The 111,523-nt window shown below is 38.3% G+C and overlaps 1 protein-coding gene across 3 annotated transcripts; it reads right to left on the bottom strand.

Annotated features, from left to right (window-relative positions):
• Window positions 1–39,662: 39,662 nt before the first annotated feature.
• On the bottom strand, window positions 39,663–105,577 carry fgf12a (fibroblast growth factor 12a; the record flags this gene model as incomplete). 3 transcript variants are annotated; one of them, XM_081375037.1, is made up of 6 exons in its annotated part: window positions 39,663–39,778; window positions 41,680–41,878; window positions 63,077–63,180; window positions 84,860–84,970; window positions 89,593–89,640; window positions 90,584–90,779. In XM_081375037.1, the coding sequence occupies 6 exons, from the start codon at window positions 90,777–90,779 to the stop codon at window positions 39,663–39,665; spliced, it is 774 nt and encodes a 257-aa protein (XP_081231163.1). The 3 variants fall into 3 exon arrangements, with proteins under 3 accessions (XP_081231163.1, XP_081231165.1, XP_081231164.1); XM_081375039.1 differs by lacking the exons at window positions 89,593–89,640; window positions 90,584–90,779 and adding an exon at window positions 105,487–105,577; XM_081375038.1 differs by lacking the exon at window positions 89,593–89,640.
• Window positions 105,578–111,523: the final 5,946 nt, after the last annotated feature.

The raw sequence follows: 111,523 nt of genomic DNA, 5'->3' as shown, positions 1-111,523 counted from the left end.
AATACATATATATTAAAAAAAAGGGCCTCATTGATTAATTTTGCCTGGGGCCCCCACACAGTGTTGGTTCGCCTCTGTTTGAGGGGAGTGTGATTTCACCAGTCCGTATTTTAATGCTGTGAAAATCCCACTCCCCCTGCTAAACCCATCTCGTTTTTTAGCAGTTTTTTTTATTATTTAAAAAAAGGGCACCTGACCGCAAAGCAATTGCTCCAGCTATTTTAATTGTATATCCATAAGCTATGTAAGATGTAAAATTGAAAGAATGAATGAAATAAATAATGCTTTTTGGGGCAATAATGTGCTGGAAAATAATTTTTTTTTTTTTTTAAATGTCTAAGGTTTCTTTACTTTCTTTTTTCAATTATCACTAATAATTTGTTTTATTTCTATTTTTAAGACGCAATTAAGCAAAAAACAAACAAACAAAAAGACAGGTAGCCTATTTGCCTCATAGGCTACAACATGTATTTGATGAACCCTTAAAGCCTATCTTCGTGAAAAATTACATTCATGTGCAATGGGAAGAGTAGGCTAATACAATATTTTCCTACACTGTAAAAAAAAAACCTGTAAAAAAACGGTATTATTCCGGCAGCTGGGGCGCCAGAAAATCACCGTAAAATAACGGGAAAAAACAATCTCGTTAAAATACAGTAATTTTCCATAATTAAATAACAGATTATATCTTTAATATTACATTAAATCTTATGTAATTATTGGGATTTTTAATGTTTTAAAAAGTCATATACACCTTTAAAACAATTAAATACTGTAAATTTAAGGTTTTATAAAATTATTTTATATAATAATGCTGTCTATCTACAGTAATTTTCTTTTAATATAGTTTTTATGTGTAAAATAACAATGAAAATATGTATAAAAATGCACACAAGTACATAAATTCAAATACAAATGTTTGTAAATTTACAGTTTTAATTTTTATTTGTACAGATCCAATTTCACAACATCTCTAATTAAGTTCTTAATAATAGCAAATGTACAGTCAATTTCTTTTAAATTAACTAAATGTATGAGTACAAATTACCTGCATATTTACAGTATTAGTAATTGAACAAACACTAAACATCAAGATAAGTGATTGATAGGAAATAGAAGCTTAGTATATAATTTAGAACATGTAAAAATATCCACAATAAAAAGCAATTACCGTATTCCTTTACAGTATAACTTATTTTAACATTTACAATTACATTTTATCCAAAGTGACTAACCAATTAAGATAATTAAAGATAATAAAAAGCAACAAGTGCAGTGACAAGTCCCAGTTAGTCTAGCACAGTACACATAGAAAGGTGTTTTTTTTTTTTTAACAAAGATTTAGTATTATTGGGTGAAGTGTTTATGAAAAAGATGGATCTTTAGCAGTTTCTTGAAAATGTGTTGCGTTGCGCCGGTCATTCCACCACCAGGAAACAGTCCAGGTAAATGTCAGTGAAAGTGGTTTTGTGTCTCTTTGGGATGATGGCACCACAAGGCGCCGTTCACTTGCAGAACACATGCTTCTGGAGACACATAGATCGGAAGCAGTGAGTTTAGGCATAGGGCTACCTTTAAAGACAACTCTTGCTGCAGCATCTGGATCAGTTGCAGAGGTTTGACTGACACTGGAAGAGCTGCCAGGAGAGCATTACAATAGCCCAGTCTGGATAGAACAAGAGAGTTGTGTAGCTCCGATAGGAAGGGCCTGATCCTCCTAATGATAAGGCAAATCAGCAGGATCACAGCAAGTATGTTTTGGCTGAAAGCTGAACCATAAGCAGTTCTGTCTGGGCAAGGCAGATTTAAAGGTGAAGGTCATTCATCCAGCAAGAATTTTCCATCAGGTAGGCTGAGATGCGAGCAGCAACCGTCAGATCATCTAGCTGGATTAAAAGATATGTGTCATTAAGATAGTAGTGATAGGAAAAGTCATGTTTCTAAATGAAAGAGCCCCACTAAGCAAAGTGATGTCCGAAAGACGTCTTTTCAATGTCTTTGTTACAAAAATCGAAGGTTGAAATGCCGTCCACTGAGGAGCCTGAATGAAAGTTATGACGTCTTTTTTTGACGTGTTCTGCACGTCCGATATAGATGTTCATCGAACCTTCGTACAAGGTTAAAACTAGTTAAAATGTGGCCATTGTGGACATATTTCAACATCATTTATGGTCTCATTTAGACATAATTACTTTGATTATTGCTGTCAGATGATCTTAGTGAGAATGAACAGAGGTTTAGATGTTGATATTCGTTTAATTTGAAGTGTCACCATTGTGGTGATCAATGTTTGCTTTAGTTGGGCTCTTGGTCCCCGTTCCTTTTATTTTAACTTTTCTTTGGCTGCTGTAACAGTGTGTTTGTGTAACACAATTGTTGTGGCAGAGAAAGCCTAGAAAAAGTATGAGGTGTTATCAGTTCAATGTTGATGATGACATAATTATCACAAAAATGGGCCTTTAATATTGTGTTTAAAGTTTTGTGTTTATATTTGCCGTTAATAACCACCAACCTTGTGGAACTGCATTATTGGTGCCAAAAACATTAAAATGATCACTTATTTGAAGGTGTATAAAAACCATGTGCACATGATGTTTTGAGCAAGAGTATCATACAGTCACACACAGACATCAAGATTGTGCATATGATTTCCAACAATGGTGACAATTTAAAAAAAAGCTTCATGCTGCAATGCATGATGGGTAGCTTTCATAGTACAAAACTCATCCTTAATTCCCAAGCTTTTTTTGGTTGTCACCGTTGTTGTGATTCATATCCAAAATCTTGATGTCTGTGTGTGACTGTATGATACTCTTGCTCAAAACATAATGTGCACATGCTTTTTATACACCTTCAAATAAATACACCTTCACCAATAATGCAGTTCCAAAAGGTTGGTGGTTATTAACGGCAAATATAAACACAAAACTTTAAACACAATATTAAAGGCCCATTTTTGTGATAATTATGTCATCATCAACATTGAACTGATAACACCTCATACTTTTTCTAGGCTTTCTCTGCCACAACAATTGTGTTACACAAACACACTGTTACAGCAGCCAAAGAAAAGTTAAAATAAAAGGAACGGGGACCAAGAGCCCAACTAAAGCAAACATTGATCACCACAATGGTGACACTTCAAATTAAACGAATATCAACATCTAAACCTCTGTTCATTCTCACTAAGATCATCTGACAGCAATAGTCAAAGTAATTATGTCTAAATGAGACCATAAATGATGTTGAAATATGTCCACAATGGCCACATCTGAACTAGTTTTAACCTTGTACGAAGGTTCGATGAACGTCTATATCGGACGTGCAGAACACGTCAAAAAAAGACGTCATAACTTTCATTCTGGCTCCTCAGTGGACGGCATTTCAACGTCTGATTTTTGTAACAAAGACATTGAAAAGAAGTCTTTCAGACATCATTTTGCTTAGTGGGTAGTTAAAAAAAAATGAAAAAAAGAAAGAAAGATGGGTGGAATCTAACACAATCGTAATCTTGCTGTAGCAAATCCAAACCTTGTGCATACTTTTAGTGCAATCATTTGGAATCAGAAGACTGTTATGAACATATGGAATCAGAACCGTTATGATTTTTATGTTTTAGTGAATTCTTCCCATACCTTGTTTGCCATGATCATCTGCTTTCCACGTGACCTGAAATCACACACACACACACACACACACACACACACACACACGTTATTTTAAAACTCAGTATTAGATTTACACATGTCAGAATATGTTCCATTGGGACAATGCAAAAACTCAAATGACTATGATCTTGAAGCTGAGCTGGAAAGGCTAACAGTAATATTTTGAGCTGCCATGTGATTTTAGCTAAGTTACATTTATAGAAAGTAATGTTAAATGAATATGATTTACTGTGACCTAGCTGCACACCTAGTAGTCAGGTCCGAATCTTCAAGATTGTGTAACCCTGTAGGCATTTTTGAGGAAAAGTTGTTATACCACATTTTTAGAAAGTTCAATGTCTCCTGAATAAGGATCCATCGTATAACATTGAAATAAGGGTCCCATTTTCTTGTAATTGTCATTGAAACAATAGGTGCATTATTCAAAGCCAAAACACTACAGGTGGATAGGGTAAAAATTTTAAGTTATAGATATCACCATAAAACCTTTCCAGTTTTTCACTTACATAGAGACAGACATTTTTTGTATTACAAGTTTTCTGAAATGTCATGTTTACATATGCAAATGAGGCATACCAGTATATATATATATATATATATATAATTCGAGGGGCAGGCATACCAGTGCGCGGTTCCCCCTTTCGGGCTAGCCCTGTCTCTTCGCGTCTTCACAAAGGTTGTCGAGGCAGCCCTTGTTCCTCTCGACGACTGGCTGATCCTAGCTCACTCTCGAGACAAGGTTTGCGAACACAGGGACCTAGTGCTGCGGCACCTAGCTTGTCTGGGCCTTCGAGTCAACTGGGAGAAGAGCAAACTCTGCTCCGTGCAGAGGATCTCTTTTCTCGGTATGGAAATCGACTCGGTCGCCATGTGCGTGCGCGCGCAGTCACTGCTAATTTGCCTTCGTCAGTTCGAGGGCAAGAGTGCGTTTCCACTGAAACTATTTCAGAGGCTCCTGGGGCATATGGCATCCGCAGCCGCAGTAACGTCGCTCGTCTTGCTTCATATGAGACCGCTTCAGCTTTGGCTTCGCGATCAAGTCCCGAGGTGGGCATGGCAACAAGGCACGCTCCGAGTCCCAGTGACTGCCTTCAGACCTTCACCCCGTGGACGAACCTCAGTTTTCTATGGGCTGGAGTGCCCATAGAACGAGTTTCCTGGCATGTTGTTGTATCAACAGATGCCTCCATAATGGGCTAGGGCGTCATGTGCAATGGACATGCTGCCGCAGGCTCCTGGACAAGACCCCAGCGCCTTTGGCATGTCAATTGCCTCGAGTTGCTGGCTGTACGTCTCACCCTGCACTGCTTCTGTGCGTTGCTCAGGGGTCAGCACGTATTAGTCCGATCAGACAATACCGCCACAGTAGCGTACATCAACCGACAAGGTGGTCTGCGCTCCCGCCGTATGTCGCAACTCGCCTGCCACCTCCTCATATTGAGTCAGAAGCATCTGAGGTCGCTTCGAGCCATTTATATCCCGGGAGACCTGAACCGTGCAGCTGATATGTCTCGGTTTCGGCCTCTCGCTGGAGAATGGGGACTCCATCCCCAGTCGGTTCATCTGATTTGGGATCAGTTCGGGGACGCACAGGTAGATCTGTTTGCCTCCCACGACTCTTGCCACTGCGACCTGTTTTATTCCCTGACCGAGGGCACGCTCGGCACGGATGCACTGGCGCACAGCTGGCCGCGGGGCCTCTGCAAGTATGCGTTTTCCCCCAGTGAGCCTTCTTACGTAGACTTTGCGCAAGATCAGGGAGGACGAGGAGCAGGTAATTTTGGTTGCCCCGTATTGGCTCAACCGCACCTGGTTCCAAGAACTAGTACTCTTCGCGACAGCACCTCCCTGGCCAATTCCTCTGAGAAAGAACCTGCTTTCTCAGGGACGGGGCACCCTATGGCACCCTCGTCCCGATCTTTGAAACCTCCATGTGTGGTTCCTGGATGGGACGAGGCAGGTTTGAGTACCCTACCACCAGCGGTGGTGGCTACCATCACTTCCGCTAGACTAGAGCATCGTCCACGAGACATGCCTATGCGTTGAAGTGGAACCTCTTTGTCAACTGGTGTTCTTCTAAACTTAAAGAACCCACGAAAGGCCCGATCAGTGTCGTGCTTTCCTTCTTGCAAGAAGGGTTGGAGCGAAGGTTGTCTCCCTCCACCCTGAAAGTGTATGGTGCCGCCATTGCCACACATCATGATGCAGTTGATGGTAAGTGCATTGGAAAGCACGACCTGATCATCAGTTTCCTGAGAGGAGCGAGGAGACTGAATCCTCCTCGCCCTCCTCTCGTTCCCTCTTTGGACCTCTCTGTGGTTTTAACTGCCCTGCAGAGTGCTCCCTTTGAGCCTTTGCAATCAGTGGAGCTTAAGTTCCTGTCAATGAAAACAGTGCTCCTGGTTGCATTGGCCTCCATCAAGAGGGTAGGGGACCTGCAGGCATTTTCGGGTGACGAAGCGTGCCTGGAATTTGGACCGGCTAACTCTTACGTGATCCTGAGACCCCGGCCTGGATATGTGCCCAAGGTTCCCACCACACCCTTTCGAGACCAGGTGGTGAACCTGCAAGCGCTGCCCTTGGAGGACGCAGACCCAGCCTTGGCACAGCTCTGTCCAGTACGCACCCTCCATACTTACATAGACAGGATGCATTGTTTCAGGACTTCAGACCAGCTCTTTGTCTGTCATGGTGGGAAGCTGAAGGGAAAGGCTCTCTCCAAGCAAAGGTTGTCTCACTGGATAGTGGACACCATTGCTTTGGCTTACCAGCAGCAAGGTCGACCATGCCCCCTTGATGTGACGGCCTGCTCCACCCGGAGTGTGGCATCCTCTTGGGCTCTAGCGCATGGCGCCTCGCCAACAGACATATGTAGATCTGCAGGCTGGGCGACACCTAACACGGCCTCTGGGCAACCCCCACGTGTGTAGTCCACTGTAAGCCTCTCTGAGCATGTGTCTTTCCCTCGGCAAGCTACCTTGCCACCCCTGGGTTTGAAATATTCCACCTGCAGCTGGACACCCCAGTGATTCTCAATATGCAGCCCCCTCGGGTCATGTGTATTCCAAGTCCCCCCCTTCGGGCTGGGCATAATTGCATATTTCCACTGATATATGCTTCCCAGTGTACCTTGGCATAATTCCAGCAGCCATTAAAAACTATCCCTTTCATGTTAATGTTGTTTTTTCATTGTTTACATGTTTAAATATTCTGAGAATGCATAGTTTTAGTTCTAATGTTTAATGTTTAAACTGCAACAAATGCATTAAAACTTTTTTTTTTGGCAGCCATTTTGTTTTTATTGTTTATGCCAAAACAGTGATGTTTACAACTTGTTATACGGCAGAAATGGATTCAGCACCTAAAAATCATATAGAAACAACACTTGAAGTACTTTTCCTCAAAAATGCCTACTGCATCTTATCCAGGGCTATTTATCTATTTTGGGACCTGACTATAGGTCCTAGGGGTTCATCATGTTGTATTCATATTCTAGTATTCCTGTATCATCAACAAGTACGTTAAGTTACAGTATTTCGATTTCTTAACGGTCTTAATAAAGTTAGTCATGTTAACTATTACGAAATAAACAAAAGAAACACGGTAGGCCTATTTTTAGTAAAACTGTGGCTATTAACGTTACAATGGTAAAAAATCAGCTAAAAACGTGTTTACTACAATTTTATTATAATAAAATAAAGTATGTTTTTTAAGAGAAAAGTTTTCAGCTTCCAGACAGTGTTTCAAAATATCCCGCCATTTATTGGTTTAATGTTACTGACTATCATAACGAAGATTTTATACACAATTATGGACTTTAATATGAATAACAAGTCTACAAAAGATTGTTTTAGGTCTTTAAGTTAACAAGTAGAGATGTGGGTTGGGTTCAACTGATCTTTCTTAACACAGATCGATAATTAAAAAACGCATGCTGCATTTTCAGTGTTTTGCCCTGACCCAGTTATAACTGAACATCATTTAAGAATGCTAACGTTAGCATGGAAACTGTCTAACCACTTAACACAAATGTAATATAAAATATCGTACACACATGTAGTATGAGACTCTTACCTCAGCCGTTGATCGGTCGGGATGAGGTCTGCTGTGACGACGAACCAGGCTCACTGAAAAAGGGCGCGTTATTTCTGGACTGACACCCAGACTACAAACAACTAATATGTGTTCAGCGCTCCTGCTCACGGCTGGCTGCTTCTGTCGAATACGATTATAGCTTTGAACCACTGTGATCACAATCCACGACTACTTCACGAGCGTAGACTGAAACTTCAAATCTCCCGCTTGCCCTTGACACAGATCGACGTCGACGACAGAGACAGACCTGTAGCTAACTGTTGTGGGCGGGACTAGCAGCAACGAAACGTAATGGCGGATAATTTGAATCTGCGCGCGCGCGGGCACACACACACACACACACACACACACACATACATACAAACGCACACAAAGCCACGCAGATTTGGAAAAACGATTCATAAAAGACATAAAATATAGGCCTAAATGAAATTTACGGGCAAATACAAATGATGATCAAAATGAACATCTATTTGCAAGACAAAATTAAAAGACTATAAATAATTAAATAGGCTTGCCTAATGTGTGTACAAATCTTAAAACTCACTTTAACCCCCACATGCTTAATAATCTTTAAGGAAAACATGTTAAGTGACTGCTGATTTCTGCAGTTATACCTTATTTTCTTTGTTTTCTAATTCCACAGAAATAATCTGTAAAATATTACTTAATTTTTTATGTAAAATTACACATAACCATATAAAATTACAGAGAATTTCCTTTAAAAAACGTAAAATTAATGTAAAACCAAAATAAAAGCAATTACCTGTAAATTTAATAGTGGACCTTTAAATTACAACAAATATCTGTAAAATAACAGGTATTCACTGTATAATGACAAAACGGCAAAATTCTGTAAAAAAATACAGACCGTTTCCTGTAAATTTACAGTTTTTTTTTACAGTGTATGAACCACAGCGTGTTTAACACACAAACGATAAGTTCAGTTAAATTAAGTGAAATTAACAGTTTTGTTTTGATAGCTGTTGGCTTTATTCCTTACTCGTCGAAGTTTAGTTTGAATCGATCTGCCATGTTTTTTTGTTTGTTTGTGTTTGTTTTTTTCATCTTTTATCCACACTAGTTCACTTTCTGTTAATTTATTGAAGTGTAGACAAAGCTTCCATGCAGGATCTGGGTGCTTGCTGTGTGAAAAATCGATCGATAAATGGATATAGTGCATTTAATAGTGCATATAAATGGAAGTGCATTTAAACTCGCTTGCGCGTGCACGCGATGGGAAGTGCGATTTGTCCGGGGAGTCGGATTTCGGTCCAACACCGGCAACGGTAGCCTAAATGGCAGTGAGCCCAGCCCACCCATCCAGTGTCAGCTCTTATTTTGAAAAGGGCTTATTGAGGGGGCGTGACATCACATTGAAGCAATACCCCTGATTGGCTGACTACACGTGTGGATCGTAGTCACACACTCAGCGGAAAGATAGTGCCAAAAAGATCTGTAGACGTGTGCAGAGGGATCTGTGAATGCCCTGTGATCTGCAAACGCGTGTAGAGGGATCTGTGAATGCCCTGTGATCTGCAAACACAGATCCAACACTTGCATGCTGAGCTTTGCACAGAATGTGTAAGAATGTCTTTTTACAGTGGTTTGAAAATACAAGTTAGACTGTGTTTGTTTGCAAATTGTGAGGAGGGCATTTGTAGATTTTTTAATGGAAAAAACAGCGAAACAGTTGTGCCAAATTTCTGAAAACAAATGCAACACAATCTACAAACAAATAATGACCCTCATGCGCAGACAAATCACTCTGCATTCATTCAAATTCTGGTTGTCAAGTACAAGTCACTGATTTCTATTTGTGAATCATAAAGAGTTTGTTTGCGGATTTTAAATCTATTTGTAGATTGCATTTTATATTTGTATGTCATGAAGAGTCTGTTTGTGGATTTTGTATCTATCTGTAGATATTTTTTTACATTTGCGGATCATGACGAGTTTGTTTGCAGATTTGGAATCTATTTACAGATTGTGTTTTACATTTGCAGATTATGAGGAGTTTGTTTGCAGATTTTAAATTTATTTGTAGATTGTGTTTTGTGTTTACAAATTGTAATATGCATTTTTGACTCATAGTCTCTTCATTTTCAATGATTATGGCATTATTTTGTCACAACAGCGAAACAATAGTGTCAGAATTCTGAAAACAAATGTGACACAATCTACAAACAGAACATGATCTTCACCTGCAAACAAGTCACTTTAAATTCATTTAAATTCTGGTTTTCAAGTACAAGTCACTGATTTCTATTTGTGAATCAGGATATGTTTATTTGTGGATTTTTAATCTTTTTGTAGATCATGCTTTATATTTGTGGATCACAAAGAGTTTGTTTGAGGACTTTGTATCTATTTGTAAATCTTGTTTTACATTTGCAGATCATGAGGACTTTGCGGATTTTTTATCTATTTGTAGATTGTGTTTTGTGTTTACAAGTTGTAATATCTATTTGTGACTTTTAGTCTGTCCATTTTCAATGTTTTAGGCATCAATTTACCCCCATACCCATCGTCAAAATTTCTGTGTCCACCAGTCTAGTTCATCCAAAACAAACCAGAAAAGAGACTCAAAGTGCTAAATACCGGAATTATCCTTTAAGTGCAAGAGATTCACTTTTAACAGTGAATGTGTTTGTGTGAAAAAATTCAGGAAATATAAATGTGAAATAACTGTGTTTCTGTTAAAAAGTTGAATGAATATTTCTGTAAAAGTCCTTTGCACTTTATTTAAATTAGGATATTTTACTTTATTTTTAGGTTTTTTGTTTGTCAGCTATAGCTGACAGTCACTGACCTTTTAAATTTTTTTTTTATTTTTTATTTTTTTAAAATGCAAATACAATATACTTACAAGTTTTTTAGATCAACACTTTCTTACAAGAGCTAGTTAAAGTGTAAGTAACAGGGATAATATTTAGTATACAAAGTTTAGGACATTTGGGCTGAGAATGAATGGGGGAAAGTCACGTGAGAGGAGGCAATTCCTCCATCGCGCTATGATTGATTATGATTGGATAGAATTGGTTTGTGCAATAAATCCTGAAAACATAATGACTGGTAGGGGTTTTTAGTGAGCAATCAGCTTGGGGAAATTAAAGGTACATCTGTGACCAGAGTACAAGCTTGATGACTAATGTAAATAAGTTGACTATTAAAAAGATAAGCTGAGACAGATACTCTGCCATTACTCTTCTGGTACAGTTTTTCTCAATTGCTTAAACACATTTCTTGAAATTATGTCTCCTTTTCTCAAAGCTCAAATCCATAACTTCTCACCCATTTCCCCAAACTTCCCATTTTTAGGTCAAAATTAAGCTCTCAATTTCGCTGAAAAACCAAACTTTGCTCAGACATAACACACAAGCCCTCAAAAACACACACATTACAACAGTCTTACACACTGGTGAGATAAATTAAAAACAATATTACAAAAATCAGTAATACATAAGTTATGTTGCTTGTGGTTCTCCCCTCTCAAAAACCTTTTCACATGATGAACACAACAAAAGACACAACAAATGTATACATTTGCACATTTTTTTATTCCTTATGTACAGTACAATACACTAAACAACAACAACAACAACAACAAAAATACTCTGCCCCAGCATCCTGTCTTTGGTCTGGGACAGGCCAGAGAATCTTGTCAGCATCACAGTCTATATTGTCCCTAGCCAGGCAGAGGGGTAAAATCCACTTGCATGCCTGTTCCCCGCTGGCACGCATCAACTGAAATATTTGGCAGGCTTCTTCCATTCCACTATCTCGGTGTCCTAGAAAAATAGAAGTACTGATTACTGTAACTAACTGTAACACATGCTTTTTTACAAAATGGAAGCATTCAGAAACTCTGTCTGTATGTGAGGCAATTTGATGCATTTCTTTTTATTACAGTAGTAAAGTGCAACAGCTACAGTACATGTACAGTATGTGTTGTGACAGCACAGTGCACTGCACTTACTGTAAAAGTTACAATAGAGAGCAGTCTGAAGTACATCTACTTGTTTTTCTGAAGGTTCTTATGATCGAGGCGACTGTGAAGCGACTCAAGTTTGGCTGTACTCGTTGCCCAGACTCCCTCATAGTCATACCATGGACAAGGACATGGTCAACTAGAGTGGCACGAATTTCATCCAAGACTTTTCTCCTTACCCTTGCCCTTCCCATTCCCCTTCACCTTCCCCTTCACCTTCATCTTCCTCCTCCTCCTCCTCCTCCTCCTCCTCCTCCTCCTCCACTCCAATGTTCTCAACCTATTCCTTCATGTCTTTCTGGATCCATTGTTCCAAAACCCAATGAACTGACTCCGGCCCTTTTATCTATCTATTGAAGGTTCTGATTGGTGTGTGATCAATTTTGACTCTTAGTGTTTCCACTTGGGTAATTGTGTGCTAACTGAGCTGAAGCTGTGCTGACTTGAGTGAACAATATGGAATGCTAGTGCTTTCTAAATGACAACATGGTGTACTGTAGGCAATGAGAATTGAAGGGATTTGCGTGTAGAGTTTTGCAGTGACAGTTCAACAAATCTGACCCATGTGTCAAAACAGGGGAATAGAGTTTATAGTTTAGGGAAATTAGTATGCTTTTTGATAAAAGGCTTTGGTTTTGAAATTTAAGTTCAAACCCTGGTCATAGGGTTTAAGCAATCAAGAAAAACTGTAGATTCTCATTTATATATTGACACCTGTCACATTTTGTCTGAGTTTAAGTTTTGTTTGAATTGTATTCTTAGTTGGTTTTGCACTGTTTCCTGTTATTTTTTTTCCTGTTTCTGTTAGCTTTTGTTACGATGTATATTCATTGTTTGATTAATGCACTTTACCTGTCTCTCATTTCGTTCATTGGTTTGTGTTAGTGTATATTGAGCCTGTTTTCTCTAAGTCTTGGTTCTGTCTTCGTTGCAAATCGCTGGCTGTTCTGTTTGTGTTTCTGATTATGAGTATCCTGAGAACCTTTGTTTTATTTTGAGTTTGTAAATAAAAAGAGACAGCTGCAAATAGATCCTGCTCACCCCATCTCTGTGTCAGCCGAAACGAAAAATGAATGTCCTCTCACAAGTCAAGTCAAGTCAAGTCAAGTCACCTTTATTTATATAGCGCTTTTGACAATACAGATTGTATCAAAGCAGCTTCACAGTAAAAACATGAAAATAATACAACAAAATTTGTTTCTAGAAGAAAATTGCGTCATCGTCCACCTTAAGTAAGGCAGATCAATTACATTGTTGAATATTAAATGTCCCCAACTAAGCAAGCCAAAAGCCAAGGAAACAGTGGCAAGGAACCAAAACTCCATCAGGTGACAGAATGGAGAAAAAAAACCTTGGGAGAAAGCAGGCTCAGTCGGGGCCAGTTCTCCTCAGGCCAACGAGCGAACAGTGTATGATTCAGGCAGCATTACAGGTCAGAAGTCAGATTGGATCAGAACATTCAGAATATTTATACAGTTCCATCTGGTTGGAAGTCGGAGTCATCACGCCGGTATGGAGACGAGTTTGTTGAGGATCAGTGCTGATGGCTGTCGTGTCGATGAGGCCTTCACAGGGCTGATGAGGCTGGCACCTCAGGGATGCATCATGGGTCCAGGCGCAGGTCCACCATCTGATCTGGATACGGCCCAGATCTGGCTGACTTCAGTAAACCTCGGAATAAACAGAAAGACTAACATTAGCGCAGATGCCATTCTTCTTATGATGTAACGAGTACATCAGGTGTTATAGGAAGTATTCCCGGTTCCGGCTGACCTAATCTATGCAGCCTAAAAATCATTTAACTGATTTGAATAATAGAAATGTATAATGTTCTATATGAATACCAGGTAAAAGAGCGTTTTTAGTCTAGATTTAAACTGACAGAGTGTGTCTGCTTCCCGGACAATGTTAGGAAGACTGTTCCAAAGTTTTGGTGCTAAATAGAAGAAGGATCTACCGCCGGCAGTTGATTTTGATATTCTAGGTATTATCAACTGGCCGGAATTGAAATTGAAAATTAATTCCATGCTTCCTAATGATATCTCCTAATGGTAGCATGTACAGAGTGAACAGCAGCGGTCCTAGTACTGAGCCTTGTGGTACTCCATACTGAACTTGTGATCAATGAGACATCTCTTCATTTACTGCTACAAACTGATAACGGTCAGATAAGCATGAATTGAACCATGCTAGTGCAATTCCACTAATGCCAACAGAATTTTCGAGTCTATTCAAAAGAATGTCGATGGTATCAAATGCAGCACTAAGATCCAGTAACACTAATAGAGAGATACAACCACAATCAGATGATAAGAGCAAATCATTTGTAACTCTAATGAGAGCAGTCTCAGTACTATGATATGGTCTAAATCAAGGAACATAGTTGTGAGGATACTGCCTTTTCTATTAATTTTGTCAGAAAAGGTAGATTCGAGATCGGTCTGTAATTGACTAATTCTCTAGGATCAAGTTGCAGTTTTTTAATAAGAGATTTAAAAATAGCCAGCTTAAAGTGATTAATTGAGTGATGATTGAACATCAGTGATGAACATTTGCTGTTAACAAGCAGAATCACTGAAAGAAATATTCACTATTTTCAAGTTACCATTATGGTGATCAGGTATTTGATGTAGTTGGGCCCTGATACTTTATAACATTGTTATTATTCTGGTTGGTGTGATTGTGTGTTTTAAAGGCATGTTTGTAAATGCAATCAGGTGTTGATTATATGTTGATGGGTTCAATCACCATGTAGTGGCCTGAATCAATGATCTCACTCAGAGTATTTGATTATATGTGTTGTTTTTACATGATTACTTAAAGCAGCCCTGTGACGTAACAACATGAGATTTTGCACAAAAAAGTTTGAAGTGTTTTATCATTCATTCAGACACACACACATCAAGAATCAACATATGAATCTCAACAATGGTGACAATCAAACAGATAAACATAGCTTTGAACATCACATAGCAAGCTACTAAAAAGTCACATCAAAAGAGCAAAAAGAAAATAGTAAAATGAACAGAAATTACTAAGACAATTCAGCTCATAATTTATTCATGCCGCAATGCATGCTGGGATCCATGGATGCATTTGATTGGTGCACCCAGAATGCACTGCAGCATGCTTTTTGATTGTCACCATTGTTGAGATTCATACGCTGTAAATGATAGACTAGATCAAACCTTTTGGAGCAGAACAACTTTTGAAGGTTCATCAGATTGAGAATCTCAGGGCTGTTAAAATCAGCAAGAAAAAGTTAACTCATTTCTATAATCAGTGTTTTAACTCTGAAAAAGATTTAATGAGGTTAAACCATAGCCACCAACACATGACCAGATTGTTTTTCTTGGCTTTCTACACCATTGCAAATGTGCCTTATAAACACAGAGTCAGAACATCCAGAGAAAAGCTGTGCGAAACAAACAATGGTCAAGAGCCCAACTAAAGCAAACACCGATCTCCATAATGGTGACTTAAAAACCGACTCTTGACTCTTTCCTTCAGTGATTCTGCTTGTTAACATCATGTGCTCATCACTTATTGTCAATCAACACTAAATTAATCACTTCATTATCTCATTAACTTTAACACTGCTTCCTGAGTGTGAACTCAAAGGCTAAGTTCAGACTGTCAGTCCACATTCGATTATTTGTCTATCAGATTGGATCAATCAGAATCAGAGTCAAATAAACGCTGAGTTAATTTAACACTGTTTTCTTTTTTTTTTTTTTTTTTTTTTTGCTGTGTAGTGTGTCTGAAGGTCTTGATTAGCTGGTCCAGGTGTGTTTATTTAGGTTATTTATTTATTTTATTTATTTATTTAGCTAAACTCTGCAGGACAGTGGCCCTCCAGAAACAGCATGTGACACTGAAGACTGGAATAATGATGCTGAAAATTCAGCTTTGCATTACACAGAAATATATTATATTTTAAAGTATATTAAAATAGAAAACCCTTATTTAAAATTGTAATAATATTACAGGTTTTTTTTAATGTATTTTTGATCAAATAAATGCAGGCTTGATGAGGATAAGATAATTCTTTTATTGCATTTTTTTTTCTTCCATGTAGTTGTAAGAACTAAATAAAGTACTAAATCATTTGTGATGTGAAACTAACTAACTATAGAAATGTGATATTAGGGATTATTTTTTGCCCCAGGGTTATACCCCTTATTGACTGGGGTTTATTTGTTCAGTACAGTTTATGGTGACTGTACTGGGGCATTGGCAATATGTGCTGAAGGAACTATTTTACAACAGGGTTTCCCTTTTTACAGTACAGCTTATTGCAACTGTACTGGGGCGTTAGGACCCACTCAGGCCTCAGGTTGATCAGACCTGTTGGCCTCTCTAACACCTCTTCCAGCAGCTGCCTAGTATCCAGGAGGTTTCCCATCCAGATGAATACCAGGCTCAACCTTCCTGAGCTTGCAGTGGGAGTGCAGGCAAAGCTTTAGATTGATCACTGATGGCTGGTGTTTCAGGTCTCCTCACCACAGCTCTCTCCAACCACTGATGGTTGCAACAATGGTGACAGTTAAAACAAAAAAGCTTGGGAGTCAAGGATGAGTTTTGTATTATATATGAAGCCACCCTGAAATGCATTGCAGCATGAAGCTTTTTTTGTTTTGATTGTCACCGTTGTTGTGATTCATAAATTTGTGATGCCTGAGTGTGCCTGTATAATAAACTTGATTAAAATAATATTTGCTCATGATTTTTATTTACCTTTAGGATTACTGATCATTAAACATGAGGGGTGGTGTGGTGCAATGGATAAGACACATACCTTTGGTGTGAGAGACCTGGGTTCGAATCCACTGTGAGACACCAATGTGTCCCTGAGCAAGACACTTAACCCCTAGTTGCTCCAGAGGCGTGCGACCTCTGACATATATAGCAATTGTAAGTCGCTTTGGATAAAAGCGTCAGCTAAATGAATAAATGTAAATGTAACTATATGCCTGATTTGCTGTGACTTTATGTCACTGCATCAGCAGTTACACAATTACTGTCTTTTAAATAAAGCAACATGCAGTAGAACATCAGTATTTTTCTGCTCATCCTGGACAGAAGTATAGGCTCTCTTCAGCATGACAGTGACCCACAAAACAGACAATACAGAAACTCTTTAAAGTCCGCGTGAACCGGAAGTTGCAAACGACTTTTCTCCAGTGTTGTGACGTATTTCCCAGTGAAACGGAATATTGAACAGAGGGCAGGGTTTTACTCTAGTGCTCCTCCTCTCCATCTCTGCTCATAACAGACTAACGGTTTGAGGGGAGTGGTTAAGCGTTTCCTAAACCAAGCCGTCAAACATACGTCATCAGGGAAGGTCCTCCAAAGCAGAGGGGAGGGGCATTTTCAGATATTGATTAAAGATTATGAGGCCAAAAAATTTTTTTATGTGGATTGACTTGCATGGATGAATTGTTCACCACAAAACGATCAATTTAGGCAAACAAAGTAAATATGGTCAATTTTGATTTCATGTGGACTTTAAATCCCAACAGAACATTAAACACTAACAGATCTCTCATTTTTCAGAGCATTATTTAAAAGAATGTTGTGTTCAATGGTATCAAATGCAGCACTAAGATCAAGTAACACTATGAGACAACCACGATCGGATGATAAGAGCAAATCATTTGTAACTCTAATGAGAGCAGTCTCAGTACTATGGTACGGTCTAAATCCTGACTGGAAATCCTCGCAGATACCATTTCTTTCTAAAAAGGAACATACACTCTAAAAAATGCTATATTGGCTTTAATTAACTTTTTTTTATGTCAACAGGTTCCACGTAACTAGGTTACATTGGATTTATGTAACATTATTTATTTCAATTAACTTAATTACATAAGGTTAATCCAATGCCTTTTAGTTGAATAAGATTAACAGTCTTAATTTTGTCCAAAACAATTAAGTTAATTAAGTTCAATTATCCTAAAATTAATATTTTTTACATTCAACCAAAACAAATAATCCAGTGCACAGCAAAAACTCCAGTGTTAAATTAACTCTCCTGGGAATTTATATGGCTCCAGACTCAAGAGTGTTAAAGTGTTAAAATATTGTTAAAGTTAATGAGCTAATTAAGTGATTCATTGAGTGATGATTGATCATTATTGAAGACACCTGATGTTACAGTTTTTTACAATCGCTATGACAGATTTATACAATTACAAAAATATTACAATTATTACAATAATACAATTAACAAGTTTCCTAAACTCTTAACGCACCAACACACCTAAAACACACAATTGGCAAAACGGTTAATTTCATGCTCAAAATCACACATTATAAACTAAACTCCAAAACTAATTTTCAAAATACAATAATACACTAACACAATACACTATGTCTACCAAAACACTGCAAACATGTTTCAAAATCAAATAATTATTCAAAACACTAACACATGTTCTCTTCCAACAGGAACATTTAGTCAATCATAACACAATGACAAAAAAACACTATTATCAGCTGAAATTACAGAAACTGCATTATTTTATGTGTCAGGTCTGCCCTTATACAATAGACAGTACAGTATATATTATATTGATCATAGATTGTGTTTTGCACTGTAGTTTCTTTTGAAGCCTCTCTACATTTTTGTTTTGTTGGGTTTAGTAAATGCATGCATTTTGTTTCTTTTGCTGCAGAAATTCAATACAAAAAATGAATGACCATCTCAGAGTAGCTTTATATATAAAAAAAAAAAAGACAGAGACAGAATTGCTGCAGTAAAGACTTTATTTGCAAAAGGACATTACTGCAAGATATACAAACAGAAAAAGCACCGGAATAATAGTAAAAAAACAAAACAAAGTAATCTTCTAATCTGCCCGGTCTTCTGCATTTGGCCACATGTTCTCATCCACATCACACCTGATATCTTCTCTGGCAAGGCATCGTGGGAAGAATCTTTTTGCATGCCTTATCCACCCCTGGCAGTGTTCAGCTGTGATGTCTTGGCATGCAGCATCCATTGCATCCAGGAGGGACATTTGGTCATGTGGGCGATGGTCAAAAACCTTCCATCTCCAGGCTGAGAAAAACTCCTCAATGGGGTTGAGGAAAGGGGAGTAAGGGGCAAGGAAAAGGGACATCATCCTTGGATGCGCGTCAAACCAGGCTGTGACTGCATGAGAATGGTGGAATGCCACATTGTCCCATGTGATCACATATATTGGCAAGTTGTCTCCCACCTGTCCCCTTTCTACCTCTGGCACCAGTCTTTCATGCAGGTCTTCTAAAAACAGGAGAAGGCGGTCGGTGTTGTAGGGGCCTATCTCACATTTATGCAGGAGTGCACCATTGTTGGAGATTGCGGCGCACATGGTGATGTTGGCTCCTCTCTGGCCTGGCACGGTAACTGTGGCCCCACGGCGACGCCTTTTCGCCAAGTTGAAGCCAGCCTCGTCAACATAGATAATTTCATGTGGGACTTGATTGGCCTCCAACTCCATGACTCTCTGAAAGTAATTAGACACAGTGTATGTAAATGCTGTGCTGTACTGTATATATACTGTATGTCCTAATGTACTCCAGGTTTATAGAGTAGTTTGCTGCAAAACACACTGTGTATAGTACAGTAATGACTGTATTGCATAACCTTACCTGGACGTATTGGTGACGGAGTTCTTTGATGCGCTCACTGTTCCTTTCAAAAGGAACTTTGTATAGTTGTTTCATTCGGACTCTGTGTTTAGCTAGAGTCCGTGAAATGGATGTTATGCTGATTGCTGCAATGTTCCCAAAGACAAGGTTGTCCTCTACAACTCTGGACTGAATGTCCTTCAGTTTGATTTCATTGTCAGCAATCACCATGTTGACAATAGCAAGTTCCTGTTCTTCATTCAGGAGCTTTCCTCTGCCCCCTGAGGGAGGTAGACGTTGAATCCTTAGAGCGACAAAATACAGTTACATATTAGAGACCGGAGGCATACAGTCACTCTAATACTGTAAATGGTAATATTACAGTATTTACACTTTGCTGTAGGAGAAGCAATATCCTACCTGTTGGTTTCTCTGAAAATACGGACAATGGATGCCACTGTGTCCTGGCTGAGATTTGGCTGTACTCGTTCACCAGCCTCTCTGTATGGTAGCCCGTGGTTTATGACATGGTCAATGATAGTAGCTCTTATTTGATCAGTTACCCTAGCTCTGGTCCTTCTTTGAGCGCCACCACACATTCTAACTCCTCTCCCTCTCCCTCGCCCCACTCCTCTTCCTTGTCCTTGTCCTTGCCCCACTCCTCTCCCTTGTCCTTGTCCTTGCCCCACTCCTCTCCCTTGTCCTTGCCCCACTCCTCTCCCTTGTCCTTGTCCCACTCCTCTCCCTTGTCCTTGTCCTTGCCCCACTCCTCTCCCTTGTCCTTGCCCCACTCCTCTCCCTTGTCCTTGTCCCACTCCTCTCCCTTGTCCTTGCCCCACTCCTCTCCCTTGTCCTTGTCCTTGCCCCACTCCTCTCCCTTGTCCTTGTCCTACTCCTCTCCCTTGTCCTTGCCCCACTCCTCTCCCTTGTCCTTGCCCCACTCCTCTCCCTTGTCCTGGTACTCGTCTTCCTCTCCCTCGTGCAGGCATTTTCTTTCTTTCTTTCTTTCTTTCTTTCTTTCTTTCTTTCTTTCTTTCTTTCTTTCTTTCTTTCTTTCTTTCTTTCTTTCTTTCTTTCTTTCTTTCTTTCTTTCTTTCTTTCTTTCTTTCTTTCTTTCTTTCTTTCTTTCTTTCTTTCTTTCTTTCTTTCTTTGTGTTGCTCTATATTGTTCCTTTTCCACACAAGATCAACCCAAAGAGTCCTCTTTTAGAACATTATGATCATTGAAAGAACCTCAACACCTGAGTGTGCTTCCTAGATGGGAATCAGCTGTGATTTATTTATTTGCATAACTTCAATAAGCTGTTTCTCATTAGCAATGGAATAAAATACAGGGAATATATTTGTGTTTCAATTCACAATATGAACAGCTGTTCACTTTGACTTTAGCCTGTAAGGTTAGGTTTAGAACATGGTGTTATCTGTTCTGACATACAATGTTAAAGCATTGGTAAATTTGGCAGTAAAAATCCATTGTTTTGGTCTTGTTTGAGCTTGTGTGTAAAAGAAGTTCAAGCATTTTAAATTTGTGTTAATTGTATGCATTTTGTGTTAAAGCAACAAGAAATGTGTTAATAGTATAGCTTACACAGGCGGATGTAGTGCTAACTGTGTTTTGGAAAATTGTTAAAAGTATTGAAAAATCTGTCATAGCAATCGTAAAAAACTGTAACAAGCAGAATCACCAAAGGAGAAAATCAAATTTTTAAGACACCGTTATGGTGATCGGTGTTTGCTTTAGTTGGGCTCTTGACTCTTAAAGAACAACTCTTATCTGAGTTGTAGCTCTCAGATGAACAATTCTTTGATAAAGTCTGTATGGTGCCCTGGTGGCCTGTATACAGAAGCCAGCACAAATGTCAAGTGCGATTTATCATTTACTCTAGATAGTGTTACATTAAGCACCAACACTTCAAAAGAATTATATATTTGAAACTAGACTTATCAAAAATTCTGAAGATATTACTATATATTACAGCAACACCACCCCCTTTTCCTTTCAGACGTGAATCATTTTTATAACAGTAATCTTGGGGGGTGGACTCATTTAAAGTAATGTAATTATCTGGTTTTAACCAGGTTTCTGTCAGACACAACACGTCTAGGTTATAATCATGTTATCATATCATTAACAATAAGTGATTTTGAAGTAAGGGATCAAATATTCAGCAACCCAAGCTTTATCATTTGTTCATCTGTATTATATCTATTTTTTTTTTTGTTGAACATAGATACAATTTTTACCCGTAAATGGGTTTGGGTGTGTTTTGTATGCCCTAATTCGTGGAACAGACAGTCTCTACATGATGATATCTAGGTGAAAGAGTCTCTATGTGATGGGATTTATCTGACCTTGGTGACATGAGACAGCTAGCAGACGGTCGGTTTAGCCAGTCTGTCTGCTTCTTGACCTGAGCCCCAATTCATGTTTGAGCTCTAAGACTATGTGTCACATTACTAGAGAGAAGAGCAGCACCATCCCAGGAGGGATGAATACCATCTCTTTTCAACAGGTCAGGTCTGCCCCAAAAACTTTTCCAATTGTCTATGAACCCTATATTATTTTGCGGACACCACTTAGACAGCCAGCCATTGAGTGAGGACAGACTACTAAGTATCTCATCACTCCGGCGAACATGAAGGGGGCCAGAGCAAATTACAGTGTTAGTGTAACAAATTGTTCATTGTTAGCTCATGCTATCTAATTTGTTAACTGATGTTAGCAAACTGAGCCTCATTGTAAAGTGTTACCAACTTTACTATAGCAGAGGAGGTAAATCTGCTTAAAATGATCTTCTATAGCTTCTGTAGGCTGTTTTTGACATTCCTTTAAATGTTTCTCATTCTCGAATTTGTTTGGTTTATTACAGCTTTTTCAGTATGATTTGAGTCACTCCACTGTTTCACAATTTATTGCATTACACAAACATTTTTAGAGTTTTAGAGTTCGTTCATTAGTCTGTCTATCAGAGGAAATATATGAGCATGTCGGCAGATACTGAAGTCTTAGTTAAACTCACAGGGCAAGACATTCTGTTAAGTAAAAAATGCCTGCATGAAGCAAAATATAGAAAATGCCTTTCAATAAGGCAATTCCTCTTTGGAAGGACACAGACGTTGTTCTTGCAGAATGGGTAATGGATCAATTTGCTTTGCTCTTGAGCTGTTGAGACGAGGAAGAGATAAATTGCAATACTAACCTTCAGTGCTAGAGGGTTTTGCAGAGGTGGATGATCCGAAGTTTTATTTATTTACTTTATTTATTTACTAAACTTGGATTCAACTTGTATAGCTTAAAATAAGAGTACATCATTGCAAAAATGTATTTACGGATTGGGCTAAAGTGCTGTTGTGGACATGCTCCAGACTCTTGGTGTTGTGAGATGTGGGATTCAAGTATGTAAAGTCGATTCCAGCTTGCATTCCCTTAGGGAACAAAAATATATTTCCATATATTTATGATCAATATATTATATGGTGTAATGGTGTTATATATTACAATATATTGAATAATACATAAGGAATTGCTGCTTTTCATATATTGAAAAATGTATTTACAATATATTTATTCTTTAAAATGTAATTAATTGAGTATATCAAAACATGGAAAATGATTGCCTTAAATTGGATGTTTTACTCAAAGTCATAAGTGTCTACTATAAAAAACATATAAAGAGTGTCAGGACAATGATTGACAGTGTGGATTAAATTGTATTTATTAAAAAGAAACTTAACTGAAAAAAATAAAAACATCATCAAACAAAGTTAATAGAAATGACTGCAATATATCTCTGTATTTTAAATAAAGCAACATGCAACATATAATCAATGTTTCTTGGTCTTCTGCTGGACTGAAGCACTGACTCTTCTCTACAAAACAATGGTGACCCACAAAACTCAGACAACAGAAACCCTTTAAATCCCAAAAGAACATTAAACACTAATAAATCTCTCAAGGGTTAAACAACAAAAACAGCATTACCAGCTTCACTTGTTACTAATACATCAACTTTATTTCTGTCATAGAATTTCTTGATGAAAATGAACAGAGGTTTAGATGTTGATGATTTATTAAAAAAAATATTATTTTACAGTCACCATTATGGGGATCAGTGTTTACTTTTGACTCTTTAGCATGAGCTTTTCATGAACTTATTATTATTTTGCAGGGTTTTTAATTTTATAATCTGAAAATGCTTTTGTACACCAATAAAACTTAGGGTGAGATCAGTGACATCATCAAGAAATACCCATCAGATCATATCCAGCACTTTTCTTGGCTCTTTTTAGCCATACAGACAGTGAAGAGTGAAACAGCCCAACTAAAGCAAACACTGATCTCAATCATGGACTGAAATTATATTATTTTAAATAAATCATCAACATCTAAACCTGTTCATTGTAAATAAGAACTTCTGTAGACGTATGACATAAATAAAGTCAATCGGGTTAGTTTACAAGTGAAGCTGGTAATGCTTTCTTTGTTGTTAACCCTCTGCTGAGATCTTGAGAGATCTGTTAGTGTTTAATATACGGTTGGGATTTAAGGATTTGAAGAGTTTCTGTTGTCTGAGTTTTGGGGGTCACCATTGTGTTGAAGAGTAGAGCCTGTGCTTCAGTCCAGGAGAAGATCCAGAGCCTTTGAAAATATGCTGGATGTTGCTTTATTTAAAATGCAATAATCTATTGCATTGTTTAAAAAGAAGAAAAAAAAAAAACCTCCTTTTTCCACATGTTTTCAAAATATACTCATATAGTGAACTTTTACAGTGTAAATACAGTAAATTGTAAATGTATTTTCCTATATATTAGAAGCAGCAATTCCTTATGTATTATTCAATATGTTGTAATATGTAACACATTATATGAATGCAATTGTCAGGATTACATCACCATCTCCTCCCACTCGTTCCCTCACTCCGCCTACTCAGTCATTCACCCGTTCATTATCACCGGATTACTAATCAACGTCACCTGGATCTCATCATCACTCACCTATATCTACCCGCACTCACCGTTCAGTCATTGTCTGATCTCGTCATTTCATGACACACAGACTCTCTACATCACCTACCTGCATACTTACCGTCGATCCCGATCTTCTTCAGCCTGTCTTCAGTCCGTCTTCAGAGTATCGTCATCATCTGCATCTGCAAGAGAGAGAGAGACTTATAATTTAGTTATAAATTCAGTTATAATTCAGTTAAGCCTCATACGATTATCTACTTCCTGTTTACTCACCTTTCACGCTGTTTCCGATCCATTCTGCTATTAAAATATCAAACTTACCCTCTTGTCTGCTTCATTTGTGCAAACCTGACAGAAGATCCAGTCATCAATCCACATCATCAGCTTCACTTCCTCAAGGTCCCGTTGCTTCGTTCACTGCCTCAGCGTGTCCCATGGCCCGACCAGCGACATTCTCCGGCGAGGCGGAGGACTGCAGTGGGTTTCTTCTCCAGGTATCCTTGTATTTCTCCATGCAAGAACATCAATTCAGTGACGATTCTGCTCGCGTTGCTTTCATCATTTCATTATTATCTGGACAAGCACTTCAGTGGGCACAATCACTGTGGAATTCGAATTCAGATGTCATCAAATACCTCGCCTGCTTCATTCAACACTTTAAAGAAGTTTTCGGTCAAGCGGCTTCCAACCTTTCAGTGCATGATCAACTATACAACCTTCGTCAAGGACAATCCTCCGTGAGTACTTATACCTTACAATTTCGCACCTTAGCGGCATCCAGTGATTGGAATGAGGCAGCGCTGATCACAGCTTTTCGTCACGGGTTAAATCCTAATATTCGCCAGTTGATGGTGGTTTACGATGACAGCCTTGGAATTGAGAAATTAATTCAGAAAACCATTAGAGTTTCACAAAGACTATCAGCCTGTGATTCTCCGGTGCCCACTGTATGTCCTCCGCCCACGGTTCCATCAATCGCTCCTCCAGCACCAGAACCTATGGAGATCGGCTCCTCCCACCTTCCAGCTTCAGAGCGTCAGCGACGAATCCTCCAAAATCTGTCTCTATTGTGCATCGGATAAACATCTTCTCAGTACCTGTCCCATTCGACCTCCACGCCCAGCGGTAAGCACCATTCAAGTCTCACCCAAAATTGAAGCCTTAAACCGCACCACTGTATATCTTCTAACCTCCAGTATTTGTGTCTCAGCGCAAGCCCTCATCGACTCCGGTTCAGCGGGGAACTTCATTTCCACCCAGCTTCTCCAAAAATTGAACATCCGCAAACGTCGCAGCACTCAAGTCCTCCAGGTACACACTATCCAGGGAAAACCGCTGGGTCGAGGTCGAATTCGTCCCTATTCACCCACTCTGAAGCAGCGTGTTGGCTGTCTGCATTCAGAGAAAATCTCTTTTATGGTGCTGGAGGAGTCCACCGCTGAGCTCATCCTGGGACGTCCCTGGTTGGTCCAACATTAGCCAACCCTCCACTGGAAATCTGGCGAGATCCTGCGCTGGGGAGAGACCTGCCATCTGTCCTGTCTATCTTCCATCAAGAAAACCTCCTCTTCTTCATCATCATCGACGTCAAATGAAAGGTCCAAAATTCCTGTCTGTTCAACCTCGGTTGAGAGCCCTGAAGGACATCATCAAGTGGAGATTCCAGTGGAGTACCAGGCGTTCCAGGATATGTTCAGCAAGAAGCTGGCAACCAAATTTCCACCTCATCGGCCATGGGACTGCGCTATCGACTTGCTACCTGGAGCCACTCTACCTAAAGGCCGTGTTTATCCTCTGTCCATCCCGGAGCAGAAGGCCATGGAGGAGTATGTGGAGGAGGCATTGCAACAACAGTTCATCCGCACATCAACCTCCCCTGCCGCTTCAAGCTTCTTCTTTGTGGGTAAGAAGGACGGAGGCTTGAGGCCGTGCATTGATTACCGCCATCTCAACTCTCAAACCGTCAAATTCAGCTATCCCCTTCCTCTGGTCCCAGCTGCCTTGGAACAGGTGCGTGGCGCTCATATATATTTTTTCCAAACTGGACCTTCGGAGCGCTTACAACTTGATCCGTATAAGCCATGGAGATGAGTGGAAGACGGAGTTCGTTACCCCTCTGGCCACTATGAATATCAGGCTATGCCCTTCGGGCTGTCTAACGCTCCAGCGGTCTTCCAGGGGTACATGAACGAAGTGTTCCGAGAGTACATCAACCGTTTTGTGATTGTCTACATTGACGATATTCTCATCTACTCATCTTCACTTGCTGAACACCATCGTCATGTCATCCAAGTACTAGAGAAACTGAGAGAACACCAGCTGTACCTGAAACTGGAGAAATGTGAGTTCCATAACACCTCTGTTCAATTCCCGGGTTACATCATTGACCAGCACGGTATCCAGATGGACCAGAGGAAGGTGGAGACAATTCAAGACTGGCCATTACCCACATCTATCAAAGAACTCCAAAGATTCCTCGGTTTTGCCAATTTCTACAGAAGATTCAAGAACTACAGTTTCATCAGTGCTCCTCTCACCTCTTCATTAAAAGGCCAGCCCAAGTCTCTGTCCTTGACTCCCAATGCCCTCCAGGCTTTCCATCGCCTCAAAGAAGCCTTCTCCACTGTTCCAATCCTCGTTCATCCCAACCCAGATCTTCCATTTGTCATTGAGGTTGATGCTCCTTCCACCGGGGTTGGAGCAGTGCTGTCACAGCAGCAGTGTGAGCCTCCCAGACTCCATCCATGTGCCTTCTTTTCCAGAAAGCTGACCCCGGCGGAGCGAAACTATGACATCGGGAACTGTTGGCCATAAAGCTTGCATTGGAAGAGTGGAGGCATTGGCTGGAGGGAGCAAATCATCAGTTCAAAGTAATTACAGATCATTGTAACTTGGAATATCTACGGGAAGCAAAAAGATTGAATCCTCGTCAGGCCCGCTGGGCACTCTTCTTCACTCGATTTGATTTCGTTATTACTTACCGACCAGGAAGTAAGAATTGCAAGGCAGACGCACTTTCTCGACTCCATCATTCATCATCTGAGGATCTCAGTTATGAACCCATCCTCCCTCCAGCCGTGATCCTCAGTCCCATTCTTTGGGACATCGACCAGCAGATTTCTCAGGAAAACACTCGCCAACCTGCTCCGCCGGGAGGTCCAGAAGGGCGTACATTCGTGCCCCAACATCTCCACATTCCCCTTCTGGACTCAGCTCACACTGTTCCGGGCTCTGGACATCCAGGTAGCAAGCGTACCCTCTCGCTTCTCAGTCAACGGTACTGGTGGCCGTCCATCTCCGAAGATGTCTCCAGGTTCGTCCACGGCTGCTCAGTCTGTGCCATCACCAATACTCCCAGAAAGCTCCCTGAGGGTAAACTCGTCCCACTACCTCTACCCAGACGTCCTTGGTCTCACATTGGAGTAGATTTCATGACCGACCTTCCTAGATCTGAAGGATTTACCTGTGTTCTCGTCGTGGTGGATAGATTTTCCAAGGGTTGCAAACTGATACCTTTACCTGGTCTTCCCACGGCATTAGAAACGGCAGAAGCACTATTTCATCATGTATTCAGAAATTTCGGCATTCCCGAAGACATTGGACAGGGGACCCCAATTTATCTCCCGGGTGTGGCACGCCTTCTTCAAGCTTCTCGGGGTCACTGTCAGTCTATCATCAGGATACCATCCGCAGACCAACGGCCAGACTGAGCGGAAGATTCAGGAGATTGGACGTTACCTGTGAACCTACTGCCACCAGTACCAAGACAGCTGGAGCTGATACCTCCCCTGGGCAGAATACGCCCAGAATTCCCTCACACAGAGTACCACCGGGCTCACCCCCTTTCAGTGCATTCTCGGATACCAACCACCACTCTTCCCTTGGTCGGGTTAACCCTCAGAGGTTCCAGCTGTCGACTTCTGGTTCCATCAGAGCGAGGGGGTATGGGACTCAGCTCATGTGCATCTACAACAGGCAGTGCGGAGGCACAAGGATCAAGCAGACCGTCGGCGAGCCAATGCCCCTCAATATCAACCTGGTCAGAAGGTGGGGTTATCGACGCGGGACATCCGCCTCCGCCTGCCTTGCCGTAAGCTGAGTCCTTCGATTCATTGGACCATTCACCATCCAGAGGCAGTTGAATGAAGTAACCTACAGGCTTAATCTTCCACCTCAGTACCAGATCTCTCCTTCTTTCCATGTTTCTCTCCTCAAACCCTTGGGATTCCACCTCAGATTACGTACCTCCTCCTCCCGTTCCTGTGGAAGAAGAGCCCATCTATAGAGTCCGAGCCATCATGGACTCCCGGCGGCGAGGTCTCCGTCTGGAGTACTTGGTGGACTGGGAGGATTACGGACCAGAAGAGCGGTCCTGGGTACTTCGTGATAACATCCTCGATCCCGCTCTACTCTCCCAGTTCCATACCGACCATCCTGACCGTCCAGCTCCCAGGGGTCGCGGTCAACCTCGCTGCCGGCAACATCCCTCTTCTTCCCAGACGTCAAGAGCCGCCTCGGGAGGGGGGGTACTGTCAGGATTACATCACCATCTCCTCCCACTCGTTCCCTCACTCCGCCTACTCAGTCATTCACCCGTTCATTATCACCGGATTACTAATCAACGTCACCTGGATCTCATCATCACTCACCTATATCTACCCGCACTCACCGTTCAGTCATTGTCTGATCTCGTCATTTCATGACACACAGACTCTCTACATCACCTACCTGCATACTTACTGTCGATCCCGATCTTCTTCAGCCTGTCTTCAGTCCATCTTCAGAGTATCGTCATCATCTACATCTGCAAGAGAGAGAGACTTGGTTATCATTCAGTTAAGCCTCATACGATTATCTACTTCCTGTTTACTCACCTTTCACGCTGTGTCCGATCCATTCTACTATTAAAATATCAAACTTACCATCTTGTCTGCTTCGTTTGTGCAAACCTGACAGCAATGTATTTAATATATTTTCAGTATATTTACACCAAGTAATATATTGATCATATATATATGTATATATATATATAATATAAATATACTATATATATATGGAAATATATATATTTTTTCCGTTAGGGTTGTGTACCGATGCCCACATGATCTTTCCACTGTTAAAATGTGGAAAGGGTTCAAATTAATGCTAGTTTGTTGAATAAATTAAGAAATTATTCTTTTTAATACTAACTGACAACTGAATTGCAGCAGATTTGCACATCTAATGCTGTTAGTATGACTGTTGTCAAATATAAAGAAAGGGAATGAGCGTTTCCATTTGTTTGTATAGCTGTTTGTGTTTGTTTGAAACAGATAAAACGTCACTGTTCTCCATAATTTAAAAGCTATTTTAAAAAGCTAAAAACATTTCATGAAATATAATTTCATGTTTTTCATCATGTTATTTCTAATGAATTCTACCAGCAGCTCATTATTATGGCTTTATCACTGAAAAAAAACATAACCCAACATAATCAAATCTTTGATGCTCTGTTGGATTGAAGATCTAAGAGACAAGGCCAATCATGTTCATTGAAAGAAGACTAATTATTTCTTAATGAAGAACTTGTTGTTCCAGGTCTGCAAGGGCCGTCCTGCCCCATTGATTGCCCCAAAACCAATCAATCCCTTAAGATTAAAATCTCTAACCAAAACAGAATCAGTTAAGATGAGCGCTAAAATAAAACCGAGAAAGATGGCGGATCAATGCGAGAATGACAGAATGGAATAGCAGAGTGAATGTTTACAGCTGCAGTAGATTTAATCAGATCAATATTCTTCAAGAAAGGAGGGGATTTACAGGCAGGCGGTTTTTCACACAAGTCATTGGCTTTAGGGTACACAGGATCCTATATGTTACTATGGTACTGACAGAACCAGTTAAACTTGGCTCAGCATGCACGTAAGCCATGGCTTTGCAGTTATGTTACTCACAGGTATTATGGATCAAAAATGTCAAAGACTGTCAAAGACTGTTTATAGAATTCTGTGAGAAGTTTACATGACTAAATTCAAAAAAGAGAGAGACAAATGACATGAAATGTTAATTGGGGTTTGGTACTCATCAATTTTATAAATGTCTTTGATAAGGGAATTTTTAATTCTTAAAGCCTAATTAAGGTGCTTCTTCTTCTGGTAATGATTTCCTTCCTCTCAGTATCTTTCACACAACAACAACAACAACAACAACACCCACACCCACACACACACACACACACACACACACACACACACACACACACACACGCACGCACACACGCTCCTCAGAGACTTGTAATTGTACATCACTGCTATGTTACCATATGTATGTGACTTTAGAAAGACAAAGAGAGAAACAATCTCAAACACAATCTCAATCTGTTCTCCAGAAAAAGAAAATAATAAATCCTCTGCAGCCCTCCTCCCCCTCCATCTCCTCCTCTTCGTTCTCCTTACAGACAGTAGGGAAAGTCTGTTTCCATGACAACGAGTAGAATTAAGCCCGAGAAGTGCAATCCTAAAATGTCAAGTTGGATTGCTGCCTGAGTGTTTTAACTTTCAGGCTGATATTATATCTGGACTTGCCTGTAAATCAGATAAATCATTATCAGTCATTTGAATTTTGTAACAAGGAGTTAAGATTGCTCTGAGGAGACTATGTGCCAACTTCAAATTCTCTGTAGAGACACAATGCCACATTAAAAGCCATACTAAATTATTTATGCATGGATCCCTGACTCACCTCTCTTCATTTACTTCAGATAGCTTAGAAGAACTCGATATTGCGACAGAAACTTTTAACTCCCTCTCTTCCAGCACTTTAGACACAGTTGCTCCGTTGCGCTTAAAGAAGATTAAAGAAAATAGTCCAATGCCGTGGTATAACGAGCACACTCAGGCCCTTAAGAGAGCAGTGAGAAAAATGGAGTGCTACTGGAAGAAAACAAAACTAGAGGTATTTCGCATGAAAAGAGAGATCTATTGTATACAGAGAGACTTTAAAAGCTGCTAGATCTGCTTATTTTTTAACCCTATTAGAAGAAAATACCCTAAACCCTAGATATTTATTTGAAACAGTGGCTAAACCAACGAAACATAAAGCTTCAAGCCCAGAAGTTTCCAAGCAGCACAGCAGTAATGACTTTATGAACTTCTTCACTTATAAGATTGATAATATCAGGGAGAAAATTATAACTATGCAACCGTCTACTACAGTATCGCATCAGGCAGTGCATTGTAGTCTCCCTAAGGAAAAATTAAATTCATTCATTGCTATAGGAGAGGAAGAATTTTCTAAACTCGTTAAATCATCTAAATCGACAACATGTATGTTAGACCCTATACCGACTAAGCTATACTGAAAGAGATGCTTCCAGAGGTCATAGATCCTCTTCTTAATATCATTAATTCATCTTTGTCATTAGGGATATGTACCAAAAACTTTTAAGCTGGCTATGATTAAACCACTTGTTAAAAAAACACAACTTGATCCTACAGTATTAGTCGATTACAGGCCGATCTCAAATCTACACTTTCTGTCAAAGATACTAGAAAAGGCAGTATCTTCACCACTATGTTCCTTTTTAGAAAGAAATTATATCTGCAAGGATTTCCAGTCAGGATTTAGACTGTACCATAGTACTGAGACTGCTCTCATTAGAGTCACAAATGATTTGCTCTTATTATCCAATCGTGGTTGTATCTCTCTATTAGTGTTACTCGATGTTAGTGCTGCAATTGACACTATCGACCTCAACATTCTTTTAAATAGACTCGAACATTATGTTGGCATTAATGGAATTGCATTAGCATGGTTTAAATCATACTTATCTGACCGTTATCAGTTTGTAGCAGTAAATGAAGAGATGTCTTATCGATCAAAAGTTCAGTATGGTGTAACACAAGGCTCAGTACTAGGACCGTTGCTGTTCACTCTGTACATGCTACCCTTGGGAGATATCATTAGGAAGCATGGCATTAGTTTTCACTGTTATGCTGATGATACTCAGCTCTATATTTCTTCACACCCTGACGAAACTTACCAGTTCACAAAATTAATGGAATGCATAGCTGATATAAAAAACTGGATGACTAGCAATTTCCTACTACTTAATTCTGAAAAAACAGAGATTCTAATTATTGGACAAAAAACTTCCTCACGTAATAATTTAGAATACTGTCTAACACTTGATGGCTGCTCTGTCAAGTGCTCGTCGTCGGTTAGGAACCTGGGTGTGCTCTTTGATACCAATCTTTCATTTGAAAGTCACATCTAGCATCGTTAAAACTGCATTTTTTCATCTTAAAATATATCTAAATTACGTCATATGCTCTCAATGAAAAATGCAGAACAATTAGTTCATGCGTTCATGACATCAAGGCTAGATTATTGTAATGCTATTATGGGTGGTTGCACTGCACGCTTAATAAACAAATTACAGCTGGTCCAAAACGCAGCAGCTCGAGTTCTTACCAGAACCAGGAAGTATGACCATATTAGCCCGGTTCTGTCAACACTGCATTGGCTCCCTATTAAACATCGTATAAACTTTAAAATATTGCTGATTACTTACAAAGCACTAAATGGTTTAGCTCCCCAGTACTTGAGTGAGCCCTTAACGCTTTATAGTCCTTCACGTCTATTGCGATATCAAAATTCCGGCCAGTTGATAATACCTACCCAGCTAACAGACTTTTGTTATAAGAACGTTCTCCAAATATTCAGTGTTGGTTCTGGGAATGTGAAAAATTTATAGTTTTCTTGACGTTAGAGGAACGTGTTTTAAAAGGTATAATGTTCCTCAAATGTTCTTTCAACTTAATTTTGATTTAAAATTCAACATTATAAGAACATTGATTTCTAACATTCCAAGAACATAAAAATGTCCAGTTTCCTTAATGTTACTGGGATGTTTTTTAAAGGTTAGTGTGATGTTCCTGAAACATTCTTTCAATTATCTTTCGAAAGAGTAATAAGAACACAAACTACAACTTTCTTCAGACACAGCCTTAGATGAACTGAAGATAAAAGACATTAACTCTCTGAAGATCTGATTAAACAACTCCACAAACAGCATTACCAGCTTCACTTATTACTAACCAGACTGACTTTATTTCTGTCACACGTTTACAGAAGTTCTTATTGAGGATTAACAGAGGTTTAGATGTTAATGTCTTATTGAAAATGTTTCGTTTGAGGTCACCATCATGGAGATCAGTATTTGCTTTAGTTGGGCTCTTGACCCTTGAATTTCTTTAAGTTGGTGCTTTATCAGCAGTCACAGGCGGTCATGGAGAACATTTCTGCATTGATAAAGCAGATCAACATGTCTGTTATAGTAACAGACAAATGACTGTTTTTTCTGTAATTGATGACTTAATGAATTGAAACACTGTTGAAAAATATGATACTCAACAAATAAAAAAGATGATTTGTAACATTATTGTGCTTCAGCTGCTGAATGATGATTTCTGTGAGATTATATATATTTAACACTGAATTTATTATAGCTCCGTTGCTTTGAGTTGCAAAGCAACTCATTTTTAAAATTATTTGATTTAAATGACAAATAATTTATACACGCACAGACATCAACATTCGGTATATGAAACACAACAATGGTGACATTCTTCATGCCAGCATACAAAACACATTCATGGCTCCCAGCATGCATTGCGGCATGAATAAATTATGCAGCTGAATTATTTTTTTGATTGTCACCATTGTTGAGGTTTGTATGACGAGTAATGATGTCTAAGTGTGTCGTTTTTAACATTTAAAAACATTTTGGACAATTTCCCAAAATGTTTTCTGTTACTTATGGTTTTATCACATCGATTGAGTTCATCACCTTCTTCTCTAACTACTTTTAAGTTCCAAAAGTGAATGCAATTGTTTAACTGCAGTCCTTTGTCTGTTATTAAAGCAGACAAGTTGATCTGCTTTATCAATGCAGAAAAGTTCTCCATAAACACCTGTGATTGCTGATAACACACCAACATAAAGAAAGTCAAGGGTCAAGAGCCCAACTAAAGCAAACACTGATCTCCATGATGGTAACCTCAAACGAAACATTTTCAATAAGACATCAACATCTAAATCTCTGTTAATTCTCAATAAGAACTTCTGTAGACGTGTGACAGAAATAAAGTCAGTCTGGTTAGTAAAAAGTGAAGCTGGGAATGCTGTTTGTGGAGTTGTTTAATCAAATCTTGATAGAGTTAATGTCTTTTATCTTCAGTTCATCTAAGGCTGTGTCTGAAGAAAGTTGTAGTTTGTGTTCTTATTACTCTTTTGAAAGATGTTTGAAAGAATGTTTCAGGAACATCACACTAACCTTTAAATAACATTCCAGTAACATTAAGAAAACTGGACATTTTTATGTTCTTGGAATGTTAGAAATCAATGTTCCTATAATGTTGAATTTTAAATCAAAATTAAGTTGAAAGAACGTTTGAGGAACATTATACTTTTTAAAACACGTTCTTCTAACGTCAAGAAAACTGGACATTTTTCACGTTCCCAGAACCAACACTGAATATTTGGAGAACGTTCTTATAACAAAAGTCTGTTAGCTACACTGTAAACCCGAATAAGTTAGCAGAACTCAAAAAATTTAAGGCAATCGATTGCCTCAATTTTTTAAGTTTTGAAATTCAAAGATTAAGTAAGCAGAACTGGCAGATTTTAAGTTTGTACTTAAACATTTCAAGTTAAGAACAATTAAACATTTCAAGTTAAGAACAATTAGTGAACAAACTCCATCGCACACCTGCAGGTGATAGGTGCGTAGGATAACAAGACCAATTAGGTAGGTCGTTTCAGCAGATAAGGAACTGATGAAGGTCGTGTGACCGAAACGTTGTGTTAATAAACATTCATTTTAATTGCAAGTTAAGAACAATTAAAATCAAAGTACACTATTTCATACAATTAACTTAAAACCTTCATGTAATCTCAATGTGAACACTTTCATTAGTATTAACTTATAGTTCTAACAAGTTAGTTTGCTAACATACTATTATGTTATCATGCTAACAATAGTATGTTATACAGCACTTGCTGCATGAGAGCAATAACATACAGATTTTATTTGCTCTCAAATCAAGCCGCATGCACCACTTGTCACCATGATGGTAACTATCCTAAAACCAACATTAACAGAAATTCTTCTAAATTAGCATAACAAAACATTAATCAGTACTCAATCTCCCACTTAACATTAATCTTGCACAAAAAAACCCCATTATATTACGCTTAATTTTAGCATTTACTCTCCCATTCAAGTGCCATCGGCAAAGCATGCTGGGAAATAGACATCCCAGCCGTTTCAGTTAAACTTAAGTTTGCTTAAGTTTACTTAAAATATATCAGTTCTGTGAACTTGAAAGAAAAAGAAAGTGCTAAATACTCAAAAAAGTTAATTTGACTGAACTAATTAGTTTAATTTAAGTTTGTCCTACTCAAACTAATTAAGTATTTTGAGCGTTAGGGTTTACAGTGGAATATCAAAATCGACTGCTGGCGGTAGATCCTTTTCCTATTTAGCACCAAAACTTTGGAACAATCTTCCTAACATTGTCCGGGAAGCAGACACACTCTGTCAGTTCAAAGCTAGACTAAAAACACATCTCTTTGGCCTAGCATACACATAACACATTATAGACTTCTATAATTCAATGTTAGGCTGCATAGTTTAGGTCCGCCGGAACCGGGAACAATCCCCATAAATCCTGATGTACTTGTTACATCATAAGAAGGATGGCATCTACGCTAATAATAGTCTCTCTATTTATCCGAGGTTTACCGCAGTCCGCCGGAAAATACCATATCACAAAAATGATAAACAAAGGTTTGATGGCAAACCTATGGAAGCTTTTTTTCCGCCACAGAATAAAACATTTAATAGATAAGATAATTGATCAAATTGATAATTGTGACTTTTTATCTAACAATTGCAAGATATGAACTCGCAATTGCGTGATATAAAGTCAGAATTACGTGATATAAACTCGCAATTTGTGTTATAAAGTCAGAATTGCGTGATATAAACTAGCAATTGGTGTTATAAAGTCAGAATTTTAAGATATAAACTCACAATTGCGTGTTATAAAGTCAGAATTGCGAGATATAAACACAATTGCGTGAAATAAAGTCAGAATTGCGTGATATAAACTCACAATTGCGTGATATAAAGTCGCAATTGCGTGTTATAAAGTCAGAATTACGAGATATAAACATGCAATTCTGAGAAAAAGTCAGAATTTCGAGTTTATTTCTCGCAATTGAATTTATATCTCACAATGACTTAATAACACGCAATAGCAACATTTTGGCATGCAATTTTGATTTTATTACTCGCAATAGCGACTTTATATCACGCAGTTCTGAGATAAAAAGTCAGAATTGCGAGATGTAAACTCGCAATTGAGAGAAAAAAAATCATAATTGTGAGATAAAAAGTCGTACCTTTTTTATCTTTCATTCTGTGGCAGAAACAAGCTTTCATTCTGAAGACTAAAATGTAATCTTTTAATATAATTTCATTATTTAATATTATGCATCTGTATTATTATTCTTTATTAGTATTCACAATCAGTTGTACACTGTAAAAATGAATACGCTATATCTAATCAATAAAATTGTGGCAACAGATTACAAGCAATATTATTAATTAAATGTAACAAATTAGAATTGAGTAATAATTAATCAAATTAATTCCTTAAAAGTTAACCATTTAAAAAATAGTAAAATTTACAACTATTGTTTTTTATTTTTTTTTATTTTTTTTTATTGCCAACATTGAAGACACCTGATGTTAACAAACAGAATAACTGAAGGAGAAAAACATAATTTTAAGTCACCATTATGGTAATCAGTGTTTGTTTTAGTTGGGCTCTTGACCTTAAATCATTGACTTTAGATTTTGTTTGACTGCTGTACCTGAGCTATAACAGCCAGATGAACAAAGGGAAAAGGTGATCTGATGGTGTTGGTTGTGTTTTAACATAATCATTATTTCACAATCATTTGACCTGAATCTCTGAACTCATATAGATCCCAATTTACTTGGGAACCTAATTTACCAATTTAGGTTTTTAATTATAGCAGCACTGTTCTTGCACAACATAATATTTTGAACTTTTACAATGCAATCCAAAGATTTCTTAAACATGTCTCATATACAAAAATATATATATATATATATATTTTTTTTTTTATTTAGTTTTGTGAATCTCAACAATGGTGACAATTATAAAGCATGTTGCAGTGCATTCTGGGTGCCACCAATCAAAACTCATTCATGGCTCCCATCATACATTGCTGCATGAATAAATAATGAGCTTATGATCAGAGGTGATCTGTTTGTCACCATTGCTGAGATTCATACGCAAATTCTTGATGTCTGTGTGTGCCTACATAAAAACTTTTTTTTAAGTTTTTTTTTAATTGATTTGATCATATGGATTTCATTGAAAAGGCTAAAAAATGTACATTATTTAATTTGACAGGCACATTTTGAAGTTAATCATGTCAATTTTACTGACCATATAAAATTTCAGTAAAATACTGAATACTGTATAAAAATAAAAGAAAAAATATTAAATTTATTAAAAAATAAAAATAAAAGTACTGTATAAAATTAAAATACTAAAATACTGACCATTTTACTGACATTTCATGTCCATTTTACTGTTTGAAGAATAATTTCAGGCAAATTTTGTACCCTGTTTGTGGGAAGTGCCAATCAGAATTTAAATGTTTAAACCATTTATTATAGCTTTATCATAACATTATTATACCTGTGTAAATGCATTTATTCTGCCTCTGTGCTACATTAAATGCACTTACTGTAAATGTACTTACTTGAGTAAAGTTACTCAAGAGAATCATTGGAAAATAAGCTATGCAGTGACACAGGGGTGAAAGCTTTAAATATCATACTTTTATTCTTAAACAATCCTAATTTCATTCTGCTTTATAATATCAATGCATATTTATACATCTCATTATTCATAATGCATATATGATAGTGTTTCATTTAGGTGAAAACATCTGCAAACATGAAAAATAAAGAGTTCTGTTTGTACACAGCGAAAGGACACACTTCCATTACAGTATTTTCTTGTCTGGAAATTCATTTGATCTGGACAATCTTTGCATTGGGTGTCTGTTTTTTACACTCTTTGTCACATACAAGTTATTCATTTGACAATTTCTCACTTAACTATAAACACACTTTTCTGAGGACTCATGCGTTTAAGTCTGTGCATTTTGTTGCTGCATACTTGGGCACAGCTCTCATGCCATTTATACTGGAAGACTTATGAATGCCAGGCTCCTCCTATAGTCCACAATCCACCCACCCTGCCCAGGCCGACTTCCAAACCCGTAAAGGGGCAATAAACTGGCCTTCTTTGTGCTTTTTTTTACTGGACAGGGCTGGTGTCATGGTCACACTTCTAAGACTAGAGCTTCCTGAGTTGCTTGTCATACTTTGAGCTAAATATAATACTTAAGTTTGCTTGGGTGCAAGGAAATTTGAGAATAATTCACAGGAAATCGCCTACTTTCCATCTAAAGCTTAGCTGTCCATCGTAATAGAGCGTCGCACTCCAGCTGAAACCAAGTCGCAGTTTAGAGATGGTGAGCAGTGCCACGCACACTCAAGCATACAACACATACAGTGTATCTGTGCTGGACGTATGTGCGCCAAGGCGGGCAAAAAGTGTTGCATGGATATTATCTCTTACCAAAATGAATAGGCAACGAAACGATCCAAGACCACCCCCAAAAGCTTCTGAAGTAACTGAGCATACATTCTACATTCACCCTCCTGACATTCCAGCAATCTGGAGTCACAAAGTGCATTCGCCTCTTGGGTAATAATAATAATAAAAAAAAAAAAAAAAAAAAAAAAAAAAAAAGCAGAAAACCTTGCTCAAATCTGTATAATATCCACAAACAGAATCAATAGCAATGAGCATTGAGCAAAGAGAGAAAAGTTCTCATTTTTCTTGATGAAAGTTAAGCATGAAGAGCATTCACATGAAAATGAACACATGAGAACGTTTTAAAGCTCATTTCTCACAGCATAAACCCCAAACAAAGAATATTACTATTGTTGTGAACCAAATGACTGCCCATTGAACTTTTTTTTGCATAAAATGTGAGTTCAACTCCTGATTGGAATATTTATTTCTCTTTCCTCCCCCCCCCCTCTGTGTTCTTCTAGAAGTTTTCTCAGGCAAGAGTTCAGTTTGTCATCTTGTTGTAGATCCCCGTGGTTGGAGGCGAGGGCGAGGGCGAGGGGAAGGGGCTGCTCTGCCTCCTGTGTTTAAGCCCTGCTATGTGGAATCCTGGTTGACCGCTTTACCTCCGTTCATCGTTGGGGTTCCTGAGCTTTTCCTGGAGCGTTGCTTCTCTTCAATCTCATGCAGTGAAGGCTCTCTATACATGCAAACTGCAATATGCAAACACATCAAGAGATTAATACCCATTACTTTTGACTGCGATCATTATGGGTAATGAGACAATAGTCTGACATACTTTTTAGCTTTGCATTGTACATATTTGATTTTTATTTAAATAATGCATGAATATTAAAGGTTAAAGTGAAAATGAAATCAAAGCTGAACATATTTGCTTGCTTTATATATGATGTTGGTATTGCTGTGTGCGATTCATCAGTGCATGTAATTCCAAAGAAAAAATGGTTTGTCTTGTTGCGTAACTTATTTGCGTAACAATTTTTCTTTCTGGCATTTTTCTAGCCCTCTTAGTTTTTTGCCCCTTGTCTCAAACCATCTGGCTCCATTCTGGTATGTAACACCCACTTTTCACCCGTACTTACTGCCAAAGTGTCAAAAACTGAGCATCACTATTATTATTATTATTATTATTATTATGCTAAAGGTTCATCTAGGCATCGCTATATTGACAAACTTGGAACTCCATTTTCCACTCCAACTTTCCTAGTGAAAAAACACTATACCTAATTGCATTTAAAATGCATTTATTTCATACTATGTATAGTACAAAAAACATTAACATATTTACTTGACATTACGCTTTATACTAATATAAATATTATAATTAAACTTTAATTGGAGTATTTCTTTATAGCACATTTATAGTATTTCTTTATAGCACATCTCTTAATTACTAGGCCTTAAATGTGTTTTAATATCACTATTAGTAGTTTGATCTCTGTATAATATCAGTATTTAAATGCAAGATATTTAAAGTGTACCTAAAGTATACTTTCAATAGTTCCATTTTAGCACAATCAAATATACTTATGTATAGCTTTAGTTGAACCACAGCATTATTTCCGGATAACTAAAGTTATTATTTAATTTGCAAAATTAGTTGTTCCAATTTAGCAGACTTTAAGTACATCAATTTAGTATACCAAAAGTACAATTGCAGGGTATTTATATTAAGTACATAAATATGTAAATGTTTTTGTAGTATACTTAGCATGAAATAAATGCATTTCAAATATATTTAGGTATATTTATTTTTCATTAGGGATTACTTTCAATGAGAAACCTTGGGCATCAATACAGACACAGAAAAAAAAAAAAAAAAAAAGATGTGAGAGGAACAAAGCCAAAAATGATCATTTAGATTTACATTTATTCATTTAGCAGATGCTTTTATCCAAAGTGACTTACAGTTGAGGAATACAACAAGCAATTCTTCTTAAGAAGGCTATAAACACGAGAAGTGCCAGTACTACAAAGTTTCAGTCATCGTTCAAGATTGAACAAGCTAGTCAACATCTTAATCCGCTATAAGACTCAAAACACAACATATTCATCAGCTTTAATTGTGAAATGCCATTTGGCTCTCGTGTGTCTCGTGACATACAATTTGTCTGGTTTTTACTCTGTTGCTCACATAAATATATAGTATGGCTTCAGAAGACTTGGAATGCAACATGAGTTGTTTGTAAATTATATACTGTCCGTTTTTTTTGCAGTACATACCTGTACTTTTATCTGCCTGTTACATGTTTTATATTGATATATTATTAGTGGTTAGGTTTGCGTGGTTAGATGCACAAAAAATCTATACAAGTATAAATATATATGAAAATAATTTCTACTTTTACAAATGCATGCAAAGAATTAAATGCATCTTGATCTGACGCATGAGGCAAGCATATGAAAGCAATGGAGTTCCAAGTTCGTCAATATAACGAAGTACCCTTAGTCCCTCTCTATACAATCTACACACGGTATATAATAAATTTTATCACATTATTTTTCATTTGGTCACGTTTTAATATTTCTTTTGGTACTGAATTACATGACAGGGTACTTGAATGCTGGAAACACACTTTTGCAAAAACCCTACCTTCAATGGGTCTTGGTACAAAGTGTGAGGAGGGCTTAGTTTTCTTTACTCGATTCCCTTTCATGACCTGACCCTCCTTGGTGAGGCCCAGGAACCAGGCTCGACCCGACTCCTGTTGACGGTACATGGTGGACGAGTAGATAACATAGTAGTTCTCAAACACAGACTCCTTGAATTTACACTCAGGTGTGAACATCTCCTGCGGATGAAAACAACAACAATACGTGAATGAACTCGTCCCTTTAGAGGAGAAAAAGGGGTCAGACAGTCCTGTTGGGGAGTCCCCAGGGAGGCTGCAGGTGTTGTAATGTAGTTTGAAGGACTATGAAAGTGTGTGTTTGTGTGCAAGTGTGTGTTTAGAATATGTGAAGGTTAGAGAGGCAGCAGGAGTTAGCATCTCTTATCTGGGTCAGGTGACATGCAGCAGACGCTACCTTGCTAGGGATGCTACAGAGGTCAATGCGGCTTGGCGGACTCTAACCAAAACTGATGAACTTAAAACCTTAACAGATCGTCCCTGCTCCTGTCCACAAGAGGACTGTACGTTTCAATGCAGTTTGACCTAAAGAGAAGTGTATTTTTAATATTTTGTACATTTAATATTCAACAATATTATTGATCTGCCTGCATTAACACCATTGTATGAGAACTGAACTGAGCTGGACGATGACATCACTGTTTTCTCCAGAGCGGCTATATATAAAATATAAACCAAAAATGAACCATCACTGAACTTACTTAAGCTGGACTGTGGCGCTATTTTCTTCTGGAAACAAACTTTGTTGCATTATTTTCCTGTTATCACTGTAAAGCTGCTTTGAAACAATTTGTATTGTAAAAAGCGCTATATAAATAAAGGTGACTTGACTTGACTTGACTTTTTCTGATTTTAAATAGCATTTTAGTAAATGTTTCTAGTGCCACAGTTTTTATTTATATATAAACAATAATAGAATTATTTCGCATGCCACACCACTTTAAATGAACATCAGGTTCAGAACAGCATTTGAAAAATAAAATAAAAGGAAAAGAAAAGAATGGGTAAAGAACAGTGTTTATTCTGCTGGCACACCGTTTCAGAGAGGCGATTAGACTGGAGATCAAAATACAATCCTTTAATTCAAACTCCAACAGATCCACTGAAAGTGGAATGAGTTTTTGGGGTAAACAAGGCATGACAGTTCTTTCTTACACATTAGTAAGCTAAAGAACTCTTCAGCAGCCGAGAGGTCAATGGTGGCTGGTTAGTACGGCCCTTTTAGTCATTGAACCAGGTTTTGGTTCTTTTGGCAGTGTGGGCAGGTGCAAATCCTGCTGGAAAATGAAGTCAGCATCTCCATAAAGCTTGTCTGCTGAAGGAAGCATGAAGTGCTCTGGAAATGTCCTGGTAGACGGCTGCGTTGAGTGGACAGCACAGTGGACCAACACCAGCCGATGACATGGCTCCCCAAACCAACACAGACTGTGGAAACTTCACACTGGACTTCAAGCATCTTGGATTGTGTGCCTCTCCATTGCTTCCTCCAGACTCTGGGACCTTGGTTTCCAAATGAGATGCAAAATTTGCTCTCATCAGAAAAGAGGACTTTGGTCCACTGTGCTTTATTAAATCCAGAGTCAACGCAGCCGTCTACCAGGACAGTTTCAGAGCACTTCATGCTTCCTTCAGCAGACAAGCTTTATGGAGATGCTGACTTGCCCACACTGCCAAAAGAACCAAAACCTGGTTCAATGACCATGGTATTACTGTGTAATTACTGTGTGATTTCATGGAATATTCAAATTTTCTGGGATTTTGATTTCGTGGGTTTCATAAGCTGTAAGCCATAATCATCAAAATGATAACAAATAAAGGCTTGAAATATCTCACTTTGCATGTAATGAGTCTATATAATATATTAGTTTCACCTGTTAAGTTGAATTCTTGAAATAAATCAACTTTTTGATGATATTCTAATTTTATGACCAGCACCTGTATTTGTGCAAGAAACATTTAAACGGCAAATAATTCATTATTTTATAATAGATGTGTTTACCAGTGGTTAAGAATTTGGAGGGATTTTACAATCATGTAAAAAAATAATTATAATCATGATTCCCTGTCTGCTGCATTTGGCACAATAGCTCTAGTTTCCCGTACAATGATGTAACTCACTGCTTAACCACTTAATGATGCATTATAGAAATTAACTAGAGAGTCACGACTGTTTCCCGAGAACTTGGTAAAATGGTTCCCCCTACGTAGTCATATGCCGGCATGATGTACCCGCGATCTTCAAGCCGAAGGAACTGGATGAAATATTCTCAATGATATCACTTCACAATCTGACTTGTGATGCAGCCTGGAATTATAATCACATCATGTTTGTTCATTTGGTCAGAGGAGAACTGGCCCCACGATTAAGCCTGGATTCTCCAAAGGTTTTTTTTTTTTTTTTTGGTTTGGTTTCCTTGTCACTTTGCCTTTGGCTAAGTTCAGTAATATTATTGATTTGACTGCACTGACACTATTGGATGAGAACTGAGTCTGAGCTGGATGATGACATCACTGTTACCCAGAGCTGCTTTATAGATGAAATGTACTAATTTCATAATGTACTTTACACAGTTATTGAAGTGAACTGAATCAACAATGAACTGACTTCAGCTGAATAATGACACTATTGTCTTGAGCTGCATTACAGCAGAATTGAATTCTGTTTACATCATTGATCATGCATTTCCTGTTTATTGCTGTAAAGCTATAAACAATCTGTATCAAATGAGGCCATCGTGGACCAATAAGGCAAAAAAGTAGATATCTTAAAGCAGAATAAAGCAGCGTCATTTAAATTGAGTGAGAATGGGAAAAAAATACCCTGAATAAATGAACTGCGAACACTGCAGAGGACAGACATTTGAATAACCAAAAAAAAAAAAGAAACCTTGTTGAGTTTGCAGAATGAGTCTAATACTGTAGCTTGATAAATGTGCAACTATTAATGGTGGTGTGCATGTGTACAATAAAAAAGCCCCTGTGAGGAAGGCAAAAAGACGTTAAGGAAGATGGATTTGTGTGAGTCTGGATTAGCTCTGCTGCTTAATCTATGAATTCTTTATTCTTGAGTTCTATCTGACAGGTCATTACTATTCAAAGGATAAGGGCGGCAGGGCAACGTCTAGACAGCCGCCTCATTCACATTGGACGCCTGGAAAGGACACAGTTCCATCTCAGTGAGTGTAGAAAAGTAGAGGACAGCATTATACATCCACATAGCAAGATGTATGAGTGGTATGCATCCAAGAAAAAGTCCAATCTGAACAGTACTTCTTCAAAAAAAAATAAATAAAAAAAAAATAAAAAATGGTTAGGCTTTAGATTAGGGTCCAATTCTCACTATTAACTAATTATTCTATGACTTTTCAATAAACTCAATAAACTCATAATTACTGCTTATTAATAGTTAGTAAGGTGGCAGTTGTTAAGTTTAGGCATTGGGAAGGATTAAGGGATGTAAAATATGGTCATGCAGAATATCCGGTAACACTTTATAATAACTGCATGCTATGAATAATTAGTTAAGCATTAGTAAATAGTTAATTAATCATTTATAAATAATTAATAGACATACTTTATTAATGATCAGTTAATCATTTCTAAATTATGTGTTACATTATTTACAGTGTGGGCAAGTCAGCATCTCCATAAAGCTTGTCTGCTGAAGGAAGCATGAAGTGCTCTGAAACTGTCCTGGTAGACGGCTGCGTTGTTTTTTTTTATGAAATCTGCATGTTTCTTTTATTATCTTTTATGTTCATCTGCACATATTGCAATCAATCATCCATCTAATACCATTAATGTTTTTACCAGGGGACTAAATATTCAATAGTTAATTTCATAACAACACATCCAAGTAATATCACTTATACCGGTTTCAAAGTGTTGTTTTACACCAACCATGACCATGCTACTGAAAAACCAGGCAAAACATACAATGGAAATTTCATCAGATTGCACCACACCATGTCTTATTGTTGATGGACTTTTTGGGACCCAGTTTACTTAGTGATCTGATGTACTCAATGCTTACAGCAACCAACACTTACAACCATTGTGTCAATCAAACCTCTTCTGCTAATGTAAGAGCAGCCTGATATTTAGGCTTCTATACAGAGTGTCTGGCAGTATCTGTGTATGTGTGTGTGTGTGTGTGTGTCTGTACATAATGTAAATTATGTCCCATTAAAACTAAAATCCCCATTCTTCTGTTGCCCCATTGTCTTCTGAGTGCTGTACTGCAGTAAAATGGCAGAAGAAAATCCAGTAATTCATTGGGCTACTGGGCAGAAACAATTAGAACAGCTGAGGTGCAAAATTGATACGTGAATATACAACATGAACAGGCATTGTGCAGAACTACCTCATTGCTTTATCTATGTGTACACATGGTGTACAGCACTGGTGCAGAGTTAGAGAAGATTGGTGGGTGTTTTTCAGTGTGCAAGTGGTAAATTCTTGTATGAATGAGATCTCAGTTTTTGGCTTTGGGTGTTGGGTGTTCGCACATATTAATTAAAGATACACGCATTTAAAGTACAGAGGGAATTGTGGTTACTGCTGTGTTGTAAAGTAGGTCACAGTGAAAGCGTGATAAATAATGGAAGAGGAATCCTTACTATAGCTAGACCCAAACTCCCACACAAGCTAGCGGTTAACACTACAAACCAGCGGCCTTCAGCACAAATAACACACAAGCTGAGCTCAAATTAGCACATCTCTTTGAATGCACAAAATGTTGACAAATGTTGGAAAATATTGACCACTCACTGAACATTTTGTCTATCTAGCAGCAGTCTATTAATGTCATTTGCATCAAACACAATAGAATCCAACTGGCAAGCAGAGGGTGTTTTCACATTTGGTCCATTGAGAAGCTAAGGCACCATTACTACCTCTTGGTTCACTTCAAGGCACATGAGTTTGGTTCTTTTAAAGATGATTCAAGTGTAACAGCACCTTTAAAAGAAACCCTGTCATCACTTATTCAAGTTCAAGTTGATAAAGGTAGGGTGACAGTCCCGAAACTGGGAGCTTTGGCCCATGTCCCGCAAGACCTAAGCAGTGTCCCGCATTTCAATTATGTCTGTATTATTGTATTTCTGAGTGCCAGTCACAGAGCCGGTCTCAATTACCAAAGCTGAAATGAATAAATCTATTTAAAATATTATCATCCAATGTAATGGCAAATAGGCTTTCCAAGTAAATCAATACATAGCATAATTGTTACAAAGGGCCCTGTATTCAGCACTTCAGGTAATAGATTTATATTAGTAGGGGTTTCTGACTGGGAGTTGACACATTCAATAGGCCCTATTTTAATGATCTAAGCGCATGGTATAAAGCGCACGGCGCAAGTGCACGGTCGTGTCCGAATCCACTTTTGCTAGTTTAACGGTGGTAAATGGTTGTCCCTATTATCTTAATAAGTAAAAGGTGTGTTTTAGGCGTAACGTGCAATAAACCAACACAGTCTCATCTCCCATTCCTTTTAAAAGCCAGTTGCGCTTGTGCCATGGCAGATTTGCTATTTACACCAGGTTTTTGTTGGTCAATGGCGCAGTCTATTTCAGTTGCCTCAAAATAGCAATGTACCAACAATGCGCCTGAACACTTTTTTCAGACCAGCACGCCCATGGGCGCACAAATTGGCACAAATGTATTTGCTATTTAAACAACATGGCGCAGGACGTGAAAAAGATAACTGTGTCGGGCTGAAACTAGCAAAAAACACTTGTGTCTCGCCTGGTGCCGCATTGCGCCGGGTGTATGATAGGGCCCATAGACTATGGACTGTTAATGTCCCCTAGTGGAATTACAGAGTAGGGGAGTAGGGCACAACCTAACGCGGGGTTAAATGTAACACGGACCTTAGTCAGGGTCAAGCAGGTTGTGTTTCAGCATATTTTCTCTTGCTGCCAGAAGACAGTCTCCCGCTGATTTGTGGAAAGTTTTGATAAGATTTCGTGAAGATACTGGACAAAGATTGTTTTGACACCATGCAAGTAAATTTTTTCCTCATCCGTTTTTTTCGGTTTCTGAGTTGGGTGTGTACGTCACCAAATCTAACTTTATATCACCTTAATCACTGTCTTGTTGGCTAAAACACAGCACCATTTTGAAACATGTCAGCAACTCCTAGCAACTGTTAGCTAGGCTTAAAATATTTTTTACACAGCGGGGTTAGTTGTAGTACAGTGTTACAACTAAGCCGCCAAGTGTACAACGATAATGAAATGAAAACAGGGAGCCACATAACTTTTCAGGTTTGAGTATTTATTTTTTATATTTATTTTACCACATTTAACTTTGTTGGACTTTCACAAACAATGTTGGAATTTAATCGTCAAAGTATGATTTTTAAAAATGGTAGGTCCTAAAATATTTTTTTTATAATTTGTAGCAGAGATGTGAATGTTGCTTGTGTAAAAAAAGAAAGAAAAAAAGATTAATCTAACTTAATTATTTTTTAAATAATTGAGCCAAAACAAAAATGTGTTAGGTTGTGCCCCGCTCTCCCCTACTTAAAATGTGCTCAAAGGGCGTCAGTTGTTGTTATGAATCCATAGAGTGTATAGAGTTTGCCTCATTTCATAAAGTGGTGTTATTTAATCATGTGCATGCATCTAAAAGTAAGTTTCAATGTTTATACATCTTATTTCACTGTTTATGAGTTATAATCATAATTCTGTTTGTTACTTTGATTAGGCCAAATTAATGTCACCTATATGGCCGATCAACCTGCCTATATTATCTTATTGCATGTTTATAATTGTTTACAGAGCTCTTCCTTGTTGTTTATATCTAGCATAAGTGTAATTGTCTTTCATTGTGTATATACTAATTGTTGATATTGTCGAGTACGCTAAGAAAAGTGCTTTGTCATTCTGTTATGCATACGCTGTCTATGTCATTGATGCTACAGCTGCGGTTTCGAATCCCGGTCTGACCAAAGTTAAATAATTTACAGATAAGATAACAAAAGTGAATAATATGACTTCTGGCCTTAAGTCGTTCACCACCCACTGGACCAAGATATGAAAGCACACCTGTATCTCACCCAGTAACAATGGAGGATGTATCGGAGATTCTGAAAATGATGCTGCAACTTTAACAAGAAAATCAACAACTTCAATCTACAGTGTTACATATGCAACAGCAAATGGGCATTAACAGAGCCTCCTCAATCCACCAAAGAGTCAAGTCAAGTCAAGTCAAGTCAAGTCAAGTCATCTTCATTTATATAGCACTTTTAACAATGTAGATTGTTCCAAAGCGGCTTTACAGTGATAATAGGAAAATAAAGTAACAGAGATTGTTTTGGCTTTATAGCAGCTCTAGAATAAAGTTATTGTCTCTAGAATAAAGTTATTGTATAGTTTTGATTGATTCACTTCCGTCGCAACAATCATTAGTTATTAACTTAGGGGCCGCTAACACGACACCGTTTTAACAGAAAACTCTTCTGCGCAAACTTTCAAAAACGCGAACACGTGAGAACGCTGATGGCGTGCACATGTGTATTATTTAACACATTATAGACTTCTATAATTCAATGTTAGGCTGCATAGATCAGGTCAGCCGGAACCAGGAACACTTCCCATAAATCCTGATGTACTCGTTACATCATAAGAAGAATGGCATCTACGCTAATTTGAGTGTTTTTGTTTATCCCGAGGTTTTCCCGCAGCCTGCCGGATCCAGGCTCTATCCAGATCTGACGAAGGACCTGCGCCTGGACCCGATGTCATAGCTAAAGTGCTAAACTAGTTTCTCCTTACGGAGGATCCCTTTACCATTCTACAGATAAAGCGTTGTCGGGAAAATTCGGTTCGCATATCTACCCCGAAGTGATAAAATTCTGTATAAAAAATGTTAAGGCCAGACAAGTCGTTTTTTAAAGGTCCCGTTTTTCGTGTGTTTTTGAAGCTTTGATTGTGTTTACAGTGTGCAATATAACATGTGTTCATGTTTCGCGTGTAAAAAAACAGTATTTTTCACACAATTTACTTATCTGTATACCGCTGTTTTCACTGTCCTAAGAACAGGCTGATGACTTCCTTGTTCTATGAAGTCCCTCCTTCAGAAATACATAACGAGTTAGGATTGTGCCAGTGGTTCCTGTGTTGTGATTCGACAGCAGCTTAGCGCACGTTGCCTGGAAAGGTCACGCCTCTTACCATAATGTGGAGATGCATGCGCTCAGGGAAGGCCAAACAAAGGTGATTGGACTCCGGTAGGGGTGGGCGATATCTCGATATTTAAAATATATAGAGATATTTTTTAAACACGATATGGATTTTGACATATCGTATATATCGATATATTGTTTATATTTATAAAAATGTCGTTATTTCAAATGTAGGCGCGTTGCTCGTGGCAAGCGCGCTCATAATGTAAGAGACGCCGGCGCGACCACAACAGTGCCCAACATCAAATGGCAAACGTAATGCAAGCGGAACGAAACTGCTCGTTATTATGTGGTTGAAGGACCGTTTATCAGTTTGGACCAAAGCAGCGCGAGCCAATCGTGATCATGCGACACTGTTACTACACGGCGCTAATAAGAGATCCAGTAAAGAAAGCATTTGAATTCGCCACAGAAGTAATAACATCGCTGCTAGATCTAGTGAGAAACATTCACATTTCTCCGTTATTAACAGATCAAACAGCGCTGACGTGGAAACCAGGAGAAACATTGTGCCATGAATGAACTATAGTGTCCACAGATCAGCAACATTCACCATGGATTTACTGTAGTAACACTAACTACAACCTTGGATGTTTGGCAGGAATAGTAGGCTATAATGCCTTCAAGTAACATTACGTCGGTTTTATTTTGACATTATGAATACAATTGCCTCAAATGTTAATCTGAACTAAAATAAACCTTTATTTATAACTACTACAATATTACATTAAATTTTTTCCAAGGAACTGTTTTGTTTTATATGCTCCTAGAGTCAATTATAGCTCCAGAATTGCTCAAAGTAAAAAAATATCATACTTGATGATGTTAGTTTTAATTATAAAAAAAAAAGAATAAAAAAAAATAATATTATTTAAAAATGTTGCAGAAGCACTTGTTCCTTTGTGAACTGCCTACCTCTTTGCACTTCAATAAAAAAGACTTTGTGGTATTTGGCATATTTGTTTTTGCAGTAGTTTTTGGGGGGTTCTTTTTCCTGTAAAGATATCGAGATATATATCGTATATCGAGATATAGCTAAATATATCGAGATATATTTTTTGCTCCATATCGCCCAGCCCTAGACTCCGGGATGAAAATAACAGCGTCTCGACGACATGGCGACAAACACACTCTACAAACGCAACTCTTCCTCTTCTCCATGGGAGCGCAACAAGACCACGCCCCCTTTTTTGTGTATTCCTGTGGGCGGAGGTTAGTCAAAAAACTGTTCTAGTGACGTCATTAAAGAAGGAAGTAGAGGGATGTAGTCCAAACCGGCCGTTCGATGTAGGCGACTTCTGTTAAATAAAATATCTCGCTTGGCATTGAACTTTGAGCTTTATAATTTTAAAGATATTATTTATACTCTAACAACAACATTACACACTAACTAAAGTTTGAAACATGGGATCACGAAGAACGGGACCTTTAAGGCTTAATTTGTAGGGAATTACAAACCTGCGCACATACTGTATATTCAAACGCGCATACCAATAGACTGAACTCGTAATACGCATGTGCACGCCATCAGTGTTCTCACAGGTTTTGTGTTTAAAGTCTGTGTAGAGTTTCCTGTTAAAATGGTGTCGTGTTAGCTTCCCCTAAGTTAATAACTAATGATCGTTGCGACAGAAGTGAATCAATCAAACTAACTTTAGCTGGAAAATAACTTTATTCAAGAACTGCTATAAAGCCAAAACAATCTCTGTTACTTTAAACTATCCTTGTATCTCTGTAAAGCCGCTTTGGAACAATCTACATTGTTAAAAGCGCTATATAAATGAAGATGACTTGACTTGACTTGACGAGTTCAGTCTATAAGTATACGTGTTTGAATATATGTGCGCAGGCATGCAGTCCTTCCCTACAAACCAACCCTCAACAAACTACTTGTCTGGCCTTAAAATTTATAATACAGAATTTTTATCACTTCCGCGTAGCCACGCGAACCGGAATTATCCCGCCAACGCTTTATCTGTAGAGAGGTAAGGGGAGGGGAGGGAGGCCTTCACAGGGGAGAGACTAGTGGACACTTCAGGGCTGCATTGTTGTCGCAGCATTGCCTTTGCCATATGACAGTGCCTTTACCAGAATATGAAGACTGGCTACTGCCACCACCTCCTGTAGTGGATGATGACTTCCTTCCCCGCGCAATGGATATACCACCCCTACCTCCTAGAAACAACATATCAGATATGGTGGAGGAAATAATCACCAGCCTGCAGAAATTAGGGAATAAAGATGAATCTCCCTCCTGCGCATCAACACCTGAGTACTGTGAACCCGAGAGGTACCCTATGGCAGCAACCCCACCGCAGAGGGCGCGTAACTATCCAAAGTCCAGGCATCCCCAAACAGCACCTACTGCAAGCATGCCATTCTATAGAGACACAGGACAGCATCCTGACTACCCTCAGCTATAGAAGATAGACAGAGGGCCTACACCCAAAAATCCCTGACTTCACCAAGGGAGACCCATAGGACTTGGCATGACTGAAGGTCTCATTAGACAACCTTCTACCTGAGGATAGAGATTTAAGTAGCAATTTAAAGTAGCAATATGGGCAATCTCACCAGTTAGCCTTGCGGCACATTGCTGATTAAATGGTCGACCCTTCTATCCATAGCCATGATGCCAGTGGATTCTAAAGGTTTCCATTGAAAGTCAGAGCATTGGTAGGCATACTAGACAAACAGGGGGATGCCCAGGAGAGTCCAGTTCAAGTGTGGCTAAACCTCAGGACAACCCGAAAATTTTATGACCCTACTGCACAAATACCCAGCATTATTTGAATCAGTGCCAGAATTTCAGCCAGCTCACCAAAGAACAGAATCAGGCAGCACAGTATCATTTGAAAACCAACTGTACGGTATGCAAGGGCAAACATCTCAAGGCTCTTCAAGAGTTGAATGAGAGAGTCAATAAGAACAATTGTCTTGTCAACAACACCAATGAGATCTTGTACCTAGACCGACCATTAGGCTGCAGTCAGGTACTGTTAAAGGTCATAAATATAATTCATCAGAATGGAGAACATACCCTACAGACATTTGCCATTTTGCAAGCAGCTGCTCAGAAACTGAAGCTACATAGAAAACCAGAAGACTTTGCTCTGAGAACTGTTAGACAGGACAAGAGAGTCAAACATAGTACTTCAGTGTCCTTCTCTCCAGCCTGTCTGCCTCAAAGGGTCTTTAAGATACACAGGTCATTTACTGCAGACCATTTGGGGCTAGCTGAACACACATGTCCAGCTGCAACCCTACAGAATAAATACAGACACCACAGAGGGCTGCCAATTCCTTCCTTTGACAGTGTTCAGCCCTTCCTATTAATCGGCTCTGACTATCCTCACTTAGTTACCCCGATTGAGCCTGTACGCTTGGGTCCTCCCGGTGGACTGGCAGCAGTGAAGACGAGAGTAGGCTGGACACTCCAAGTGCCTGCTAAGCTTGTGCAACATCCACTACTCACCCAACAATGTCTCAACATCAATTCGTTCCCCTTCCAGTGAACTGTTCAGACATACTGAGAAACTGTGGCAACTCGATGTACTGCCCTACGGGAGTGAGAAACTTGCCACCAGATCCAAACAAGATCAAGAAGCCATCCACCTGCTAGAGGCAAAGATTTTGGAGAGGAATAACCCCTACCCCCCTTTAATCCCTCACAAGCCTGTCTGCTCTATTTTGAACGAGCTGGTCCCGCCCAGCCTCCCTCTCCCTCTCCCTCTCCCGCCTCCTCTCCTGACTTTTGACAATAATTTTTTGTTTTCCGCCAATCCCTCTGTTCATCATCACTCCTTTCTCCAGCCCTCAGCCACACCTAATACCCAGCCCTCGCTGTCTCCCATCAGTCCCTCAGTTCCTCATCAGCCTTCTCTCAGTGGTGCTGCAACACCTGGGGCCCGCTCGCTGTGAGCCAGATTCTCCTGTGCGTGGAGATCCTGTGGCTCCGCCTCCGGCCTCAGATCCTGTCGTGCCACCTCGGGCCATCACCCTGACTCCTCCGCCTTTGCTCCTTCCTCCCTCAACTCCAACAGCAACCATCAAGCTTTCAGGCTCCACTGGACTACCTGGATCAGACATTGCCATCACATCACCACAGACTTGCAGGCCGTTCGCTGCTCTCTAGCCCTCCACCCCTACGGCTCCGTTTGGCTCAAGCTCAAGCTATGCCTCAGCCCGTTCCAGCTCCACCTCAGCCCTCCGGTACCCTGCTTCCATCTCGGGGGGTTGTCGCAGCATCTCCGTCGTGGACTCAGGGACCGTCAGCTTCATCCCACTCCTTCGGCTCTCTGTCTGCACCTAGGGCTCCACCTTCATGGGCTCCGTTACCTCCAATCCTCCCCAGGGTGGCGTGGAGACCCTGACCACCATGGCTCCTCCCTCCAGCAACGCTGCCATGGGACGCTGTCCTGGCTGTGGCCTGGTGTGCCATCAGATCGTCCCTGCTCAAGTCCACCCCCTGGTCGAACCCACCATCTTTACCTTCCTGGTCTTCTCTGCCTGTCTGTCTGCCTGCTCTCACCAGCCCTTTGCCTGCCCCTCTGACCAGCCCTTCGCCTGCTCCTCGTCCACCTCCAAAGCCCTCTCTCTCCCTCATCTCTTCTACGGCGCAAGGTCACGCCTTCCGGGAGGGGGCAAAATGTCACAATATCACCCTATTTGGACTCAGTTGCACCTTTTCCTGCAACTAGTTTGTCGTCATGGTTTCTAATTTACCTTTATATGCAGCATAACCATTACAGCTAGAAACTTCCAAGCAAGTGTGTTGGGACATGGTGGAGCTAACTCTGTAGGACTGGACACCCATGGGCATGTTTTAAGGTGCTAAAGAAAATAAATAATTATAAAAATGTGTAGATTATACTTACTACAGGGTTCTGACTATCTTGGTGTCACATCAGTGGGAGCCAGTGTGGAGTAGCCAGATTTATTTTAACCCTCTGATGCTGGAATCCACTACAGTGGACAGATTTTAATAGTCATTATTTACACTTCGCACTTCACACCATTCTTTAATAGCTATCATGGCGATCACCTTTGACCCTTTCCCATAATTCTATATGACTGTGCCCTTTATATGTCAATGTGTTTTTATTTATGACAACATAAATTCAGCATGGCTGACAAAAGTAGTTTAGCACTAAATCTTCCCCAAACTTCCAGAAGATATATTTTTCCAGTAGAAAAAGATCTAAGGAACACTTTTCATTAATTCATTAATTATTAATCCAGTTGTTGTAATTTACATTCCATAACTGAAAATACATCTGTCCACTGTAAAGGACACAATCAATTAAAAAGCATATTTGATAAGGTATTTCACAGATCGCATAGATATTTTAATTAAATTACTGAATTATGTTGAGTAATTGTACAGATGTAGCACTGTAGCACTTTCAGACCTTCAAACATCTCAGATACTGATCTGTAACATTTACTACTCATGGAGAGATCATAATTTATTAAAGAAAGCTATTGTTGTAAAATGTACTTTAAAAGTGCATATTCTTTGCTTAGGGTACTTACAAATTGACTTACATGTGCATTACTGTACAGGACTAAATGCATGGTGGACTATCTAGAAATAATTTAAGAAATCATTCTGAAAATACATTAAAATATATATTCTATGTTTTTTTTTTAAGATATAAAATATGTTTTGAAGTAAAAAAAAAACACACTGAACAACAGAATTTTACTCTTTACAAGTTCTTTACAAAATCTACTGCTTTGTCTCTGACTAAGAGTTTCACACCAAAATTGTTCTTGCAAAGGCATAGAGTACATTAAAAAGTGTTAAAACGTCTAAATATTTTAAATAAAGCCATTGTAGACGCTTTCTCAAGATAAGAGTGTCAACTGTCTTCATTCAAAAAACGGTTGATAGGACCGTGTTCTGCAATAGCTTGGGGCTCTAAGAGCTTTGGAAGGTTGATGATTAATCCAGAGCCAGCAAGGATCAAAGCAAGGATCAAAGCCTTCCACAGCAAGTAAGAACTACATCATTAAAGCAGGGAGAAGACAGCCAAGACTTCACCGAGCTCATGGAGCAAGGAATCATAACCTCCTCTCAACATATCTCCAGGGGTCCAGATATAATGAGCAAGGGAAACTTCCTCAAGTAATTGCAGCCCTGGAGGACTACAACAGCATCTGTGCAGTGACAAAATCGATTCCTTCAAATTCCAATTCAGAAGAACTTCTCAATCAGACAATAACATTATAGCTTATGAGATTGACTGCAATTTGTTGATGTACACTGTAAAAACTAAAGGAGCCTCAAGTATCCTGTTGGATACTCAAGGAACTTCAAAATGTAATTTTGGTGCCTCAAAGCTCTTTTTCCTATAGTAGGGTTACTGGAGGAGCATTGACAATCTTTGAGGTTCTTGCTGGAACTTATGGGATCCTTTAAGCACTTTGTATTTACTTCAGAGGTTCTGGAGTCACCTTTTCATTACCATGAGACCCTGAAGTGCTTTGGGGGAAAATAGAGGAACTTGAATGCGATAAAAGGGTTATTGGAAGATCTTTTAACATTTAAGTGGTTCCTGGAAGATCTCTTATGTTAAAGCCAGCATCTGGAGGAACCCAATGGTTCAGTGAGGCCAGAATTAGATTATTATTCTATTATTATTATTATTATCCTATTATTATAATTATTATAGGCTACTTAAGTTTGATTCAGTATACATACCCAGGTGAAAAAGACGTACTATTAAATGTATTAAAAATGTACTTGAGTGTGTTTTTAGTAGACCTACAATAAAAATATACTTTAATGCATTTTTAATACATTTAACAGTAACCTAGTCTTTTTCACTTGGGTAGCTTACATATATTTAGTATAGGCCTATTTTATTAAGTCATTTAAACCTTAAACAACAACACTAAATAATAATAATATTATATAGGAGAAGCAGGAGGAGAGAAGTTTTATTCAGTCACGAAACTGCTGCTAGCCTATTCCTCTGCTGTCGTCGCTTCAGTGATGCTCGCACTGCTCGCGCGCAACAAAGCTCAGCTGATCGACGTCATCGGTTTGAAAGTAACGGCTCCTCTCATCAAAGCTTCCGCCGTTTGTTCGGCTCTCCATTACAAGGTATGTAAACTCGCCAAATAAATATACAGAGTCTACTCACTATATATTTAAACACACATATATATAAACTAAATTTATTATACATTACTACGTTTTTACAGTGTTTACCACTCGTTTATTGCACAGTATCTGGTTTTAGCCGCGATGCTAACTAACTTACGTTGATCTAATGAACAAATGGAAATGATTGACTTATTGTCTTAGATTGATTTAGTCATTCAATTCAACATATTTTGTACAACTGTGTCTTCAAATTGCTGATATAGCCTAACTAATTTAGAAAATTCTCTGATTCTTGGCGTTTGTTATGAATAACAAAAACAGGTTATAGTTTGCTCTGTTTTTGTTTAGCCTAACTTTACTACAGGTGTCCTCATTCTCTCAAATACCATTTTAAAGCCATTTACTGGTCAATAAATATTATGTTGTGAATAATCAGCTTTGTTCTTTTGTTTCCCCAGAACAACCATTACATTTCTAAAATAATCTGAACATTTCAGTGGCAACATTGAATTACAGTAAGTTACCTGCACCACATGCTGTACTTTATTACTATGAACTTTCTCTGTGTGCAATTGTATTGTTTGACTGTGTACTTGTGTTTTTTAATCAGTTACTCTCTGAAAATATTTTCTCATGATCTCAAATCTCATTCATGTTACTCAGAAAAATAATATCACAGGTTTGATTCACAAAAAATGCTATAGACATTTTAACTCTGAATTATAACTTCAAGTTTAGTCTTTTTCAACAAAAAAAAAAAATAAAAAAAAGGAAAAAGCTATTAGGCTTCAGAAGACTTGCAACACAACCCATAACACATGAGTTGTGAACTCATTGATTATTTTTAGGATCTTTTCTGGGACATTTTTGGAGCTTAACCATTTTTACATAAATTGTTGCATTGAATTGAACTAGACAAGTGTGCATAAGAATGGTTTCATGAATGATTTACACATTTGTTTTCTTCTTGTGTTTCATGCAGTGAAACTGAATGGTGACTGGGGTTGCATTATGCCTGAGATCTGCTTTTGGGTTCCACAGACAGAAAGTCAAACAGGTTTGGACCGTCACAAGGCTGAGGAAATTATTTCAATTTCACAACTATCACTTTAATAACATTACTAACAGTAAATTTTGTACTTTGCAGGGATCTCAGTAAGCTGAAATACAAGTGTGAACAAGAATAAAAATCCTCCTGTAGACCTGAAAATCATTGAAGTGTCTGGACCATCCACCAGAAAAGAGGAAAAACAAACGGAAAACGAATCTGCTGTACCTTTTCACTTTTCTAACTCGTTAAGTACCTCACACCAACTTGGTCCCATAGTGACATTTTTGACCACAAACGAAATTGCTGATCGTGTGGATTCTTAATGACTGGAATTCACCAGTGAACATTCACAGAACAACAGATAATTTTACTGCACCTTAACTCTGTTTCCGGGTCGAAGCCTCTACTTCCTCTATCTTGTTTCATGAGAATACTCAACAACCATTTATGAACACTGTTGATTCAAGTCACACATTTAAGATTTTCAAAAGCCATAGTGTACATTACAGTCTCCAGTCTAACGGCATCCCAGACTTAAACATTTTATGATTCAAAATAGCTGAATAACTAACAATCTGAGATTTCAGTATAGAGATAAAGGTTACAGCACAATGAGTGTATAGCACTGTTGTTTGTTTTTAGCATCTGATAGAGCTTTTGGACTTGGAAACAGTGATGTCAGACTTACCATCGGACTGAAACACAAATGTTTTAAAGTTAAGTATGATGGACATTTTTAATTTGTTCAAATGTAATTTTATTTACATTGATTTATTTCGTGGAACATATGTGTTTCCATGCATTTTGTTGAGATGTCTTTTCTTGTTTATCTATTGTATGGTTGATTATTCATGTTGCTTATGTATTATACTATTTTTTTGTGTATTCATTGATATTAATCTGTAGTTAGCTTTTTTCCCCATGTGCATGGAAGTGTATGTATAAAAATGAATATCAAATATGTAATAAACAATTCTTATTTTGTATTTGGTTCAATTTGTTTATTATAATAGATGTCAAAGGTAACCATAGTAACAACATGAAATTAAATATTTAAAAAAAATGAAATTTGGTTCCTGGAGGCACCCAAAGTGGTTCCACACAGTGCCTAATATAAGAGTTCCTCAGGAAACTTGTGTGGTTCCTCAGAGAACCGGCCCTTTTTAAAGGGTGCCTAGAGGATCTACAGACGGTTCCGCCGGTGTGGCAAAGTGAAGAACCCCAAAAGGTTCCTCCAGGCACCTTTTATTTTTACAGTGTAGAGTCAGTCAAGTTGTTAGAAGGGAGTAAAGAACATTAACCTTCACATCCGTCATTGCATAAATCTTTCAGACATATGCCTTAAACAGAGAATAACAACTATAAAAATTCAAATATGTATACAGTATGTCACAAGATAATCCAAAACAGGGAAAGTCTCATAAACTTAAAAGTTCCTAAAACATCATTATAATAACTGAGAAATTTAACAAAAAGAAACTAACAATGACAGAAAGTGATGTGACTGAATAACCTCAACAGAGGACATCTAAAAAGAGAAAGTATACCCTGCTGTAAGTTCAAGTACATTACTGTGTGGGAAGTCGTCTGGAACATGGTGATGGGTGGAGCTTGAAAGTCCAGCCACAAATAATTCTGGGTACATACTACAAGATATTCAGGGCGATTTTGGACCATTTTCTCCCCTTCTGACAATCCTAGGTAAAGTCCTGATTATCGGTTCTACAGATTATTTTATCAGATCTTCCTGTGGTGTGAGGTGTGTTAAGAGTGGCTGAATCTGCTCAGAAGAACGTCAGAGCCGCCCCGATCTCCAATCGTAAATATTCAACATCCCGAGGACAAACGAGTGCACGCGCTGGAGATTACCACATGAAACAAAACAATACCCAATCAGAAAGCGAGTTGACAGAAGATGTTCACACCGTCCATGTTCACTTCATGTTCAGTTCATTTTTGCTTATAGAAATAACCTGTTGTCCGGGGGTTACATGCAAGCCTGTAACCCGACAACGCAAGTAAACCACGTTTACAAGACTTTATTAATAAATCGGGTTATTTCCAGGTATTGACGTCAAACCATAATCATTTGCGTATCTGACTCATAGTTATGTTGGTTGTGATGCCAAATAAAGCATTAAAAACCAAATAAGAGTATTGCATGTCAGCATGAAACTTATGGCTCATATATTATCCTCTCATGCAGTTACAGATTCAGGATTTTGTCAAGAAAGAGTCTGAGTTTGCGAAAAAAATTCTCCTTCCTTACCGCAAAACGCTCGCTGGATGAGCTTAAATCCACAGTAAGAACGCGTTCCTGTCGCATATCACACACACATGCACACTTCAAGAAGCCGACAGATATGTTAATGTGTTTACAAGCTGGGTGAAATCAGCGTAAAGGGCAAAAATCTAGCTGTGATGATCAGTTTATGCTTAAGGAAAAAGGAAAACGAGTTAATGCGTTTACATAATCGGGTTAAGAACATGCATGTAAACACACTCACTGTCAGAGTAGGTTTTGCTTTTGATGAAGAACTTATGGTAACACTTTTGAATACTGTTCCATCATTAATGAATAACTACATAGGAACAAATAGGTAAAGCAATATTAACACTCTAGCAATAAACTAACAAGAAACTCTGATTAACGAATTAGTAATTAATAGTGCCTAGTCGAATGTGGTAGTTCACTATTAGCTAATCAATAACTACTATTTTTTCATACTTTTGAGGTTTTTGAAAGGCTTTGGATAGTAATGACTCGAGTGTTACTACATCCTTCAGAAAGAACTACTAATTGTTTGGATCAGTATTCTAAAGTGAAAATAATGATAACTCCCTGGTAATTACTGAAGTCATTGTAAGCTTTTGAGGTTTTTGTAAGGGATTGGATAGTAATTCCTTCCGATGGATTAGGTAACTTTTGAGTCATTACTAGTGGGTTACCAAGATCTTCACTTTAGAATGCTGATCCAAATAACTAGTCATTCCTTTTGAAGGATGTAGTAACACTTGAGTCATTATTACTGTCCAAAACCTTACAAAAATCTCAAAAGTTTACAATGATTTCAGTCATTACTAGAGAGTTAACATGTTTTTCACTTTAGGATACTGATCCAAATATTTAGTAATTCATTCTGAAGGATTAGGTAATACTTGAGTCATTACTAGTGGACTACCATCTTTACTTTAGAATTAATTATATATGATGCATTATTCAAGTTAATTATGAACCTGTAGTAGTTATAAGTAGTCCTCTGGGTGTTATGAAAAAAAATAGTTACTGATTAGCTACTAGTGAACCACCATATTCAAATGAGCACTATTAATTACTAATTTGTTAATCAGAGTTTCTTGTTAGTTAATAGTAGTTACTAGAGAGTTAATAGTGTGTTACTCATTTGTTCCCGTGTAGTTATTCATTAATGAAGGAACAGTATTCTAAAGTGTTACAGAACTTACTTCTTGGTCATTAAAAAAGTCTGTTATATAAAGTATGTGTGCATCTTGAATAGCCTAAAATCCAGACACACTACATCCTGCATTGCATATGGTTGAGCACTTGCACTTGTTAAGAAACTGAAGAACAGATGGTTACTTATTAAAGAGAAGTGCCCTCCTTCTGATTTTGTGAAATAGGAAAACCAAAAGGTAAGACTTAATGGATCCCATGAGGGAAATTCAGACATTAGAGCAGCAGAGGTAGATGGCAGTTTCAAAAATGTAAAAAGTATACAAAACATTTAAACGAATAAAACAGTGCAGTGTGTAAATTGTGTAGAATGCATTATACAGTAAAACATAAATAAAAATGCATCTAAAATGCATAGACTGCCACTAAATAGAAATCTGTGGGAATCAGTCCCCTTATCTAATCACTGGCATTGCTTGGTAAATACTGAATAAAAGCATTCCAATGTTTGTGAAACCAACTGATCTAGGGTTTTATTTCAGCAAGTTAATTACACATTATGGGCACCAAAAGGGAGACAAAATAGCAAGGTAGTTCTAAAATAGGTAAAATAGCATCTGCAGCTTCATAATGTTTAAGGGTCTTAATTATTACTCAAGTAGTGAAGCCAATTGAGCCCTGTTGCTTTTGGTGCACATTCTACTTCTGTTTGTTTATTTTAAATGGCTATATATCTTTTTATGGTGTGAAGCCAACAAATTTTGCATGCATGTTATTTCTGTTATTAAAAGTAATGAGTTTGTAAGCATTTCAAATACAAAAGCTCAGCACTATTGGCCAGTTTGTGCTACGAACATAAAATACCAGACATATCCCACTTCTCATAAAAAAAAAAATTGTCTTTAAAAAATAATTATGTCAATTATATGTCAATTTTGTTACATTTGTGCACTTAATTTCCTACTTCTTTCTGTTCTTCAAAGTATTTATTTAATATACAGTTTATGCACAGTAAAGAGTTAAAAATTAGGGAATTTTTGTGAACTGATTTGTTATGAATGCTGAACATTAATATGGCCTAAAACGAATCTATGCCAACCAACCTCATGGCAATGGTAACAGGAAATTAATTTATTCCTTTCTTCTTAGATTGTCTTTAACAGGATTAAGAGTTCTGTGACCAGCCGTTATATAATCTGCCAGAAGTCTGTAACTCACTCTGACACTTTTCCACAAACCTGTTTCAACTGCTGACTGAGTGGGGGCAAGAACATATGCCTGTCATCCACCATAACTCAACTGAAGCCTACAGGGAACACAGTTGCTGTCACGCTGTTAAGCCATGCTAAAAGCAGCCCTTTTTCTGAATTTTACACTGCAAGGGTTTAACGACTGAATCAAGATAGCAAAGACAACGTTTCTCAGTGGGAATGCAGCACTTTCACTTTTTTGTGCTAATGAAACTGAGCTCACAGAGTACATGTATAAATATAAATGAGCTCCAAGAATACAGTATGCACTGCATGCAGCATTCCTCCATGTATACACACACGCACACATGCATGTAAACTGATTAAGGGGAATCTTACTGAGCTGTAGAGGAAGCCCTCCGCATTCATGCCGATGTAGAAACCCCCTTTGACTCCCTGAATGGCCACCACTCTTAAGCCGACAGGGATGAGGTTGAAAAGAGCTAGGGAAAAAATAAGGAGGACATGTTATGTAAGAATATGTTTGGCACTACTAGAACCACACTAGCAACAGTGCTAAACTATTACCTAATTCTTTGTTTAACACTTCTATCTAATAATGCATTAGATAGGACTGTTAAACTTATGAAGACGGAGAATGGGAGCGCTGCTCAGGCTCTGCCGTTCTCCGCGCCGTCAAAATCAACCAGAGCCTCAGGATGTAAGCAACGGCTAGGGGAAAAAAATTGTTCTCAGGGACCACCCTGGTGGCTAGCTCATATAACTGAGTTCCTAACTATCCGGTGCGAAAGCCCCTTATGATGCAGTGTTGAGTTCCCTCGAAAGGGAAACATGTTCAACATTTTGGTTTTTCACTCTTAGAAAAATAAAATAAAATCTTGATAGAAAAAAAATAAAAGTTAACAAAAATATCCTTGATCGGACTGAACAAATCAAGACATTACTATCCCACATTCCAAGTTTGCAGACAAATATGAAGTACGGCTCTCCTTGCATTTTCCCTTTGTGAGGATGAGAGGTACTGTTGATCATTTTCTTTGAATTATTTTTAGTTTTTTGTCTGCGATCTCAAATAAAAATAAATAAACAAATAAAAACTGTCTATGATTTCATATTTTTCAACCAGACCACTGTCGTAGCATTTCCATCATTTGGATGCTCGGCTGGTGTAATCACTGGAACAGAAGAAGCAAAGAAACATCTGGCACACTTTACCCCACATCTACCATTTTGTTAAATTAATAGATAATCTTTAGACTTTAGTTGGCATAGCAGGCAATTAAAAAGCAAGTGTGCACATGACAAAATGTAAACATTAAACTAATTTTACCTGCTCAAGTCATCTGTATTTGGTAGACAAGATTACCATAGATTAAGGGGGCAATGCAGTCTTCCTCCTTCTATATAGTTTTCAAGTGAAGGAATGAGCCTAGTCTGCTGATGCTCAGAATTGGGGCTTGGAAAGGTGCCAGCATGCCCATGATTGAATCATGAGCTGATTCAATCTCACTTGAAAAAAATCAGTGCCTGCTGCTCTGTGGTGTAAATTTGCCTGAAAAGCTGTGAATACTTCAGTGGGTCTATCAGTTTATATTTGTGCTGAAGCTTCTTTGAAAATCTAAACGTAGTAGTTCAATACAGTTAGTCTACCATTTTGAAAAGTTGCTGTACTGCATAATACTATTAAAAAGTAACTTCTTCAAAGCAGAATTAAACTAGTACAAAAATAATGACATATCAATCAAGGTTACAGTATTAAAGCTTGCGATTAAAACTGGATGTTTGGGTGGACATTTTGAAGGTGCTGTCCCCATAAAAAAATAAATAAAAATAATCTGGCAATTGCTAGTTAGTTGCGGGGTTAATAGGGGGAGGGTCATTCACAGAGGGCATTTTGATTGGACAGATGAATTCTGATTCAGAAACAGCTGAATGTGACACTGGCAACATTTTATTTTACATTGGTTGTTGTATTTAAATAACTAAGACAAAAAAATTGGCATTTTTTGAGTGATTATTTTGTTGATGAGTCAAGTCTTAGCAGTCTTACAGTAATGACTGAATACAGTACTGAATCGACAGGCTGTTCTGATACGCAACACATGGGTTTCAGGAATGGTAGGATCAAGACAGGAGGCACAAGAACTGTAATTCATTTAGACACGAATCTCAAAGTGAAGCACCAAGAAGCAGACGTCTAAAGAGTCAGCCCTCTGTTCCTAATCTGTGTCTGAGAGGAGACGCTCTCATAGTTACTGCATTCTGACAAACCTTTTTTACTTATGATTAACGACTATAAACGCAGACAGTCAAATTACCTTGACATTAATGATTAATCAATGGCAAACATTTTCAAATAACCAAGAGGGATTTGAAAATGCGCAAGGTTATTTGCTGGTAATTTTGAGTACATCCACTTTACAAAATGGTTTCTTAAATGCTTCCATCTGATGACAACCAATTTGAATCATTTTGATGGAGGGGAACAGGAATGGACTGTACCACATCATCAGATTCTAATCTTATTGACTGCTGAAGCAGACAGTTTGTAATCATATGTGATCTATGGTGCCTCCACAAAACATGAATCATCAAATTTGCATTTTCTGAACACTCAGATGCTGAAATTTGCTATTGTTAAGCTCAGTCTGAACCTACGTGTTAAAGGATCATGAACGCAAAAATCTATTTTTCCTTGCACTTTTGACATATCAGTCAGGTCAAGTCACTTTTATTTAGATAGAGCTTTTTACAATACAGATTGTTTCAAGGCAGCTTTACAGAGATAACAGGAAAATAATTCAACAAAGTTTGTTTCTGCTGTACTGCAGATCTAGAAGAAAATAGTGTCATAGTAGCTTAAGTAAGTTCAGTGATGGTTCATTTTTGTTGTAAAAAGTTATTAATTTAGTTAATTTATATACTGTATATAACAGTGACATCATCATCCAGCTCAGTTCAGTTCTCATATAATGGTGTCAATGCAGGCAGATCAATAATTTTGTTGAATATTAAATGTCCCCAACTAAGCAACACTGTTAACCCTTGCTGTAAAAAAAGGTCAAATTCTGACAGTATCATACCATTTTCCATTAAAACGGTAATATACCGTGGAAAGCAATGCATTCTGGGTTATATTTTTTGTTTTCGAGAAAATAGCCAACAGGAATTTACTGTGAATTAACAGCGATCAAAGTCGACACTCAAAAGTCTGGAAAAAGTAATTCCAAAAATCATGGCAACAGACGTTGGTAGGTTTATACTGTATATATCACAGCCATCGCACTAGACATTATTATTATTAATGCAAGGAAATGTAGACGTGTTATCCAAGCATTAATGGCAAGGAAAGACCCTTACTGTGAGCGGCACATATGAGGTGTTTCTGGGTGTTTCTCACTCCTTTCTGCTCCGAGGTCTTGATTGTGGCACCTCTATGAGGTTAAATCCAGTTGAATTTAATAAGGAACTCTGTCTCGTATTCTGTCCAAACACACCGCACCTTCTAAGTCAGGTGACTGTAAACAGAGTTTTTGAGTTTTTGCGAAATTGATGTGTTTCCATTAGGCGTATTTCCAATTCGCAATTTCAATTTGCGCAATTTGAAGGGTAATGGAAACGCGGCTACTGATGAACACCTGATAAGCACGATCTCTGAAGGACAGAGAAACAAGAACAGAAAAAAGAGAAACACAAGAACTACAACTAACTTCCAGCCACACAGTGTGAAAACAGTTTACAAACCAGTTTAACATTATTTCTTTCATACATGTACAAAAGTTCTTGTTGAGAATTAACAGATATTTAGTTGTTGATGTTTTATTGAAAATAATAAAGTTTGTAGTCACCATGATGGAGATCAGTATTTGCTTTAGTTGGGCTCTTGACCCTTGACTATAACAGTAGTTTCACTCTGGCTGCTGTAACTGTGAGTTTATAAAGCATTTATAAATAGCTTTGAATTAATGGGTATTTAATGTATCATATATTGGTTAATCTACAACATGAAATCCAGCAGTGTTTTTGTAATCAGTTATTATGAAGAATATTGAAATCATACAGTGCATTAAAACATTTTGAACTCCTGCTTGACTCAGACACACACAGACATCAACAATCAGCACATGAATCTCAACATGTGCTGCTTTTTGATATCTCTGTGTTTCTACAAGAGAATATAGCCTGTTTCTTTGGTTGTGCCATGATCTGTCATTGTAACTCATTACTGTAGTTTCACAGAGGTGGTAATGTAACACGTTTGATACAGGATTAAACTCTGAATGAGATTAGTGAATGGACAGGCTATATGGTTTTTTATCATCATTATCAATATAACAAAATGCATTCACAAACCATGTGTGTGTGCATAAGTATGGCTTGCAAAAACAAAACAAAAAACAGTTCAAGCAGCAAGAGAAAAATGAATGTTAAAAAGACAAGGGTCAGCATCCCAACTAAAGCAAACACTGATCTCTGTAATGGTAACTTCAAACCAAACATTTTAAATTAAACATCTCAGTAACAACTTCTGTAGATATATGACAGAAATAAAGTCATACTGGGTAATAATAAGTGTAATAATGTGTAATAACTGGAAGACAGTTGTAGCTCTTGTGTTTTTCTGTTCTTGTGTGCCTCTTTCCTTCAGTGAATCTGCTTGTTAACAGCAGGTGTTCATCACTAATGCTCAACAATCACTTAAATATTCCCCTAATTATCTCACTGCAACACTGCAACACTGCGTCAATGTTACTTTTTACTTTTTGTAGTGTGGATTTTCCTGTGGGCTTGAAAGGGTTAACAGTGTAAGATAAAAAGACACACCCACGAAATGCATTTTAACAGTAATAAACTGTAAATTATAAAATTGGTATATACTGGCAACACTGTTGCCAGTAGTTTACTGTAAAATTTTGTTTTTTGGGTCACCATTGTGCTGAAGAGTAGAGCATGTGCTTCAGTACAGGAGAAGATCTACAAACATTGATGATGTGCTGTATGTTGCTTTATTTAACAGGCAATGACTGTGTAGTTGCTGGTCCAGTGAAAATGTTTTTATGTACAATACTTTTTTTTTGTGGTCTCAAATGAAATAAGTTCACAGTAATACTTTGCTCACATTATCTGTGCATTACAAATTTAGTTAATACATTTAAATGACAGTTGGTCAATTTAAGGCAGTCGGTTTCTGCAAGTGAAATTAGTTAACTCGAGTTTTAATTTTGTTACAGTAACATACTGTAGATTACAATAAAGAACAGTACAATTAATAGTAAATTACTGGCAACAGTGTTGCCAGTATTTTACTGTAAAAAAGCCTGGTAAGGTCTAACAGTGAAGCCAAAAGCCAAAGGTGACAGTGGCAAGGAACCAAAACTCCATCAGGTGACAGGATGGAGAAAAAAACCTTGGGAGAACCCAGGCTCAGTCGGGGGCCAGTTCTCCTCTGGCCAACGAACGAACAGTGTATGATTCAGGCAGCATTGTAGGTCAGAAGTCAGATTGGATGAGAACATTCAGAATATTTATTCAAAACAGCTTTTATATAAAACATATATATATATAAGAATATCCTGTAAGTTTCAGAACTGAAAACTTACTTGTTAGTCCAAAAACAGCTTTTATTGTAACCAAGCCCAGAGAACGACTCGCTGTGGAATGTGCCTATTTATGATAGGTGAAAGTCCGCCTCTGCAGAAGAAAACCAATGCCTACTTCATCATCGCGTCTTTGGCCCCGCCCACTGGTGTGTTAGTGAGATGATGAGGAGAGAAGAGCGATACAGGGTCACTGGACTAAAAGTAACATTACCTAATGCTAGGAATGTGGTTATTTATTTTCAACAATGTGAATGTCTCAGTTGAGCATTATTTATTTATATTCGGTACATTTCACTGTGGATTCTTTGGTAAATCCGTCACAATTTCGGCGCAGGCTTTGCAAACAGACTTTTGGGATATGGACTCGACAGAAATGCATCAACATATAAGTAACTGTGTTCATTCTAATGCCTGATCTGTGACACAGTGATTTCTGATATGTAATGATTCAAGTTCTGTCAGATGTTCTTTGTCTATGTTTTAGTAAATCAAACCAGTGACTAAATGGTCAACTACACATCGTTTCTCTTAGTAAAATGAAAATAATCTGTTATTTAAACTGTGATTAAATTATTTATAGAAAGAGATCAAAGAACGCTCCCTTTACAGATGTAGGAGATGTCAATCAAACAGCGCAAGTTTATCAGTGACTGAGTTCTGGACTCTCACCAAAACCCCCGTTATAATCAACGAATCTCTTATTTACATTGTGTTTGCATTGTTAGTTATGATGAAAGCATTGGTTAGTGTGCAGAAATCGAGTTGCAATGACGAGATCACTGCATTCAAACGCTCAACATGTCTGTGATCCTATAGATTTAAATATAATGCAATAATCAACACTTTTAACACGATTAGTTAACCTTGAGAGCTGTAATAGTAAAAACGTGCCAAAAGTTTTCGAAAGAGTTCCACACTTAACTATTTCATATGCAAAGATGTTAGCCAATCACAGCAGTGGACGTTTACACTGAAGTCTCACAGCAGACACGCCACAGCGTTCAAATCAGAGGGCTAAAATCAGGGTAGGAAAAATGCCTTCTCTTTCTAAATTATGACAATTTCTGATGTAAAAATCCTACTGACATTATAAGTGCACCCTCAAAACCATTATAAAACAATAAAACAATGTAGTTCATGAACCCTTTAATGTATTAATTTAATGTAGTAATTTAACTCTTAAGTCTCTTTGCCACAAGTTTTTTTTTTTTTTTTTTTTTTACTCTAATATCATTTCATTTAAATGACATCAATTTAAATCTTACTTGGGTACCCACCTGTACCACCTTTTTTAAAGTTAAAGCTGAATAAATGTAAATGAGGGTGCTCTGTAGTATCAGGAACTGCACCAGTCATGGTGCACGTAATATTCTGTAGGCATTTCTCTCTCTGATCTGCTGACAGCTTCAATAGAAAGGTAATTCAGGAATTGATCTCAGGAGTTGATTCTCATCAACATAATCAGTAGGTTTCAAAAGGTCAGTCATTTCAAGGTGGAAGTAATGTATTATTCTGATAATTTATTTTGGGCTTGATCTGAATGCTAAACTTGCTTACTTTAAATGAGTCCACCCCGCAAGATTACTGTTATAAACATGAGCCTCGTCTGAAACGCAAAGGGGGAGGTGTTGCTGTAATTTATAGTAATATTTTCAAAACCACTAAGAAATCAAGTTTTAAATATAATTCTTTTGAAGTGTTAGTACTTAATGTAAAAATATATAGTATAAATGATAAATCACGCTTGAGATTTATGCTGGCTACTGTATACAGGCCACCAGGGCACCAAAAAGATTTTATCAAAGAATTTGCGGACTTTCTATCAGAATTAATATTGACTGCAGATAAAGTACTAATTGTTGGTGATTTTAATATACACATCGATAATGAAAAAGATGCATTGGGATTGGCATTTAAAGACATTGTAAACTCAATTGGAGTTAGACAACACGTGTCAGGACCTACTCATCGTCGTAATCATACTCTAGATCTAATATTATCACATGGAATAGATGTGGATGCCGTTGAAATTCTGCAGCAGAGCGATGACATCTCAGATCATTATCTAGTCTCGTGTAAACTTCATTTAGCCAAGGCTTCAAAGCCAACTCCGTGTTTCAAATATGTTAGACCTATCACTTCTGCCACTAAAGATTACTTTATTAATAATCTTCCTAATCAGTTTCATCATCTCAGCATCCCAGATAGCTTAGAAGAACTCGATATTGCAACAGAAACTTTTAACTCTCTCTTTTCCAGCACTTTAGACACAGTTGCTCCGTTGCACTTAAAGAAGATTAAAGAAAATAGTCCAACGCCGTGGTACAACGAGCACACTCATGCCCTTAAGAGAGCAGCCAGAAAAATGGAACGCAACTGGAAGAAAACAAAACTAGAGGTATTTCGCATTTCATGGAAAGAGATTGCTTACAGAGAGGCCTTAAAAGCTGCTAGATCTGCTTATTTTTCAAACCTATTAGAAGAAAATAAACATAATCCTAGGTATTTATTTGAAACGGTGGCTAAACTAACGAAAAATAAAGCTTCAAGCACAGAAGTTTCCAAGCAACACAGCAGTAATGACTTTATGAACTTCTTCACTTATAAGATTGATAATATCAGGGAGAAAATTATAACTATGCAACCGTCTACTACAGTATCGCATCAGGCAGTGCATTGTAGTCTCCCGGAGGAAAAATTTGATTCGTTCGTTGCTATAGAAGAGGAAGAATTTACTAAACTCGTTAAATCATCTAAATCTACAAAATGTATGTTAGACCCTATACCGACTAAGCTACTGAAAGAAATACTTCCAGAGGTCATAGATCCTCTTCTTAATATCATTAATTCATCTTTGTCTCTAGGATACGTACCAAAAACCTTTAAGCTGGCTATGATTAAACCGCTTGTTAAAAAACCGCAACTTGATCCTACAGAATTAGTCAATTACAGGCCGATCTCGAATCTACCTTTTCTGTCAAAGATATTAGAAAAAGCAGTATCTTCACAACTGTGTTCCTTTCTTGAAAGAAATGATATCTGCGAGGATTTTCAGTCAGGATTTAGACCGTACCATAGTACCGAGACAGCTCTCATTAGAGTCACAAATGATTTGCTCTTATCATCCGATCGTGGTTGTGTCTCTCTATGAGTGTTACTCGATCTTAGTGCTGCATTTGATACTATCGACCACAACATTCTTTTAAATAGACTCGAAAATTATGTTGGCATTAGTGGAATTGCACTAGCATGGTTTAAATCATACTTATCTGACCGTTATCAGTTTGTAGCAATAAATGAAGAGATGTCGCATCGATCACAAGTTCAGTATGGCGTACCACAAGGCTCAGTACTAGGACCGCTGCTGTTCCCTCTGTACATTCTACCATTAGGAGATATCATTAGGAAACATGGCATTAGCTTTCACTGTTATGCCGACGATACTCAGCTCTATATTTCTTCAAAACCTAACGAAACTTACCAATTCACAAAAATAACGAATGCATAGCTGATATAAAAAATTGGATGACTCGTAATTTCCTACTATCTGAAAAAACAGAGATTCTAATTATTGGACAAAAAACTTCCTCACGTAATAACCTAGAATACTGTCTAACACTTGATGGCTGCTCTGTTAAGTCTTCGTAGTCGGTTAGGAACCTGGGTGTGCTCTTTGATACCAATCTTTCATTTGAAAGTCATGTGTCCAGTATCTGTAAAACTGCATTTTTTCATCTTAAAAATATATCTAAATTACGTCATATGCTCTCATTGACAAATGCGGAACAATTAGTTCCTGCGTTCATGACCTCAAGGCTAGATTACTGTAATGCTCTACTGGGTGGTTGCCCTGCACGCTTAATAAACAAACTACAGCTAGTTCAAAACGCAGCAGCTCGAGTTCTTACCAGAACCAGGAAGTATGACCATATTAGCCCGGTTCTGTCAAAACTGCACTGGCTCCCTATTAAACATCGCATCAATTTTATAATATTGCTGATCACGTACAAAGCACTAAATGGTTTAGCTCCGCAGTACTTGAGCGAGCTCTTAACGCATTATAGTCCTTCACGTCTATTGCGATCTCAGAATTCCGGCCAGTTGATAATACCTAGAATATCAAAATCGACTGCTGGCGGTAGATCTTTTTCCTATTTAGCACCAAAACTTTGGAACAGCCTTCCTACCATTGTCCGGGAAGCAGACACACTCTGTCAGTTCAAAGCTAGACTAAAAACACATCTCTTTGACCTAGCTTTCACATAATACATTATAGACTTCTATAATTCAATGTTAGATTAGGTCAGCTGGAACCGGGAACACTTCCCATAAATCCTGATGTACTCGTTACATCATAAGAAGAATGGCATCTACGCTAATTTTAGTGTCTTTGTTTATCCCGAGGTTTTCCCGCAGCCTGCCGGATCCAGGCCGTATCCAGATCTGATGAAGGACCTTCGCCTGGACCCGATGAAAACGCAGTGATGAAGTGCCAACTAGTCTCTCCCTATGGAGGATCCCTTTACCACTCTACAGATAAAGCGTTGTCGGGAAACTCAATTCGCGTATCTACCCTGAATTGATAAAATAAAATAAAATTCTGTATCAAAAATTATAAGGAAACACCAGTACTTTGTTTAGGCTTGGTTTGTAGGGAATTACAAACCTGCGTACATATATTCAAACACACATAACTATAGAACCAATTCTTAATGCGCATGTGAACGCCATCAGCGTTTCTCACAGGTTCGCGTTTAAAGTCTTATGTAGAGAGAATTGTGTCGCCTTAGCGGCCCCTAATTTAATAACAAATGATTGTTGCGACGGAAGCGAATCAATCATAACTAACCTTAGCTGGAAAATAACTTTACTAAAGAACCGCTATAAAGCCAAAACAATCTCTGTTACCATAAATTATACGTTTATCTCTGTAAAGCTGCTTTGGAAACAATCTACATTGTTAAAAGCGCTATATAAATGAAGATGACTTGACTTGACTTGACTTTCATTTTTATTTTATTTTATCTCCATAACTTTACAAACTTCAGGTTGCTTGTAATAGTGGGAACAATTAAACTGGTACAAATGGTGTTACACTTTCTGCATGTTTTCTGTAGCTGAATCCGAAATCGCCCCCTATACCCTCAAATAGGGTGTTATTTGAGGGGACATCCATCCAGTGGCTGTCCGATTTCGCTCACTCGTTTTCATTTACTCCTTCAAGTGAACAGTATTAGTGGACTAACGTAGGGAATAGTGAATGAGGGTTTAGGGGGGGCGATTTCGGATTCAGCCTGTCTCTTTGGTAGTTGGGTCTTTTAGTTTGTACTTGGTTTATTTCCTGTTTCCTTGTGCCATTTTGTATTCCACTTGGAGTTTTTATTTTAATTAGCCTATTCTCCTTCCTATTGGTGTTTCTAGTTTCCTTATTAGCCCTTGTGAATATGTACCCATGGTAGAACTTCTAACACTAAAGGTTGCTTTGAAAATAATCTTCCTGATTTGTCTCAACTGGTCAGCATACCAGATAGCTCAGAAAAACTTGATGCTGCAACAAAAATTATGGAATCACTCTTTTTTAGCACACAGTTGCTCCTTTGTGCTCAAAGAAGATTAAGGCGAATAGTCTGATGTCATGGTATAATGTGCACACTCTTGCCCTCAAATTACAGCGATCTGTCTCCCAATGCACAGCTAAGTGCAGAGAGCTTTCCCAGGGCTCTTCAGCAAAAGAGCAGTTTCCCTTAAAGAGCTTGCACAGATGGAGAGCATCTTTGTCTCCTAACGCGGTGGCCAACGCTCCGCATCGCTGCCCTGCCGCAGATATGTCAAAAATGATTGTCCCTCTATTGCCACTTGTACGGAGCTTGGGATGCATCAGGACAGTCAGACTTGGCTATGCGATTCAGATTGCCAGATATCCACCCCGATTCAGCGGCGTTCTTTTTACCTCGGTGGCAGGCAAAGACGGCCCTGCAGTTTGCAGTCCTCTTGGCAAAGGATGCAATAGAGCCTGTCCCTCCAATTGAAAAAATCATACTAAAGAAAGGTGGTGGGTTACGACTAAGGCTATGAATCTTTGGGTAGACAGTTAATCATAGGTTAATCATGATTCATGGGTTTTCGATTCGAGTCAATAACGATTTTTGCACATTCAGAATGATTGGATTTGAGACGATTCACATAACAATTTGATGCGATTTCGATTATCATTTTTTTATTTGATTTGATTTGATTTTTTATATGCAATCAAAGGATTATTTAAATGCTTCCACCAATGTGTCTTAGTCAGGGTGTGAATTACACAGCAGCCTTCGGGGAACAGAGAGTGGGGGCAAAAAACAAAAACAAAAAACCTTTTGTCAATAAGTTAATGTTGGTTCATGTTGGTTCTTAATGATGCTACATAACTTTATTTTAATAGCCTATACAAATTGGCATTTGTAGAAATTTACATAAGCCAAAATTTAAAATTTAGTTCATGCTAAATATTGTGTAGGATAGTGTTAATGGCTCCTCATCCTTATTAATGCTTTCATGGAGAGACTACCCTAGAATATCATGCCCAACTAATCCTAAACTAACTTTTCTTCATGGAATAGTAAGACAAGCCCTCTTTGTTCTCTTTATACAGAACATTTTCCTTATAATGGTTCTGAGACGGGCCAGGTCTCTACTGTTGCTATAGTAACGAACAAAACTTTAATGCGCATCTGATTGATTGATAATTGATGTGCCATCATTTTTATTATTAATATAATAACTGCGTTAAATATAAGGCAGTCTCGGACTGCCCATCGGAAGTAGCCGGGAAAAGTGAAAACCAGGTGGCCTGGCCAAGGATTTGGCACATTGCCCAGCTTGTTTGTATTTACTTACTTATTTGTTATTACTTTATTTTATTGAGTTTTGAATCAAGATCAAGATCAAGATGTTAACGCAGAAACGCATTTTGACATGTGTTCGCCATCAAGATTAGTTTGCGGCATTAGACCTGAAGGATAGACCTGAAGCATACATTCATGACTCGATTCTGCCTCAACACAGACCATTTCTTTGGTTTGCTTTCAAGGATCAGGCATACCAGTACAAGGTCCTCTTTTTTGGGCTGTCCCTGTCACCTCGCGTCACCTTCACAAAAGTCGCAGAGGCTGCCCCTGCCCAGCTAAGGGAAGTGGGCATTTGAATCCTCAATTATCTTGATGACTGGCTGATTCTAGCTCACACTTGAGATTTATTGCTGGCCTTGGGGCCTCAGCAAGGATGCGTTTCCCCCGGTGAGCCTGATTGCACAGACGTTGTGCAAAGTCAGGGAGGACGAAAAACAGGTCTTGATGGTTGCACTGAGTTGGCCCACCCGGACTCGGAGCTCATGCTTTTTGCAACAGCCCTTCCCTGGCGGATTCCCCTGAGGAATTAACTTCTTTCTCAGAAGCAGGGCACAATTTGGCACCCGCAACCAGACCTCTGGAACCTCCACGTCTGGACGGGATGCAGTAGACCTAAGTAGTCTATCACCAGCGGTGATAACAACAAATTGAACATAATAGAAAATGTCAAACATGACATCATTATTCTATTAAAATCATGCTGGGAACTAGAAACCTACCTACGTAGAAATTACGACGTCATGAGCAATTCAATCATTTATATAGATTGGTGCTTGCAGCCATTAGCATTAGCATTTATTTGTGGTAAGTTGTGGTAACAGGAACTATAAACGCAATTACTTTTTAGAGTGTTGGAGGGACGGCTGACCTTCTCCACCTTAAAAGTGTATGTGGCCGTGATAGCGACACAACACGATGTAGTGGACAATAAGTCCTTAAGGAAACATGACCTGATAATCAGGTTTCTTATAGGCGCCAGGAGGTTAAACCCAAGGCCGTGCCATATTTCCTGTTGGAAACTCTCTGTAGTCTTGCCTAGACCTGCAGGCGTTCTATGTCAGCGAAACGTGCTTAGAGTTCGGTCCGGGATACTCTCACGTGATCCTAAGACCCTGCCCGGGCTACGTGCCCAGAGTTCCCACAACCTCATTTAGGGATCAAGTGGTAAGCTTGCAAGCGCCACCCTTGGATGCCTGTGACTTCTTTCCATGTGTGGTACTTCCTCGTTGGTAAGTCCATGTGATGTGTTCTCCACATGTTAACCTCCCTTTGGGCAGGAAGAGGTCTCTGTAGTGTTCTTTTTTCTGAATATGAAAAAGAGCACTTTCCCCATCGCTAACTTCTGGTCTGCACAGCTGTAGGTTTTTATTTAATAAAATTTTTTTGTCAAAAAAGGTCAAGAAATGGCTGAAGCGACCTATTCTCACTGTATGTACAGTCCTTACTACCCCTTTCATGGTACAGAGGACGACGTTGCTTATGTGGGGAATTGGGAAGGTTATGGTATTGCGAGTGCACTTGCTACTTGGCACGCAGTAGCTTGACAACATCTGCACCGCCAAAATCTCATAACAAGTTTCAGCTGGTTGTGGTGTTTTCCCTAGAGACCTCTGATACCAGTACATCGACACAACATTGAAGTGACTGACAGATAGGGAATGTCTTGGTTACTATTGTAACCTCAGTTCCCTGATGGACGTTATGTCCCTCCTGCCACAGTGCTGAACTACCCACTGTCGTTTGACGTCACCAATTCTCATTGGCTTTTTCTCAAAGTAGGCTATCAGAGGTGTTTGGGGCTCCCAAGAGCGACCCCTAGTGTCAGTACATATACACAACGTCTCGTTCCCTTCATCAGGGAATGGAGGTTACAACATTTTGAGAACATTATTAAAGACCAGATCACTTTTTTAAAAAACGTTCTATTAATGTTCATGGAATAATTTTTGCTCATATCTCTAAAAGAACCTTGCCACAAAGATCTGAGAATGTTCCCTGTTAGCTGGGCCTCTACCTTCATGTTTCATGATTCTGCTGGGCACATTACAACTTTTCCTTCTCACCCAATGCCCGCCACATTGATCCTGATCAATTACACACCATGTTCGGTCATCTAGGCGAGAGGAGGACTGGTCCCCCTACTGAACCCGGTTTCTCCCAAGGTTTTCTCCATTTCTGTCACTTTTCTGAAGTTTGGGTTCCTTCCCACTGCAAACTTACTTCCCACTGTCGCCTTTGGCTTGATAGTTAAAGGCACTTAATATCCAGAAATGATCACTGAAATGATCCAAATATTCAAGTAAATTGAATCAACATTAACCTGACTCAAGCTGAATAATGACACTATTGTCTTCAGTAGAGCTGCTTATTGCTAAATTGAACTTGTTTCATAATGAATGATTTTTCAATGTGATTTCCTGAGAATTCATGTGAATTTCTATGTAAAGTGTGGTTCTACCACATGTACATTTACTAACTTTTTTCATACACACTGAAACGTACAATACTGATGTATTTACACTAAAGTGTAAATTACTCACTTTTGAAGAACTTTACAGATGTACAAATGTGTACGAATTCTTATTTATAAATATAAAATTCGTTGCAGTAATATTTTGATTCAGTTGTATTCAATTGTCATATCAATGCATTTATCAGTCGCATTTATTAAACACAATTTACTCATCTATATGAAACTATAGCATTTCGCCCTGTTCATGACCTGCTGCAAACTCATTTCGAAGGATTACATAATGTTAAAGGGTAAGTTCGGTATTTTACACTTAAAGCCCTGTTTACAGATCGTTTCTGATGAAATAGAACGGTTAAGATTAAAATTTGGACACATGCTCCTGTCCCGAGAATTTTAGGTTTATTTCGCTTTCCCCCCCACCCCCACAATGGTTGTCTAGGTGCACTGGAACATTCCTTCCTAAAACACATTAAACTTTCGTTTACAAAGACGTGAAACTCACCGAGTGGTCAGGGGTGTTCACTGATATGCTCACTCAAAAATCGCTGAAAAAGATGCATTCCAACAGGTGTTTTACCATTCGTTTTAAAACTGTGGACCTATTTTTCCAAACGCGTCACACCCGTATATTCTTCCGTTGAGAGCTTGAATAATAGACACTCCAGCCCAGTTGGTGGCGATAATGCACCTTTGCCAATTGCAAGCAAACCGCTGGCATTTCATTGAATACACAGAAGAAGCAGAAGAAGAAGCGGCGGAGTAATACCGTACCTCACACAGTCTTTCAATACAAGTCAATGGAGTTGGACAAAAACTACGATAAAACCTGTTGAAAAGCATCTTTTGCAGCGATTTTTGTATGAGCATATCAGTGAACACCCCTGACCACTCGGTGAGTTTCACGTCTTTGTAAACGAAAGTTTAATGTGTTTTAGGAAGGAATGTTCCAGTGCACCTAGACAACCATTGTGGGGGTGGGGGGGAAAGCGAAATAAACCTAAAATTCTCGGGACAGGAGCATGTGTCCAAATTTTAATCTTAACCGTTCTATTTCATCAGAAACAATCTGTAAACAGGGCTTTAAGTGTAAAATACCGAACTTACCCTTTAAACAAGACTACACTTTAAAAACTTGAAATTAATAAAATTTTTGTAATCGTTTAACCAATATCTATCATGTAATATTTATTTTGTTTGCGTGGGACACAAAAGGCATTTTCTCACTATAGTCGTTGTAATCCAAATCTTTACAAATCCATATGATTGCGAACAGATCCAAATTCAGGACAGATCCAAATTCAGGCTTTTATTCTGCAATCTTGATCTTCATTCACAGCAGCGACCGTAAACGTCAAATCCTGCACTCATTATGAATAAAAAAATTGCTGCCTCAAGAAGCTTTATGGCACATTTTACGGCAGTGATATCAAACGCTCATTGGCCCAGGGCCTGTTTCATGTTTCGGTTGATCTGCATTTGGATGAGAAATGTGCATCTTCACCGAGTTGATTGGGATAATATTTCAGCGGTTAAAGAACTTAAATTCTGTTCTGTACCTCATACAAAACTATTATATACTGACACAGAGGACTGCAACTGCAACACATCATTTGGACTACTTTTGACATTTGCAATAAATAAATTGAGATTCCACTTGTCTGTCTGTTATGTTTTTCTTTACAACTGTTACAGTAGGCCTACATATTTTTAAGAAATGGCTATGGTTAGGTTTAGAGGGCTCACCATATTTTAATGCTATATTGTCATTTTCCTGCACATTTCTGTCCATTACTGTAACGGAATGTAGACTCAGATACAAAATATGACATTAACGGAAGTATTTCTTGACAGCACAGAGCAACAGGGCAGAAATGGGTGAGTAGTAGGCCTATTCAGTTCAAATAGACTTCAAGGGGAAATAGCTTTCAGGAGATTGTGGATGACAGATGCAGGATGGCAGATGGAAGCACACATTCGTTGTGACAGGTAAGAATCAGGGTTTGAAATTAACACCCGCCAAATGCAGGTAAAAATCAGCCGTGGTGAGTAAACGCTCTCAAATCACTAGCCAGTTTGGCGTTTTCCTTAATAGGTTTACTCACTTTGCCGGGAACGTTTGTGTAAGACAAATCTGTGCAGATTTAATGCAAATACTCAATTCATGAGTCCTCATGGTATATTAAATACAGCGTATTGCGCAGAATCTGCTCATACTGTATCTGGCTTACTTGAACACGCACTTCACTACGCAACAAACAACGGCGCACTTGTTCATTTGCATTGATGCAATAGTGAATATTAAAAAGCAATTGGTTAACACAAAAGACATGGTTATTTTCCAACATCCTAATTTTGTTTTTGATGTTCTTTGTACTATATTGATCTGTACACCTTTTTGTGAAAAGGATGAGGATGAAAGAGGAAGGGAGGAGATGGCTGGATGACAGGATTATGTTTGAATAAGAAATGAATGTATGAAATCCAAATTTTATTCAAACCCTGGTAAGAATGAAGGTGAACTTGACCTTGCAGGCAAACAGACAGGAACACTGGAGTCATGAGGGAAGGGAAGACACACTCTGGAGAAATACACTAGAGATCAAGTAAGTCAGGGAGACAAGGTGTGTGCCTTTATAGGAGTACTGATGTTTGCTGTGGTAGGGAGCCAAGAGGGATTATGGGAGATGTAGTGCAGAAGTGAGAGGTGAGATCATGACAGTCCTCCACCTGGAGGGTGGGCGCCTTAGAGTTGGAAGAGTGACAGGTAGAGGACCAGTGACCAGTGCCGGCAGGATGGGAGTTCTCCAGGGCGGCTGGGAGCGAAGGAGGCGGCGGTGGTAGTTTAGGGAGCCTAGGAGATGCCAGCAGTTCAGGAAGCCAAGGAGGATCGGCCTCGGTGGAGGATGCCACATGTATAGCCCCCGGGATGTATGTATAGGGTAGAAACTGGAACAGGAGTGGACGGGCGTTGGGAAATACCACCCTTCCTCATAGCTACCCGTACAGACATTATAGGAGGATCAGCAAGCGTGGAAACAAGATTCATACTTCCAGAATTAGCTTTCCTAGGCTTGGGGAAGGAGACTCTGAGTTGGGGAACTCTAGAATCTTGCGCTTGTGTGAAGAGTTCTGAGGTTGATGAGGACTCTGTGGATTGGGCTACTGGAGACTGAAGGACTGAAGAGGGATGCGCAGGTTGGGATGGTGGGATGATGACTACTTCTGCTTCACCTACAGTGTAGGACGATCCACTTAGCAAGAGGATATCCTCAGTAACGCTGCAGGGAACAGGTGGTAACTAAAGCCATCAGAATCTGTTTGAAAAGATGATTGTCCAATCCGCTCCAGAATACGATCTTTAAGGTGCCCTCATTCCAAGGCACCATGTTGGAGAGCTCCAAAAATTTCTTCATGTAATTCTCGATCGGATGGCCATTTTGGAGCAGATACGCAGTTGGATTCTACGCAGATATGCAGTCTAATCAGCTTGATAACAGATTTTTCTTTTTTGCAGGTGCAGGAGATCATGAATGACAGATGGAAGCACACACTTCATTGTGACAGGTAAGTATGAAGGTAATTTTTACCTTGCAGACAAACAGACAGGAACACTGGAGACACAAGGGAAGGGAAGACACACTCTGGAGATAATCACTGTAGAAAAACGCTGGAGATAATCACAGGCGAAATACGCTTGAGATCAAGTAAGTCCACTTCGTTAGAATGAGACTGGACAATAAGCGGAGACGTGTGCCTTTATAGGAGAACTGATGTGGGTGTAGATTGGTGGCAGGTGCGGATGATCAGTATTCTGGTGAGAGTGTGTGCTGTGATAGAAAGCCAGGAGGGATAATAGGAGATGTATTGCAGAAGTGACAGTTGAGATCGTAACCCCTGTTTGGATTTGTCCTTTGTTTCCCTCCGAGTTCCTGGTTTCTGGTTATGTTTATATTTATTATGTGGTTTTAGCCCTTTGGACTTAAAAAACCTTTGTTAAAAACCATTTATTAAAAACCTTTGCACTTCAAGCCACTATCCTCTGCTTGCCTTCTTTATCCAGCCTGCCCATAGTTAAAAATGGAGAGGGAAAATTTTAGAGTTTACTTGCTGAATTATTAACTGCTTACTAGTTTACTGATCTCTGCCTGTGGAACAGACTGACAGATAAATGTGAGGATTACAGGTGGAAAGGGCTTCTCAGTTCAGCTGAGTTAAAGAACAGCCTGAGGCTATTCCAGTAGCTCCCTTCAGCTTTCTTCCATCTCACTCCACACCTTATTTTCAATCTCCAAACAGGACAGTTTTACATTCTCTGAAAGTCTCCACTTTCTCAGAGATATAAAAAAGACATTGCACTCCCATTTCCCTGTAGCATTTCAAAAGGGTAAATGGTGGATATGAATAGATATGAAATAACAGATAAGGTCCTCTTATCCACCAACTGTGTGTAAAGTCAGCGCATGAATATTTCATGCAGAACTCACAATTCATTATGGGTTCACACTTTTTTTTTAATTTAGCATAAAATTCTACTTCAAAAAAGTATAATCACACAAATGCAAAAATCACACACTCCTGGTGACCTGTTTATTTTAATAATAATAATAATAATAATAATTATTATTATTATTATTATTTCATTCAAAATTTAAACAATTGAGCTATTATTTAATATTCCCAAGAATTAGATGTAAATTATCTTTATTCATCATAACCTATAGGCCAGAGTGTAAGTATTCAATCTGAATTTCATGGTAAATTGCAATTAACCCAACCAAAAATTGATGAATGGCGGGATAGGAGAAGTTCTGCAGAAAGCCCTTATATGGAGATGTGGACGTGTATTATGGTAATTACTCATTTGGAATGAACTGATTTTTATCAACATTACAACAAGGGTATGAATGCTGCTTTGAATCCAACTGTGGTTTTGTGTGAGAACTTAATACAATTACTGTATTGGTGGATGAGACTCATTTTATAGGGCCCTATTTTAAGGATCTAAGCGCATGGTCTAAGTGCACGGCGCAAGTGCACTTAGGGCGTGTCCGAATCCACTTTTGCTAGTTTAACGACTAGAAAAATGATCTTAATGAGTAATGGTTGTGTTTTGGGTGTAACGTGCAATAAACCAATCAGAGTCTTATCTCCCATTCCCTTTAAAAGCCAGTTGCACTTGCGCCATGGCGGATTCGCTATTTACATGGTGGAATTTGCAAGCGGAAAAACTGAACGCTTCTCTAGTGAGGAAACGGATCTGCTCGTGCACGAGGTTAAAGCGCGTAAGCAGACCATCTACAGGACAAAGTGTATGTGCGTTGTGGACCCATAAAGGCGCATATTACTAACGCACTCTTTAAATAGTACTATTTAAAGATACTATTTACTTTTTAATAGCACTCTTTAAATGCCATTGAGTTTAGACCAGGTTTCAGGTGGTCCATTTCAGTTGCCTCCAAAATAGCAATGGGCCAACAATGCGCCTGAACACATCTCGTTTTCAGACCAGTGCATGTGCATGGTGCCGCATTGCGCCATGTGTATGATAGGGCCCATGAGGTTTCTTCTGCCGTCAAGTCAAGTCACCTTTATTTATATAGCGCTTTTTACAATACAGATTGTATCAAAGCAGCTTCACAGTGATAACATGAAAATAATTCAACAAAGTTTGTTTCTAGAAGAAAATTGCATCATCATCCACCTTAAGCAAGGCAGATCAATAATATTGTTGAATATTAAAATGTCCCCAACTAAGCAAGGAACCAAAACTCCATCAAGGTGACAGAATGGAGAAAAAAACCTTGGGAGAACCCAGGCTCAGTCGGGGGCCAGTTCTCCTCTGGCCAACGACAGTCGCAAATCATTGTCAAATCATTTGTGATTTACAGTGACAAATCATTCCCAACAAATGCCACATAAAAAAACTTTTTAGAGAATTTTAAGAAGTCTTCTCTGTTTTGCACCAAAGTCTGTTCTGGACACAGATGATGTTAGGGGACTGGAACGACCTACAGGGCCCTGGAGAGTTCATTTGTTCAGAAGCTGTTCCCTCAGAGGGGACTGTTTGTCTGTTGTGAAAGGGCATTGGTGTAAAAGTGTAATACCCATAGTGAAACTAATGTTTATACAAAAGTTATACCTATTCTTTATGGCCATACTATATAAATGTAGTTTTGACGGCCGACTGTTCCTCATAAGAACCACCTTTAATAAATAAGCAATGTAAACACTTTAGCACGACTCCATGGAGATCCTAGGCAGTTGGTTCTTTCACAAGAGACAGCACAAACTGTAGTAAATACATACAATTCACACGTTTCACCACTCTCATTATGGGCCACGAGTGTATTGCCTTTGTTAGACAACCCTACAGAAAAGGATGACTCATAGAAAGAGCGCTGGCAATAGAGAAGTGCTGCAAACCTGGTTAAGTGGGATTGCCCTGCCTTCCAGTACATTGTAACAATTCTGATCTCACTCAACTCATCTACACTTACCTTTGAATAATAATTTGCATTCAAAACGATTCAAATTCATATGAATTGAAACACTGAAATAACATTGCTCTTTCATGATTAGAGCAACAATATATTACCAGTAGCAAATATCCACTTAACAATTATGTCATTTCATTCTCATTGATGATGTGCGTTTAAATAATCTAAGAAATACGTATTCGTAGAAATAATCTTAATCTAATATTTGTCAGATGAGAAAGACATCATAACAGTTTTATGAGAAACAATAAGATTTTCAATAAGACAAAAGTCCAATTAAACAAATGCTTGTCTTCAAACAGATGTCTGGTATTCTTCATCATATTAGTTATAGCTATGAATGACACATTCAGTTAAAAGTCAGCCATATAATGAAGGTGTTTATTTTCCCCCCAAAAAAATTTCAGGTCTGGCTAGTTTTTTATGTCATCTTTTTCTACAGTTAATTTACACTTTGTGCTGAATCAATCAATAGTTTGATATTTGTGTTACCTTGTATACATTTTTGAATTGTTGTGTATAAAGATTGTTTTACTGTTCATTTTGCTGAAAAGCCTAAGCCTACAGAACTTCATAAATAAACCAACCCTGAGGAATGTTCACTGATGTAAAATGTACGACAACGGTCTCCCCATATCCAATTAGTGTGGTACATTGAACTCTGTGTGCGCTGCACATTTGGTGCAGGTCCAATCACTCACTGTTGTCGCTGTTCTCATCCTTGGTGCCATCGATGGTTCCGTCTGGCTGCATCTGCAGGTAAAAACCCTGCTGGCTGAACAGTCGTGTCACAATGCCTTTCAGCTGCGGCTCTGGAACAAATAAACACACAGCCCCGTCCCCAACCCACATTTTTATCAGAATCCACCCCAACACATTGCAATTTTTTTTATTTTTTTATCATGTTAACAGAAGAAAAAAATGAAGAATTTAAAATACGTTCTTGACTTCTTATCTGGTGATGGTAGTGAATGTATTTGTGAATGGCTGTGTTGATAAAACTCTGCATATTTGTTTCTGCGACCTCATTAATCAATTTCACTATGGACACCTTGCGTTTAGAAGACCAGCTGTAGCCATAACAGGTGTTTTCTGATGAAGTGGTGATCTGTACAAGCGGGTACAATAAATGTTTAGAGGCAGGCCTGAGAGGTGAGGAGTGAAGAGGGCCACATGGATGACCTGGCATGCAGCAAAGTCCCACAGCTTTCAAGACCAGAGTTTAGAAGAGTTGTGAATGTCCATGATGGTCATGATCAGCTATTCATCATGGGCCTCATCTATCCACTGCAGCCCCAGTATCTCTGACAGGCTGGAAGGGCCATCAATCACACAAACGAGCCTGCCTGCATCCATCAGGAAGAACATTACTAAATCACATATGGAATCCACACCTCTATAACAAAGACTGGAGTATAGGGCCCCCATAGGACATGACTCTACCTGGGGAAAAAAGGTTTGGGTTTAACACATGTATGTGTGTGAATCTATCTCTTGAAAAACATGTCCAGGTCATTATTTCCCCGAATTAAGAAATGTAAGAATTTAAAGGACTAATTAGATTTTTTTTTTTTTTCAGTGACATTTTTTTAAATAAAAATCTCATTACTATAATGCACCTTTTGGTTTTTAATAGATATTAGCCTCAGCCTCAGACATCATAAGGACGAACTTGATGTTAAAGGGTTAGTTCACCCAAAAAAATTAAATTCTGTCATTAATTACTCACCCTCATGTCGTTCCAAACCCGTAAGACTTTTGTTCATCTTCGGAACACAAATGAAGATTGAGTGCACGAGACCCGATTTCGCATTTTTTGTAACTTTGCGGCTCTGCTTCCGAAGATGCGGGACTGAGAGGCGACTCTGGCTGAGCAGGTATGTCTCATCTGTGCCGGCATCTTACCAGTACCCAGTTTGCGTGTATCTAAATGAATTGCTTATATTTGCAAAATGAGCCTTCACTAGCAGAAATAAGCTTTTAATGAAAATAACGGTTCATGTTTAATAAAAAATGTTCATGAAATTAAATGAAAATGTATAATTTGAATAGAAAATATTTAAGAGATGTTTTTTAAAGGGGACCTATGATGCAAGCCTTTTTATAGACTGTAAAATAAGTTTCTGATGTCCTCAGAGTATGTGAAGTTTTAGCTCAAAATAACCCACAGATCATTTTTATAGCATGTTAAAATTGCCACTTTTGGGGGGTGAGCAAAAAACACAGCATTTCTGTGTGTCCCTTTAAATGCAAATGAGCTGCTGCTCCCAGCCCCCTTTCAAGAAGAGGGCAGAGCTTCAAGAGCTCATGCAACAACAAAACAGGACAATCTCACGCACTGAAACTGTCAGTAGGGGTGTTCAGCCTTATATGTTCGAACCGGAGTCGGACAATGATGCCTGCAAGAGCCAGAGAATATATGCTGCATGGAGATAGAACCAACGCTATCTCACGACCAATTTGTACGAATTCGTACAAGGTGGCTAATTCGTACGAATTCGTATGACCTCACTCGTACGAATTCATACAATTTGTCTAAACCCCAGTGATGGTTAGGTTTAGGGGCAGGGTAAAGGGGTAGGTCATTCGTATAAATTCATACGAATTGGGCAACTCGTAAAATATGTACGATTTAGCAAAAATCGGACGAATTCGTACGAGTGAGGTTGTATGCATTCGTACGAATTAGCCACCTCGTAAAATACGTACAAATTGCCGTGAGATCGGGTTGGATAGAACAGACGCTCGATCGAGGCGCTTTGGCTTCACTTTTCAGCACTTGTTTGGCACGCTTGGTACAAGCCTGTTGTAGCGGACCCCGTCCGAATGATGGCCAAAATCTTTACTGATGAAGTTTATTATTTATTATTAATTATTATTATTACTAAGCACAAAAGATTAAGTGTCCGTTTTCACTCCAGAAAATCAGCATAAGAGCTGAATAAAACACAGTACAAGAAGTATGCATTAAAGTCTTAGCTATAAACTCTCTCTCTCCCTTGCTTTATCATCAGCATACACAGCGAATTACACAAAAGCACTCATTACAACTAACAGTAAACAAATGATGTTTTATTAACAAAGTTCGGGAGGAGCACGTTCAAATAATCAAGTAATCAATCAACTCATCAAACAATTACCATGTCTACCCTATCAGCATGAGAGGAAGCATATATATTCACTGTCAACTCATCTAACTTCCTTGACAGTTTTCAGCATCCCTCCACCACCCCGACTCCTCACTCTTGGCTTGTTCTTTCACAGCCAGGAATACGGGGGGAGTACTCTGGGTTCGGGCCGAATACCGAGCCCGGAGCCCTCTCCTCGGACAGCACGCCAAATACGCATTTATTCTATCTGACTTATTTGTAAGTGTGAACTCGTGAAATATATACAGACCTTTTCAGGGGGTGCTATAAACTGGTAAACTTTATAACCATAAAACAACTCAGATAACTGTAATATGCTCTCCCTTTCATGCTGTGACCAGTATCATTCCAGAGACTGGATCATGAACAGTTGGTACTGATCCAACCTTTAGTAACAACCTTTTTTTTAGCAAAACCTGTGTTTTGTTTTGTCCCTTTGTATTGACCCTCGTTCACAAAGCCGTCTAGTTTAAAATGATTAATGCAGACATAGATGAATTTAGGTATATGGAGGCGCATTCCCTTCAAAAATAAAACTAATCCACTGCGTCTTAAGCGGTGGTAATAAAAACAAAAATTGCCACGTCAGGTGGTTTAGAGGACAATTACTCAGAGTCGCCCCCTGTCGTTTCAAAGAATAGTACAATGGCGAGCGTGTCAAGTATAAACGCCTCGTCCATTTGGACAGGACAGTAGTCAGCGGAGGCTCATGCTACAGAGCCAGGTGAAAGTATGAACAAGGCTTAATACAGTATATCTGCTGCTCTCATTGTCGCTGATGACAATATATCGTGATATACAGTACTGTGCAAAAGTCTCAAGCATGTTAGAATTTTCACCCCAAAAAAATTGTTTTAAGACAGTTATTTATATCGTTTGCTGTAGTGTGTCAGTAGGAAATATCAGTTTATATTTCCAAAGATTGATTTTGCCACTAATTCTAATAATCCAGTGAGATTTTTTGTAAGCACAAGGAGTCTGACAACAGTTGGTCTGATCCACATGGAGATCTGATCTCACCATCATCGAGTCTGTCTGGGATTACATCTTGGAGACGTTGCAGTAGTTCTGGATTTATTATGTCTCAGTTTCTTCTGTTTTTTGTGACTCCTTGTGCATACAAAAATCTCACTGGATTATAACATTTAATGGCAAAAGAAATGTTTGGAAATATAAACTATTTCCTACTGACACACTACAAAATATATAAATAACAGGCTTAAAACCATTTATTTGGGGTAAAAATATGAACGTGCCTCAGGCTTTTGCACAGTACTGTATATCATTACCGTGAAATAAGATTTTGGTCATATCACCAACCCCTATTTAATACATCTATTTTTACTATTTTTTAAATAGAAGGTTAAAAGAGTACAACAAATATTAATGATGTATACATAATTTATAATATAATAATAATTAAATGAAACATAGGGGTTCTTTGTGACATTATGAGGATGCATGTTTGCATTAAAAATAAGACATTTGGAGGCATTAAAAATAATGTCACGATGTAAAAAAAAAAACAAAAAAAAAAAAAAAAACAAACATTGAAATTGTCTTTGTGCAAAATACAATTTCTTATTTGATTTTTAAGGTCAAATATGACTTGGACATGTTCCAGACAGATTCTGTGAGATTCGTGTGCATGCATGTCTCTACTCATGTAGCAATGTATGCACTTAATGTATAAGCGTGTGTCTATTCACCTGAGATAATGCATGTCACATTTGTATCAACACTGTTTGCATATTTTCCCAAACAATGCAAATACAGTATAATTCTGTTGAACCATACATGTTCCATATTGCCTCATACCAGAAACAGAAACAGTTACAATCGGATGTGTTGATAGATGATGCCATGATCATGAAATGGTGAATGGTCACCTTGACTACTTAAGTCACCACAACTGACAAGAGAAACATGACACATCAGCAGCACAGAGCAAACACGAGCCTCACTGCACGGAAACAGACGGAGGGGACAGAGCACACATGAGAACGGGGACAGAAACATAAGAGGTAGAGAGAGACCGAAAAGAGGGGCTCAGAGGGAGTGAAGAAGGGACAAAGGAAAAAAAGGAGGGAGAGCCAGAGAGAAGACAGTAAGACATACATAAAAAAGAATACAGAGACAGAGAGATAGAACAATAGTCGTAAGCATACTACAAGGACAAGGCAGACATCGGCGACTGCCGTTAGACAGGAGCTAGTCCCCCATGAGCACGAAATGGGGTGGGAAACTGGAAGACACAGCACATGGATGGAGGCTGAGCTACTGACCTAGCCTGACGCCCTTACGGGACACCTGTGGAGGTTTCGAGGGCGCATCTTACGGGGGAGAAGGAAAAACAACATTTTTACAGACAGATTCTACAGCAACAGCCGTCAAATAACTGAACATATTTTGGGAAGAGGGTATGCGCTTGTCCTACATCATGAGAAGGGTTTTTTTTTTTTTTTAAGGAGGAGGAGGAGGAGGAAGAGAGGAAAGCTGTGTAGTTTTTTTTAAATCATTTCACACGCTTCGTGCCGTTTTCCGTGAGCCGAAAAAGGACGATAGCGTGGTTCAGTGGGCAGTGAGACCATGTCCATCAATAAAACTAACTGTACAATCCCTCCCTACACTGCAGTAAAGCAGTCCCTGTTGGAAAATACAGCTTCAGCTGGTAAATGTTTGTGGTTTCTAGCTGGTCTAAGCTGAAAATCCAGTTCAACCACCTGGTAGCTGGTTTGTTGCTGGTTCAAGATGGTTCTATCATATTCCAAAACACATTTGCCAGTTTGCTGGATTTTTCATCAGGGAAACATTTACCACTTAACATTTCATCTAAGAAAGCCCTGGTGCACTGCAGTGCCACTGGATTCTAGCTATTACAAAATTGCATTGTTGCACTACATAACGGGCAAACTTGTCAATTGCATTCTTGCAGAAATGGATCTTTTAACAATTGCACAGCCTCTGATCAAAATGACAACCATTGAATTAATAGATAACAGTAATAATGACATCAATAAAACATATATATATATGTATATAGATATCATATATATAAACATAAAACGATTTGTGCATTCAGATTGTTTAGATGGCAAATCGTTTGGTGATTGAATACCGATAGACAACACTTGAGCTATGAAACAGGTGGGATTTTGGGGAGGGTTTGCATTGCAATAAAATACAGTGGAGGATATATGTTCCTCCAGCGGATCTGTAGACTGCGGTAGAGGCTTCGGGTGGGGGCTGTAGTCTTAAAAAGCATCCAGCACTGACCTGGTCGCCGGCGAACAGGTCTTTTCTTGCCGCTGCAGAAGCGGACTTTACTGAAGACCCCCAGGAAATGTCGCTCGCAGAGAGAGCGGGGGTCTTTGCTGGGACTGGGGCGTCGTTTGGAGGTAGAGACCCGCTCGCTGTTGGATTCCCGCGCCTGGCGTTTCTGTCGGATCAGAGAACTGGCGATCGCAGCCATCTCGAGTAGTCAGTAAAACGAGCCTGTGCAGCTGTTAACGCAATAACTGGGAATAATGTATAAAACGATACTGAATTAAATTCAGACAGATTTCATTCCGATTCCCTGCGAAAAAAATCCAGAGGATCCTGTGAATTAGGACTGAAATCTCATCCTCTTCTCAGACGATCTACTGGTTGTGAGTTTCACATGAGATTATATAAAGCACATTTTCCGCTCTCCATCTTAGATGCAAAAATAAAAAAAATATAGATCAATTAAAAAGACGTCCTATGTGAACGTGGATGACCTGTCACGCAGGTATCCCAGGTGCCGAAGACAGCAGACGCGTGATTCCACCTCCAAGCGACTGCTACATGATTCACATGTCTAGTTCATTCCACATAACTTTGCATGCATCCTGATAATAAACGGAGCCCATGGCACAAGAACGCGCGTTCTCAGGAACTATAGTGGTATATGAGTGACAACTTCACTGAACGCTCTCCAAATTATTTTACAGCTCTTCATAGTTCTTCTGGTCGAGTTCATCGCATTGTTCCTCACGTCGAAATTTCTTATTATGCTCAAAACGAATTGTAATTTAAAGGTCAAGTGTCCAGCACAACGAGAACTGTGCGAATCCTTGAAGCCATCCGAGGGAATGTTAAATGTAAAAATGTAAAATCGAGACCAGTGCTGCCTGTGGTACACTGACAGTGAGACAGTGAATGGGCTTTCTCAGGCTCGCTCTCTCTCTCTCTCTCTCTCTCTCTCTCTCTCTCTCTCTCTCTCTCTCTCTCTCTCTCTACGCAATCATACGTGATTGAGGTTTGGATGAGGAATTTGTAGCGGTAAATGAGAACGAGCTAGTAAAGGAGATAAAATACATTAATGGGGTGGCAGAGGAGGATTGTCCAACAGATGGTCACCTCTGGTTCATTATGTATGTTTGGATGTGACATATCCCGTGACAGCGAACAATTTCAATTCAAATTCTGCTTGTCATTGCCTCTCATCGCCAGATATGTGGTTAATTTATCCCTCCGTCCATCTGTTTATTACTCGGACTGAAAAACACACAAATGATAAAGATCATCCTCCTGTTTGTCACTGTTGTAATTGTTCAGTGTATTCGGTGCTAATGTGGCAGCCTATAATATTAAGGTCTGGCTGATCCAATCCATTAACCGCCCACACTGCAATCACTTTTTCACACGAGTATGTCATTTTCATCCATTAACTGTTGTACAAAAATGCCTTACTAAATTTCCAAACTGCTATCCCGTCTGGAAAAAAAGAAGAAGCCGGGAATGCAGCCAGCTTACTGATTACCCTCTCATATGAATACCCTCTTAAACCCAGTGCTGTAGAAGACCTTAGCTCTTCAGTGAGACACTGTGATACTAGTGTTTGATTAGATGTGTGAAGGTGTCAATAATGACAACCCTCGGAATATATTTAAACAACATTTATTGATAATAATGACACAAACAGTTTTGGCGGACTAGATCTGCTACACTGCTGCTGCTGTTTAAGAGACGGCTACTGCCGAAACATGTACATAAATACAACGAACAGAATGCGTGCAGCTGCAAGGAAAGTACGGAGAACCCCCTATCCGATCTAGGCAGGTGGTGCTGGGGAAGGTGGAGGGCTAGAAAAATTCTAGTTGAGCTGGTTCGGGACAGAAATAAAACTGTTATGTAGATAGAACAAACAGATCGATTGGCCAAAGCGACCGGCCTTAAGAGAACCAATCAGCTGCTCGTAAGAGTTGTTATATATATACACACACACAAACACACTGACAAGTAGCACTGAAGTAGTAACATAAGATAACACTGATGTAGAAATGTGTTAAGGCTATACTGCTGCAGAATACTAGTAACAAGTTAACACGCTGTAGAGATGTTCTACTTTAGAAATGAATGTAATAACACAATACCTCCCATTTAGGGATACAGCCATATCTAACTATTGCAATTATAACACCACAATGCTGCATTTATGTCATGCTTTGACTGTGCCTCACTGAAGAGATAAGTTCTTAAACAGCAGTGGTTCTCAACTCCGGTCCTGGGGACCCACTGCTCTGCACATTTTGTATAAAACGTTTTGCAAACTTTTATTCCAGTACCTCTGTGATAATCTGAATATTTGTAATGCAGAAATAAATAATGATACTGTTTGGTTGACAAGACTATTTGTGAATCATCATTGCCGAACCTTTTACCAATGTGTTTTAGGCAAACAAAGCAAACATTAAAAACAAAAATAATCTTTATCCTTTTCAGTAAACTGGAACATACTCTGCCAAGGAATAACCATCTTCTTTGCCAACTGATCAGTGTTAAAAAAAAATGCTGGGAAATCATTGAACTTCATGACACGTGACCCTACAAAAGTGATAGTTGATAGGCTGTATGTCACCTGCAAAAAGACAATCACGTTTTAGAGAAGAAAAAAAGGTTCAAGTCCTCATGTAGGGGTAAACACTGGTTTCTGACATTGCGGACGCTGAGAGGGTGGATCACGTGGATCGGACACGAAAAGCCTCTTTGCCTCTTGCGAAAAAGCAGCATTAAACATTCACTGCTTTGGGAGTGAGTTCTTTCATCCTCTTCCAAATTTAATGTGGGACTAAGAATTCACTTCCAGCCATCTCCTTGCATCAACATGGGCTTAACACAATGCCATTCAAGTACAGCGGCACTTTGATGTGCTTCATTTTATTGGTACTTGGTCTGAATAACCCATTCCTCAAAAACCATAGAAAATCTGGTTACAAAATTAGAAGATGGGATAGATAAGACTTGTGCAATATAAATGACCATAAATTACTGAAACTGTTTAATGTAATGGAAGTAAGTCATGGATGACAAGATTTACAACGGTATTGTTGTCACATGTACCCTATTAGTTAGAAGTAGCCTACCTCTATTTCAGAGGTCTATTTCTGAACGAATGACACACAGGATTTTGTTTTCATTAATCTCTAACACAAAAGCTGCTCTTGAGACAGAATGGTACATGACATTTGTCACAGTACTGTTTTTATTACCTCAGGAGAGGAGAGCTCCTCATGCAATTCTAGAACTACAAAAACTTAACTAATATTGATTGTCAGCAAGTGTTAAGGACAGGTTTACTCAACAGACCATGACAATGCGCCTACAACCTAAATCCATTAGTGTTCTGCGAATTGTGCTCAGTTATATAACACTCACATCCCTATTTGAATATGAATAAAATGAGTGTTGCGTCAAACACTTTAATGTGTTTCCATGTACGTGCCTTTGCTGAAATGCAACAAACAATTCATTTCCAGTTGGCAGTATTTCTGATAAGTGACAGTGATGTTAGTAAATTAGAGCAAAAACAACATCCAAATGACACTTGTAATATATGGTTTGAGTTTCTTCCAGCTGAACAAAGTGTATGGCATTTCAAGAAACGTAACAACTCAAGATATGAACTCACCATGTGACAAATTCTAAATTACAAATTGAACCAGCTGCAGAAGCGGAACTGAGATATAACCGACCACAACACTGAATAAACAGAGATGATCAAGAATCACTTAACTAAGGCATACAGTACAAAACAGGTATTATTCAGGTATCAAGCCTTGCTATTCCACAGTCAAACTGAGAGATACAAAGCATCAGTCCAAGATCGACACCTAGTGTTCACAGTATGAAAATGCACAGAGGCGTCTCTCATCAACCTATCAGCTTTTATTGTGATGAGAGTGTGCTGTATTATGCAGTTCTATTAGCTGAGCCAGCACTATGCCTTAACACTATCAAACAATTTTTATTGCTAATGCTTTTATGCCCACGGCATAACATGTAAACATCAACGCCATGATGCAGAGGGCACAGAGCAAGCAGTTCAATATGCTGAAATGTTTTAACAGCATTAGTCAAGTATACTGTATATTGCATGTTCACAAGAATGTCCTTAACATAATAATAATAATAATAATAATAACTAGACACTACCAGTCAAAAGTTTTGGATCGGTAATATTTTTAATGTTTTTAAAAGAAGTCTCTTCTGCTTGCCAAGGCTGCATTTATTTGCTTACTAATACAAAAAAAAAAAAAAAAAAAAAAAAAAAAAAAAAACAGTAATATTGTGAAATACTATTACAAATTAAAATAGCTGTTTTCTATGTGAATATATAGTAGTGTAATTTATTCCTGTGATCAAAGCTGAATTTTCAGCATCATTACTCCAGTCTTCAGAGTCACATGATTCTTCAGAAATCACTCTAATATGATGATTTGATGCTCACGACACCATTATCAATGTTCAAAACAGTTATTTACATTTTTATTTTAGGATTCTTTGATGAATAGAAAGTTCAAAAGAACAGCATTTATCTGACATAGAAAGCTTTTGCAACATTAAACACTACCGTTTAAAAGTTAGGGGTCAGTAAGAATTTTTATTTAATTTTTTTGGGGAAAGAAATAAACGAAATCAATATTTCTATTCATCAAGTTACAGTACAGAAAGTTACAGTAAAGACATTTATAATGTTACAAAAGATTATATTTCAGATAAATGCTGTTCTTTCTATTCATCAAAGAATCCTGAAATTGTTTTTGCACACAGCTGTTTTCAACATTGATAATAATAACGAATGTTTTTTGAGCATTAAATCCGCATATTAGAATTATTTCTGAAGGATCATGTGACACTGATGACTGGAGTAATGATGCTGAAAATTCAGCTTTGATCACAGGAATAAATTACATTTTAAAATATATTAAAATAGAAAACAGTTATTTTAAATTGTCATAATATTTAACAATATTACTGTTTTTTGTTGTATTTTTAATCAAATACAGTAAATGCAGCCTTGGTGAGCAGAAGATACTTATTTTAAAAACATTCAAAATAATACAGATACAAAACTTTTGAATGGCAGTGTACATTTTTCTGAAGAAAATGTGTTTGGTGCTTGTCATGGAAAAATTCTGCACAAGACAGTCGCTACCGTGATGCAAGTGACAGCAAGAGAGCTGAGCCAAAGTCTGCATAATGTTCTAGTGCTGAATAATGGCTTATTCATGATGTTATATGGTTGCTAAGGAGCTCTAAATGGTTGCTAGGGCATGGTCAGACAGTTAGCAGGGTTAAACTAATAGACTAATCAGTCCAAATCAAAAGAGCCAAACTCACGTGTCTCTATGATGATCTAATCCATACATCTCCCTCTCATCTATTTTTTCAGTGGAAGTCTCTAAAAAAATGCGCTGTAAAAAAAAACGGTAATCTACTGGCAGCTGTGGTTGCCAGCAATTAACTGTTAATTTACAAGTCAAGTCAAGTCACATTTATTTATATAGTGCTTTTTACAATACAGATTGATTCAAAGCAGCTTTACAGAGATAACAGGCAAATGCAACAAATTTTGTTTCCAGAAGAAAATAGCGTCACAGTCCAGTTCCACTTCAGTTTAAGATTTACTCTCCTTATCAGTTATTGACTTAGCATAACTTTTTTCTATGAACTTTCACTGAAATTATTATTAAAACAATATTTCAGTGAAATGAACTTTTTTCGTTTAGTAAATCTGACTGATACATTTTACAGTATATTACTGTTTTTCCTTGATTTTATGGTAATCTACCGGCAGCTGTGGTTACCAGTAAATTGCTGTTTTTCTATAGTTTTATGCCGCAATTTAATTTACAGTTGATTACCGTTAAATTACGCTTCACTCTGTTTTTTATTTTTTATTTAACACAATTAACACTTTTAACCACACTGCAAAATCTTCAGTTTTAAATGAACACTTGTGTGTCCACACTACAGAGTGTTGGAGTAACACTGAAGCAGTGTTGAAGTTAATGATATAATTCAGTGATTAATTAACTGATGATTGAGCATTAGGGATGCACACCTGATGTTAACAAGCAGAATCACTGAAGGACAGAGGAACAACAAGAAGATAAAAAAGCCAAACACAAGAACTTCAACTGACTTCAGCCACAGAAGACATTAAATCTCTCAAGATCTCAGCAGAGGAGGATTAAACAACTCCAAAAAATAGCATTACCAGCTTCACTTATTACTAACCAGATTGACTTTATTTATTTTTTCGTCTACAGAAATTTCTATTGAGAATTAACAGAGGTTTAGACGTTGTTTTGTTTCATTTGACGTTACCATTATGGAGATCAGTGACCCTGCTCAAAAGTGAAGACCCTTGACTTTAACAATAGTTTTTCTTTGCCTGCTGTAACTGTGTGTTTTTAAGACGCATTTGTTGTGGCAGAAACAATGTCAGGTGTTACTGATTATGATCTCATCACGTAATGTTTGGATCACTGATCTGATCCCCTGTCTAATCTCTTAACAAAAATGTGTTGTTTTAATAAACCTAATTGGATTTTTTTATACTCATCATTCACTAAAAATAAAGTGAACTTTTAGGGTTCAGTTTGACACACACAGACATCAAGAATCAGCCAATGAATCTCAACAATGGTGACAATCAACAAAAAAAGATCACATCAAATCTGAACATCACAAAACACGCTATAAAAGTCAACACAAAAAAATAACAGCAAAAATAAAAGCACAAAGTAAAAATTAAAGAAAATACCCAGACAATTCAGCTGCGTAATTTATTCAATATCGATTTTTTTTGTACTATGCTGGTACCCAACATGCACTGCAGCATGAAACTTTTGATTGTCACCATTGTTGAGATTCATACGCCGATTCTTGATGTCTGTGTGTGTTTGGCTGATCAAGGAGTTCAAAATGTTCTGAGCATAAACTTTTTAAAATTCTTCATTCTTTATGCCTGTCTAAACTCTGATAGATCTTGATCTGTAGAATCACAGTGATACCATAATCAAAAAACAAAACAAAAAAACACCACCCATATAAATACATTAGACCAGAGGTCTTCAATCCTGCTCCTGTAGGGCCACTGTCCTGCAGAGTTTAGTTCCAACCTGCTTCAGCACACCTGCCTTTGAATATTCAAGCAATTCTGAAGAGCTCGATGAGCTGATTCAGGTGTGTTTGATTAGGGTTGGAACTAAACTTTGCAGGCCAGTGGCCCTCCAGGAGCAGGATTGAAGACCTCTGCATTAGACAATAAAAGAGATCAGTGAATTGGGTCACTAGATGATGATTGTGACCATTAACAAACAGTCATTGTCATCTGATCCTGTTTTCTTTCAGCTGTTTTGCCATAGCAAATGTATTTTAAAGACACAGCTAAATCTAAACCTCTGTCACCTTTTAATAAGACCTTCTGTAGACGCCTGACAGAAATAAATTCAAACTGGTTAGTAATAAGTGAAGCCGGTAATGCTGTTTGTGGAGTTTAATCCTCCTCTGCTAAGATATTCAAAGATTTAATGTCTTTTATCTTTAGTTGATTTCATCTTTTTTTCTGTTCTTCTTGTTCCTGCTTCCTTCAGTGATTCTGCTTGTTAACAGCAGGTGTTCATCAGTGTCATTAGTGAACTAATGTAGGGAATAGTGAATGAGGGTATAGAGTGTGTTTTGGAACACAACCTCTGCGTGTCGACTTTGAGCGCTGTTAATTCACAGGATATTCCTGTAGGCTACTTTCTCGAAAACGACAAATATCAGCATGAAAAACAGCATGTTACTGTCAAAATGTGGCCGTTTTTTTACAGCAGTTTTTTTACAGTGCAGAGTGGTTGCGCAAGGCTGTGAAGATTTTAGGCCATTACTTATTGGCTGCTTGATAAAAAAAATCAAATGAGTGTGAGAGAGAGTTAGAGAATGAGAGAGAGAGAGAGAGAGAGAGAGAGAGAGAGAGAGAAAGGCGCGAATTTGACAGTTGAGATTCAAATTCATGAACATTCTGTCAATGTAAGTCTATGGGATTTTTGTGCCCACTTTTTCGTTTTATCGATCGCACAGCGGAGAAGTCATAGCACACAACTCCTCAATAAACCAGTCGATTTGGCACATCATTCACGGGTCTTTGACAAACAGTGCGGGATGAGTTACACTCCGAAGTTTTGTCCAGAAGAATAATAATAAGTATAAGGAATAACAATAGTGATGCTTTGCTTCACAAGCACCACAAATAAATAAATGTAAAAAATGATGGTACACTTATTTTGAACTCTCCCAAGACATATGAACAAATTGAAGGGAGGAGTGATAACTCATTACATCTGGCAGATATGGTGATCTGTGCATGATGGCTCCTGAACATGCTCCTGAGAAATGCTGTCCTGGTTTCAAAACCCAGTTTAGTCATGGGGCCATTAGCAATCAAAACCTGAGGAGCAAGGCACCCCTGTGATGGAACACAAAGTGTTATATCAGCACATTTTGCTCCTCACATGCCACTGGCCAAGGAGAAGGTGAACCCTGAATATACTCAACCGATACGTCTCACATCACCATCAATTAAGACAAAATGTCATTGTTGCAGTATTCATATGAAATGTGTGCAGTAAGATGTGGCTGCATGCTACTCAAATGATCAAAAATATAGTTTTTTCCACTTTTGACCAGAAGATATACATATATACAATACAGTCCAAAGGTTGGACATTTAAACCTGAAAGCTTTATGATTTGGAAAAATGTAAAACAAAACTTATGATGTAAAATTAACAATAAATAATTAAGATTCTGCACTGTTTTGTAGGTCACTATTCAAATAAGCACATTTGTGGCAATGACCATATGACCTCTTTTGTACAGATGGTCAGATGTTCTTGTTTCCAATGAAACACACAGGTGAGCATTCTCAAATCACGCTGAGATAACATGATCATCAGGTTTTGCACCAAACCAAAAGAAGGGTATTGCATTACGTGTATTAAATCCCATTATATGAGACTTTTGGAAGTTTGGAACAATCCTGGAACAATTTTGGAAGTTTGGAACAATCCCTACCCCTTAGGGGTTGGGGTTGGGGCGGGAGGACTTTATTGTCCCAATAAGGCGACATTTCTTTAATAAATATTATCATTTGCACTTAATATGTTATTATTGCATACTCTTTTATAATGTACTAAATACTGAGGTGCAAATAGTTCATTTGTTGTATGTATGAAGAATCATTATCAATAAATATGAAGAAAATATGTGAAAAGTGGAATTAAAGTGCCTAATGATTATTTAATTATTAAGTATTTACATTTTTTATGTACACTTTTTACATATTTTCTTCATATTTATTGAAAATAAATGCCTTTCCAATCTGTTATACGATGGGAAAAGGGAGAAGACTCGAACTCGGGTCAATCGCGTCAAAAGTATCTGCAATGCACCTTACTCCCTACACCACTGCTGCTGGCAGGTCACAGGCGTTCTTGTACTTTTGTCTGGCCCAACCTAACATTGGTGGGTTGAGTTAGTGTTAATGTCTCTGCCAACAAGGCAGGCTATTTGCACTTAGTGTAAACAGACACTCTGAAAAATATATATTTAACTAAATCTGCAAAGTGACATTCCATATAAGGAATGGATGTGCAATATCGAAAACAAATTAGATTAATTTAACAAGAGCTGCTGTTGAATTTGTTGTCAGGTATAGGCAAGTTTTTTCTAAACCTGGCACTGAAGTACCCCTAACACTGCACACTTTGGTGCACTTTAAATACCCATATGATGCACTAAATAAACCGAAACCTAGTTTTTGCTAGTTTCAGCCCAACGCCGTTATCATTTTTACGTTCTGTGTTGTTTAAATAGCGAATGCATTTGCGCCCATTTGTGCGTGCTGGTCTGAAAATGAGGTGTGTTCAGGCGTATTGTTGACGCTTTGCTATTTTGAGGCAACTGAACCTTTGGCATTGACCAAAACATCCTGGTCTGAAGTCAATGGCACAATATTTGTTTTTTTGTTATTTAAAGAAGTGGGGACTTGCAGGGCACCTGTGTGTCATAATGTAACATTTGGAACTTGAAAGGCAAAGTAATTTTTTTATTCACAAAGGGCTCTTCCACTAGTCCGTTAGCGAAGGCAACATGCAATGGTCACTTCGAGGAAGTAATTTAATTGTTAATGGTCATCTGACCCAGAGTGATATCAAGTCTTCATATCTAGATATGGCGAGTTAACATATGAATATAATTTAAGATTTTTGTTTGGTTGAGATATATTACACATTTTTGCAATGTATTTCATATTAAAGGCCCCCTGAAATCAAAATTTAAGTTTTTTTAGCTTTAAGTATGAATTTGTTAGCCTTAAGGTTATGAATAAGCTGGTGTGTTTCAAAAAAATGACAAAATCCGCATTTAGGAGATATAAGCATTCAAAACTTACAGTCTCTCACTTCCGCTAAAATGGATCACGGATTTTTATGACATCACTTAAGCTTCACATCACATCTTCTGTCCAATCAAATGCTCTCTAGAATCTAAAGTGTCCCACGAATCCCGCCCCCTATGCTATACTGTAAATACCACCTGGCCAAAGCGACCGTTGACACGTCACGGAGCAATATGGGTTGAAGATGTGAGTTCGGTTGCTCAGACACTCGAGTTTTATTCCGTCTTCCGTTGGTTAAGAATGAAATGGCTGGAATTTATTTATACCTCAACTATTGAATCCAAAGTATCATCATCATGATTCGCTTCCATGGTGCTGAGTGTCAAGTACGATTTGCAGTCTGTGTGGTAAACTAAATTCTATTGGCTATTTGAAAAAGGGGGAGGAGCCATTTAATATGTCCCGCCTTAGCTTCCTGTTTCAGTGGAAATTACGTCAACGCATCATACAAAGCTGCTCGTTCCAAGGTACTTCAGTGGGCCTTTAAGTTTAAAAAAGTTTAATAATGTGTTTAATGCTTTATGTGTTTAATGCTTAACTTATAAAGCTAAGAACAGATCGGGAACATGCACACACACACACACACACACACACACACACACACACACACACACACACACACACACACACACACACACACATAAAGCATATTTAATATATGAAATATAAAAACTTAATTATAAATGTACATTTATTTGTATTATATTAACAGCAATATTAAGATATTCCTGTTGTTGCTGCCTAGCTTTGTCGTGTAAACATTCCATGTGACGCTAATGAGGAAATTACATGGTCTTTCATTGCTCCCTTCGCCAAGTGCATTCCAAACAGCTTCATTATGACACACAAGTGCCCTGCTCCCTCAAAAGTCCCTACTTCAAGAGCTCTGCCCTTCGGAATGAGTAGGGCATAGGGATGCTCACTTCCGACTGGAATTGGCCCATGTACCCTTCACTAACTGCTTGTGGAAGGGCCCTCAGGTGTTCACTTTCGTCTGGAACAAATGGCCCCTTTCCTGAAGTGCCCTTCAAGGAATTCACTGTGCAGTGCTGGAGGGAATCCAGGACCAGGGTTCACTGTTTGTTGCAGTGCCATTGTTGTTTTTTTTTTTTTTTTTTTTAGTTTTTAAACAGTTAACATTTTAATTAAATTTGGCATTTGACTTATCATTCTGTTCTGTATGATAATTCAGGACAACAGATGGAACTGGATAATATTCTGAATGTTCTGATCCAATCTGACTTCTGACCTGTAATGCTGCCTGAATACACCGATACACTGTTCGCTCATTGGCCAGAGGAGAACTGGCCCCCGACTGAGCCTAGGTTCTCCCAAGGTTTTTTTCTCCATTCTGTCACTGATGGAGTTTTGGTTCCTTGCCACCGTCGCCTTTGTCGCATTTGGCTTTTGGCTTGCTTAGTCGACATAGAGGGACATTTAATATTCAACAATAATATTGATCTGCCTGCACTGACACCATTATATAAGAACTGAACTGAGCTGGACGATGACATCACGGTTTTCTCCAGAGCGGCTATATATATATATATATATATATAAATGAACTAAATTAATTACTTTTTTACAACAAAAATGAACTTGATCACTCAACTTACTTAAGCTGGACTGTGACACTATTTTCTTCTAAATCAGCTGTACAGCAGAAACAAACTTTGTTGCATTATTTCCTGTTATCACTGTAAAGCTGCTTTGAAACAATTTATATTGTAAAAAGCACTAAATAAATAAAGGTGACTTGACTTGACTAGTCAACAGGCCAGTAAAGCAGTGATCTACATTCAAGGGCCCGGAGTGGACAGAGCAATGGAGAAGAGACCTGCTGTTTACTATGTACTATGTACATCGTGGCATAGCTTGTAATACATTTTAAATCATAATTTTACCTAAAACTGTCATGTTTGGTTTGACTTTGATTTGACTTTTGAGTTGGTTTTTCTGTTTCCTGATCAGTTTCCTTTGTTTGTATTTGTTTCCACGGGATTTATTGTTTTATTATGACACTGCACCTGTTTATTGTTTAATTGATTGGTTTGAGTTAATATATGTTGAGTTTGTTTTAAGTCTTTGTTCCGTATTTGTGCCTTTAAAGTTGGTTGTTCTGTCTGTGTTTTTTGAGAGTGATTTGTTTCTTTTTGAGTGTGTTAATAAAGTATTCTGCTGCGAATAAATCCAGCTTTATTTTATTTCCCACATCAGCCAGCTATGACAAACACGTTTTAATGTGGGAAACGAAACATTTAGTTTAACTTTAACTTCTTAAATTTATTGTAACTTTTGAAATTAATATAATACTGCATTTTAATATAAATTTATAATATTGTTATATTATTTCATTATATTGCATATTTATTTATGTTTTTTTTTAGTACAAGAACATTTCTGAAATCAAATGTGTGCATTTAAAGGGATAGTTCACCCAAAAATGAAAATTCTGTCATAATTTACTCACCCTCAGGTTGTTCCAAACCTGTATGAATTTCTTTCTTCTGCTGAACACAAAAGAAGATATTTTGAAGAATGTTGGTTACCAAACAGTTGACGGGACCCATTGACTTCCATAGTATTCTTTTTTTTTTTTTTCATACTATAGAAGACAATGATGTAAAAAATTACATAATTTAAATTTTTGGGTGAACTGTATAACCCTTTAGATTTTACTGTGTTAACAGATTAACTCCAAAAAAATAATGGCAAAAATAAACAATTAATTCAAAGTATTAAAAAAAATGTGTTGCAGAACAGCTGAATAGAACTGATCTTCTGTGCACAATCGAGTTGCCTGAAAAAGAATGGATAAACAGAAAAGGTGTATAGGTCAGCAAAAGCTTGTCAAGTCTAATGAAGTGAAGGATTGCACAGCAGCAGCAGCATAACATAGTTAAGTATGCTGTGTATATTAGTTTGTCTGTGTGGAAATAATATATAATTCCCCATTTGCAACATAAGCAGTTAAAATAGTAATCTCAGATTAATGCAACTTTATATTTCTTATTTTAAAATAAGTACCTGCACAGAACTAGAATGTTGTATAGTCCTTAAAGGGATAGCTCACCCAAAAAATAAAATTAGCCCATGATTTACTCACCCTCAAGTCATTCTAGATGTATATGACGATCTTCTTTCATACGAATACAATCGGAGTTATATTAAAAAAATATTCTGGCTCTTCCAAGCTTTAAAATGGCAGTGAATAGACGTTTCTGTTTTGAAGTCTATAAAAATGCATCTATCCATCATAAAAGTGCATCTATCCATGATAAAAGTGCTCCACACGAAAATATTAATATAATATATATATATATATATATATATATATATATATATATATATATATATATATATATATATATATATATATATATATATTATATATATATTTAAAACTTTATAAAATAAAATAACTAGCTTCCGGCCAAACGAACAAACGACTGGCAGTTTGGCTGCACTTTTATGATGGATAGATGGAAATATAACTCCAATTGTATTCGTCTGAAAGAAGAATGTCATATACACCTAGGATGACTTGAGGGTGATTAAATCATGAGCTAATTTAAATTTTTGTGTGAACTATCCCTTTAAAGCGATTGCATAATAATTTGCTCATTCTATAATGTCTTTTCAAAAATCATATTTCTTCAGTGGAACACAATGGAAGATGTTGGACCGGATGACTTCCTCAGTGACCATTCACTTTCAGTACTTCATTCAATGAAAGTGAATGAGAAAGTGAGACTATAAGGGTGTCATATCCATTTGCCTTCCATAAAGAAAGAGAAAGGACAAATGGGCTGATTATGAAATAATCTCATGAAACTTGTAACACACGTTACATAAAATGATTACAAGCACGGGCCTCCTGGTGGTCTGCAATGTGCAGTGAGATGCACAGGCTCCTCTTTGGAGGAGGTGGTACTCTCAGATGAGCCACAGTTGGGAGCGATGCGGAATCGAGTCGCTGTCCGGGGTGCTGAAGTTCCCTGTCCTGGAGGACACTCGCACACTTTCCTTTAGAAAGCTCATCTCACCTCAAACGAGCTCGGCACGTGTCTGTCTGTCTGCCGTATAGCCTCGCTGACCGCATTTGCTGCATATGCATCAATAGTTTCCTACATTCACCCTGCTTTCTTTGTTCCCGGTACCAATAAAGAAATGTCCTTGACACTAAAGCGCTTCTGCTCATGACCATGATGGAGATGCGTTTCGTGGTCATAAGATGTGAGATGGAATGACATGAGTGGTCGCAAGAAAGTCGCATGAGCCCCTCACAAAACAAGTTAGCACAAATGCGTGGAGTGGGAGCGCATAGTATACCGCAGACACGGAAGATGTGCTCACCAGCGCCAGCGGCCAATGAGAGCGTTTTTCATCGCTCAACTGAGAGCATGCACAGCTAAATGTCTCACCGCTGGTGGTTGTGGTCGGCTCCGATCGTTGTCCACAGAGACACTGCAGCATATGCGCTCCTTTCTTCAGGAAGAGCCTCAGAATCCTCATTGACTTGAGTTGGTGTGGGTCCCTCGTCAATCCACGCAAACGAGCACAGGATCACAACAGAGGTTGACTGTAGTGTGAGCCCCTCGGGTGGCTATACAGAGTTCGGAGCATCAAAAATAGCAGAGGGCAAAGGAAGACAGTCTCGAGCGAGGCATCTTGAGTGCATCCTGCTGCTTCTTTGCCGGTAGTAGACTAGTGAGTACTCGCTTTAGCATATTTAGCTCCAAATGCGCAGCGCAAGGACGTTAGGGTAATGTGCACATGTCTCGGTCTTGAAATGAGAGAAAGTTCAGCTGCAGTGATGAGTGACAGAACGGCCGCTGATGAGGTCATGCGCGCTGTGCATGTTGCATGCGTTACGGGGCAGCCGGAGGCACAGATAGCTGGATTAAAACGCCAATTGTTTCGTGTCCACGGGGAGCCGAGCCGGAGAGCGGCGTAAAGCCTACGTCAGATGAAGCCTACATTTAAAGACAAGGATTTTTTTTAGCGCATGGTCAAGAAGTTTCGCACCTGCCTTGAGCTGGTCCGTGCGCTAGAGGACGCTGTAGGACAACGCGTAAACCAGACATCAGACGTGTGTGTGTGTGTGTGTGTGTGTGTGTGTGTGTGTGTGTGTGTGTGTGAATGAGACAAAGGGACAGGAATGTAACCGAGTAGCTTAGGTGATTATCAAAACTAGGTGGACTGTTTATTCAATATTCACCATGGCAATTTTGCAAATTCAAAACACAATCCCTTGCAGATGGTTTATTAATCCTTACACTTTTACAATTATTTCTCAAATTATGAAATTGGAATCTTGCACAAGGTGTTGTACTTGACCACAGAAAACTTTCTGCATTTTTACCTCAAATAACCAAAACAACAACAACAACAACAACAAAACCAAAATAATATAGTGTTGATTTATAAGCGTTTTTGATTTATAAGTGTTCTCCTGGGATCAAACACTGTCCTCACAAGGTTAAAAAAATGTACTGGTATTACTATAACACACACACACACACACACACACACACACACACACACACACACACACACACACACACACACACACACACACACACACACACACACACACACACACACACACACACACACACACACACACACACACAGCTGTGATTGCCAGAACATCATCATAAAAATTGTAATATCATTACATTTAAATCTACCTACCTAAACTATTCAAATCTGTTTGTTACTGTAAAATGTAAAGGCAATAACACAGGTGGTACAAATGGAAGACCGACTAAAAACAAGTTAGCAACTGTGCCAATGACAACTTCAGAAGTTTTAGATCGGTACGTTGTTTTTATGTTTTTGAAAGAAGTCTCTTCTGCTCACCAAGGCTGCATTTATTTAATGCAAAAATACAGTAAAAACAGTAATATTATGAAATATTTTTACAATTTAAAATAACTGTTTTTTATATGAATACATTTTAAAATGTGATTTATTCCTACAATGATAAAGCTGAATTTTCAGCATCATTACTCCAGTCTTCAGTGTCATGATCCTTATATTCTAATATAATATGTTGATTTGCTGCTCAAGAAACATTTAATAATTATCAATGTTGAAAACAGTTGTGTACAATTTTTTTTCAGGATTCTTTGATAAATAGAAAGCTGAAGAGAACAGCATTTATCTGAAATAGAACGCTTTTGTAACATTAAACTCTACCGTTCAAAAGTTTGGGGTCAGTAAGATCTTTTTTTAAAGAAATTAAAGAAATTAATACCTTTATTCAGCAAGGATCCATTAAATTGATCAAAAGTGACATTTAAGACAGTAATAATGTTACAAGAGCCTTAAGCCTTGAGAGCAGAAAAGACTTATTTTAAAAACATGAAAAAATTGTTGTTGTTAAAATTATTGACAATTGTTCTGTGTAAGTCATTTGCTGGTTATCAAGCTGCAAACCTTCTGCATGTTACAAAAAATTACAGTTTTTCTGAATTGCTAAAACACTAAACCCCATTCTCTGAACCAAATTCTCAATAGTCTAAACCAATTTGTTGAATAAATCCCTTTTTCTGTAAAACACTAAACAAGTTCAGGCAGTTAATACACTGTTTGCAAATCTAATACACTCTTTTTTCAAAACTCTAAACACATTCTCACTCACTAAAACACATTTCGCACTGTGATGCACTTATGTTTCAAAACACTAAACACAGGCAGGCGAAAGTTAAACGCAACTGCAACACAGTTGTCATTGTTTACACACAACAACTCAAAATTGTTCACACTTATTTCTAATGATGTGACCAAACCAACTGTACATAATACAAGTCAGTTCAGAGTGCCAAAACTGACTCAAAATGTTGCACTGAATGTTGATACCAACAATGGATGGAAACAATATAAGAGGGAGAGAAGGAAGAGTGTGTAAAAGAGCAAGGAGGAAGAGGATGAGGACGAGGAAGATAAGGTGTGAAGAATGTTGTCAAGGCTGCATCTGGCTTTAGGGTTTTTCCCTTTGCCTGCAGAGATGACATTGTCTGAGACATGCTTTTTCCATTGTCTCCGGGCGGACCAACATGAAGGCATGATGCTGAAGCAGAATCAATCTCTCTCACTGACTGTGATTCTGCAGTTGCACAAATCTTCTGAGTGTACTTTACTGTAACATGCTTTTCATTTAGAGTTTTTTACTGTAACCTTTTTGGCTTTTGCAGTTGGGTCACTGTATGTTCACAGTATGCAAGTGGTAAATAGACATTCGATAGGCATACTATTCAATATTCAGTACAATGCTATACTTGCAGTGGATACAGTATACAATTTATTCACCTTACTAGTACTGTAAGTTGTCATTACTATACTTTTTTACGTAATTGCAAAATTTGTTTACTTTGTTACAATATACTTTTTTTCTGTAACTGCTTGCTTTGGATTCTGTGTTCTCCTTTTTTAAAAATTTTATGTAGTGTCTAATGAATGATCTGTAGTGTTTATAATATTGACTCGCTGTGTGTATGATCTGAAAGCATTGTTTGATTTTGAGCACATGGTTTTGAGGCAATTGTTTGATTTTGCCAGAAGAGTCAGAGGTTCTCTGAATGTGGTTTGAACATTTGGTTTTGTGTTTAAGGTTTTGAGAAAGTGGGTGATGGTTTCAAGAAAACCATTTAGCAATTCAGAAAAACTGTAATACACATGAAGCCATACATTTACCAGAATAAAATTTAAGGAAAGCTTTAGAATCCATCTAAAACTTCAAAAAATTCCATCTATTAATTCCAAGAAACATATATGTTGTAGATTCTTCATTCAATTCACAGCCACCCAATAGATACAAACACCATGTCCAACTTGCACATTTCAGAGTAATAGAAACACACAATAGAGTCCTTGCAACCTCCAAACTGTAAATCCTTACAAGCGTTTAAGGTGTTCATGTATAAACTAAAATAACTTTGTAGAAGGCTAACTTTCTTACAGAGACAGTGTGTTTCAAATTGCTAGATGATTCTAAATTGTTTTTGGAATCTGGAGTTCCCAATGACTGACAAAATGTGCTAAAAACAAGCAAGTAAGAGAAATAAAGCGCTTTGCTGCATGCCTGACCTATGCAGCAGAGTTGTGTGTTCTCTCTGCAGCAGAATAACTCAATCATTCCATCGTCAAAACCAGGGAGATGGGGGAAGAATAAAGAACAGGATTGGAAAAAGCATGAAGAGAACAAGTAAAGGACAGGTGGCTCAGGATAGATTCACATTGTGCTATTGAGAGGATCATTTCCTGCTAACAGGGCAAAGTTTCATCTAACCATGCCTCACTTGTCCACACTGAGCGGTTAAGGACAGTCTTGTTGCCATGAGGCCTTACAAATGTGAAGCAAAAAATTTGTGAATGTTCTGACCTTTTGCCTTTCACATCTATGAGTATGAATCCTGTACAAATGTGACTTTTATACTAAATCTATAATTCTATAAGTACAATACATATAATTCTATTAAAGGGTTAGTTCACCCAAAAATTCAAATCCTGTCATTAATTACTTACCCTCATGTCGTTCCAAACCGATATGAGTTTCGTTCATCTTCAGAACACAAATGAAGATATTTTTAATGAAATCTGAGAGATTTCTGTCCCTCCATTGACAGCTACGCAACTACCACTTTGATGCTTGAAAGAGTTAATAAAAAGATCGTAAAACTAACCCATTTGAATAGTGTGGTTTAGTCCAAATTTTCTGAAGAGACTCAATAACTTTATATAATGAACAGATTGAATTTAGGCTTTTATTCACTAAACATTCAACTCACACATCAGTTGTGGTAAACGGAAGCTCAGCATGTTCGCTTGACGTGCAAGAACCAATGAGGTTCTTGTGTTACGCATCATGTTTGAGCTTCTGCAAGAACCAATGAGGTTCATTCTCGTGTTACGCATCATGTTTGAGCTTCTGCAAGAACCAATGAGGTTCATTCTCGTGTTACGCGGCGAGTTTGAGCTTCAGCAAGAACCAATTAGGTTCATGCTCATGTTACGCATCATGTTTGAGCTTCAGCAAGAACCAGTGAGGTTCATTCTCATGTTACGCATCATGTTTGAGCTTCCGCAAGAACCAATGAGGTTCATTCTCGTGTTACGCAGCGAGTTTGAGCTTCAGCAAGAACCAATGAGAACCAATGAGCATGTTTGAGCTTCAACAAGAACCAGTGAGGTTCATTCTTGTGTGACGCATCATGTTGGAGCTTCAGCAAGAACCAGTGAGGTTCATTCTCTTGTTACGCATCATGTTTGAACTTCAGCAAGAACCAATGAGGTTCCTTCTCGTGTTATGCATCATGTTTGAGCTTCTGCAAGAACCAATGAGAACCAATGAGCACGTTTGAGCTTCAGCAAGAACCAGTGAGGTTCATTCTTGTGTGACGCATCATGTTTGAGCTTCAGCAAGAACCAATGAGGTTCATTCTCATGTTACGCAGCGAGTTTGAACTTCCGCAAGAACCAATGAGGTTCATTCTTGTGTGACGCATCATGTTTGTGCTTCTGCAAGAACCAATGAGGTTCATTCTTGTGTGACGCATCATGTTTGTGCTTCTGCAAGAACCAATGAGGTTTATTCTTGTGTTACGCAGCACGTTTGTGCTTCAGCAAGAGCCAATGAGGTTCATTCTCATGTTACGCAGCGAGTTTGAACTTCCGCAAGAACCAATGAGGTTCATTCTTGTGTGACGCATCATGTTTGTGCTTCTGCAAGAACCAATGAGGTTCATTCTTGTGTGACGCATCATGTTTGTTCTTCTGCAAGAACCAATGAGGTTCATTCTTGAGTTACGCAGCACGTTTGTGCTTCAGCAAGAGCCAATGAGGTTCATTCTTGTGTTACGCAGCGAGTTTGAACTTCCGCAAGAACCAATGAGATTCATTCTCATGTTACGCAGCGAGTTTGTGCTTCAGCAAGAACAAATGAGGTTCATTCTCGTGTTACGCAGCGAGTTTGAGCTTCAGCAAGAACAAATGAGGTTCATTCTCATGTTACGCAACGAGTTTGAGCTTCAGCAAGAACAAATGAGATTCATTCTCGTGTTACGCAGCGATTTTGAGCTTCAGCAAGAACAAATGAGGTTCATTCTCGTGTTACGCAGCGAGTTTGAGCTTCAGCAAGAACAAATGAGGTTCATTCTTGTGTTACGCAACGAGTTTGAACTTCCGCAAGAACCAATGAGATTCATTCTCATGTTACGCAGCGAGTTTGTGCTTCAGCAAGAACCAGTGAAATTCATTCTCATGTTACACAATGAATTTGAGCTTCAGAAAGAACCAATGAGATTCATTCTCGTGTTACGCAGCGAGTTTGAGCTTCTGCAAGAACCAATGAGGTTCATTCTCGTGTTACGCAGCGAGTTTGTGCTTCTGCAAGAACCAATGAGGTTCATTCTCGTGTTACGCAGCGAGTTTGTGCTTCTGCAAGAACCAATGAGG

This window comes from Scardinius erythrophthalmus (assembly GCF_964197995.2).
Source record: "Scardinius erythrophthalmus genome assembly, chromosome: 9".
NCBI classification, from domain to species: Eukaryota; Metazoa; Chordata; class Actinopteri; order Cypriniformes; family Leuciscidae; genus Scardinius; species Scardinius erythrophthalmus.
The sequence above is the reverse complement of the archived record's forward strand: the minus strand, read 5'-3'. Positions and strand labels throughout refer to the sequence as shown.